The sequence below is a fragment of the Ictalurus furcatus genome, chromosome 22, assembly GCF_023375685.1.
Source record: "Ictalurus furcatus strain D&B chromosome 22, Billie_1.0, whole genome shotgun sequence".
Classification (NCBI taxonomy): domain Eukaryota; kingdom Metazoa; phylum Chordata; class Actinopteri; order Siluriformes; family Ictaluridae; genus Ictalurus; species Ictalurus furcatus.
Window position 1 is genome coordinate 6633749 of NC_071276.1, and position 121896 is coordinate 6755644.

General features: G+C 39.4%; 4 protein-coding genes and 1 pseudogene across 5 annotated transcripts; 3 read left to right on the forward strand and 2 right to left on the reverse strand.

Moving 5' to 3' along the window:
* The first annotated feature begins 39958 nt into the window (after positions 1-39958).
* rgmb (repulsive guidance molecule BMP co-receptor b) lies at positions 39959-51413 on the forward strand. The gene is made up of 3 exons (XM_053610103.1): positions 39959-40567; positions 46364-46905; positions 50217-51413. Exons 1-3 carry the CDS (start codon positions 40468-40470, stop codon positions 50868-50870), a joined length of 1296 nt encoding a protein of 431 aa, XP_053466078.1. The 5' UTR covers positions 39959-40467; the 3' UTR covers positions 50871-51413.
* Positions 51414-58041: 6628 nt separating this feature from the next.
* erap2 (endoplasmic reticulum aminopeptidase 2) lies at positions 58042-68408 on the forward strand. Its single transcript, XM_053610102.1, has 19 exons — positions 58042-58252; positions 59094-59706; positions 59818-59956; positions 60281-60415; positions 60540-60660; positions 60770-60924; positions 62766-62879; positions 62980-63111; positions 63618-63749; positions 63840-63908; positions 63989-64164; positions 64276-64355; positions 64446-64629; positions 65463-65619; positions 66026-66210; positions 66377-66538; positions 66668-66808; positions 67599-67680; positions 67776-68408. Exons 2-19 carry the CDS (start codon positions 59183-59185, stop codon positions 67920-67922), a joined length of 2835 nt encoding a protein of 944 aa, XP_053466077.1. The 5' UTR covers positions 58042-58252; positions 59094-59182; the 3' UTR covers positions 67923-68408.
* A 1707-nt stretch (positions 68409-70115) lies between these two features.
* On the forward strand, positions 70116-92423 carry lnpep (leucyl/cystinyl aminopeptidase). The gene is made up of 18 exons (XM_053654329.1): positions 70116-70562; positions 74541-75366; positions 75513-75651; positions 76369-76500; positions 76697-76817; positions 76984-77135; positions 77730-77843; positions 78171-78302; positions 78394-78525; positions 78603-78754; positions 83660-83751; positions 83931-84114; positions 84291-84447; positions 84583-84761; positions 86323-86484; positions 86568-86708; positions 86815-86896; positions 86984-92423. Exons 1-18 carry the CDS (start codon positions 70544-70546, stop codon positions 87113-87115), a joined length of 3048 nt encoding a protein of 1015 aa, XP_053510304.1. The 5' UTR covers positions 70116-70543; the 3' UTR covers positions 87116-92423.
* Positions 92424-96135: 3712 nt separating this feature from the next.
* Positions 96136-107047, reverse strand: LOC128598974 (urea transporter 2-like). Of its 2 annotated transcripts, XM_053610237.1 has the most exons (11): positions 106969-106985; positions 106809-106865; positions 106266-106354; positions 105179-105359; positions 102413-102602; positions 102195-102323; positions 99170-99362; positions 98690-98837; positions 98053-98187; positions 97885-97934; positions 96136-97773 (listed from the first exon to the last, which is right to left on the reverse strand). In XM_053610237.1, the coding sequence occupies exons 3-11, from the start codon at positions 106293-106295 to the stop codon at positions 97507-97509; spliced, it is 1323 nt and encodes a 440-aa protein (XP_053466212.1). In that variant the 5' UTR covers positions 106296-106354; positions 106809-106865; positions 106969-106985; the 3' UTR covers positions 96136-97506. The 2 variants fall into 2 exon arrangements, with proteins under 2 accessions (XP_053466212.1, XP_053466210.1); XM_053610235.1 differs by lacking the exon at positions 106266-106354 and having other exon boundaries at positions 106969-107047.
* A 6175-nt stretch (positions 107048-113222) lies between these two features.
* On the reverse strand, positions 113223-118129 carry LOC128599294 (urea transporter 2-like; annotated as a pseudogene).
* Between the last annotated feature and the right edge of the window lie 3767 nt (positions 118130-121896).

The window sequence follows — 121896 nt, forward strand, 5'->3', positions numbered from 1 at the left end:
TGAAGATGTTTTGTGATGCCTGATTTTGCTGCGGCTTTTTTTTCTAAATTTCTGATGCAATTTGTGTACTTTTTTTTTTTTCGCTGGAAACTACTTGAACGTGGTGAAATTGCAATCGCACTAAATAGTTTTGCACAATCTTTCACAGTGATGTTTGTTGGTAAATGAGACCTTTTAGCTGTACTCGTGTTCGACGCAAGTGAATAGAAGAAGGCTTCTGCTGAATGTGCGTTGTGATGATGTCACGTGACACGTCTTGGGCCAATCCATCCATCCATCCATCTTCTATACTGCTTATCCTTCCTTCAGGGTCATGGGGAACCTGGAGCCTATCCCAGGGAGCATCGGGCACAAGGCGGGGTACACCCTGGACAGGGTGTCAATCCATCGCAGTGCACAATCACATACACACTCACACACCCATTCATACACTACGGACACTTTGGACACGCCAATCAGCCTACCATGCATGTCTTTGGACTGGGGGAGGAAACCCCCGCAGCACAGGGAGAACATGCAAACTCCGCACACACAGGGCCACGGCGGGAATCGACCCACCATCCCTGGAGGTGTGAGGCGAACGTGCTAACCACTAAGCCACCGCGCGCCCGTCTTGGGCCAAATCTTTTGGCAATTTAGAAAAATTGCAAGCTCTTTGAATATTCGTGAGTTTACTTGATATTGCGTTCATTTCTGCGACTGCAAAATCAAGAACTCCTGGAGAGACTGTATAATGTGACTGACTGGCAACAACAGTGACATTTTAATACTTGAACATTACTACTGCTAAGACACATTGAAGCAATTATGTGTAGTTTCATAGCAGTGCATCACGTTACAGTGTCATACCAGCACTGTGCACTCTGAACAGACGAGACACGAGTCTGTCTTGAATTTGATGCAGGGAAAAGAGAAGCGCATAGTTCTCTGTGTAATCATGTTTAAACATTCTGTTTTTGTCATCAGGCTTGTTAGAGGTTAAATAAAATGAAAAATCAATGAAAGTCTGTGAAAACGCTTTTCTTTTCTGAACTAATGTTTCTAGCGATGTGACATAAAATGTATATCATCATGATACTTGGACTTTTTTTTTTATCCTGATGTGTCATGAGTTTGCCACCAAACTCTGAGCATATCAAAAAGCCTGAGAAACAACTGACTTTAATGTTACTTTATCGAAATGGAACTATTCAATGCTGAATCGAAGGTAAAACGGGGTTCTTTAAATAAATTTGAATGAAGTTTACATTCTAAAGATTCCGTACAAATCAAATCAGCTGCTTCTAATGTAATTATTATTTATAAAACGTTTTTAAAAGTTTTTAAAAATGTTTTTAAAAGATATTGCAATATCTCAGAAAAGTGTATTGAGACATCATTTATCACGATATCAGTGTCATCATGATGTTGTGCAGCTCTAATGAGCATACATCAGCCAATAGAGTGCTGCAGGAACGAGTCCTAAAACCCAGAAATGAGTTAGCATTTTTGCACGTCCGGTTCCATCGTCTTGACGTCACTGGCTGCATCCGAAATCGCGCACCGTGACGGTACGTACTGAATTCGATGCGGTACCTACTGCACGGCCGTTGAAACAGTACATACTAATCAGTATGTGTGTGTAGTATGAATACAATCCCGGACATATTACATCCGCCATGTTGGAACTGGCATGTGACCTTCGTCGTCATCATAAACACAAAAATTTTAAAAGGACCACCAGATTAAAGCACTAACGCCAAAATACACATCAGGAAAGTTAACTGAATTCGGAATGTAATGTGGGCGGGGTTAACATGCTGAGGTAAATTCATTGCTGTTAGCTTGGCCGGCTAAGATCACATGATGGAGATCACAACTGTGTTCTTGTTTAAACATGCAACAAGTTAACGATTTATTCGGGTATTGTTAAATAAGTCCTGTTTGACCAAGGTTACAACTTAAAAAGAACCGACGCCATTTTTTTTCTGAGCTCATCCTCACCAGTCCCATTGCATTATGGGATTTTTGACTCGCGTAGTGTCCGTCAGTTGCACATTGCAAAATCTTGCCCGAAGCAGTACGCCATCCGGGTATTTCTCTCCTACTGTTTCTCGCCTATTGTTTTTCTACCCTTCTTGCGTACTGCTTTTCATCTACTGTGTAGTAGGGTAGTATGCCATTTCAGTCACAGCCAATGGGGGGTTTTTTTAACGTGTTTTTTATTAAAATGCCTGAAATCAGGTCTGGGGTTAACACAAGCTCAAGATATTTTCATGTTTTATTCTACGACATAAAATACATCAGTAATACCCCCCTTGTGATTTTTAAAGCTTTTACATGGCTTGAAAAAGATGGCTGCTAACGAGTGGCTAAATGGGACTACGGAGGTTGTCGGGGATATTAAACGTCATCACTCCGAACAGGAAAACTCATCTACTACAGCTTACTACAGTTCATACTCACGCTCGCGCAAACTATTCCAACTCAAACTTCCCAACTTGTAGATTTATCCATTTATAGTATTTTCCAGTTGCAGTGTGTTTTTTTTTTTTTCAAATTATAGTGCTAAAAATTCAATCGAGTGGTGATGTTGAAGTCATGTGACCGTGGTGTAGTTAATTTATAGCCTAACTTTAGCATTTTACTTCTGCCGATTGTATCTAGGCTTCAAAATTCATAAAAATTGTGTTCATTTGTGAAGATTATCTTGATGAACAAAACGTGTAAGAATCATAAACGTTTGTTGGTGACACCGGGATTATGGAGAACTCTTATTGGATTTTTGTCGAGGGAACCAGAGTGATACTAACATCCGGGTTGGCCTACAAAAATGCCCCATCCCTGCAGAACTCTATAGAAGAGAGTCTAGGGTAGGGCAGCAGTTATTCACATTGATTTTGCACAAGATAATGTAGAAACTAATCACAATTCTCGCCTCGTGTCCAGCACTGTACAATCCTCGCACTATCAGTGTGTTCACAGGTCAACCGTGTACCAATTTCAAACCTTTCCCCTAAAACTGAGCTCTGAGTACAAACACGTACAACACATAAATACAATTCAATTGTAACGCAGCTGCTTTGCTTTATCCATAGTTCAGTTTTATTAGCTGTGATTAGAGCTGGATAAAATGTACAATTAGATTCTCTGAACTCAGCACCTGCTGTAGTCTGACTCTGTGTGTGTGTGTGTGTGTGTGTGTGTGTGTGTGTGTGTGGTTTTGAGTGTATCTGATTCGAGCACCAGCGGCCATTCAGCCCAGCACAGAGAGTCCAGACTGTTATTGAACTGCAGCTGACAGATGAACGGACGAATAGAGACGGGAAGCGAGCTTACTGACAGGAAGTATTTATCGAAAATAGACGCTAGTGTTCAGATAACATCGTATTTATCACTTTTCCATGTCTAATTATACAGATACAACAGGGCAGATTTGAGCTCATGGGGATTCTGACAATATCAAGATAGTCTGATGGCTATCGTTTGACTGATTGCTTCATTACACCATCACATCAACATAGAGGAAACAGAGCAATCAGAGAAAATCATTATACATCACAATCCTGTCAGGAGTGAGATTCCTGCGTAAATCTTTCTCCGGCCTCAGGCTTTCCCTCACACGTACCTTTCCTCAGGACACAGTAAATTTGCTTGAGAGAGACGTTTAGTAATTTAGTGGAGATAACATGCACGTTCAGGGAGCAGGGGAATGGCCTTATATCTTACATTATGAGGTGTTGTTTTTTTTTTTTTTTTATCCTGCCCCCAAATAATATACCGAGCTTTCGACACCTTGCAGGTGTTTAAACCCAAGGCGTCCCCTGAGTGAGGCAGAAATGTGTAGCAGTTTGTTTGGATTGGAAAGCGTCTGGGCTATTCTTAGCCCTGTCTGGGGAACCTTTCGGGAATGTTCTACGTGCGAGGCGTTTTTAATTCCCCTGTGTTTTAAAAGTGTGTAGTGCTTTAGTTCACTGTACAAGCTCACATGTTTTAACCAGGAGCAGGAGTTTCATAGAAATTGGCACTGTGATTGAGTTAGTTACCGGAATAAAGACAGAACTCTGGTTTTTTTGGTTCTAGTTGACTTTGCAAAGCAAAGCAAACTCTTTAATATGTTGCAAGTGTTCTCCCTGGATGCTGTTTTTTTTCTTTTTTCCATTCCATTTATGTTGCATACACATCCAAAAAGCACATTTGAGTAATTAAGAGTAGGCACCATACGTATAAAGCCTGTTGTTGTTTCTCAGACTGGAATGATCTAATCTCTGCAGTCGGAGTTGTGTTTAATACAGGCCAACGTGATATTAATTTCTACTCAGAAAGCAGACGAGAAACATGTTTCAGCTCAGAGAAGAAGTTGATCTTCTTCCAGACCACATACAAATCCTAATCAAACAAGAATGAGCATTAAAGCGAAGCGCATTGTTCCCGCTGCTTGTCTCTGCTCGATGGCCTGCTGCTCGGCTGCTAACGGACAAGGCCTGACTACTGCAGAGGAAAATCACTTCATCTGGCAACACTTGAACCCTGCAGCTGCATACTGTGTGAACGTGTGTGTGTGTGTGTGTGTGTGTGTGTGTGTGTGTGTGTGTGTGTGTGTGTGTGTGTGCATACAAGTGTAGGCCTGTGAGTATGTAAGAGAGGGTGTGTGTGTGTCAATGTGGGAAAGTGTGTGTGTGTGTGTGTGTGTGTGTGTGTGTGTGTGTGTGTGTGTGTTTCTGCAACAGTCCATAGGAGCATATCCTTCAGGGGATTTCCTTGGATAGGTTTGATGAAAATATCTGTAGGCTAAAAGTCTTAAATCAAATTCTAACTTTTTCTTCTTCTTCTTTTTTTTTTGGACCAGTTTTTTTTTTTCCAGATACAGTCATGGCTGCTTGTGTTGTAACTGGGCCAAATAACGTTTACTCACTTACTTGCTTACAGTGGTGCTTGAAAGTTTGTGAATTTTCTATATTTCTGCATAAATATGACCTAAAACGTCATCAGAGAAGTACTCGAAGTAGATAAAGACAGGTCAGGACTTTGACTCTCATTCCTGGGCAAAAAAAAACAAAACAAAAAACAATGGGCCACACCCATACTGGCAAAATATTAAGCTTTTAATGGTCTTAAAAACAATCATTAGTCGGGAAATTAGCGATAATTAAACAAATAGATAAAGTAACTTAGTATGGGATAGATTTTCCTTTTGATTTCTTTACACGTTTAAGCCCTGTGGGTAAACATGCAGAAAGATTTTTATTATTTTATTTTCATTATTTTTTTTTAGTATTTTTATTTTATTTTGTATGCCCAGATGTGTATGTGTTAGTTTGTACATTTTTAATCATTATCATGATTTTACCTTTGTGTATAAGAAGACCATATGAGTGAATGTCCATGTTTCTAGCTTTTCCCCCAAACACTTCACTGCAGCAAAAGTAAACGAGTAAATGGTGGCACAGGCCGTCTCAGGGGTGTGTTTGTTTAAGTGCATGTTGTTAAGAACATTAAAAGCTTAATAATTTGCCATTTTGGACTGGGGTTTGTTTTTCTTTTCATCACATGGCATTAAATACAGGCTATGTTGTGTAAATGGAGGGGAGATGAAATTATTCAGTGATAATTGATATGACTTGATCTCAGTCTATTAAAAAAAAAAAAACACCTAACCAGTTTCTAGTTTAAAAATGTAACGAAACTAACTCATTATTAAGATAAACCCAGTGTCTATCAACCAACCTTTTACCTCACATTACTAAAGTGCATGTAATAAATTTGTTAGTCAACCTATTCCCAAAGCGAACATTTTCTAAACTGAATGTAAACAGACTCAGGTTAGTTTCGCTTTCATTAGCACCGCACTGCTAACGCACTGACGTGTCTGTGAGTGTTTTCTCAAGAATGCAAATAACCTGAGAAGAATATCATAAACAAGTTAGCTTGTCAAAATGCACTCACAAGACATAATAACAAGGAATCCTCCATAAGAGTTTAGGAAAGCTTGCTCTTTGCCTTTTAGTGCTAGCAACCTTCATTTTCAGCTAGTTAGCTAAACCTTACACAGAAGGTTAGTGTTAGCTAACTTAGCTAAAAGGAATTTTCTCCTGACAAATGTCTAAATACACTTGTTTTACATGTTTTTATTGTACCAATGATCAAATATTCATCAAATGTGTTACCCATTGTTTGCGTTTTTAATGTATTGTTTGGCAAAAAAAAAAAAAAGACAAAAGTGAAACCTTACAATTATGTGTTGCCTCACATGCTAGTGGTATGTTATTGCAGCTGATGCATTGTTGATCCTTTGTCAGTCTAAGCCTCAAAATAGATAAATAAACAAAAATACTACATTTTGGCATGAATCAAACTTGATTTTGGTTTATGAAGCACCTCTGACTGCTATGCTATTTGAATTCGTAGCATGTCTTTTTAAATTTATTAGCTTGTATTAGCTGAACAACACAGTTCATGATGTCATTCTGGATGTGTGGGGAACCTATGTGTTTTCACTACTTTGCTTATAGGAGTAATTTGACGGTTGTGTGTACAAACCGTTACCTGTATTTCATTTGTAGAAGGGTTAGGTTTAGTAATGGTGATAAAACTCTTACTGTGGATCACCAACTCCCCAGTTTGGAGGCACGGCAAAACAAAAGCCCACAGATAAACTGTTCATCACCGTTTCTCATTGCACTGAGTGATTCTCTTCAAAAATTTTGCTTCTGCCTGCAGCTTGCTAATGAAAGGAGTAATGTGTGTCAGCAATACTTACCTGAAGGGCTTCAGTCGTGCTAGGATTTCAATTGTGGACCTCTGAGTGTGAGATACACAAGCTTACTCATACGTGCATTGCTGCCGGTGCTGCATACCAGAGATAGACGTTGCCTCTCATCTCTTCATGCAGTAAAGTGTAAACTAGATAGTGGGGGTAGAGGAGTGTGTCTTAATGAGCGAAGGAATGAATTTTGGAAATAACGCCAATTGATAGATGGTGTGATTGGCATGCTGTGTTCCCTTCTCCCTCTCTCTCTCTCTCTCGCTCTCTCTCGATCTCTCTCCCCCTCCTTCTTTTTTCCTTCAGATGTTGTGCATTCCCCTTCTTCCTGTCATACTGCCAGACTCAAGCATCTGGCTCACACTGGATCTGTCATCCTGTCAGTGCAGAGACACAATTAAATGAGCGCTGAGGACCCAGGTTCAAATTAATGATGGCACCTTTGCTTTTTTTAGGGCATCCGTCGGCTACATTTATTGCCTGTTCTGACCTTGTTTTAGTGACCTTTCTTTATGACTTTTATGATTTTTTTTTTTTTTTGCTGACATTTGTTTTTTCTGCCACCCCCCCAAATCACGTTGCATCATTGTGATGTCTGTTCATCCAGCCTCATCTGAGATGAGTTTAGTACAGACAGCTTCTTTTGTATGGTGACATCTCATACAAAAGGTTCATCCTAGGAAGTGCTGTCCTCTTTGTTATTGCACAGTGAACCAAAAAATGATTTTAGGGAAGCCTTGAGCCTGCTTTCACTTGACAATCACACCAATCCGTAATCTTTTTTTTTTCCCCCTCGATTGGTGCGCAGAGCTGCAGCTGAGAACAAAGCAAGCGGTGCAGCATGGCAACCGATTTTGCTTCATTAAATCCCTCAAACAGATTTGCTTCGTTTTCATCTGGATGGAAAACTTTTGACATACCTGAGCGTTTCAAGGAGACCTCCTTGAGCCAAGATGACTTTTATTCCAGTTGAGTTGTATTGATCTGTAGCTCACATGATGGGGAGAAGAAGAAAAAAAACATAGATGGTTGTCAAGGTAAAAGTAGCCTGAACAGTATGTGTGCTTTGTTTGTGAAGCTTTTTCAAGTAAAGCTCACATCCATCAAAAAACTCTCCAGTGCTGCTCTGTGTGTTCAGTATTATTAGTGTTGTTTCATTTGGGTGGTGTCTGGAGACGCAGACATGTGTATGTTTGTTTACAACTACACAGCTGTTATTGTTGGCTTGGGGTTTAAATTTATTTAACGACAGAACAATAATTTTCCGAAAGCCATAGCGACATTATTTTCTCAGCATTTACTTTCACTAAAAGCCGACTGCAAATTACAAAACAAATCTACAAGTCATTCTGTTTCTCTATCCATCACTGAGACACAGGAAAAGCTGTGTTTATGTCCATGGGTAAGCTATCATCTGCTTTTTTCCTACGAAGCAAATTTTCTCTGCGACGTGCTGCGTTTTCAGCTTCGAGCTATGAAGCCTTCTATTATCCCGTCACAAGTAAAGAATGAGTCAAGGTGAGAGTGTCATTATGAGAGTATTATATCTGCAGATATGCTGCACTGGGCTTGTCAGGATTTATAATGCGTGGATGAGGAATCCTCTGACACACTGCGGCCTCATCATGTTTCATAGAGCTATTTTAGATATCATCTAGAGCATTGCAGTCATTGGAGTTAGCATTAGGACCCGTTTGCTCGTATGATTGGCCGCCTGCTGCCTGTCTGAGCCAGATTAAGACACTGAGGTCACAGGAACACTGAGAAAACCTGTTCTGGGACAGCCTTCAAATTAAATGAAAAATGTGGACTCCTCTTCTTTAATTTAATTGGAAGGTCACCAGTCATGTAGTGCCAGCAAGCCCCTGATTAGCTCCCTCGAATCATTCTTAAACTGCTTAAATGCCCCCTCTGTGACACGCTGACTTGCTGGATGACATATATCACACATGGTATGGAGCAGATCTCTCTCTCTTTTTTTTTTTCTTTCTTCTTCTTCATGATGATGAAAGACACTGGCAATGAAGTGCTTTATTGTAGATACAGAAACATAGTCCTCACTTGCTCTATTGTAATATAATGGCTCTATTACTTCATACTACCATACAGCCTTTAGAGCATTTCTGTTTTAAAGAGCGTAACGATTTTAAAGTCTTTTAGAGAAATGATCTGCATGATCTCTAACAGGAAGCAAAATGGCCGTTAATTAGAGGAATATTTCAGGATTTTCAACCTCTATCTATATCTATATTAATGCACCTGTTCTAATGCATGATTGTTTCTTTAGTAACAATACAGTCCCTCCGGGATTTAGCGATTTTTTTTTAACCACAGAAATGAACGCAAAATCAAAGAAACTCCACAGTATTCGGAGGAGCTTGCAATTTTTATAAATTACTGCAGATTTGGGCCAAGATACGTCATGTGACGTCATCACAACACACACTTTTACTCACATGCTTCAAATATGAGTACAGTCTCATTTATAAGCAAACATCACCGCGGAAGACCGTGCAAAGCAATTTCATGCAATTGCAATTTCACCAATTCCACAATTGTAATTTTCCACATAAAAAAAAAAAACCACGAAAAACTTGAAACAAGCCGCAGCACAATCAAGAATTTTTGGCCGCAACAGTGACAAAAAACTCATTTACAGAGGGACTCGTACGGTAGATGCTTCACATGATCTAGGTTTGTGGATATTCCACAACATTAAGCGTGACTTTAAATGGATCAAAATGTGTGTTGTTTATTAATAAATACATAAAAACGAATACTTGGCATACTGCAGTGGAATAAGACGATTGATAATGTGGAATAAGTGGGAAATAATCAGCTTTGGGTGGTAACATTATAACTTCATGTCAGGCTGCATCACACCTCACATGTCATTGGTTATTTGTTCTAGAACAGCACACGCCCAAGTGTTTTATTCCTTACATATAAACCACACGTCTTCACTAGTCTTCTGAGAACATCACTCAAACGTATTTGTAAATTGAGTGGGGTTTTTTTTGTTGTTTTTTTTAAAGATGTGACTACTTTTTCCAGAGGGAAGATTTTGTGGTTATGTGTTCCAACATAGCTCAAAGTAAAACATGGAAGTGCGTCAGTTTCTGCCTGATTCTGTAAGAATACTATGGAAAGCTTACATAAATGGAATTACTTTGTACTGTATCGTTCCAGTGTTTGAAATAGTGTAATATTTGTGGTTTTTGTGTATGTGTTTGACAGAAATCAACAACTCCTTAGAACTAAGTTTTGAATACAAAGCATTTCTGTTGTTTCTCAGTACATGGAAATGAAATTCTTGGTTGTGGTGATGATACATGCGCTACAGATGAGATAAACAGAGATTATGTTGAAAAATAAAACATTGGTGTATTACTTTAACGAGTTTGTTCAATGTAGATTTCAGTACTATATAATTTAGTTATGTCTTCTTTGAGCAGCGGTTTATGTTCTGAAAGACAACGTTGCACTGTATTCATGAGTTTTCAGGCAGTTACTTTGGAACACAAGCTATCAAATAGTCTTCACTGTGCATGACAGACAAAGAATAGAGACTGACACGTAACATTTTTCACCCAGTTACTTTTCAAGCCAGACATGCCAGCCACATCAGACATCTGGTTCTGATTGTCTAACTGACGAATATCTTACTGAACATGGGACATGGGACATTCCGAGCAGTTTATTCAGATAAAAAATACAGTCCTATCCGGTAGTTAGTCTACAGGGTGGGAACTATTGTTATACCTATTGGTGCTATCTTCCCGGCATTAACTTTATGGACTTTATCTTGTCAGGCCTGGATTAAGTTGTCATCATTAATATTGCAGAAGATCCACTCAGGCACACACAGGGATTTAAGAATGCTGGTTTGTTTTGCTAACCATATTAGGCCAGTGCACCAGTGAGAAGTTATTTCTTTCATAGTCATTTCATAACCAAGCTGAAGGAGGAACAGGGATGTTATGTTACAGTATGCACAAAACAAACAACTTTATAAAAATATGCCAGCATTACAATGCCATATTTTGTTATTGTCTTTGCCAAGTGACTGAATGTAACCAAGCACCATGTTGAAATTGTGCCTGGATACCAAGATAATGTTTCAAGGGTTCCTGTGTGCAATATGATTTTACAACCCTAATTCTGAAAAAGTTGGGACAGTATGGAAAATGTTAATAAAAACAAAGATGAGTGATTTGTAAACGTACGTTGACTGTTTATATATTATGATTAGACGATTACCTCACGTTTCACATCACCTTCTTATTTCAACTTGTCACATCGCTATTAGATGTAATTGCCCCTGTCCCAACCATATCCATCCCATTCCCCTGACTTGAAATCCATAGAAAACCTGTGGGGTGAATTGAAGAGGAGAGTCCACTAGTGTGGACCTCGAAATTTGAAGGATCTAGAGAGATTCTGTATGGAGGAATTGTCTCAGATCCCATGTATTCTCCAACCTCATCAGGCATTATAGGAGAAGACTCAGAGCTGTTATCTTGGCAAAGGGAGCTAGCACAAAGCATTGACTAAAAGGGTGCCAATAATTGTTGCACACCTATATTTAACAAAGATATTTGTTTTGAATAAACTTGTGTTGTGTCTGCAATTGTTTGATGTCCATGCTAGCAGAGTATTTTTGTGAATTCTTTCAACAGAAGATCAAAAATGTTAACAATAAAGACAATTTTTCACAGCCTTCATTGCTTGTATTTACCAATTGTGCCAATATTAGTGGAGGCTTTTTCTAATTGTTTCAATAGTAATAATTTACACAGGGACTTGTAGGGTGGGGTTTTCACATAATCCTGGCCTAATAAACAAATACAAAAAATGTAACAAATAAAAATGTATATCGTTTTCTTTAAGAGATGTTTATTTACCTTTTTTTTTTTTTTTGGAAGGAGTCTCCAGGGTCAGCACTTTGTAATAGTTAGACGTAATCTCAAATCCCTGTGTGGGACTTTCCATAGCTACTTTCTATAGCGATTAAAACGTAATCAATAACAAGAACTAACTTGTTTATTGATGGCTTTTTTCAGTGCGGATACTGAAACTTTAACAGTCTTACCAGCTCTTCCTAACTAGCCTTGTTTGGTATCTGGTTTATATTTATTATTAGCAATAACAAAGATAAATAAAGATTCAATAAAGCCTTTGTCACTGTGGCTTTGGAGGCAGAAAATCAAGAGAAGAGGAGCTGTCCGACATGAAACGGGGATGGCAAGTATGAAGTTTGTTCCAAAATGATGGGCAAATGGCTAATTAGGTAGCTTCAGTGTTATAAACTGGCAACTTTATGTATAATAAATACACAATATTACATTCTCAGTAATGTTAGCAGCATAAGTAGTAGCATATATTTAAACATTTATGCCTTTTTGTCTGTTGGGTAATTTTGAAAAACACTTTATTAGGCATATTAATATGCCTCATTTATGCATCCATCTTCTCTCTGTGTACATCACAAATAAAAGCTATATTTTCCTATTTTCTGGTATTTGCTACAAACATGTGTTGTGAAATGTCAAGGACCAATCTCTCACAGGTCGCTTTTTGTTTATTAACCTTTCAGTGTCAACAAAGTTTATTTCATCCACAACTGAAATTGCCGTTCAGAACTCTCTCTCTGATGGTAATTACATGCACTTTCAAATCTGTGACTTGCCAATCTAGCGTGAATGGCATGGCTGTATTAGCATGTCAAGATGATTCTTGAGTAGTGAATTGCACATTCAAATCTGAAATTCCAAAATGAATCTGCATAGGCCTTTCTTTGTGCTCGCTATTTACAGGGTTGGAGATGTTCTTGTGTGCTGTAGGTAGAGGTTTGAGGTCAATGAAGCCTCTTAGAGAAACTGAAGTGGACAGCTGGTGTAGTGTAAAGTGGGCTCTAGTGTGAGCTTCATTTAAATACGAAACAAGGCCGATCATTTTAAATGCAGAAAAGTCTACAGGAGGAGAAACAGCTTGTTTTATGGACATCAGGCTGAATATTACATGATTGCGTTTGTCGTTGGCTCCCCCCCCCCCCACCCCCCTCTCTCTCTGAAATGAGAAAGAATTCAACCAGAAAATGATGGGCTGACGCTAAACGGTTTACTTAACAGGGAGATAATTTTCAACCAAACATATTTGGGAAAAGTAAACAACAAAGTGACTTGATGTAGCACTCTCTGGCTCATCAGCACACACTGTACACTTGCAGACAGTCTGGCGAGGGCCACTGGAGCCAACATTCTTTACTCAGTGAAGATGGTGAAAAGGCTGATTGCTTATGCATTGGGTCCACACACAGCTAAAATGGAACGATTCTGTTTGCTGATCATTCTTTGTTCATCCTTCTGAGGATTAATGTGGGAGCGCTTCAGCTGGATTCCCGGTTAGTATGCAGACCGAGTCCCTGTAACTGCGGCAGTGAGCTCATCAAAGCTATAACGGCCCTAAAAAGCCCCATCCCTGGGTAATGAATGAGTTATTGTAATCTGGGGCCGAGGTCTATCAAAAGCCCTGAGACAAACGAAATGGACTGAAGGGCGGGGGGGTTCTCTACAGATGAGTCTCTTTCCAAAGCAGCTCACGTCGTTTAATTAACATGGCTGAAATTAAAGCAATTTTTATTAATTATTCCTACACTCGTTCTTTATTGGTGAGAAGTAGATGAAACAAGGCTAATTTGAATTGCAGCTAATAGAATATTTCTGATAATTCCACAAAGGCGGTGCCATTAGCATCTCAGTGATAATACATTTACATATGAGTATGTAAAGTAAAGGTGAATGACTTTTTAAATAACGTGTTCTACTATACAACAGATGTGTATATTTCAAATATATCACTTAAAACCTTAATAAAAACCTTTACAGCACACATAAAACAATGTTTTTCCTGTCAAACGCCATTGGGACAGGAATGTAAATCATTTAAATACTTCACAAATCACACATTGCTTTATCATTTATTTTATTATTTCAGTGTGTGAATTTAATTTCAAAAACATTGTTTCCATGAGGCATCTGTTATTATTATACTATTATTATAGGTTATGAAAAATGTATAGTCCGATAACATTAATCCTGTTACACTGAAAAATACACTGGAGTGAGATTTTCTCAAGAAAAGCATGGGAACAGTTTCCACACATGATGTCTTAGCAGGGTTTACACGGCTCCAAGGTACTATATACTTACATCACAAATGTACGTAGATTTAATTAGCAGTTTTCTTTCTTTTTTAATAAGTCATTTGGACAATTTTTTTAGTTGTACAAATAAAACAAGTAAATAAAACATTTGTTGCGTTCCTGTATTTCAGGACAATTTTTATTTCTCTACTTTATAGAAGAGAGCTCAAAGTAAACACACTATAAAATGTATCATTACTGCTTAATGGTCACTAACACCTTGTATGTAATCAAGTAAACATCCTTTCTTTTTATTTTTTTAGTTTTGTGAGCACTAAAGTGTACTAAAGTATATTTTACTTACTGAAGTAAAGTAAGTAAAATCTACACTTTTAGTGCACTTTTATATACACTGACTTTTACTGACAAATTTACACGAATTAGAAACAGAATTTTAAGCAATTACGCCATTTTAACAATTTGGGGTTTTTTGTATAAAAATCACAGATTTGTTTTTGTCAAATTTACTGAACCAATGAATTTTATTTATTTATTTATTTATTTTGCGAACACATTCACCCTGCAATATTCCTTCAGTAAGTCACATGTTCGACAGGAAGTTGCATCATCCAAATTTCCTGAAGATCATGGGAAGAAGAAATGATTTTGTTGTTTGTGTGTTTTTGTTCACATTAAATGATATTGTGAAATTGACTTTGAAGGTCACTCTAAAAGTATAACCCTGTTACCCAAATTATAGATTGATGAAAAAAATATTATATTTTGTATTATATTATATTTATATTATTTTATTTTTATATATTAGATTACGTATATATATATATATATATATATATATATATATATATATATATTGAAAAAGAAATCATCTTTAAATGTTCTCATGCCATTAGCATGGATGCTAGTTAACCACATTTTATGTATTTGCTAATTGCTAAAATCTCAACCCTGTTACTGATTTAAATAAATGAATAAATAAGTAAATAAATAAATGTAATTACTGAGAGTTACAAGGTCACCCCAAATGTGGAATTACCCATTTCATGTGAACCTTTTGTTCACATGAAATCCTTTTATTTTACACCATATAGTAACAGGATTGTAGTAATTGTAAATGCTAAATTTTCTCCCCTTCTACTGTGATTAAAAAAAGTATATACATATTGTAGCACATTTGTGGTGGAAGATGTGTTTAGTCTGTATTAATAAAGCACATAGGGATTCAGACATGATCACATCAAGCTGAACAACCAGCACCAACCACATGTGGACAGCCGTTTCTCCACCACTCATGCATCCAACCACTGTGAACATATGTAGCGTTATACACCGCCTCACAGCATGAACACTACGGTTAAAGTCAAAACCATGAATAAATCAGGCTTTGTTTAAAGAATGAAATATGAGTTGTAAAGTAATCATCATTCTACCTGATGGTCACTGACCTTTTGACAATCTGCTTCAAATATGGTAATATTTCATATAATACCTGCTGGTGTGCTGTATACAGAACAGGCGATGAGCTGCGTTCTGGAAACTTGGACTGGTTTATGTAGGGCCACAGATGGATGAACACAGCCTCCACCCTTTCCAAACTCCTCGCCTTCCCCAAGAGAAACGACTCAGAGACACGGCCCAAAATGTGCTGATTTGACTCTCTAACCGAGCGGCTTCTGCAAATATTTTGCTTGAACAACCCTTATGGTGCCATTTGGCGTGGGTGTGAGAAAGGAATTACGGCGATTTACCGAGCCGTTTGTTTAATAGGCATGCAAATGGCTTCCCAGCATGTGAATCAACTCAGCTACATCAGGACAGCTTGTTCACACATTGTGCAGATTTGTCAGTTGGGTTCAATCATAGGTCCATTTCAATTGTACGAGAAATTTTCAGGACATACTGAATTGTTTATGACAAGGGTCACAGATGGCATAGAAATTATCACACTGGTTTGGATGGTTTTGATGTAATACTTCAAATTCAGTTCCAGTCAAAGGCGCACTTTAAAGCTGATGCCATCTAAATTCACACCCTGCTATCTGGGGGTCCCATTTGAGGGTCACCGGTGCCAGTGGTGTAGAAAGGAACAGATAAAGTGCAATCTTTGACATCTGCACATAGCACAGAGGAAACCCTTTTTATTGGCTGCTGCACCCCAAAGGGTGTGAAGTGCTGCTCATGTTATACTCCATAGACCAATTAGTGTAATTGGAAGGTGCTACCCAGGTGTTAGCCACTCACAGGTTTAATTTAGGTGGTTGTGCTTCGGTAGAAAAGCACTGACAGAGTCAAAAGAAGTCAACGGAAGCTCAGAATCAAAGCTGGGAGAGATCAGGTGGAGTCGTTCCCTTTGTTAATGCTGATCCTGTGTTTATGCTCTGATTCTGGGAGACGCCTTCAGAAATGCATGCAGATGTATTCCACTTATTAGTCACTCTGGTCCCATGGCTGAATAAAACCTAATGCTTCCTTTAAAAAATAAATAAAAAATAATAAAAAAAAGAAGCCTGAGTGTTATACGCCAGCTTTAAATGGAGTTTAATTGAAGCAAAGCCTGAGTTTTTAAGCTTAGACTTTATGCTAAGCCATTTGCAAATCTGTTTGGTTGAGAGCTTTTGGCTCTTAACGTGTTGGCTTTCTAGGAGAGAATTTTAATAAGATGAGAAAGTCTTGAACTAAAAAAAAAAAAACATGTCTGTGACGTTGTTATGATATTGTAATGGTGAAATATCTAGAAATGGCTAAAGCCACTTCTTCACACAAAAGAGAGCGAAAGAAATTAGACCACCCTGAATCAAGCACCACTCCTGGGTCGGTGTGTAAATGCTTAAAAGTGTGAATAATTCATCTGTTTCCTGCAGCACACACGTACACACACACACACACACACACACACACACAGTGAGAGGGTCCTGGAGAGCTCATTGGCTAGTGAATAATGAAGCAGTGCACTCTGGGATGGCCTGTCGCGGACAGGCTTCTTTAAAATGCAATGTCTGTGACATGAATCTAATTTCCGAGCCATTTTGTCTGGGTGAAATCGAGGACAAAGGCCTGGGGAGGCAGATCAGCACACCAGATCCCTTCACTGCTTCTGGTGCTTATGAGAAGACCAGGAACGTCGTCCTGGGGTCATCCTAACATCCCTGCATGAAAGCAAAGGGGAAATTGCTTTGCCAGACATTTTGACGAGAACAAAAGCGCTGTCTTAAACAGTATGCTCAGTCTGAAAAACATAGTCCACATTTAAAACCCGGAGACAGGAGGTTGAGCCTTTAAGCATTCTGCATAATCATCCTTATTGTCTGTATGATACTGCGCTGAAGAACTGTAGTGAACCTATAATCATATGATTTGGGGGAAATTTTCTCTGTCTCATTTTATATAGTTCCAACTGTTTTATGATATAATTTTTAATAGAACTAATAAAATCACTAATACTGGGGTTTAAAAGAGCCCTAATCCTAACAGCCATTATACCACAGCACTACTGGATTCTAGATTCTGATTGGCCAGAATGTGTTGATTCATTTTCTACAACAGCAGCTCTGACAGTAGTTGTATTGCTTTGGAATGGTCAGAGGTAAAGCTGTTCCTTTGACAGTCCCCCGTGAAGTGCTTTGAAAGCGCAGTGTTATTCGATGTGTTGGTGAAATTTCCACTGAAACAGAAAGTCAGGACGGGATATGTCGAGCAACTCCTCCCACTTTATAAATAGCCAATAGTGTTTAGCTTACCTCACAGCACTGGCTAAGCCGTACCGTGTATTTTTATTAAGTATTTTTATATACTTCATATTATAGAGAGCATTTGATTGGACAGAAATTCTGATGAGAAGCTGAAGTACAGAATGATGTCATCAAAATTGTTGATTTGTATTGGTAGTAGAGAGAGCGACTGTAAATTTAAATGCATATATCTTCTAAATGTGAATTTTGTCACTGTTTTGGAGCGCACTAGCTTATACCCTTAAGGCTAATATATTCATAATAAAAGCCACAAAACTTCCATTTTGATTTTATGGAGACTTTAAGTTTTTCAACATGGGAACCTTGTCAGGACAGAGGCCTGTGTGCTTTGCAGTTTCTCAGTAACAAGACAAACTGCCTTTTTTTGTTGTTTTATTAACTTCAAGAGAGGGAAATTAGAGACAATGATGCGGTTATGGCTGTTTATAGCTGCTATAATATAAGTGATAACAGGAACTAACTTGTCTCAAGGACATTCTACAACATTAAATACAACTTTACAGTAAATGGATTTCTAAAAAGCATGACATCATTCATTGATTCATTTAAAAATGTTTGGCAAATTGTTGTAAGGTGTTTGGTGTGGTAAAGGCATTGGTTAATTTCCTATAACCGCACACCCCATGGCGTGATCATTTAAAAACTCTAAGTGCTATAAAAACACTATCCATCCATCCATCCATCTTCTATACTGCTTATCCTTCTTCAGGGTCACGGGGAAGCTTGGAGCCTATCCCAGGGAGCATCAGGCACAAGGCGGGGTACACCCTGGACAGGGTGCCAATCCATCGCAGGGCACAATCACATACACACTCAGACACCCATTCATAAATAAAAAGGGGATGAGTTAATATTAAGGAAGTTATTAGGTTGCATCACTGAGCCTCATCTCAGGTGAAACATAAATCCTACACATCTTAAAGCATATTTGTAAGAAATCTATATTATATACAGCATTCTACCATCTTTCCCCTTTTTTCATTGATTTTGAGGCTCACCTTGACCGCGGACCACACATTCATCTTTACCAGAGATGCGAGGAGACACCTGCCTTTGTCCTGAGAAATACAGCCAGTGGCGTTTATTGTGCCGGGTTGATATATAGCACCTGAAGGAGTCCCAGAGCCCCGAGGCAGCAACCACTGACCTTCCTATATAAACTTCAATCAAGAAGACATGGCCTCATTCAGAGAAGAAGAAATCTGCTCAGGTTTTCCACTACAAATCCTGGACAAAGTGAAAAAAGGTCAGCGGTCATGAAAACTCTCACTACCAAAAGAAAACCGACTTTCTCCAAGTCAAGTGTTAATCACAAGGTTGTGATTTATAGGCTTTATCCCAGAGGCCCAGAGCAATACTGACATTTTTATGATACAGTGTTTTTACACAGTTTCTAATCTAAATTTAGTGAGCTGAAGTCATTGCTGTGATTCGATATGATAGTTCTCTATGAAGTGAAGTGTGCAGCATGTCTTTGATCGGAACATTTAACCTGCTACAGCTATAATTACCAACTCACTCTTCAAATCAAAGCACAGGCAATTTGGACCAGATAACAATGTATACTGTTTGCACCAGAGAATTTATTTTTACTCATGTACAAGTAAAACTGTTTATTATTAAAAAAAAAAAAAATGAATTACTCAATGTTACTGTACTTTTGTATGAGTAATAAAGTATCCAATGAGAAGACTACTCAAGTAGAAACTTACTAGTTACTTCAGATCTGATTAAAATGAAAAGAAAATCCCGAATCTCAGACTAAACTCAGACTGAATCTTCTTCCCCCTCTTCCGCCATTATCCTCATTGCGTCCGCATTCGGACCACTGTACCGTATCACGAGACTCGTAACCTAGGTGATCTAAACTAATTAATAAAACCACATATATTCGTTAACATTGAACAGTAACAGAGGAACGCCACTGAATGTAGTGAAGTAAAAGAGCATTTCTGTGATTACAAATGAACTTGCGTAAGTATATAAGCATGGCCAGTTAAACCAGTTAAACCAGTTTTGGCCAGATTTTGATTACAAAAAAAATCACACATTAGGCTATAAAAGAATTCTTTGGTTGCGAGTTGAGACTAGCTGTCTTAGAATGCATAATGTGACATGTTCACCGGTGGCTGATTCAATGCCATTGCATCAAAGACAGTCGACGATAAATTTCCGACAGTCAGTGCGTTTACATGGACAACAATAATCCACTATTAATCCAATTAAGGCAATACTGTGATTAAGAAACTACCATGTAAACAGCAATTTTTAATGACCTTAATCTGATTCAATTCATACTCGAAGTAAACACTAATCAAATTAAGACATGTGGAGTATTCCTGTTTTAGTTGCATTATCGACGTGTATTACAGACATGTACACACCTTAATCACACTATTAACGTCATGTGAGAGTTTTCACCGCATTCTGCGACAGGACACGATCACACACGGCACATTTTACGGCGAACAAGAGAGCACGGCTACGTCCCAAACCGCATACTTGCCTTCTATAGGCCTGTAGTAGGAGAAATATATGTATCTCGGCTACTATATAGACGGTAAGTACGCGGTTTGGGACGCAGCCCACGGCTTCAAGCAGTCATCTATTTGCACGTACAGCACGACAAATAATTAACTGCACTTAAAGCGCTCGTAAAAAATTTTTTATAAAAACACCCAAAACTGTATACGGTCCCATAACGAAGACGAACTGTATGTTGATACGTGAAATTCTGGAGGGACTTCGGACAGCGTGGCGCGGTGACGTAATGACGTGTGCCGTTAATCTAATTATGTTCTATAACATGTAAAACGGGGACATGAAAGGAGTTTTCTAAAAGCGACTCATGTAAACACCTTAATCACAATATTATCTTACTCAGAGTAAGGTCAATAATTAGATTACTGCTGTCCATGTAAACGTAGTCAGTGTCAATCTCAGAGTGTGACTGCTACCGCGAAACTCGTCTATCAGCCACAAATAGGAGGACGGCATAGAATTGTGCAAAATTCAAGGGACAGCTACAAATATAGTAGAAGTAATAGTGAAAAGTACACGAAACGTGCCAGAATTAAAGATTTGTTGAATTGCGGCAGAAGGCGAGAATGACCGCAAACTCCTTTTCTTTGCCTTTATAAAATGTGTTTCCTCTAGACATATCATTACCACTCTTATTATACTGAGGGCTTGTTTCTGTTTATGCAACCCCATTTTCTGCACGAGCCTGAATCATGCTGATTGATGGCATAAACAGAACGTAGTAATTTTCTTTAATCACAGGTCTTTTGTTAGAGGATCATCATCGTATAACCTGACACGGAGAACACGTTATCACAAAATTTGTTATAGATTTTGATTAGGCTTATCTTGTACAGTCTGACAAGTCACTATCTTAAAAGACTGCTGTAATCGTAAACATGTAAAAGTGACTGTACTGTACCTCGGCATTCTTCTATCAGACTATAGCTACCTACCAGAGAGCATGAGGGCTGTTTGCTAATGAACTTGACTATTAATTTACACTATACGATCGTTAGAATAAAATTAGTAATGCTTGGAATGAATTACATGCTAGCAAGCTTGGTAGTGAACTTGTTCAGCACTCTCTATAGTGTTTCATTTCCTCCACCAGATAATGTTCAATGTAATAAGACCAAGTGAGTCTTGTGTGTGTTATACACTTGCGTTTGCGTGTATTAGGAGTATTGCATTGGTCTAGGAGAACAATAGAAAGCCCTGCCAGCTCCACAATCGGATGAACTTAACGTCCCAGACAAATGCAGAAGATATTCACACATCTGTGGTCACCCTGAAGTGACCATAAATATTGTCAGCGAGGATTCCGGTTGTGTCAACAGCAGCACCCAGGTGCACTGCCTCAGGATGCAATCTAATACACACGTCTGACACAGAGGAATCTCAGCTTGGCTTTGCCTCGTTACTGCTTGCGGGAGGGAACGAGAGCAAAAACATTCCTTGTACGTCTCTTCATGGATGTGTTGATCTGCTGTTCGGTTGTTATGTTAAGCGGGCCTGGTCGCACCTCTGTTTGTTTGCTCGCTCAATGATGCGTGAAATGGCTGTGCTGCCCGTGTGATGTTCATCAGCGCTAGAGATACACTTGTGAAGTCACTGTGCTGAGAACCAATGGCAAAAATGCTTTGAAGTGTGTTGTGGAAACATGCTGGAACAAAACATGCAAAGCGAGTTCTCGGAAACTGACGCCACACTATGCTGTGTTATAAACACGCTTCTATTATTGTTACACTGAAATATTACAGGAGATGTTTGCCTCAGATTACTCAAATTGACTGTCATCAACAAAAAACGGCTATTGCTATTACTACTATTGATATTACTATATGATTCACTATTAATACATGCAAATGCAATCGTTATACATTTCTAACATCTGCAACTGGAATATGTTAATCATACAATCAAGGTTTTGATAAATGCCTGATTCACACAGACTAGAGATTTTTTTTCTTCTTAGATGTGGTTGGGTCTCGGCTGCACTATTATAAACAGAATGAGAGGAGCTAACCTTTTTAAACACAAGGGGCCTTCTGAGTGTTTGGCAAAGGAAGTAAGACACACTGAGATGTTCAGCTTGGTCCAGGCAGAATAAATATTTGGGTAGCTCCAACACTTTAAGAATGGGCTTTTACAAAACTGACGGCACAGGAGCTATCCATCCACGCAGAGCAATAACGCCTGACAAATAAACCATAGACCTAAAAGAAATAATTAATGATCCATGAGAGGTTTAGAACACAGGACTGCCGTTACTCTCTCAACAAGGAAAGCAGAAAATCCTGTAATCCTAGTTAATGTGAAACTACCGTGTGCTTGAAAATGCGCTTGAGTCTCACTTGATATGAAATGCTCAATTAGTATGAAATGAGCTTTTGACTGCACAGTTGGTTCTCTGCCTCAACTTTAATCTGAGATATCCACAGAATTATTACAGGATTTTAGATTTCAGAGGTCATCTGTCATCATGTGTAATTATGTTCATTCAACTAACAACCAATAAGGAAACTGGTCACGAGAACATAGTAAGTGTGACAACAAACTGGTCTGAAGTAGTCCGCAGTAAAAGCAGTATCTCCACCAATTAGGCTGTAGAAGAAGCGAAGCAGGCCACAGCTGTTTAAGCCCTGATTAATGGAGTGCTGAAAGTGGCTCCAGGGCTTCTGCTCAGCTTCATCAACTCCACACAAAAGCCTGCAGCTCTCTCCGAGGTGATGATTCTTCTGCCAACCTCCTGGTTATCATCATATGCCTTTGTCTTGTCTATGTCTTGTACATTAAGACCCTAGATATCTCACGAGCAATAAAATCGACCCTTCATTGGGTTCAGTGTTCCTGGATCATGGTTTGGGATGAAGCAACTCATGATTCAGACACTGTCTTTTCTCATCTCTGTTGATACTTTTATGGAGTTTTACTTGCTTCTCAGAATTATTTAGGAAATGCATAGATAAACCAATGATTTGGCCTCCAGCTTCACAGATTGTGATAGGAACATGTGTCCACAGATGGGTCTGGCACAGACACTGCACTCCTACCTTAATTTTAATTACTTGTCCTGAAGCCAGACGTGGATCTTAAGCCAAATAGCTGTAATTATAGTTCAATCAGGCATCCGATGTTGTGCCATTTGGAGGAAAAGATGGACGGATGACGCCTTCTCTAATTTGCATTTCATCAGGGAGTGGAGCTGTAAATAGGGTATTATTAATCTGGCAAGGTGCTAAAGGCTGTTGTGGGGTAAATATTGTTAATATGTGCCAAATATCAGTGACAGAACTCATAGTTATTATCATGGCCATTATTATGAAGTCAAAATCGAACTTATGAGGTTACTATGCTCACACTCCGACTCTAATTCCTTCAAAAATTGGTTCATTAAATAGTTGTAATGGTTCAAAAGGGGGCTACATTTTTGGAAAGGAAAACCTTATGTTGTTTTTTTTGTTGTTGCTTTTGTTTTTTTAGAAAACCTTCAATGATTTCTTCTTTCTTTTTTAGAGTGTACTTGGTCTTCATTGTTGGATAATTTTCTTGTCAGTCTTATCAAAGCCATTATACATGACTTATGTGTTAAAATTTAATGAATGGAAAAGGAAGAAAGCATCATTGATGTGTTTATGAAATCATAGGGGCATCGCCTTTTAGAACAGCTCCTATTAGTCTCGTCGGTATTGATTATATTTTATTTCACTCCCGGAACATCACAGCCACCTGCACTGCTCAACTCCAAATTCCCCGATAAAGAGAGCCGCTGTCTTATTCAAAAGTACCCTGGTTTATTTAGGTGCTGTGGCTCATAAAAACACTATCTAAAGTCCATACTGGGTTTGACTTTCACCACAGAGCCCTGAGGGTGCGGCTGTACAAATTCCAGCAGCGCACTCACATTGTGTTCATTGCTCTGCTATTTGTTTTGACACCGATCTGACAGAACCTGATCACACGACCTGTTTGAAGCGGCCAAAATGGCCGCCTCGAAAGTCTGGAACCGATGGCGGACATCAGGATTTTGTGTTTGAAAGCAGTGCTATGGTCTGTTATGATTGCTCTGTCATAAAGCTCGAATAGGTCCATGGAAGAGATAAATTGGTTGTTTGGGTTCAGGTGTTGCCCTTGAAAGCATGGGGTCTACTGGAGCTCTGCTGGAAAACCTTCACCTAGAACTGAAACAACAAAAGAAGCTCCAGCACTGGCAGTGAAAGGCTGAGGAAAGGCACAATGCCAAGGCACATTTCACAGCGCTAAGCTCAAAAGTACAGAACTATAAATCAAGCAGTCTTTCATTTCAGAGATGCTCGCCAACTTTCCAACTTCTCTCTCTTTGCCAGCCTGGATCATCTGCTTTACTTAACATGACTGCTGTTTTATTTGTCTTCTCTAGACTCTTTGCCAAAGTAATATATGAAGATAAATGATTGTGCCCATTAATATTTATTATTTTTCAAAAGATATGCTTAATAAGTGTAGCTTTATACATATTTTAATATGCGTTTTTATATGATACTTGGCAGTCACAAAAGCTACGTAGCGATTTTGCCTGTGACGGCCTTCGATTAACACTGTAGCCAACAAGCAACGATAAGCACATGTTCACAATAAACAGGCTTTGCAACAAGCTGAAAAGTTCAAGAGGTTGTGTGTTTAAGATGGATTTAGATTCAATTTTGAAATGTTTTTTTAAAGAAAGAAAGAAAGAAAGAAAGAAAGAAAGCGCATCAGTATGAAACAAAGGACAGATTAAAACACCGTCCTGAATGAAAGAGCGTCTGTCTATCTATCTATCTGTCTGTCAGTCTGTCTGTCTGTCTATCGATCAATCTATCTATCTATCGATCGATCGATCGATCGGCCTGTCTGTCTGTATGTCTATCTATCTGTTGGGAAATTATAATATAACTATAATAATTTAATCAATCATAATAATGTACTCAGTTTTTAATAACCATTGTTATATAAACATATAGATTTCAAGAGTAGACATAGCCAAGAGGTCTATTGAGTATTTGACCATCAATAAGAATTTAATAGTAGTCTTGCTATTCAGAGCTAAACACAGTGAAAGCAGAACAGAGCAACATAACATGATGGATAGGTTGATACTGAATATTAATCGCTGAGTGACAGGAAAAAGAAAAGGTTTTACTTTTAGAAGATCTGTGAGGCTTTTTTCCCTCTCACTATTCTGTAATTTTCTTGTCACTGTTTTTATTGGACTGATTTTTGTTGATTAAAAATGTATATGAATGAATTATTCATGGTGTTATTTTAGCAAATGCCTGTGGAGCTGAAAGATGATGACTGCTTGTCACAATCAGCTAATTCAGCTATGCAGACTCTGTGTCAACTCACACTAGTGTTACTGAGAGCTGTTAAAACCAATATAACTTAAAGGTTTTATCCACGATTCAAACACGATCATTTTAATGCCTCGAGTAAGATTTTCACTACTCGATAATCTCTCACATACATTTGTGTTACTGCATGTGCACTCATGTGAGTGCTGGGAAAAAAAGGAAAAAACATTCATCAGGCAATTATTATGCTGATTTGCTTACAAATTTCCTGGGAGGAAATCCCTCAGGATAGAATGACAGACATGCCTCCCACAGGGAATCAGTCACATCATGGTGCTGCATTAAACATAGAGTTACAAACCAACAAGCAGCCAAACAAACTAGTTCATTTTTGCTGTGGAATGAAATGAAGAAATGTAAAGAATCAGTCAGCACCGTATTTAATATACAGGCTAATGATTGCATGCAAAAACATTCTGAATCCTTTCAAAGACAACCTACTTATGAATGCAGAAACGATTCATTTTATATTCAAATGTTAGGCAAATATATGGCGTTAAAACGTTTAATTCCTGAACTTTCCACCAACAGACGCTTTGTGTTGAAATATTTGAAACATATAAGCATATTCTGTATCAAATAAACCTCACTTTTCCTATTTTCTCATTCCAGTTGATATTATTTAAGCTTCACATGAGGATGTGTGACCTGCACTGTAACAATTGTAATCAAAAGCATGCTGACTGTGATCTCCACTATCATCATGTCATTAGACAATCATTAAAAACAAATACGGTCATTAAGAGAACTCTGGAAATACTGAGGCTAAAATACAGCCCTCAGCACAGTGTGAAATTCCATGAGAATGTGCATATGCCATGCACAACTGGTCTCAGCGTGGCTACGGGAGTTTAGAGGTCTCTCTGGGGGACAGCTGTAGAAGGACTGGAAGAGTCATTTGTTCACAGCGGCTGTGCTTCATGGAAGGTGCTGACAATGCGGTAAATGTTGAGGAAGTGAGTATCCATCTCTGGCCCTCATCCCTCAGCAGGCCAGATGGTAGGAACACTTGTCTCACCACTACTCCCCTTGGCACCCACGCCCTCACACTCTCTCAGTCACACACACTGCTTCAGCTGTTAGCGTTCCTCAAGTCACAGCAGCATGGAGGTCCTATTTTATGGACACATGTCTATATATTCCCATGCATATGAATAAAGAGCAATGAATCTTACACAGCACATTCAATCTGAACAATAGAAACTATAAAGCCCACTTTTGTAACTGAAGCTCATGCAAACCAGTTATTTTCATCAAGCTCTGCACCGTTCCCATAAGGTCTGAGGAATTTTGACATCTGCCCCAGCACACATGGGAACACAGATGTGTGCAGAACTTGAAAAAAAAAAAAGCAACAAAAAAAGAGAGAAAGAGCAAGCGAGAGAGGGAGGGGGGTAAAAAAAGACAAATCCCTGATTTCCTGTCTTTTGCAGTTACTAGGGATACTTGCTGTTCATAATTGAAGAGATCTAGCATGTTTCAGGAGATTATTATCAGATTTAAGAGAGATTCATCATGTGCTATGTTTTACTCCCCAATCTCTCTGCTGCAAACTCAAATGCTTCGCTTCCTAAAAAAATCACTCAGAAGTGTAATGTGATTAGTACATATTTTTTTATAATGCAGATCTGTCTTTTGGATTAGGCTCAATCTATCCTTGTCATATTTTCTGCCCGAACAAGCACTATCCACATACTCCATCCACTACAACACATCAGCTTTCACTCACTACATTGCTATCACATACAGTTCAGATTCCAGGTAGGATTGTTCAAGATTGTGCAAGCTGACAGCCAGCAAACTGAAGCAGCTCTAAATGGATGGTCTTTGGATTGAAATCTGCACAGAGCTTGAGTCACACCGAGCTATGGAATGACGTTAACAACAAGAGTGTCTTCCTGGGAGGGCTGCGAGCTATTGCATTATATCCGCTGGAGGGAGAGTGAGTAATGGACGTGATGAATTCGCTTTATGAGCAGTCTGAATCTTTGCCAAAGGCTGAGGAGGATTGATGAGGCTGAGAGAAGCTTCATGTCCATAAATGACAAGCAAATACCATGCATGCTGCTTCATGATCACGTACGGTATAATCTTCAGCGCTGAATGAAGTCCTACTGCAAGAAATTTGATTGTTAATAATCTGATCAACATGTTTAGTAGCATCTTAGTAATCTGATAAAGGGAAATCCTGAGTCTACAAAAGTTGCCAAGTAATCGGATTTCTTTCAGTAATATTGCTACTACTACCACAGGTTAGTGGTGGTGGAGTGTCCATCCATCCATTTTCCGTACTGCTTATCCTACACAGGGTCACGGGGGAGCTTGGAGAGGGCAGGGAACTCGGGGCACAAGGTAGGGAACAACCCATCACAGGGCACAATCACACACACATTCGCACAAACATTATTCACACTATGGACAATTTGGAAATCAACCTACAACACATGTATTTGGACTGGGGAAGGAAACCCGAACACCCAGAGGAAACCCTCGAAGCATGAGAAGAACCTACAAACTCTGCACACACAGGGCAGAGACTGGATTTGAACTCCCAACCCTGGAGCTGCGAGGCAAACATACTAAACCACTGTGCCCCCCCAGTGGGTGGAATATGTGAATGTAAAATATTGACAAAAGTAAAAATAGTCATCCAGACACCTGCTTGATTATGAGTAGGAAGCTCATGGATGTAGTTAACAGCGGATCTGGGGTAACACACACTGTGTTATTATGTCCATTGTAATAGTTTATTAGTTAAATGTGATTTGATCATTAGTCTTAGTGATTTTTTTATGTCAATGTAAATTGTCATCAGTGGCATGACTCTAGTATTCCTAATGTTTTTGATTTTGTTCCTGGTGTATTGGTGCCTCGGACTGTATGAAATGATCTTAGCTGTGTCATGTTTTGTTGAATGTATTTATATATAGTATACCATATGTAGCACAACAATACAGTAATAATGTTCAGATTCTTAACCACAAAAGACACCGAACTCCAGTCCAGTCATATTCATTACAGTACCATAAAGCTATTCTCTCCTCAGTCAGATAGCAATCATGAACATCATCCCTCAGTATGAGTATCAGGGAGGGGCTTCCTGTGGTCTTTCTGCCACCTTTGACACCCACGAGACACCTTCGGATAATGAAACGGCACACACACATTTGGCTCCTGCACTTCAAGAGAAAGCAATCCACTGCACCCCACCAAAAGAGCCATTAGATTTTATAATTACTACACAGGATGAGCATGAACCTCTGTGTGGGGCTTTATGGACTGGGGCTTGCCTCTTAGTGCTATGGTTATGCATTAAACATGAAGCTCAGATGCAGCAACGTGGAAGCTGCACTCCCTCGAGGGGATGCTGAAGTGTCTGAGAGAATACCAGGATTTCCCTTAATTTTATGGAAAAAATACAAGAATTAAAAGCGCATGCACATGTATAAACCGAGGCTCATTTTGGAATATGATTTAAAATGATACTGCCAGTCAATCATTTGAAAGGATGGGGTGTGGTGTTATAGCAAAATATTCAGTGCCAGGGAAATATGATGGTATAACAGCACATCCTGGAGTGTTTTCTTCCTCTTCTACCACAGCGATTTGCCACTGATTAACATTTTTAATTTATTAAAAAACATACTATGCTCTTGAACTGTTTATATTCAACTGTTATATTTAATGTTGTGGAACAGCAATAAAAAGGCATTCCCTCACCCGCCTCTCTTTTCTCTCTTTCATCACATTTATTCACTTAGCAGACGCTTTTATCCAAAGCGACTTACAAATGAGAAAGATACAAGCAAAGCGATATATCAAGTTTAGCGATACATCAAGTTAATAAGACAAACGGTAAAAACTGACCTTTACAACTAACGGACGCTGGAGACTCCTTACAGAATGCTTCACTATACTGTATTTCAGAAACTGCTGATCTCCTGGGAATTTCACACACAACAGTCTCTAGAGTTTACACAGAATGGAGCAAAAAAAAAAAACTTCGAGTGAGTGACAGTTCTGTGGGTGGAAACACCTTGGTGATAAGAGCGGTCAGAGGGAAATGGCCAGATTGGTTCGAGCTGCCAGGAAGGACGTAGTAACTCATATAATCGCTATTTACTTACACTCTAAACTTACAACCGTGGTGAGCAGAAAAGCATCTCAACATGCACAAAACATTGAACCTTTGTGGATGGCTACAACAGCAGAAGACCACATTGGGTTTCATTCCTGTCAGTGGACTGGGTTCCACTCCTGAACAAGAATCTGAGGCTATCATTGGCACAGACTCACCCAAACTCCACAATTTAGGAAAAGATTAGGGAAAAAAAAATCATCTGGTCTTTTTCCAATCTTCACCTGTCCAGTTTCGATGAGTCTGTGCCCCATGATAGCCTCAGATTCTTGATCTTATCTGACATGAGTGGAACCTGATGTGGTCTTCTGCTGTTGTAGCTCATCCACCTCAAAGTTTGATGTGTTGAGTGTTCTGAGATGCTTTTCTGCTCACCATGGTTGTACAGAGTGCTTATTTGAGTTACTGTAGTCTTCCTGTCAGCGCAGACCAGTCTGATCATTCTCCTCTGATCTCTCTCATCAACAAGATGTTTCGGTCTGCAGACCCACCACACAGGATATTTTTTGGCTTTCACACCATTTTGTATAAACTCTAGAGACTGATGTGTGTGAAAATTCCAGGGGATCAGCAGTTTTTGAAATACTCAAACCAGCCCATTTGGCAAGAACAGCCCTGCCACGATTAGTCATGGAGATGACTCTTTTTCCCCATTCTGATGTTTGATGTGAACATTAACTGAAGATCTTGACCTGTATCTGCATGATTTTATGCATTGTGCTGTGGCCACATGATTGGCTGATTGGTTAACTGCACGAATGAGCAGGTGTACAGGTGTGTGTGTGTGTGTGTGTGTGTGTGTATCTGTGTGTGTTATTGTTTACTTTTTTTTTTTTAATGTACTGTTGTTATTATCACAATACAATGATAAAGAATAGCAATTAAATAAGGAAAATGAAATCTTTGTAGAATTTATAAACTGGTTGCTCTCAGATCATAATAAGACTCTGCTTATTATATTAAATTAGATCACGGTTCTTCCAATAAAATATCATTTTTACACGTTTACTCTAATAATAAACATTTCTCAGTTGTTTGGGTAGATCTTAGAGTATTTAAGATGAGGTCATTTAAACAGAAATGCTAAAACTATAGCGTTTTCAGAAATCTTTGACTGACAGTGTAGGTTTGTTACACTGTTGGGTACCAAACCAAGACCCAGGGATGTTCATAACACTTATGTTTTTTTTTTCATTTGGGTTCATGAATAGGGCGATGTTTGATTTCTCAGCAGTGAGAGAGAGAGAGAGAGAGAGAGAGAGAGAGAGAGAGAGAGAGTGAGAGAGAGAGTGAGACATATTGTGAGAGAGAGCGAGAGAGTGAGAGAGAGAGTGAGTGAAAGTGGGAGGGAGAGAGTGAGAGAGGGAGCGAGAGAGAGAGTCAGAGAGAGAGAGAGAGAGAGAGAGAGAGAGTGAGATGAAGCCAGGTGGCTGACCCGGTGTCACTGTGAAATGTTTCGGAAACTAGTAGGACCTCCCACAGGATAATGATGAGGGTTCATGCACGCTTCACCAAAAGCAGGTGGTGGAGGTCGCAGTCACTTCACCTACCTGAACTAGTTATGCATACAGACAGCTAGCAGACTTGCCGAGAGCAGAAAAGCACAAGGTTTGAAGTGGGAGGTTTAGTCAAACAGGGCTATAATATTACTAAAATGATTAATATTCAATAATATTACAAAATATTGCATCTGTTCTATTTTTATGACACTCTGATTAAACTGTACAACACTCATTCAACTACATTCAGTATATCACTAATACATTGTAAGTAGTAAAGTAAGCACTAATGTATAATAGTCAGCATATGAAATCCCTCCCACATCTTCTTCTAAGGTTTATTAGATCCCAATGTAAAATCACATGGCCAGTATAAAATATGACACGTATCATAAGACTCAGCATGAGATGTGTTGCATAGTGGGATTTTGACTACTGGTGTGAGTCAGACAGAGATCTTATGATCTCCATGTGCTTCATTGGATTTTTGTCAGCTGTATTACTGGGAGACGGAGAGGAAATGTGTGCGTGCGTGTGTGTGTGTGTGTGTGTGTGTGTGTGTGTGTGTGAGAGGGAAGGGGGGTGTATTTATCACTCGATGAAGACAGGATGCTGTTCACACACCAACCTCATGAGGACAAACAGCAGCTAGAGACAAGAAAAATCTGGTTCTTGCACTGATACATATAAGGAGAATGCCACTGAGCTCATTTTAACCTTACAGTGCGAGGGAACCAAACGTTCTCAAAATAATTAGAATATTTGACAGTTTTGACCTTGTGGGGACATTTGGCCTGTCCCCATGATGAATACTGCTTCTTCTTCTTTCTTTTTTTTTTTCAAACTAAAAACTGCAGTGTTAGTAAACTGTGTTAGTGCAAGATCCTTACAAGACAAACGCGTGTGTGTGTGTGTGTGTGTGTGTGTGTGTGTGTGTGTAAAATATATATCGGTAAAGGCGAATGACCCGCAAAAGGACTTCAGAGGCCATTTTGTCACATTATTTATGTTTTTGGTATGAGCATGAGTGTGTGTAAACATAATCTGTTCCAGTTGTGCTTCTGTGCATGTCTGTGTGGTGATTATGAGTGTGTCCATGGATGTGGTTCTGCATCCATATACCCATTTACAGTATATTTTGTGTGTGTGTGTGTGTGTGTGTGTGTGTGTGTGTGTGTGTGTATGTGTCTGTGTCCGCCTACATGCGTAACTAGGTTTGCATTCCCTTCCAGGGAAACCCTGCATGAGCACAAAGGCACCCTTGTCTTAAGGTGTCATGGAGTAGTATGTATCAGACACAAGATTGAATGTCCCTTAAGCATGGAGGAAGCGGAGAGAAGGGGCGAGACCGTGCCAGCCTGCCACCAAAGAAGCTTTTGACGACGGGCCAAAACAGATGGCTGGGAATGGAGAAACAAGGTCAGAGGACAGCGAACACAATTCTCGCCCCTCCTTTGGCCTCACCACATTTGATACGGCGGAGCATCATCTGATGTCCGCCTTTCGTTTTAATTAAAATGGATAGTATGGAATAAGAGCTCGCTTGTTTTCCCTGGAAGGTGCTTAGGGGAGAAGTAAAGCTACACAGTGGCTTTGTGCAGCCCCGTCAGGATGAAAAGAGCTACTGTGTCAGTCGCTCGGAGTGCGAGCAGTCAAAGATAACCCGGGCCCGATTGATAACAGTCACGACAATGTTTAGAAGACATGTATCTACATGGGAGTTGATAACTTATGGTAACACGACCTCGGGGTGGTCCCTGCCACATTCACACTGCCACAATGCAGACCAGGGCTCTTTCCGTGTTTTTGTGGCCTAATCTGCAGTTATCCGATGCCTTCTTGGCCCGTGTCAGATGTTGCGTGATGCTCACACAGTACCGGTCAGTTGCACTGGAAACAGGTCGACTAGAACACTAAATCATTAGCACCGTTAAAAAAAAAACACTCATTCAGCATTAGACTATTATACTCGGTTCTAGAGTGCAGATTCTTGTTGGTCATTATATCAGAATAAAGAATTAGACCTTGCACCGCATGTTGCAATTATAAATGTTGCTATTCTATTCAAATATTATGAAACAGAAAGTAACCTGTTTTATTTTAAATACGTATTGTAAATATACATTAAAACTTGCAAAATTTTGCTAAACTTACTGATTTCCTCAGTTTTAAAACAGAACAACGCTCAGATTAACATATAGCCATTTTTAAGCACTTGATTTGATCATTTATTCCTTTAGCTTTCTTGCCTGTTTGTGTTGCTGTAACTTCAATAGCAAGGGAGATCACATCACAGGTCCCCGCTAGCCGAGAAGATTTTATGAATAAGTTAGCTTGAAACTCGATCCTTTTCAAATGCAGGTGGATTTTGTACCTATTCATCTCAAACAAACTATTTTGGACATGTTGCCAGCGGCTTTAATAAGAAACACCATTGTCATGTTCTAGACAAGTCCAAGATCAGGACTAGCTGAGATCAAGTCTAGCCTGAGTCTTAAGCAGGTTGAGACCAAGTCAAGATCGAGTCCAAATAAAAGTGAGAGTCAAGATTGAGACCGAAAACCATCAGTTCCTTTTCAAGCCCAAGCACAGCTACTTGGCTTCTTTCATGCACTGCATCAATAAAGAGTCTGTGTTCTAGAAGATTGAATTGCTTCTTGTTAAACATTGTGCATGTAAAAAGAAAAGACAACATGAATATTATTTTTTACAATCTCTTGGTCAGACCAAGACCTTATTTAGCAAGACCACTGCCCTAGACCGAGACAAGTCTAATTACAAATGCTAATAATTCCAAGACAAGTTCAAGTCAATCCAGAAATCCAGAGTCTCAAGACTGGACTCAAATCCTGTAGCCCTACCTGATTTATTAACTCAATAGTTAATGTCAGCATGTATGATTTATTTCTAAATAAAGCCTGCTAGCTGAAGTCTTAATCACAATAAAAATGCAGGTCCATATTCCAGACCTCACCCGAGTTCTGAAGGCCTGTTTCTGCTATGCTGCTCAGATATTGCCTCTGGGTTAAGGTACATTCACATGGATGCGACAAAGTTGAGAAATGTTTATGCAAATTTGGAGCGACTTGGTGCGGTGACTACCAATGGGGGTGAAGGCAGTAGAGCGCATGTGATCTGTGATCTGCCATTCTGCCTGCGAGTTTGAATTGTTTCGTGGATGGACGCAATGGCAAAGAGCTCACATTGCTTCTCCTTCATCTCGTAGGATATGATGCATATATATATATATATATACACACTGGTGAATTTTAAATACAAACGCTTTCCCTCCAGAATGTTTCATTTTATCACCAAAAAAATGCTTTACTGTCAAAAGTGGAATGCTAGTTGCGCCACCCACTGATACATGTTACTATGGCAACCAGTAGTTGGAACACCTACTGGCAACTTCATAGTACAGCGACTGGCGACTCGCAGTGATAAAATCGCTGTACGTGTGAGTGTAGCATTATATAGTCTAGATGATAGGTAATTAACACAGTAGGGAAAACTACTGAGTCTATATCTGAATCATATAGAAAGCCATGTTATACATAACCCTACTATTTCAGAAGACCAGAAGTAATTGTCAAGTTGTGCTGATTTTAAACAAAAAATGATGTTGAACACTTGATTGTAAATCCACCATCGATCTAATACCAATAGACTTTGGGGATGCTGTGGACTGTAATGTAGCCTTTTTCAGACATTACCTGCTTGGGTGGCGTTCAGGTTGCGTAATTCATTTGCCTCTTCATTTATTCGCTGTGTTGAGCAAATGTACATGAAAAGGCTGCATTACAGTCCACAGCATCAGCACCGCTATCAGATCAATGGTAGTCATTGACTTTAAAGGATTTGCAATCAAGCGCTCAACTTCATTTTTAGTTTAAAATCAGTTTAATTTGACGATTACTTCTGGCCATCCTGCAGCTCTGTTCTATACTGTATTTTCTGTATTACCTATATATAATTGTAGATTCATAGTATATATCTTAGATTATCTTTATATGTCTGTATATTATCCATCGATAATCTGGGTACTGTTGCTTATACATGCATATATATATATATATATATATATATATATATATATATATATATATATATATATATATATATATATTAGATATATATATCTAATACCTATTAGAGATTTTCTATCATAACATAGTGTAATTAACCACTCATACTGTTATCTACTCAGTATCTACTACACATATTCACATATACTGTATATATATATTCAACCTCCACTTTGTTACTTTGCACAGTGCTACTATTTGAACTTCTGGTAGATGCTAAACTGCATTTCATTGCTGTGTACCTGTTCTGCGCAATGACAATAAAGTTGCATCTAAAGTTGTCTGTTGAAAGTAACATCATTTATAAAGACAACTGAGCCCCGGGCAGCAATGCAAACTCACGCCATCAAGTTTCACAGATCATTCCCGTTACTTCTCAATCATTTCCTCATTGTATAACTTTGCTTATTCTTTGTTTCATCAGAACATTGCAGGATTTTGTATGTACTTTTTAATATACAGACAACACATCTATGTTGACAGTGTCCTTGATGTTTCAGGGTCCTGCATTGTCAGTGTAAAACCCAATGTTTGGGTGACAAAACAACTTAATAAACGGCACAGACTTTTTAGTGTGCACTTCAGACCCTGCACTTTCTCTGAAACTATTGTAGCCTAACTACAGTGTGGGTAAGCGTGGACATCCAGTATAGAGGAAGCCGGCCAGCTGCAGAGGCAATGCACTGTAAGTGATACTAGATGAACCCTACAGACAAAAATAGAAAATGCTGTGTATAGGTTTTAAAAAAAGAGAAAGAAAAAGGTTGGACTGAATGGAGTTCATATATACAAATCAGAACTTAATATATAAACTGTATTACCACATGGCCTATATTTATTTTGTCTCACATGTAAATAGTAAAAACAGTAATGTGCTTGATGGTCAAATGGAATTGATTTGCATAACCAAATGGCAGTAATGAGGTGCACTCAAATGAATCCCTATCAGTCCCGAGACTTTCTGAGACTTCCTAATCTCCGTTCATAATAGTTTCATCATATTTACTGAATACGTGATTATATGCTTTAAACTTAAAACGGAATAAAAAGCTGCATACAGCACTGGAATGCACACTTACTCTGTTACACACCAATAATTTGATAATAAATTTGTGCGTTCCTAAAACGTGTGAAATGTTTGTTTCAGATTTGTGCCCTGTGGTTTGCAAGGTCATGAAAGGTCAAGAGAGGAGCTAGTGACTGACCTCTATTCAATCCGAGACAACGCCATTGATAGAAGACCCAGCATGCTCTATATGTCCAATCAATAAGCAATTATCACAGTATGCACACAGTGCTATTTCTGACTTGATTCAAACCCAGATGGTTTGAAACCAACCAGTTTAATACAATACCCACATCACATATTTTATTATCCACATAAGCTATAAAAATCCAACATAACCCACCAGTTCTCAGAGTTTCACACTGTGGTCATAGAAAGTGGTTATGGAGAGGAATTATGCATAAAAGTATAATCCATTAAGTAAGCCATGTCCAACTATAGTAAGAGCCAATGTTTATTTGACCCAAAATTGTATTTTGGGTCTTGAGAGAGGATTCTCTGCACCACGGCTGATTCTGGGCAGGTCCCTTAAGTCATCAGGGCAGAGAGGATTAGAGGAATAAACATCTCGAAGCGCTGCACTTTCTTTTGACTGTTATTCTGTGTGGAAAAGTGTTAATTCAGTTTAAGCTGCACAGAAAATATCATGGTTCTTAGTAAGAGGGATAAAGGAGGAAAAAAGCAAACTCAACATCAAACTATATACAAGTGTTTCTATGTTCAGTTTACTAAATGTCTTATGTAGCTTCTGAAGGGCGGTACTAAATGAAAACAAAAAGATCTTTAAACAAACTAATAACAATATACACCAATCATCCTGTTAAAACGTTTACACCCCCTTGGTTCTTAATGTGTCGTGTTGCCTTCTTGCGAATCAGTGAATGTTTGCACCTTATGTAATAGTTGTGTACGAGTCCCTCAGTTGTCCTCAGTGTGAAAAGATGGACCAACATCATATAGCCGCTGTCGGAAAGGGCTCAAATATGCAGAAGATGCTGGAAAAGCAAAGAATGTGCAGGACCTGGAGGATTTTTCTGAAGCTGAACTGCTCAGCACAAACAAAGGACTCATGAACAATTATCACAAAACATAAAAACATGTTGTTGATCATCCAGGTAACGACACACAGGATTAAGAATCAAGCGTATGCAAACTTTTGAACTGGTTCATTTGTGTAAATTCAGTTAGTACTGTGTCTCATGGACTATATGTAAACATCTGTTATGTGAAATTATTTATTCAGGGATGTACTAAATAAAAAAAACAAAATGCAATTTTAATGATCCTCTTATTTTTATTATTATTTTTAAAGTATTAACATTTTGCACATTCTGCAAGAGGTATATAAATTTATGAGCACAACTGTAATATTTAACTAGCACCTGCACATATTCATATGAAGCTTGTATATTGTATGTGTAACACATATGATGGTAGCATCTCATAATATATTTGCGTATATTTTTCCATATTATGCTTATTTATAACCACATGGAATTATCCAGGCAGCACTGCAAATTAACTCTGTGATTATTATTATTATTGTTGTTGTTGTTGTTATTGTTGTAGGTTCTGCTGCTGCTGCTGTTGATGATAATGATGATGATGACGATGCTTTGCAGTTGTGATAAACATAAGCAGATATACTGTAACAGATATACTTTTATTTACATTATACTAGTAGACATCTTACATTTTTGTTGAACTTTTGTTTGTGTGAATTTTGCTTTATTTATGTTTAGTTATCATTTATTTTATAAACTGTTAAGATTTCATTTAATAAAATATAGCCTAATGAGAATGAACATTTCGATCTCTCTTGTAGAAGAAGGGATATATTATAACATGAAAACTCAGCCCCTCTTTGTGCACATCTCCAAGGGATTTCCTCTAGTAGTGAGCGATTCACTATGACTCGGTTCTTTATGAACGACTCTTTTAAGGCAGATGAATCAATTCACAACCACATGGGGTTTTTTGTGTGCACACAAGACAAAAGGTGTGTACTACCTTGCCAGATAAACGTCACAGTACAGTGTTCCACAACACTTCTGGTCACTGTGGGCCTCTTTGTCATCTCTTGATGAAGAATGTTTTGTCGTTCAGACCATCCGAACATCTACGGGCCCTAAATGTCAATAGTCAGTTCCACTATTCCCTTTGCAATGATGCAGGATTCCCAATATTTCAATAAAATTTCTTTTGGCACGGTGGGTAGCGTTGAAGCTTCACGGCTCCAGGGTCTCAGGTTCGACTCACATCCCGAGATATTGAATGTGTATGCATATTGCCCTGCTATAGACTGGTGTCCCATGCCAGTGTATGGGTATTCCCGCCTCACTCCCATAAGTTCTGGACAGGTTCCGGATCCACCATGACTAAGATAAAGCTGTTACTGAAGATGAATGAATAATGATAGACACATCATTGTAGTTAATTTTGCTCATAGCGGAAAGGACAGTGCCATCAGGAGCGGTAGTTTACATTTTACTAATCAGTCCATACAAGATTTCAGGGAGGTTTTTTGTGTGTGTGTGATTGTTGCAGCCAAAAATGCTTGACGTTGCTACATCTTTTTTTTTTTTTAAATTTGTGCAATTTGTGGACGGTTTTTATTCTGCTTTTTTTGCGGAAAACTACTTGAATTGGTGAAATTGCACTTGCATGAAATTGTGCCTTTTGCACGGTCTTTCGCAGTGACATTTGTTGGTAAATGAGACCTTTTAGCTGTACTCATGTTCCACGCACGTGAATCGAAGAGGGACTTGGCTGAATGCGCGTTGAGATGACGTCATATTTTTTCAAGACGCGTCGTATTGGCCCAAATCTGCTGTAATTCTGAAAAACTGTTTGGTTTTGCGGTAATTTCTGCGATCGGACAATCAACACAGCCGATGCAAATTATGAGCATAAATTGGTGAGTTTGCATTTTGACATATATATATACACATAGGGCGCATGGTGGCTTAGTGGTTAGCACGTTTGCCTCACACCTCCAGGGTTGGGGGTTTGATTCCCACCGTGACCCTGTTTGTGCGGAGTTTGCATGTTCTCCCCGTGCTGCAGGGGTTTCCCCCGGGTACTCCAGTTTCCTCCCCCAGTCCAAAGACATGCATGGTAGGCTGATTGGCATGTCCATTGGCATGTAGCGTATGAATGTGTGTATGTGTTTGTGTGCCCTGCGATGGATTGTACCCCGCCTTGTGCCCGATGCTCCCTGGGATAGGCTCCAGGCTTCCCCGTAACCCTGAAAAGGATTAAGCGGTATAGAAGATGGATGGATGGATGGAGATATATATATATATATATATATATATATATATATATATATATATATATTAGAGCAAATTGCTTATAGTCAGACATTACTACTCTACACAAATCAGCTGCATAACGAAAGAAAAGTACATAGAGACTAGTATATACAGTAAAGCACAGTGTGCTGGTTGAAACTCATTCTGTGGTGCAAAACGGTATCGTGTTGAATCGAACGAATCATAACGAACCATTCGAATCACGTACAAGAGTCGATTCGTTGACATTTCGAAGCCTTTCAGTACAGGCCAGGCGCGCGCGTGGAGCTGTCCGGGGGCGGGCTTTCCGCTAAACCCAGCGGTAGGCTGATTCACTATCGATCACTCGGGAAAAGTCTGGAGGGCGGAGGGGGGAAGGATAGATTTCCGTACGGAGGACGATCGCGTAGTCTGTGTGCGTGCATGCGTGCGTGCGTGCGTGTGTGTGTGCGTGCGTGCATATGGTGTGGTCGGAGCACGGATTGATTTTCGCCTCGCCTCGCGCTCGCGCTCGGAGTGACCGTTTTGTGAAAAGAAGAACACTAAAACTGCGTGTTGAATTCCAGAAATCCAAACATACACACACATACACACACTTTCTCTTTTTCACCTCCAGGACTCAGATCTCTACTTCGATTGTTTGCTCGTTGTGTTTTCGGGGCGCGGATGGTGAGAAGCTGCGATTGAATGCCTTGTGCATGGAGGAGTGAAGTTGGAGGAAGAAGAAGAAGAAGAGGAGGAGGAGGAGGAGGACGGGGAAAGCGGAGCTCCGGTTGTTGACTCGTTTGCGTGACGCGCGGAGTCTCCGGGTCGCTCCCCATCGCGCGCTGGATGGATGGGCATGGGGCAAACGGGATCTTACTACCGCGGGGCTGAGCGCCTTCTCACCGCCTCTCTGCTGCTTCTCATCACCCTCTCACTGCTGCTCCAGACTGGTGATTACTCTTCTTCACTTTAATCCTCCCAGCTGAGTCACGTGCATAACAGCTTGTCCTAATATAACTGTAATAATAATAATAATAATAATAATAATAATAATATATGCTATAAAGTGTGAGCACGCGCTAGACTTCTGATACACTTTATGATACACTTTATGTAGCTCATGTATTTTGTGGCTTTTATGTTGCATGGTGATCCTCTGTGCACGATGTTTGTTGCTTTAAATAGATTTTCTAAATAATAATAATCACAATAATAATACTAATAAGTTGACCTGAAACTATATAATGCTTGTTGGAACAGATGCTGCATCAATCAACACTGAAGTGATTTCACACTCTTCTGACCTCAAGCAGAATGAACTGGAAGAAATGGTCTTGTTCTTGTCTACTTTCTTACACTAAGACCTGATCCTGATTCACATCGAATCAGACTGAAGCTGTGAAACTGACTCTGTGTCAAACTCAAGTGCTTCCTGTTCCTTGTTAGTCTTTTTTTTGGTTATTATTGTTGATGAGTTCATGATGGGACTGAGCCTCTAAATATGTCTGGTTCGATATTTATGAGTGCTGGCCTACAGCTTATCAATGCTCAAGCTCTGCCTGACTGCAGGCTCGTTTACTTTTACACATCATATGCCGTAAATCCTCCCTGCTAGCTTTTTTTTTTTTTTCTTCGACGTGGACAAGCTATAGATATGGAGATTGTATAGACGTATCTACAGGAATAGAAATCCGAACTGAAATTTTGTGTGCATTCGTAACTAGGACGTTTCTCCGTAGTGATTTTGGCTGTTTTTAACGTGTTCTAATATCCTTACAAGTCAGGAAATACAGTATTTGGATCATCCTGTTCATTTTATTTCTTGATCTGCAAATTGAAGATGATTAACATACAATGAGACTTCAATCTGCAAAAAATCAATCAATCAATCAATCAATCAGATACAAAACCTATATCTGTGTATGAAGATCTGTTTTTCCTCAGTAAACAGTGCAGGGTTATTGTCTCTCAGAAATGTGTCTGGATTTGATGCATGTTAAATACCTGTAGTCTGCGTGCATGTTAATCATGTTTGTCTGAAAGAGCCCATGTGGATGTCTTATTATACTCGTTTGAAGAGCTTATGGTTTCTGAGAGCTCGGGTTGTTTGTGCAGAGGAGAGTGTGAACCCATTTGGTGTCCTGGTTTCCTTTGGTCTTGTCTGTCAGCCATTCCGAGTTAAAGGCGGCATTAATACAGTATTCCTGCACAATATCAACTGTGTACTCAGACCTTTAGAGTTAATTTAACCCGGTTCCTGTCAGGGCTGCGAGATAATCCTAGCATTTGTTCATCATTATTGTGGTATTAGCTAAAACGTTTTACTAAATGTTTTATTGTGTGCTCTGATGAAACTCGGGCTGTTCTAGACAGTTTCTGCAGGGTTTTGATAAATCATGGCCATTACCTAAACAGTTTCGGTTAAAATAATGCAGGCTAATATTTAACTACGTCTAATCAAGGTTCAGCAATGCGGTTTTAAGACGCTGCACTTTTAAACATCGTATAGTCACAGTACAATATTTTGTCCCAATCGTGTAGATCCTAGACCATGGGTAACTGAGTACACCCTTCTTTAAACATCTCTAAGGTGTTCAAGGATTACAATTTGTCCAGAAATCTCGTTTTAAGTAGATCTTATTTGCGTTGCAAATTCCCAGTGTCACTGTATGACCATGTGTTTCTTAGTCGTCACGGGTGCTTTGACCAGCAGGAATTTAAGACATCTCTTAAGTGGGCTGACAAAATATTCTTTATTTCTGTTCTCGGCCGTGTACTTCTGCTGGAGTTGGTGGACTTCCAAATATGCAGGGAGTCTTGATTACATTTGACTGAGCAGAATGTTGTGCTGTCTCTTTCTGTTTGGCCTTTCCTCGTTTCTAATAGCTCGTGGCTAGACAAGATGATGGAAAAATTAATCTATTGTTATCACCTGGTTTAGACATGCTCCTGTTAAACATGTGTGGAAAAGTTCAAACCTATTTTTCGACGCTAAAGGTAATCTGAAATATTTCAGGACAGCTTTGGAGCTGGAGATGTCAGTTGGGACACGGTGGGTTATAAGCTCCCCCACTGTATGCAGTTGTTGAAGTTCACTCCTGGAGGAGAAGGAGGATGGGATTGGTGGTGGTGGTGGTGGAGGTGGTGGTGGGGGTTTATGTGGGGGTGCAGTTGACCTCTCTGCCCTGGCCAAATTCCACATCTTGAAATTTCACTCGCTTCACACACCGGCGAGGGCCCCTCTGCAGCTGAGAAGCGCCTGGCCACCCTGAGAAAATATTTCCAGTGGCTTTAATTGCAACAAGGGTGTGCTCTGTGCTCCGAAACGACACACTTCAGCCCTGCAAATTAACTCAGCCTGTGAAACAAACACCTTGTTTTTTTCTCTCCGTTGCTCTCTCTCACTCTCTCTCAGCCTGTGGTTTATTACGAGCTTGGTTTTATGATCTCGGCTGAACCAGAAAAGAACACCAAGGACTTTGTTCTTTACACGCCTGAGGCACTGAGGCTGTGAGTTTACATGGCACTTTAAAAAAAAAAAAGAAGAAGCAATTCAGATCCATGATGTGAGAATTATGACATGGTGTATGCATGTATGCTGTATATATACTATATGTATTATTTTGTTTTGAAATCTTTTCAGGTTCTAATTTGTTCAGTTCAAAGTATATTACAGAGGACGTATTGACGGTTGAGTCCGGCATCACTATTTGGCGGTACACCGAGACATTCTAACACAAACTGCGAGAGTTTGATTTGTACACGCTGCACTGCTAGTAATACTTTATGATCTGCTGCCCCCACCTGGGGGACCCCTGAGACATTCCATTCCTCACTCACTCTAAAATTACAAACAGCTTTAGGGGACGAAGACGACTGGCCTACTTTCCCTAACCCCCCCCAACCCCCATTTCTTCTCTTATCAAGTGTCCCAGTGTCATTGTTGTTATTGGTATGACTGTGGATCCAATTGCATGGCTCCCCTCATGACAGCGTTTTTGAAGTGGCAGTGTCAGGTGACGTGCTAATTGTGTTTCAGCTACCTAGCCACAAAAAAAACAGACTGTGTCCATGACTGCTGAGAATCGGATTAGGATCAGCCGCAGTCGTGAGCTTCAGGGTCGACCGTTCTGCACGTGTCTGTAAAGATTTGGTCATCCACGTCGTTCTGAATGTGTAGTCATGTTAGACATCTCATCTCAGAAGACTAAGGCTTTGGGCTACTGAACTACGGAAGCTCAAATCACAACAGCACCATGCTACCACTGTTGGGTTTGTGAGCGAGACCCTTAACCCTCAACTGCTTGGTTGTATCATGTCTCAGTTATATGTAAGGAGAAAAATGTCAGCCAAATAAGAAAATGTAAATGTGGTGAACCAACTAGACTTAAACAGGCATTTTCTCCCACTCTGAGCTCAGTTCCTTCATCTCGTAATGGTCTCAGATAAATGTCGGAGGGCAACATCTTGCCAATGCCCCACACATGCAGCTGGGTGAAGTGCTGGAGGCGCACGAGTTTGCCGGGTGACGAGGTCATGCGGGGCCTCTGTGAAAAGCCTCTCTGTTTGTGGGTGAGATGTAGGACATGCATAGCTAATGCGGTTACATCTACAGCTTCATCTTCTAGCATTATGTTTAGCTACCTATAGATCCATGCATTAGGACTAAGACTTGTGAACTGAAGCCTGTTTCTGTTTCCTGTTTCTAGATTTAACCAGACAGGATGCAACATAAGTAATAAAACCCATATTGCCATATTGACAGTTCATTATGCGGCCTTTCTCCTGCCATTTTTCAAAGCCTTTGCCTTTGTACCACAACATGGCTTCAGCTGGTCCTCCATATTGTTTTACAGCTTGTCAGTGAAACCCAATCTGCCCGTGCTTTGTCATGCCGGCTGCAGTGGAGGACGCTGGGCTGATCTTCCGCCGCTGGCTGCACTACGCCATCATCTGATAATCAAATCAGGCGGATTTGAATGGGCTGCTCTTGCAGGCTTCACTGGGAGGCCGCTTAGTGTGCAAGATTGAGTCATTACAGGCGTGTTAATGGAGAGGCTGCAGCTGATATCAGATTATGAAAGGCCTCTCTAAACCACTCTCTCACTTTCTTTCTTAGTTTTTCTCTCTCACATTCTCGCACTCTCTGAGGTAATGCACTTGGAACACACTTTAAAGCGAGTCGCAAGCTAATGGTGTATGAATGTTCTTTTCTCGCTCTCTCAGGCATTTTATTTTGTGCTGTGTCATCGCCGGATAATGGAGTGAAGTGCTTTGCGTGTGAAAATTGCATAATCAATAATGAAACGGAGCCTCTTAGCGTTTTTAAACAAAGACCACTGTGGCATGTGTATGTGGCGGCCAGTTGCGCTTCGGAGTGTCCGAAGACACCAGAAAAGTTGATGGACCACATTGTAAAGCATATTAATGAAAACATTTATATATGTTTCATATAGCATATTAATGAAAACATTTATATATGTTTCATATAGCATATTATATATAGTTATATTTGAAGGGAACTTAGTTGAATATTAGCCAACATGTGGCTGAAGCTGCTTATTAGCTGCGTATTTGTTGTCGGCTTTTTTGTATTTCTAGGCCAGGGTGTTATTTGGTATGTATTGCTTTCACAGTAGAAAAGCCTCCTCTGTTTTTATCCTTTGAGGTGCCGTTTTATTTGATCTTATTGGTGCAATAAACAGGCTCCTCTGGCGATAAGGGGAGATTTTACACGCTTGTTGAGTCGGCCGTCTCTCTCTCCGACTTTACTCTGCAGTGTAAAACACGTCCCGTATCTGACCTTGAAGAAACACTTGGCACACCCTTTAGACAGATCTGGGACTTATAGGGAAATATTTGCACATATGCACAGTGCAAGGCACACTACTCCTTTGAATGCAATCATGTTTCATACTGGGACAATGAGTAATTTGTAAGGCGGATGACATAACAACAACATAATTGCCTGTTATTATACATAATCAGATAATGGACTGTTTTTCCAACTTTGTGGACATTCCTTTGAAGGCCTTGTCTCTCTATTGTGAAAATGAAATGAAATGACTCTCACATATATTTGAGATGTACAAATGGATTGGTAAAAACATTTATTGAAATCATGCTTTAAAAAAGTTATTTCAGTGTACATATGCTAATATGTGGCCCTGACCGCATACGCTATATCAATTTGGACATGTTTTTTTACCTTTTAATTTATGTTTCTAATCATATCGTGCACAATTTATCTTTCAATCAGTCACGTAAACAACAAAAAAAAAAGTTAGGCGCATTATTAAATTCCTTAGCAAGAAATGTGACTGTAAGAAATTTGTAAAGCAAAAATGCTTGCAATATAATTCAGTATAATTCAATATAATTCATAATATCAATATAATTCAATGAACAGGTTTTATATCTAAGTAAGGAATAAAACATTACAGTGCGTGCTGTTATAGAAAAATAATCAGTGTTAAGCTGGTTATTTTCCTGTAGCTGCACATCCTGAAGTATTGTATACCACATCAGTTTGATTTCTCAAGTTTTTAATCGGTGTATCAATTAATCATTTTTCAATCAAATCAAAACTTTCTTTGATCGGTTGGTGAAAAGTATTTGAAGGGATAATGGGATCCGTAATGTTATTTGTTAATGTTATTAGATCAGTAAAGTTCTCACAGGTTTTGTGAGAATGGCTGAAATACATTGAGGGGCGTTTTGTCATTTTCCTTCTCGTCCTCTTCCAGGTGAAAGTCAGGTCCAGACTCCGCAGTGCCGTATCCAGAAGTGCACCACAGACTTCGTCTCGCTCACGTCTCACCTGAACCCGTCTCTGGATGGCTTCGATACTGAGTTTTGCAAGGCGCTGCGGGCCTACTCGGGTTGTACACACCGCACTGCCAAAAGCTGCAGGGGCAACCTGGTTTTCCACTCGGCCATGCTGGGCATTAGTGACCTCATGAGCCAGAGGAACTGCTCCAAAGACGGACCAACGTCCTCCACACACCCGGCCGTTTCTATCGAGCCCTGCAACTACCACAGCCGCTTCCATCATCATCAGGCTGCACCAACTGCCACAGGCACAGGAGTCCCCGGTGCACCGGAGCACGCACGGCCCAACTACCTGTTCTGTGGCCTGTTTGGAGACCCGCACCTTCGGACTTTTAAGGACCAGTTTCAGACGTGCAAAGTGGAGGGGGCGTGGCCTCTTATTGATAATAATTACCTGTCAGTGCAGGTAACGAATGTGCCAGTGGTGCAGGGATCAAGTGCCACAGCAACAAACAAGGTTAGTTGTCCTGCTGATGTGTGTTGTGGAACTATATTAGAGGAATGAACACGATTCTCTAATTATATATACATCAGAATGTTACAAGTTTATCACACCAAACTGATTCGATTTAGTTTTTCATTTCGTATGTTCACTGCTGTTTATAGTCATTTATACCGCAGTGCTGTTGATTTCTCGAATCTGAATGAACAGAAGCTGTTGATTCGTTTTGTGCATCAGCAGCTCAGAGAATAGAATTGTAAATAACAGAGTTATATTAATGCACGTGTTATAATGCGTAATTGTTTCTATAGTAACAGTTCATTCACTTTGACTTGTATGGCAGACGCGCCACATAATCTCGGGCTAATAATAAAACGTGCTGAAAGACAACAACGTGAAACGTATCATCGTTAATATGATGATTTCTGTAAAGAGACGTTTATTTAATATTCATGAAAGGAGACTCCAGTTTCGGTACTTTGAAACAGTTTTCCGCTTCACGACAGAGGACGTTGCGCTTTTTTGTTTCTCGCTAGCATGACAAGCACTGTTTTTTCATTTAAGACAGAGGAGAAAGAAAGACTGATGAGGGAACGACTTTTTATAGCTGCTATAATGTAAGCGATCAAAGGAACTAACTTGCTTTGTGGATGTCCCACAACTCTAAATGGAAATATGTAGTTTTGTTCTTTAATTAATTTTTTTTTTTTAACTGTAAATTAGCTGTGGTGTAAGAGAAATTGAATGTCTGTTATAGGAAAATATTAAACTTTGGGAGACACAAATTATCTTCATAAGACTTGCACAGTACATGTACATACAATAACAGGTCTGTGGTGCTCCCTTTTTATGGATGGAGAGAGGATAGGAAGACTAACACATTTTGCAGGGTTACTGATTGGAAGGTCGGGGGTTCAAGCCTCAGCACTGCAAGGCTCTGTGTTACTGATCGGAAGGTTGGGGGTTCAAGCCCCAGCACTGCCAGGCTCTGGGTTACTGATCGGAAGGTCGGGGGTTCAAGCCCCAGCACTGCCAGGCTCTGGGTTACTGATCAGAAGGTCGGGGGTTCAAGCCCCAGCACTGCAAGGCTCTGGGTTACTGATCGGAAGGTCGGGGGTTCAAGCCCCTACACTGCAAGGCTCTGGGTTACTGATCGGAAGGTCGGGGGTTCAAGCCCCAACACTGCCAAGCTGCCACTATTGGGCCCTTGAGCAAGGCCCTTAACCCTCTCTGTGGCGCTCTATAAATAAATAATAATAAAAGATGGGTTGCAGTTAAGAAATTATATAGCTACAAATTGCACCTCTATGTGTATACCTGGTGTGTACACACATACACTATAGATGCATTTTGTAGCTATACAATGGTTTTAATATGTAGGTAGAGGTTTAGTTGTATCGCATTAATTTGCCCATATTCATTGACTAGTTCAGACTTGACCAGTATAGAGAAGCTGGATGATGTCATGCTACTACAGTGTTACTAGTCCATACACATCCTGGTCACATTGTATTTTCTCACCAAACCAAGCTTTTTCTAAGCACTATATATGTTTAATTAGCATATTATGAGTAGCAGAGTCAAAAAATAAATAAATAAAAGAAACAAGTCAGTTAAAGCCGTACATGCCTGAGAAGTCTACGGGGTATGACAACTTTGACTGAGTGTCCACAGGTGCTAGCTGAACAAAGCACAAGTGCTCAGGTCTTGTGACTAACACGTCTGTGAAACTCTAATGTTAATGACTGGATATAGCCTGGGCTCAGGCGTGACCCTTAATAAGGTGGCCTTGAAAGAAGGCTCTGTCTCCATTTTTCCAAGTTGTATGGCTGTCAGACCTCACACACACACACACACACACACACACACACACACACACACACACACACATACATGTACACACACCAAGACAGTTTATTGGCTGCTTCATGCTAGATGCCATTTTATCTTTCAGTGATTGTAAATATTTGTCAAACTAGCGGGCTGAGAGAGTTTAGCGATACATGTTCTACACAAGTTGTCTCTTCTCACCCAAGGTCGAGTGAGGGGTACAACACTCGGCTGTGTGAGGGGTATAACTACCCACGTCTCATTTGTGACCTTGTGACTTTGGAGGTGGGGCGCGTTATTAGCGCTTGGCCGTAATTATTAGCACACACTGCTCGACTGAGGCCCTTTCAGCTGCCTCACCTAATGGCTAGCTAGTGGTCATTTTTCATCCATGTCATGGGAACAAAGCTTGCATTCATCCTGCACTAATGTAACGCCGCACATCTTGTTAGTCAGCAGGCTTCCCCTCTTTTCTCTGTGTTATGGAACAGCGTGACTTTAAATCTGTACAGTATGTTTGTGTGTTTCGTAGGGCAAGTGCATGCTAACAGGCAAATACATGTGACATCGATTGCTAACTAAACCAGCAAATATATTATTTTTATATTTATGGTTTCTCCTCTTAGTTAAATGCTTAAAACATTGATTCTTCCTGACAAAACATATATATAAATAATATATTATTGCATATTGTCAGTATTATGCTAATTTGGTGCTGATGATAAATGTAGCATTTTGAGCTCGGTTTGAGTGGCCAGAGGGTTGTGTTTTTTAATCCCAGGATTGATCCCGTGCCATTAAACCAGCTTCCCAACTTGGGGGGAGAAAAGTATTTGCCCCCTAGAGAATAAGCATTAAAGGAATAGCTTGTCATTCTCAGAGCCTTATGTGGCCTGTGAGGTAAATTGCAATTATAATGAAAATGCTAAGACCCCTCCTACTCCTCCTCGTCCTCCTTTTCTCCTCCTCCTCCTTCTCCTCCCTCCAAGCAACACCCCCAACTTTTCAGTTGAAAAAAGGCAATGCTGAGTATCTCTGTTCCTGCTTCATAATGCAGTCATAGTTTTTTAGAACAAAAGAACAGGAAATGCATTTTTAATTCATTTAAAAGCCGCTCTGCTTGGTCCAGACTTTTTAGATTCAAGTGCTTGATTAGATCTATTGCTGCATTCAGATGTGGTGGTGTTTAAAAAAAAAAAAAGAAAAGGTAATTCCACATGAATGTCACACATATGTTGTATTCACTGCTTCAGAAGTCACAATATTCTACTGGCATTGAATTTATGAGACAAAGAAGCAATGTGGTGTTTGTCAATATGGCTTATAAATTTTTAGTAATTTATGCACACAGCTGAGGGAAATGTTGTTATTCCTGATAGCTTGGTCTCAGTGTCTTGTATGACGAGTGAAAAACATGAATTCATATGCACTTGATGTAAAAAAAATTTTTAAATGAATGCAAGAGCAACTGACCGTGGTCTAACTTCTGTTTCCAGATCACTGTCATCTTCAAACCGTATCAGGAGTGCACAGAGCAGAAGGTGTACCAGGCGGTGACGGATGACCTGCCAGCGGCGTTCGTGGACGGCACTGTTGTAGGTGGCACTAGTGAGATGCGCAGCCTTGTGGTGCTGGAAAAGCTGGCGGGTCGCCATGTGGAGCTGCACGCTGCCTACATCGGTGTTACGGTGGTGGTGCGCCAGCTGGGCCGTTACCTTACGCTGGCCGTACGCATGCCCCACGAGCTTGCTATGGCCTATGATGACACTCAGGACCTACAGCTGTGCGTGAACGGCTGCCCCGCCTCAGAACGCATCGAGCTGCCTGCTCTCGGCCTCCAGCATGGCAGCACTCCCGCTCTCCCTCCTCTCTCTACTCCTCAGCAGGCCTTCAGTCTCGAGAGCGCCTCCAGGAAGTGCAGTGAGCAGCTGCAGGTCCAGGACATCTATTTCCACTCATGCGTCTTTGACCTGCTCACCACCGGCGACGCCAACTTCACCGCCGCCGCCTACAGCGCCCTCAAGGACGTGGAAGCGCTGCACCCCGAGAGGGAGCGCTGGCACATTTTCCCTCGTTCCACAGCGGGTTTAAGACTGACAGCAGCCCTGAATGCACTTCTCGTTTGCTTATTCGCCGCTGCACTTTTGTAAACAGCGTGGCCAGGACTGACTCGACTTTCGTAATAAAATTCACGGAAGCACGAGGAGACTTTGTAAACAATCAGAGCATTACTTGTATATATTGTGTAGACGGAGGAGACAGGAGACGCTCCTTTGTATGACTGTAAATTTGTGTACATGCCATTTTCAGGAGAGCTGTGGTGCTCGGTGAATTTTTTTATGTGTGTCAAATTTTTTGTGACTTTTGTTTTGGTGTCGTCCTTGCGAGAGGAAGTCTGAATGGAAGCACTTTATTTTTTATTTCGTTGCGACTACAGAACAGTGTTCCACAGAACCGCAGAGCTCAATAGTCTTGGATAGCTTGTCTTTTTAATACCCGCAGGCGCGTTTTCATTCTTTTTACTTGTGTCTGTATGTAGATAGGACATGTCTGACCATGGTACTCCACAGAACAAGTGAACGGTTGGTTATTTCAAGAGTGCAGTTCTTAGTACAGTAGTGAATAGTAACGTGGCTAGATTTCCAAGGATCACGGTCGTAACACGTCCACAATATCGGTCTAGATATCATTTCTTGTTTGTAGTCTAGAGCTCAATATTGTTGTTGGACTTTTGTGTAAGTGTTGAGTAAAATATGAAGTATTCAAACCAACACAGCAGACATGGGTTGAAGTAAAACAGGGATCTTATAAGGAACTGTTCAGTGGTCTGTTCTCCATCCGGCAGACCAAATTTCATTTCGTTTGCATTAAATTCAGTCCTGCATTTCATCAGTAACAATCAGAATGTCTTCGTATCCGGCGTGACTAAATATAGATGGCGAAACATTTCATAGATGGACGCGTATTTCATAAATTCAGTCTGATTTGATTTATCTTTTCCTCTCAGTGCAGTAATGGTTGGGAATTAAACATGCTGAAGAAACTAGATAAAGTGAGTCACGTTTTTGATTCCATGTGATTAGATGGAACTGAACTGAAGCTTTTCCTTGAGCCACTCTTGGCTCATGACCTTTTCTTTAGTGTCTTTATTGCCAAACAAGGTAGACCATCAATTACAGCAAATCTATTGTTCAGTATAATGTTCTCCAACCAAAGATTTTGTGTCATTCTGCTATTCTTCATACGAAGTAATGAATTTTGCCATAAAGTATAGTCACTGTGATTGCGGACATTATTGGCGTTTCCTAATTCACGTGTGAAGCTCGTGACATTACAGTATGCTTTGCGTACTGATGTCATGCAGGAACACAACTGGTGTAAAACCTTCTTTGCCAGGATTTATAGGCGAGCATCTAAGAAAGCAGGCTTTTTTTCTCCCCGGAAGATGCTTTTTTGGTCTCTTTTTAACAAAGCTGAAGGTTTTTTTCTGTAACAAAGCTCACTCTGCTTAGGATTTACATTTAACTGACTATGCCAGCAATGCTTATTCTTTACGCTGATTGCCTTACAGCGCATCCTAAATGAATCAACACTCCCATCCTAAAAAAGACTTGCTACTGTAGACTCACAATTGTACATTCGTTTGTTTGCAACTACTGCCAGTGCTGAAGAGCTGCTAACATACTGTGACTAGATTTTATTTGGAACACTGGGATTTTCTGTGATTGGCCAAATCCTTGATGATTATTGATTGGCCAAATCCTAGATAGGCTTTATTTTGCCATATAATAGAAAAGACCAGAGCAAAGCATCTGAGTGCAATTAACTGCAAAGATAAGCCTTCATCCTGTGTTTTTGCTTTGTTGCGTTTGATCTTGTGATTTTTTTTTTTTGAGTGAAATCTGTTTTTGTGAAGAGTGACTGCTCAATGTTTATACTTAAATTATTTATGAAATATAGTGTATTGTTAGAGAAGGTCCATATTCTTGCTGTTTGGAGGAAAAAAAAAAAAAACATTTCAGACGTGATTGTACTGCCACCTAGTGGACCACCGTTGTTACATCAGTGTTTTAGTAATGTTCTGGATGCGTTGACTGAAAACAAGGAGAAAAAAATGTGTTTTATTTAAAAACATTAAAAGAAAATACATACATTTTATAGGCTTTGAGTGGTTATTGATTTGTACTGCTTCTCTGTTCTGTATTATAGTGGTAATGACACATCTTACAAAAATGACGTTATTGTTATTTGCGTGGAGGACAGGGAAAACCCTTTATATGGTCAAATTTGGACATTTTCTAAAATATATATAGCTACCAAAACCGCAGGTCTGAAATATGTTTCTCGTTCACATGTATCTCAATCATTAAAGCTCTAACATTTTAAAGAAAAGTAAAGGGTTTACTTTAAAACCCTTTTAAAGTTCCCCAAAAGTGAAAACAGAGAAAGGTTTTCATTCAAATTCGACTGAAAGATGCCCCACCTACCTCTACGTTTATTACCTAATCTACTTATGGACAAACTGTGTTACTCCCAAATATTTAAGAATGATACGTTTACTAGGTAAAGAGTTCTCGCTGATTATCATCATCATCCACATCATGATGTGATCTGTGTCAGTGAGGTTATTAAGTAAGTTAAATAAATAAAAAATTTCTTGGTAAATATATTTAAATATTGATTGATAAGTCATAATTTTTTGGCTGTTTTCCAAACTTCAGCCACAGAGAAGAGACTGGTTTTCCTCACATGTATTATTACTTACTGTGTTATTAATAACTAAACCATACACATTCATGTCTAACAGCCATATGATTTATATTATGAGTGATGAAAGAACATCCATTAAATGTACAAAATTGAACATGCTCACAAAACTTGCACAATAGTCACAGTGTTTGGGTTTGTTTTTTTTTTAATCATTACTCAGAATATGAGCTTGACATTCCCTTGAATGAGAGGTAATTGAACAGACTGCTATTCAACGCTGTTTAGTGCTCTTCACCTGTTCTTCATAGCTTGAGGTTTATTTGTAATCAGATAACTCCTTGCTCTCACACCACAAAATGTAGCACCTGTGTTTGCATCAGACAGCTTGGTTTCATTATCTGATGGCAAGGCCTGAGAACAAGCCCAACATTCAAAACGCTCAGCTCCTACACACTGATGGCTGTAATTTGCCAGGAGTGAGCTGCATCCAAGTGGAATAGGTCTTCTACAATCTTTCTATGGAGCTCAGTTCTTCATTCAGCACTACATGACATTCTGACAGAGGCAAGAAAAATTACTGAGCATAAATAATAATAATTAAAAAAAACAATAAGTACATAATTAAAGAGTTACATCCTATTTACAGTAGAGAAGTAGATTATAATGGAGCGTTTACCATTTTATTATAGCTTGTGCTGTCATCAAGACATTGAAGACTGTGATCTTTACAAGGAGAATCCTAAGACATTGAATGACCAGAAGGAGAGTGTGTGCTCGGATAGCTGGTGGAAGGAGAAAAAGAAAAACTCTGGTTACTTTGACCCCTTCTTAAAACTGGCTCATAGAAAAATACTAAATATACAGTATGACTGCAAATATATGACTAACCGTTGGAAAAACTTTGGTACTCAGAACATGTGTGTTCCATGTTGCCATTATCAAAATCTAACAGGGAAAAAAACACTAATAATCAACAAATTCATTGCATAATGTATTTGAACATTGCCAAAAGTCAGCGTTTATAATGAATGGGTGACCCAGATATGTTAAAGTCAAGGATGAAACATACTCACAGCAATTGGACACAATTTCAGATGATGAGCTGTTGATTTACCTATTCTGCTCTTTCGCAATCCGTAGTAGTGTCCAGCCTTGACGTGAATCGTGCTTCTGTGACTGATGAAGCAGGTGTACGTGTCCCATTCTGTAGAAACTAGTGATCGAACAGACACTGCATTCTGAGCATCTTCTTTTCCTAGTATGTTATATAAGGCAGGGTTTGAGCTGCTGGTACTTTTGGAAAGCCAGGCCATCCCTCCTTCCCTGTGTAGGACATCATTGACCACACAGACCAGGATGGTCAAACCTCCATGGTCCAGCGGGATGTGGAAAAAGGGTGATGTGGAAAAGGGGGCGGCCTTTACATTCACCATGTTATACACTGTCAAATAGATATCATAAACCCAATGAACATCCAAGAATCAATATAGCATTGGCACACCAACAACCCAAGACTGAAGTATATATATATATATATATATATATATATATATATATATATATATATATATATATATATATATATATATATATATATAAGGATACCAGGTACTCCATAAATGTCTCTTACTTACTTGTTAGGAGCTGGATGACAAGTAGGCTGAAGAACATGATGCTGACTGGAGTGTTTCTCTGAGCTCTTCAGAGCCACACAGAGGATTATCAACTTTCAGTCATGTGACTTCACACCCACCTTGGATTCCTTCTTTCTACTGCGCTGTTCTTTCCTCTCTGCATAGACATGGACATGTTTTGGCTAAAGGACACAGATACATGTTGTCTTCTTTACTTAAGGTTATATTGGTCCCAAATCCTGCTGGGAATTATAGGACTAAATGTTGAAATGCAACTGCATGATATACAACCATACATACAATCATAAAACCATATATACACACACAATCAGAAAAATAACCATAAATGGGTTGGGACAGTACATACTAAACACCACTGTACAATAGGCTATTATTTATTGATCTAATAGTAAAACCTTCAAGCTGAATGCATTTTCTGACATGACAGAACATTCACATGTGTGTAAAAGTAAATGATTCACTGTCTTTCTGCAGGTCTGTGGATCACACCTGTTTTTGGTTTGTGGTCAACCACTAACAATGGTAGGTTTTGACAATAAAACTAACGAATTTTCTACATCTGCTTCTGCATTCCTGAACTGTTAGCCATCATATGTAACCTAACGTTTGCTTTCAAAGAATATTTTATATTTATTTATTATTTTTTATTTTTTTTTACACTTTGGCTGTGACAATACCCTGTCTAAACAAGGAAGCAGACTGAGGTGAATGTATCCACAAGCAAATTTGACCGACAGGCCACATGATTAATGTCGGAAAAGAATAATTCTTTCATATTAATGAACTTTGACTCTGAAAAAAGTTGGTCACATATTGAACAGAGGCTACTAAATCGATTGAATCGTATTTCAATCTTATTGTATTGTAGAAGATTTAGCTGTATGTTCAAACAATTTGGAATAGTTACCTTATGAATCTGAATCGTACTGTAGCTGAAACAGTGGTACCATCAATTATACAACAATTAGTTCCAGTCCACCAATATGACTGGACGAAATTGTTGTACAAAAGCAATATCGCGCTCGCAATCCTACTGTATAACAGCACTCTTGCTCATGCGATACTGCTTATATTTAATGATACAACACTTAGTTCACTAATTTGATTGGACAAGCAGTGTTCCAAGACTTCTGATATTTAGTATGACATTTCACTCTTTGTATGACTCCGCTTGCCTGTGTCTGTTACGTAAAATTCCAATGCTAGCAAGAGTTCAATAGATTGGAATAGTTACGACACTTACTACATCCTGTCAGTCAGTCTGTGTTACCCTGGAAACACACAACACTCTATCAAGCTGTGGCTTCTCTAGGAACTATTTTTGCTGAAGGAACAAAATAAATAAACAAAATATAAACAGCAAAAAAAATTCGTCTGAAATGTCAATTACTCCATATTCATTTCTTGTTTACAGAACTGTTGTATAAAAGCGATATTACACTTGCAGTTATGTTGTTATACTGAATATCAGCACGGCTGTGATCACCAACAGCTGCATCATAGCAGTGCTGATATTCAGTATAACATAATATCGAATTGCTGCCTTAAGAACCGAAGTCATATCGTATCACATGAAAGACCTCCCCCTCACAGACTCGCTCCTTTGATCGAAGCTGGGCAACAATAGTCTGTTTGAGTGGGGCAAAGAGGAAAAATGAGGGGAAATAAACAGAAACAAGTGATTTATAGTCATATGTTTCGTATTTTCCCTCAGAAAAAGGGATTTTTAATGTAAAATTCAGTTGACACCAAGTCCAACAAGACGACCTCGGTTCGAGTCCCACCTCAGACAACTACCCATCCATCCATCTTCTTCCGCTTTATCCTTCTCAGGGGCACAGGGAACCTGGAGCCTATCCCAGGGAGCATCAGGCACAAGGCGGGGTACACCCTTGACAGGGTGCCAGTCCATCGCAGGGACACACACACACCCCCATTCATACACTACGGACACTTTGTACACGCCAATCAGCCTACCATGCATGTCTTTGGACTGGGGGAGGAAACCCTGGCAGCACGGGGAGAACATGCAAACTCCGCACACACGGCCCCAGCGGGACTCAAACCCCAGACCCTGGAGGTGTGAGGCGACCATGCTAACCACTAAGCCACCGTGCGCCCTCAGACAACTATTACATTTTGAAATAAAATATTACTGGCATAAACTTGGCTTGCTGTTGAACGTTTGATATTCGCAGATATGTGGAAATTAAGGGACCGTCTCTAAAGTTGCACACGACATTGTTGAACACAGTTGGTTGTCTGACTGTAAGTCATTCCCTTCAAATGCTATTGAGCTTTATATAATAAAGCTCAATAATAATAATGGCATATTTTGTGTATGGGCCCATTCTGTAGTGAAATTCATATCAAATTTACACATGATTTAATAGCTTATTTTGTTAAATATCAAAAAATCTAAAAGGTGTGTACCTGACACCTAGATGAACACTTTGCAGTTGGTTATATGACTGTAAGTCATTCCCTTCAAATGCTATTGAAGTTAGAAACGTGTATAACAATGTCTTATGTAACTTTAGAGACGGTCCCTTAATTTCCGCACATGTTCGAATATCAAACGTCCAACGTCGAGCCAACTTCATTCCAGAATAAAATTTGACTGAAAGTTGCTGCTGGTCAAACGAGTACATAATTCATCACCACCGTTCACTTCTGTGTAGTTTGATAAGGATAGTGGGGATTTAATTCGCTGCATGATATGGGTTTTCTCCATGTATGTAGCCGGCTGTTATGAAAATCTGAGAACTCTTTTATTAGACGCCTATCCTAGGCCACGCCCCCGGTCAGCACGTTCTAGTGGCCACGCCCCTAATAATAATAATGGCACCTGAGTGTTTTTAAAAGACTTTGAGGCAAGCGTGACATAAAAAGATACAGCCTATTATCGTGGCGCGCACACACACACACACACACACACACACACACACACACATACACACATAGAGAGAGAGAGAGAGAGAATGAATATCTGTGTTTCACTGTTAGAGGAGTGAGCAGTTTGAATAGTGTAGCACAGGAGAGATGAGATGAGCTACGCTAATCCAGTAGCAGCTGCGCGCGCAGGGGATTGTGGGTCATCAACGGCGACACGAAAGGGAAAATGAAAGCTCGGGTTCGCGCGCCGCAATGACGCGGCTGAAACTCAGGTAAACTCATCACTTGTTTCTGTAACCTAAAACATTCCTCTATGAGTTTTGCATATTGCGTATGTGTCTAAGTGGCCGTGTACATTGCAGTTTGCTTCCATTACACAAACGTGTGAAGTGTCCTTTACTGTAACTGCCTGTGTAAATGTGAGGCGTGTAAAAGTGTCACATTACAGACTCATGTTCTGCGTCCTGTATCCCACTATATCCTACTAAAGCCTGCTGCAGTCCATGTGCTCTGCTGTTGTGCACACAAAATATGTGCCCTGGTTGTACAGGACATTCTTTCCAGCATGCCATCCTTGTCAGACAGCTGCTGGTGTGGACTGGCATTGAAACAGAGACAGTATTTCTGGTCCATACTGTATACTGGCCTCCTTTCCTTACCTTCCTGTTAAATGTCAAGTTTAATTCAGAGTTGCTTTTGTAACCAACAGGTGCCGGTAAGTCGGGAAGATGTAACTGCTTTATAACTGTCTCTTTATCACTGCACATCAGGGAATCGTGGCTGCCTTCAAAACACAGACATTCAGGTTGAGCCGAGGTAAACTACAGACTGTACAGTGCCCTCCGAATCTACTGGAATGGCAAGGCCAATTCATTTGTTTGTGCGATACACCAAAAAGGGGATTGTCCATGTTGGACTTGACAACAGTTTGTATCACGTCAGACAGGCATCTTTTAAAAGTAGCTAGCTAAGTTTCCAGTTATTAAACAAAAGTCCCCTTAGATTGCCTTCGAAAGAAATGGGTTCATTGTGTTTAAAGCAGAAACTCGTTAGACAATTTTATTTCATTATTTATATAAGGAGTTGACACCCTTCTGTTCTTTGTTCTTTCAGGTTAAACTGAATACAATTCTTGTGGAGGCATCAAGTTAAAAATGTGAGAGGAGCTAATAAGTGCTACTACTACTACTAACTTTGAGTACATGTGTTTCATTCAAACTTCCAGAATGGATTTTTTACTTTTTGCTTTCACCTTATTGGCATTCCTTGGTACATGCCTGTCCTCTGAATGCATCAACGCTGCAGCTGAAAACCTCCATGTAGCGACCAATGGCCTCCCTTTCCCCTGGAGCAAGTTGCGCCTTCCGAATTACATTATTCCCATTCATTACCATCTGCTCATCCATCCCAATCTCACCACTCTGAGGTTCAACGGTTCGGTCAAGATTGAAATTGATGTGAAGAACAACACAAACTGGGTGGTCCTGCACAGCAAGAACCTTGAGATCATTACAGCTACCGTACTGGATGAGAGTGAGGCTCACTTGTCTGATAAAGTGCTTCCTGTTCTGGAGTATCCTTCCCACGAGCAGATCGCCATCTTCTCTCCTAAGATTCTGTCCTCAGGAGAAAAGTACTTTCTTTATTTGGAATTTGGCGCAGCATTGGTTGATGGTTTCTATGGCCTTTACAGAAGTACCTACAAAACCAAAGAAGGAGAAACAAGGTTTGTGCGACAATCTTATGTTAGGTTGGTGTGAAAAAGAAACTGTTGAACATCTAGTAGAAGAAAATAATAATTTCATGATTGCTGTCCATTATGCTTGATTATATCCAGGGTATTGGTATCTACTCACTTTGAGCCGACCTCTGCACGGATGGCCTTTCCATGTTTTGATGAGCCCATATTCAAAGCCAACTACTCTGTACAGATCAGAAGGGGAGCCTCACACATTGCGCTATCCAACATGCCCATAGTAAGATCATATGCAATCATATGCAATGGCCTTCACAATCACTTTTGAAAAGCTGTGGTAGATTTTGGACCAGTGTCTTAGACAGCACTCTCCACCACCAAACACCAAAATTTGGGGTCAGGCAAGAATGTTCATTTTGGTGCTTTTTAGTTCATTTGGTGGACTACTTTTCCAGACTTTTCTCAGACCATCTATTTTAGTGATGGTCGACAGGATGCAAAATTATTTTAGCTGAAATGTTTATAAAAACTATTACAGCTGCTTTAATATCTGCGTAATATGATCAAAATTAAAGCTGAGGCTGAAAAAGTTTCTCTGATGTAGGAGCAGACAGTGAAATTAGATGGCGGGCTGTTTGAGGATCGGTTTGAAACGAGTGTACGGATGAGCACTTACCTCGTGGCATTCATTGTCTGTGACTTCAAGTCTGTCAGCGGGCGAACTGCAACAGGGATTGATGTAAGTCGGATTGGCTGTCAGTTGTTTATTAGATTTGCCACCCTACTTTTTCATATCGTGACATACTACAGCACATCGTTCATATTGAATGAGTGCACTCATGTTGTAAGTTGTTCTTTCTTAGGTTTCTGTTTATGCCGCACCACACAAGTGGCACCAAACCCACTATGCTCTTGAAGCTGCTATAAAAATTCTGGAATATTATGAGACGTACTACAATATCTACTATCCACTCCCCAAACTAGGTAAATAGTGTAAACCCAGTGCATATTCCAATGTAGTTTTCCCCCTTTCCTTTAAATTTAGTATGATGTGTTCATGGACTGCATTTATTGTTCTCTTATGTTCCTTCAGATTTGATAGCAATTCCAGATTTCCAGTCTGGAGCGATGGAGAACTGGGGTCTGACCACCTACAGAGAGACATCTCTCCTCTATGACCCAGAGGTCTCCTCTACCTCAGACAAGCTCTGGGTTACTTTGGTGATAGGACATGAGTTGGCACATCAGGTTAGCAAAGAACGTGTGACACAAATTGGTGAAAAAGGATCTATGGGCACTAAAAGTAGGCCAGGAACAGTGTTGCCAGGTTGAGTAGTTTTCTGCTGTGCAGAAAAAAATTGCATGAATGGGTGGACTTACCTGGATTATTATGATTTGGTTGACCTTGTCCGCGTATTTCATGTTTTCCCCCCAGTGTAGTTGCTTTTCTATCTGGCATGGAATCTTCTCCATAGGAGACTATCAAACCTACCTCGCAACCCTGACAAGGACATCCTAGTGTTACTGGGAAAAACTGAACTGAGCATCTCTTGATGACATTTTTAACATTGTTATGAAATAGGATTTACTAATGCTTCTTAAATAAATACATGCTGAAATAAATACATTACTTTATACAACCCCAATTCCAAAATTGTTGGGACGCTGTGTAAAATGTAAGTAAAAACAGAATGCAATGATCTGCAAATCTCATAAACTCCCATGTTATTCACAATAGAACACAGAAAACATATCAAAAGTTTAAACTGAGTAAATGTACCCTTTTAAGAAAAGAAATAAGGTAATTTTGAATTTGATGGCCGCAACACATCTCAAAAAAGTTGGGACAGGGGCAATAAAAGGCTGGAACAGTAAGTGTTACTAAAAAGAAACAGCTGGAGGTTAATTGGCAACAGGTCAGTAAGATGACTGGGTATAAAAAGAGTATCTTAGAGAGGCAGAGTCTGTCAGAAGTAAAGATGGGCAGAGGTTCACCAATCTGCGAAAATCTTCATCTACAATTTGTGGAATAGTTTCAGAATAATGTTCCTAAACGTAAAATTGCAAAGACTATGAATATCTCATCATCTATAGTACATAATATCATTAAAAGATTCTGAGAATCTGGAGATATTTCTGGGTGCAAGGGACAAGGGTGAAAATCAATATTGCAAGCCTGTGATCTTCGGGCCCTCAGGCGGCACTGCATTAAATACAGGCATGATTCTGTAATGCAAGTCACTGCATGGGCTCAGAAACACCCCCAGAACTCATTGTCTGTGAACACAGTTCGCTGTGCCATCCACAAATGCTGGTTAAAGCTCTATAATGCAAAGAAGAAGCCATATGTGAACATGATCCAGAAACGCTGCTGTCTTCTCTGGGCCAAAGCTCATTTAAAATGGACTGAGTCAAAGTGGAAAACTGTTCTGTGGTCAGACGAATCGAAATTTGAAATTCTTTTTGGAAACCATGGACACCGCGTCCTCTAAACTAAAGAGGACTAAAGAGGAGAGGGATCATCCGGCTTTTTATCAGCGCTCAGTTCAAAAGCCTGCATCTCTGATGGTATGAGAGTGCATTAGTGCCTATGGAATGAGCAGCTTGCACATCTGGAAAGGCAACATTAATGCTGAAAGGTATATACAGGTTTTAGAGCAACATATGCTTCCATCCAGATTCCATCCCATTTTTACTTGAGATTTCTGCCTCTCTAAGATACTCTTTTTATACCCAATCATGTTACTGACCTGTTGCCAATTAACCTAATTAGTTACAAAATGTTCCTCCAGCTGTTTCTTTTTAGTAACACTTACTTTTCCAGCCTGTTGTTGCCCCGTCCCAAATTTTTTGAGACATGTTGCGGCCATCAAATTCAAAATTACTTAATTTTTTTTCTTAAAATGGCACATTTCCTCTGTTTAAACATTTGATATGTTTTCTATGTTCTATTATGTTCTATAACAACATATGGGTTTATGAGATTTGCAAATCATTGCATTCTGTTTTTATTTACATTTTACACTACATCTGTGAAGATGTAAACTGAATAATCCCGAGTCTATGAAATGTGTAATACTGTTCTTTAGTGGTTTGGAAACCTGGTCACTATGGAGTGGTGGAATGACATATGGCTTAACGAGGGCTTTGCACAATACATGGAGTTTGTTTCCGTCGAGGCTACGTATCCACAACTGAAAGCAGTATGTTTTTATTCCTCAAGTCTTTTTTTTATTATTATTTATCTTATGCCACAAATGAAAATGTTTCACCAGCATTTGTTCTTTTTGACATGACTTTCAGGAGGATTACTTGTTGGACATCTGCTTTATAGCGATTGGTCGAGATTCACTCAACTCATCCAGAGCAATCTCATCCTCTGCAGAGAACCCCACTCAGATAAAGGAGATGTTTGATGCGGTGTCTTATGACAAGGTGATTTTCTACCAGTATCAAAGACATCTTTGAATCATTTTCCTGTGTATTGGGATTGTATCTACTGTATATCGGGATTTCCCCACAAAAAAATTCAAGTGTGAATCCCCCAACCCACATTTAAAGCAGATTTTAATCTGGTCACTCGAACAACCAGACGCCTGGGGTGCATTTAACCAGATGTGCTGAGTAAAATACACTCTCAAGCCACATTTTAAAAACACAATTTTGTTATAAGATCTGTGACCGCCAGATTAGAAACACCATACAAAATTGTTATTATTAATGCGTCAATCATCAACGAAAACACGTGTTATGAGCTGATGTATAATTAGATTTCGGTCTGGGCATCCAGAGACCTTTGACTATAGTCTAATTGTATATGATTACTTTTATCATGATACAATCCAGATACAAGACATAAAATATCCAGTTCTAAACAGGTCAGTCAAAGTTTTCCTCCAATTAATTCATTTATATTGGACCCACTTGTGTTAAATGTTTAGGGGGCATGCATTCTACACATGCTGAGGCATTTCCTGACAGACGATGTGTTCCAGAGTGGCATAGTCAGGTACCTGAGGAAGTTCAGTTACAAGAATGCCAAAAATGAGGATCTATGGGACAGCCTGGTCAATGTAAAAACTTTTGCTCATTTATGGAATTATGGCATTCTGCATTAATAATCAGTTCTAATGTGAAGTATTTCATATTTCTCTGCTCTACAGACCTGCTCCGAAGAGGATTTTATGTTAGGAGAATACTGCTACAGTGAAGGACAGGCTTCCAAAAATGCTGTATGATTCATTTCACGTGTATGAGTCTTCGATTAATAATGATCAACTAGAGCTTTTGTCACTCACTGCTTGTTCTGTAGTATCTGTTTGCAGGGGAGCACATAGACCTGAAGAAGATGATGTACACGTGGACTCTACAGAAGGGCATCCCTTTGGTGACGGTGAAGCGACGGGGGACCAAGCTTTACATTGAGCAGGAGAGATTCGTAAAGACGGTCCATCCCAGTGACCCACTGTGGCACTCAATGCAAGCTGGGTGATTACCAAAAGCCCTCATGTTTGCTTAAACATTAATGGAGGAGTCCAGAATATTTTCCGTGCTTGCTCTATTCAGTCGGAATAATTTCTCATTCTTTCACCTAAACAGCTATCTGTGGCACATTCCTTTGACCTACAAAACAAGCCATTCCAGTGAAGAAATGAGGCATATATTAGAGACAAAATCAGGTCTGAACTACTACAAGATAATTTATATAACTCATAGAGTCAGGTAAGGAAGCAGTTACGTATTTAATAAAACGTGTAATAATTTCTCAGATATGCTGATCCTGGATCAGGAAGTGGACTGGGTGAAGTTTAACACAGACATGAATGGCTACTACATTATCCACTATGACACGGAGGGTTGGAGTGCATTAATCAACCTTCTGCAAGTAAACCACAGTGCCGTGAGCTTTAAGGACAGAGCCAACCTCATTCACAATGCTTTTCAGCTGGTCACGTAAGTTATCAACACAGTATGAAGACTGATGAACTGTTAGAAATCTTAAATGGTATGTAAAAGCATTTTGCTACCAGTTTGCAAGCTATTTTAGAAAAGTTAGTTGCTTTGCTATTAAGCAAGCTCAAAAAGAATTTCCTGGTTTGAACACCAGGTGTCGTACTTAAGTTTAAAAAATAAATAAATAAATAAATCTAAAAAATGGATCAGTTCCCTGTGTCCTAGTCTTTCCCCTCTGCAGAATATTAATTATTTAGGATTATAAACTATAAATTATACATCTAAATTATTTAGGACTATAAACTGCACACTGGCAAGATTAATATATTTTATATTTAGTACTTTTTTTTTATTCAGAGAAAGGTTTCTCTAATTAAAACCTAGTATGTTATTCACTTAGATTAATTTTTTTTTTTTTTAAATGATTTAAATAAAAAATAAAACTATAGTATATTTGTGGTAGTCAATCAGGCCTCATATTAGCCCTGTCACAATTATTACATAATTGCCTGATCTTAATTATTTGAGTTGATCAGGATTATTTAAAGTGATTGTGATTAATTGATCGATTTCTCACTCATTTCCATTTCCACATAAATATAAGTAATACAGTGTTGCTTTTAAATTAATTTATTAATTTAACCAAATACCTGCACTATCATATTTTAATAGTTTTTGAATTATTTGAAACAATATACACTATACGACAAAAATTTGTCGACACCTGATAAGAAACATTTGAACACCCCTGCATTGTAAAGCGAACATGTGTATCGATATGTTCTGTTTTCTTTTCTATACACTTTTTTGTTCTTTATACCTGATCTCTCCAGGGCAGGGCGCTTGACACTGAACCGGGCTTTGGACCTGATCACCTACTTAAAGTCTGAGACACACAATGTTCCCCTCCTCCAAGGCATCGGATATTTAGAATCATTTTACAAGATGATCGAGAAGAGAAATATAGCTGATGTCACCCAAAATCTCAAGGTATTTCACCATCAGATGTCAGATTTATGTTTGTTAACCTGTTTATTTGGCTGCTAACACACTACTGCGTCTGTATTCCTAGCAGACCATGCTGTCAGTTTGTGATCAGTGGTTCTGCCTTGACTTTAACTGAATTAATGTAATGTGCCAGACGTCCCTCAACAAGATATTTCCAGGACATTCGAGTCAATCTAATTTGATACTCCGTGTTCCTCCTTTGCATCTCAGATAGAGGGCTGTTTTGTTTTTGTTTTTTTAGGAGGATTACAGGCTGTCAGATTTTTTTTTTTCATGTGAGACTGCAAATATCTTGCCTTAAGGCCTCTTCTTTTCACAGATTGGATTGAAAGATTTTGCTATGTGAGTAGACAGTGACCCCTTGTGTGTGATTGCTTTTGTCCCACAGACCTACATCCTTCAGTATTTTAAAAACGTGATAGACAAGCAGACCTGGAGTGACGAGGGCACGGTCTCAGATAGGAGGCTGCGCTCAGAGCTTCTGTCCCTGGCGTGTGATCTTGGTTACTCTCCCTGTGTGGAAAAGGCCAAACATTTCTTCCAAAGCTGGATGCACTCTAATGGAACAATCAGGTAATTTGATATACTGTAGCATACTCTATTGACTTGCTATTGGTTCGTGCCAGATGATAATCATGATCAGTGTATTTTGTAATTGATCATAAATTCCATACTAACAGCACTGTGTGCATCTGAGTTGATTGTGAATAGTTTACAGAGTGTGAATTGGTGTCTATAGCTTACCCACTGATGTGGCTGAAACCATCTACACAGTCGGAGCTCAGGATAATAACGGCTGGCACTACCTACTGGAAAAGTATGCGCTTTCCATAAGTGCAGCAGAGAAAAGCAAAATCCTCTCAGCACTGACGAGCAACAAGGATCCCAATAAGCTGCTACGGTACATTATTATCTACACGATTGCACTTTGTTTAATTTAGTTTGAAGGATAACATTAAAAGATTTTTGGATTGATGCAGATAGACTGTTAAATGTTTTACATAATGAATACAACTGAATTTGATTTCAGGTTGCTAGAGCTTGGAATGGAAGGCTCAGTGATAAAAGCCCAGGATTTATCTACAGTAATATACACTGTGGCCATAAATCCAGCAGGTCATTTCCTAGCTTGGGATTTTGTGAAGAGCAACTGGCATAAACTGGTAGAAAAGTAAGTACAGCTTATATCAGTATATCACTATATCAGTAAGTAAAGCTCATACAGGTACAAGAGTGAGAATGGATCTGTGAGAAGTCATTTCCTCTTGAAGTTAAAAAATAAAACAAACAAAACCATAGCTTGTCATGTTACTGAGAAAGCATAAAGTACAAGGTCCTCTGTCCTGAAGACTATCCCATGATGGAAAAATTGCCATTATAAAACACCTGAGACACCTTCCACAAATGTTAGAGGAAAGTTACAAAAAGCTTTACCATATCAACAATTACACAGGTTTTCTTTGTTAAATTTGAAAAAAAAGTTATATTATTATTAGTATTATTATTATAGCAGTTCTCCGGTTGTCCTCAGACCACTTTTGGTAGGTACTAACCACTGCATACCAGAAACACCCCAAAAGACCTGCCGTTCTGGAGATCCTCCGATCCAGTCGTCGAGCCCACACAATTTGGCCCTCGTTAAAGTTGCTCAGATCCTTACACTTGCCCATTTTTCCTGCTTCCAACACATCAACTTCTAGACATGACTGCTCACTTCCTTCCTAATATATCCCACCCCTTGACAGGTGCCACTGTATTGAGATAATCAATGTTATTCACTTCACCTGTGAGTGGTTTTAATGTTATGGCTGATCGTTGTATTTGCCATACAACTCCCTGTGACTTAGCTGTTAGCAGTCAAAATTGTGTGTAGTATAGAGTTTCCAAAGAAACAGGTGGTTTCAAATGAAAGCATGACATAAGATGTCCAGACAAAGTATATATTCTTTCCTTCTTTGCAGATTTCAGCTTGGATCGTTTTGTATCAGAAATATAATCATAGGTACAACCGGGCAGTTTTCATCTAAAGAGGAGCTCACTGATGTGAGTTTCATCTTGTTTATTTTAAAATGATTCAGCATCTTTATCACTGTTCTGTGGAAACCCTTACACAAAACACGCATGCTTTACTCTTCCAGATCAAGGATTTCTTCAGTTCCATTCGGGAACAGTCGTCTCAGCTCCGCGTCACTCAGGTGGCTGTGGAGAACGTGGAGAAAAACATTCTGTGGCTGGAGAGGAATTTAGAAACTCTGAGGATGTGGCTCCAGGAGAGACTGAATTAGAAAGTTCTCATGCATTGGAAAAACATACAGATGAATTAATAGAAATTTTCACTCTTACTTTTTTTTTTATAAGCAAAGAAGCACATTTCATATCAGAATGCAGCACTTAAAGCTCTGATGAGAAAGTTTTACCTACAAGCATGGTTTGAGTTGTTTTGTATTTCAGGGTAAATGGAAATATGGGGAAACAGAAATATGTTGCCTGTGTGATGATCGGTGTTCCATTTCCTTTAAGTTTTCTAAAATGAATTGTTAAATATTGTGGCTTAAATATGGTTTGTTGGTTTCTGATTCCTTAATAAAATGAAACTTAAATAACTGGGTCATCATTCTGGCTTCCTGGGTGGCCTGCTTTTGTTTTCTAATTTAAGTATGACCTATGCGGTCTCTATGAAGAAATAATACACAGATGTCTAAAATGCATGTTTGTTCCTTTAGCCTCGATGTGGAGCTAAACTATTTTCTGAAAGATGACACCATGTCAGACAATGGCTACAAAAGCAGTTGCTTTTCCGGTGCTGTTAGCAGTTGTTAGCACTTGCACTTCCTTATATGTATGTACGTTCTTAAAAATCCACTCTGAATGACTTGCTTATGAATCTTTATAATTAACATGTGATCTTCAGCGGCATCCAAGATTTATTTTGGAATGAAATTCAGAGAGGATTTAAAAACTAACCTTCACCAACAAGTTGGTCTATTTGCACTAGTTTTCTATGTTACCCAAAATGCCTTTTAGTAGTGCCCCAAGTTCCCTGTGATGGACTCCATTCGGGAACAGTCGTCTATTAATAAATTGAAACTTAAATAACTGGGTCATCATTCTGTGGGTACTTTTAGTACCTGCTGATAGTAATGCCCAGGGATTTAGCTCTTGCTTCATCTCAATGCAGCAATGCTTTAATCCTTTAGTCTGTCTACTCATCTGTACGCACTGCTCAAACAGATCAGGTTCCAAAGCTACAACTTTTCATGCTAATACCACCATCACAGATCATTTACGATCCGAGTCGCTGCTGTGCGTTGTGGAACTTTGAGTCCAATATTTGTTATCTCCTCTATGTCTACATCGTCTCATTAATCTCCTCTCTGTCTACATTGTCTCAGTGTCATTAATATGACATTGAGTATCACTGGAAAACGTTGAGTCTGAAAAGAAGTTCTTGCTCATTTGTTTTTAGGAGCTAACCTGACCATTATCACTTATATTTGAGATAGTTGAAATCCATCCATCCATTTTCCATACCGCTTATCCTACACAGGGTCATGGGAGAGTCTGGAGTCTATCACAGGGAACTTGAGGCACGAGGCCTGCCAACCCATCGCAGGGCACATTCACACACTACGGACAATTTGGAAATGCCAGTCCGCCTACAATGCATGTCTTTGGACTGCCTACAATTATATGATAGAACAATAGACTATTGTGAGAGCCACAGATGAATAATAGTGAAACAAATTGACAGCATGTGATAGCTCAAATTGGTGGGCAGTGACCCTGGGTGCTTTCTCACTGTGTTCAGTATTTTGCTCTGGCTATGGAGTCTGTTTGCTTCATAACCCAGTTGGAGTATGGATCCCTAGGTATGACTGTAATATGTTTTCATTGATTTGAATTTGGGAACTAGTTCCTTGTTAGGATGATTAGATTCCGTCTCATGTCATGCTCTCTTTCACTTCTTTGTTGATTAGTGCACAGTATTGGTCTTGGGACTCCATCACTGTACATACTAGTGTTTTCTGAGCTCCGAACACACCTAATTCAACACACCTAATCAGCTCTTTTGCAGCCCTTCCTAAGTTTGAAGTAAGTGTGTGTGTGTGTGTGTGTTAGAGCTGTGAAAACACTGGTATTTGCAATGAAGTGCAGGTAGCACTCCAGGACCAGGCTCAACCTCAGCCCAGTTGTTCAGAAGTAACCTGATCGGATTTCGGCTATCGGATTGGATCTAATCTTGAAAATGGGTTGTTCAAAAGAAAAAAAAAAATAAATAAAGGATTCTGAAATCAGATTAGATCAGGTAATCCAATCTTGCTTTTGATCTGGATCAGGGTGATCCAATCCAATGTTACTTTTTTTTTTTAACCGACTCAAAAGTAAGATAGATTACTTAATCCTGTATAGCAAAACATGAGATTTTCAAATCCGGATGATTTTGATCCAGATTGAATTTTTTGGAGCAGCTGGGCCTTGTAGATGATCTGAACACTGATCCACAGCTCAGAGAATGATTAGACCGTGCAGTACTGCTGCTCGCCGCATGGAGCACTGCTAGATGTAAACCAATGCATTTAGCACTCAGGGAGGAACATGTCGTACTTCTAAAACAGGGATTAGGAACTGTAATGCTTCACCCCATGTGCTGTTCTTCCACCGAGATCCACACACGGAGTTTCTCTTATTATTTCGAGTCCAGAGAATTGAGACAGGACAGCAGCTCATGGTGCTGGAAGTGAGCTAGCTTGCTAGACAAGCTAAGCCAGTTTTCATCAGCAGCTTGGTTATTGTTAACCGAGTGTGTGTTGTTTTTTTTTTTTAATTTTATTTAATAATACCTTCACTTTGCTGTGGATTAACGTGTTATACGAGCGATCACCCGGACGTGAACTGAGATCTAAATATGGATCCGTTTGATAGTGGTAAGACAACAAGCCCTGATTTATCAGCTAAGCTACCTGTTGTGATAAGAGCAATAATATGTAATAATATATATTACTCTCAAACACCAGATACGTTAATGCGCTAGTTTGTACATAATGCACATTTCCTGTAAATGATGTCTCCACACACACACACACACACACACACACACACACACACACTATTGTACCGCTTCTGTTTTTCACTTGCAAGCCGTGCAGCTAAGCTAATCAAGTTAGCTAGCGTCGTGTTGTTCAATGTGGACAATTGAAAAATACGTGCAGATGGTCCAAAATGTGGGAGAGAAGTTTGCTCAACAAGTAGTTTTGTATCTAGCTCGATAATATATGTGTAAAAAGAAAGGGGGGAACGTGAATGAGTAATGTCATGTCAACAACATGAGAGACTCTTAGCGGCCATACTTAAAGCTTCGTTGTCACTTAATGTCATCAGAGATCATATCTCTGCTTTTGCTTAAACTATCTCTCTCTCTCACACTCACACACACACTCACACTCACTCACACTCTCTCTCTCACACACACACACATAAACAAAACAAAAAAATCTGTACCTTTCATTGTCACTGGAGTGTTCAAGGATATATTGTTTTGTACTTTTAGTATGTATCTTTCAACAGGAATACATGGATATATGTGTGTGCCTTTTAAAATGACTTTAAAAAATAATTTAATGCACACAACCAGACCTCAGTTAGTTTTTATAGTCAAGTTTTAAAGGTGCATTACACTTTTAGGTCAAATATATCAGCTTCATGTACAAAAGGTGTACCCTTTAGAGTACCACCTCATTGACAAGGAAAGGTAAGAGTTGCGTAGTCTTTATCTCTGAGAGTGTTTGTAGGTTCTGGTAGAGAGGAATCACTTTCTGAATGACCACTATTTACTTAGTCTACACATTCTACAAAATCATCATTAGAACGAATAACAGCAATTAGGACATTGTAGGCATGTATTAAAAGTAACTTACAAGCTGGTAAAGATGGTCTACTGGCTTGACCAGCTCCATCTGTGTTTTGGTCGCTGGTCAGACTAGGCTGAATTTTCAGTAGGATAATTATTATTTCGATCAACGGTCACGTTATTGTCATGCTTGATATAATAGCTTGTGTGTTGATACAGTCATGGGAGAAAAAAAGAAAAAAAAGTACGCCCCATGGATTTTTTTTTATTTTTTATTTATTTATTTTTTTAATAAACATATTCGAACAAGCAAACATTTGATCATCTTGGAAACAGTGCCTATTGATGTGGCTGACATACGTGAACAAAACCACAAGGAAAATGAGCATTTACAATTATTTATTCAACAGAAATATCAATAGATGATGTTGTTCTGTGGGAAAAGTAAGTACATCCTTGGCCTCAGAAGCTAGTATTACCCCCTTTAGCAGAAATAACTTCTTGTAGGTGTTTTGCAAAATTGTCCACCAGGATTGCTGGAATTTTTGACCACTTTTCCATGTGATATTTTTCAAGATTTGGGGGTTTTCTTGCATGTACTGTGCATTTTAAATCCCCCCACAACATTTCAATAGGAGTCAAATCCGGGTTTTGTCTAGGCTGTTCCATAACCCTCCATTTCTTCGTTCTGAGCCATCCCTTGGTTGATTTGCTAGTGTGCTTAGGATCATTAGGTGCACTTCCGGTTCAACTTTTGGACAGATGGCCTCACGTTGTCTTCAAGCAGTCTTTGATATGATGCAGAATTCATAGTTGAATCAATGAATGCTGTCCAGTCCCTGAGGCAGTGAAGCAACCCCAAACCATAACATTTCCACCACCGTGCTTCCCGGTTGGTATGAGGTGCTCCCTTTCGCAGCGACTTTCTTCTGACAAGCTCTGTAGACAGGGTTACCATCTTCTATTAAGTTTCCGTCAGCATTTTTACAAAATCCAAAATATGACCACACTTTGGATTTGGTCCTCTCGAAAGGTTGGAAAATCTCCAGAGCGCTGCCACTGCCTTCCGCCATGTTTTCACGCTCAAAAAACAGCCATGTTGCATGCTGCGCCTGCAGCATGCAGACTCATGCTGGGTGTGTGTGGACAGCATTTACCGTGAGTTTTACAGATCACGATAATCCCGCACGGTTTTAATGATAATTAAATATGACATTGTAATACCAGCCTTCGGGGAGTTTTATCGTGAAAGCGGTAACTGTTTCATCCCTAGCATTCACAAACTTTTTTTTGTTTCTGAAGGTCTTACAGAACTCTTTAGATCTTGGCATGACGACACCACACACCTCAATAGCCAAGGGAACACCAGACACTAGATTTGAGATGGATTATAAATAAGACCGGTTCTAATCCTGAACACCTGATTCTAATTTTTTATGGATTTGAAGGAGTGATAAATGTAGGGGTGTACTTAATTTTTCCATGTGACTGATCTGGTTTTTGTTCATTTGAATTGTGAAAATTACTACAAAATGTACATTTTTATGTGTCATTTGATAATCACCTTTATTAATAGGCACTCTTTCATCAAATGTTTGCTTGTCCATAAATGTCAAAAATGCCAACAATTTCCACGGGGTGTACTTATTTTTTCACATGACTGTGCGTATAAATAACGCAGTAGTTAAATTCACATACTCTTCTTAGGAAAATCTTCTACCACTGAGGTTACCTGACAGCCAGAAAGGATTATTATCCTGGAATATTTTTGCTGATAGCAGCCGTCACTCACGCCATCCGCTTTGGTTTCTCTCTGATGAAACGTACGCTTGTTTTATAGTTTATCTTCAAAAAATAATGAAAACATATTACAGCATGGACTCATTCAACTGCTTTAATATTTAGGCCATGACACAATGGGGTTTTCATCCGGAAAATATATATATTTTTTCTATATATGTAAACCTTGCATGTAGTTTTACAGTTTATCTCCAAAACAGCACAGCAGTCCAAGTTAGCGGTTATTTTTACTCGCAAGGTAAAAACGTCTGCACCCTGTTGACATACCGAACAGTTATCACAAGTCCTAACAAAATATTGACTCTTCACAGTGCTGCAGCACATTATAAAAGATTTGAAAGTGTTTCTAGGCACCATTGCTATCAGTGAAAATCATATTTCAGTAACAGGGAATATTTTCCATTGTGTCGAGCAAAGCTGAATAAGAACTAGAGGAGTCTTTTTGTGTTTCAGTTTGATATGTTTATAAAGTATAAAATAAGGAGCGCAGCCACACCTGTGACTGCGTGAGAGCAGCTAATTATATTTGTAATGTTTACGGAAGTGGTGGTTTGTAGGGCTTCTATAGGCCAGGACTTGTAATAAGCGGGGGAAAGAGGAACGTTTTGTAACATCTGTAAGCATCATAGTGGCACTGTGTTTAGAACAACAAACAGACCTTTGGGTTTTAATTGCTACGGGTAGCAATTAATTGCAATTTTAAAAAAAAAAGCAAGACTGCATCATTTGAAGTCTGGATAGAGTATGTTTTAATATATCTTTTGCAGTACAGTACAACCTGTTTTTCTCAGCTTCTCTGAAAAGGAAGTGAAAGAAGGAAGACTGTGGTCACGTTGCAAGGGTGTTGGTGAATCTTCACATAGGCCTCTGACTACTTTACATTTGGTCCACTTGTCTAGATATATTTTACTCAAAATTTCAGTATGCAGTTATCCAGCAGTAAAAGAGATCTACATATATATATATACATATAAGCATATAATGACATGTGGCTGTTCAGAGAATTTATATCTCACGTCTGACTCTTTATTGATGTGGTTAATGTGCTGCTCGAATTGCACTTGACTGCAAAATGCAGGCTACGTTCAGTTTCACAGCACTCCTGTGGTAGTCTGGGTAATACAGCCCTGCATGTCAACAGGAAATAACCCATTCTTACCAACAACAATGTTATTGTTCTGACAAATAGTGTAGAATGAACTCTTTTTGTATGATTTTGAACTCTTTTTGTATGATATCTGATTTTTATTCTTAGACCGAGCTCCTCTTCCCCGGAACATGATAGAAAACAGCATGTTTGAGGAGGAACCTGACGTGGTGGATCTGGCCAAAGACTCGCCCTCCTACCCCATCGACTCGGATGATGTCGTGTATGAGCCACGCAGCTCCAGGCTGCTGGTACGCGGCCTTGGCGAGAACGAGCTGGAAGAAGATGAAGAGGACTATGAGTCTTCAGCTAGACTCCTGGGCATGTCCTTCATGAACCGTAGTTCCAACCAGCGCGGCGGCGCCACCTCCTACAGCCGCCAGCAACCATCCGGTTCATGCTTGATGCCTTCTGCGAAGACCATGGTGGTGGGAGTCTTGCTCCTGGTCTTCATTGCTTCACTGGTCATGGTCATCTACTTCCTCCCCAAGTGCACTTTTTCCAAAGAAGGCTGCCATAATGCCAGCTCTGCCTTAGAAGTCATCTATCCAATCTCCAAAAATGGCGAGCTTTTTCCGTGGACGCACCTGAGGCTTCCAACCAGCGTGCGTCCTGTTGACTACAAGATTTCGCTCCATCCCAACCTGAGTACCATGACGTTCAGAGGGAGTGTAGCCATCACTGTGGAGGTCCTGCAAGAGACCAAGAAGGTTGTTTTGCACAGCTCTGATATACAGATACAGAACGCCACTTTCCAAGACAAAGAGGTGAAGATCTTGGAGTACCAGCCCTGGCAGCAGATTGCTATCAAGTTGTCAGAGGATCTTAAAAAGGGACAAAAGTATGTACTGAATATCAACTATTCCGCAAACCTCTCCAGCAGCTATGACGGCTTCTATAACAGCTCTTACACTGACACAAGTGGAAAAAGAAGGTAGACTAGATTATTATTATTGTTTCCCTTATTATTATTATTATTATTATTATTATTATTATCATTATCATTATCATTATTGTTAGTAGTAGTAATTACTGTTGTTGTAATTTATCATGTTTGTTTTTCACTTGCTCTTTCATCAGAGTTTTGGCTGCTACTCAGTTTGAACCCCTGGCTGCCCGCAAGGCTTTTCCTTGTTTTGATGAACCTGCTTTTAAGGCCAGATTTCTAATTAAGATAAAGAGACAAGCGGAGTACATCAGCCTTTCTAACATGCCTTTGGTAATGACCCCAGTTTGTATGTGAGGTGTTTTTTTTTTTGTTTTTTTTGGGGGGGGGGTTTTGGGGGAGGGGGCACAGATGCTAGTGTAGTATTTTATGGCTATATATATATCAGTTTCTGTCAGTGTAGATTTTTCTACGTTCAGTGCTGGTTAAAATAAAAAAGCAGTAGTCTTAGTTTATGGCCCATCAAATTTAAAAATAAAATTAAAAAAAATGCTGTTATGGCTCGAGCAGAATATGTGTTTAACCCCGCCCCCAGTCCCAAAATGTGCACAGTAGAGCATTCAAAGCTTACCTTCGTAATAGAGTTACACACTCTGTCTGCAAACTTTGCCTCAATTCAGTCACGTGCTCAATCATTATTTGTCTGAGAGTTGTTTCTTAATTTTTGTTTATCTTTACATACTTTGAAAAAGATATTTTTTTAAAAAAAGTGCCTTTTACATTGTTTAAATAAGTAACGTGAAATAAATGAAGCCCTTGAAAGTGTCATTTTGGTGCTTAAAAATGTAAGATTTTAAATTAGTGATGTCTGTCTGAATCTCAAAACTGTCAGCTATTCCTATTCTTGCATTATTTGTTCACCAAAAAAACCCCAAAACACAAACACACACGATGAATTCTGTATGGCGTGATTGGCACAAAATGAATGTTCTGCAACATGATATTTACAAATGTACTCTTATTATATTTTTTCTTTCTTCTTATTTCTAGGCCAAAACTACTGCGTTGCCAGATGGGCTTTTTGAGGATGAGTTTGAGAACAGTGTCAACATGAGCACCTATCTGGTTGCATTTATTGTGGCCAACTTCAGCAGTGTCAGTATGAATGTCTCTGACACTCTGGTATGTATGTTTCATGCTTGCCCCACAGCACTTTCTTTTACTTTCCTGTGATTTTAAAAATGTGCATCCAGAAAGACTTCACATGGCTCATACTGAGACATCTTGCTGTTTGTGTGTGTGTTTTCATCTGGTTTGCTAATTCCTAAACTGATTAGGTCTAATGTGTGTGTTCTCATCTGTATCACATTTTCCACAGGTCTCCGTATATGCAGTCCCAGATAAAAAGGACCAAGTTCATTATGCGCTGGAATCAGCTGCCAAGCTTCTGCAGTTCTACAATGATTTCTTTGGTATCAAGTATCCGTTGCACAAATTAGGTGAGACAGGCTTCACTTTACAGTAACTGAGCAAATGGAAATAATTCAGTTCTGTGTATGGTCGAGTATCTGCGTTAATGGTGTTTACTAGTAACTCTGTTTGTGTTGGTCGGATTTATTTTTGGCTAATTTCGTTAACCTCAACGTGTCTCTCTTTTATTAACAGACTTGGTAGGCATTCCAGACTTCCTGGCTGGAGCGATGGAGAACTGGGGTCTCATCACATTCCGGGAAACGACCCTGCTCGTGGGAAATCATTCCTCCCCCATGGATAAACAACTAGTGTCCTCCGTTATTGCTCATGAACTTGCACATCAGGTACACAAAATATTAAAATTATACAAAAAAAAAATAATAATTACCTACAAACATTACCCAGTGTCCTCACTAGCAAGCGATAACGTGTATACCCCAACTTGCAAAAATGGAAGAAAAACATACACACAGAAAAAAAAAAACTACTGTTTCCATCTTATCCTGTCATATACAACCTCTCATTAAATGTCTATAGAGACATTAAGAAGAAAGATAAAGCTTGGGAGGAAGTAGCAGAGTTTGCTGGCGCCTCTGGTGAGTGCATGGGGCTAGTACAGTTAGCTTGTTTTGATAATCTGCCAACAAAGATGGTTCAAAGCCTAGCATGTCACGTTTTTCATGCTGATTAGTGCAGTGTTTAATTGTTTAATTAGTTCGCTTTAGAAGCCCAGTACACTCACCTGCCACTTTATTCGGAACACTATATTCATGCTGACCCCCTTTGGTCTCTGAACAGTTCATGGTATGGGTTCCACAAGGTGTTGAGACACTGACTTGTTTAAAAAAAACAAACCATTTTTTAATAAAAATGAGAAAATGCTCACAAAAAAAACCAAAACCTGCAAAAAGTATTATTATTATTATTTTCTGTTTAAGTGGTTTGGGAACCTGGTCACCATGCGCTGGTGGAATGATCTCTGGCTGAATGAAGGATTTGCAACATACATGCAGTACTTGTCTATTGAGAAAGTCTTCCCCAATCTTGACATTGTAAGTGGGTTTTTTTTTGTTTTTTTTTATCAATAAAGTCGTAAATGCATAATAGTTGTTACATGTGAGAATGTTGTTATTATTAAGTAATATTAATTAAATGAATGTGTACACACTCCTCCATCAAAAATGTTAGGAGTACTGGTTTGAGTGAAAAGTTTCCCACCAAAAACGGCTTTCCCCCCCATCTGATTCAGGATTCGTACACCTATTTAAAAAACATCTGCTAATATTATTGATCTGCTCGAAGCATCATTCTACTTTAAAGATGTTTTCTATTAACATTCTGAATCCAGCTTCATTTTGTCTTGGTTTGCTCCTTTTCAGGACCTCGAGTTCCTGAGTGTACGTTTCGGAGCCCTCGCCACCGACGCCATGAATTCGTCCCATCCTGTGTCTGCTAAAGTAACTGCTCCAGAGGAAGTGGAAGAGATGTTTGACTCCGTGTCCTACGAGAAGGTTTCACATTCTGAACACATTTCTTCTTGTGTCCTTCAGGCCACCAACTAGAAACAAACACTGACCCTTTCTTTGTCATGTTCTCACCTAGGGTGCCTCTCTTTTACTCATGCTGAATGCAACACTTAGCGAAGAGGTGTTCAAGAAAGGAGTGATTGCGTATCTGACAAAGTACAACGGCAGCAACACCGAGAAGGAAGATCTGTGGAACAGCTTTTCACAGGTACAACCTTCTCCGTGCATGAGGAATTGTTGAATATTAATTACACCTCATTCACCACATTGTCACTGCTGTTCCAGTTCACAAAACCATCCATCGATGTGGCACAGATGATGAACACCTGGACTGTACAAAAAGGTTTTCCGCTGGTCACCGTGAGCAGAACAGGCAACCAAGTGAAAGTGACGCAAGACCATTTCCTCCTAAATGCTGGCAAAATCACAGAACACAGGTATTTTATGATATTTTTTTGGCCTGGGGTTTAGTTTGCACAGTCTTCAGTAACACTACAACCTTATGTATTCAGTCCCGATTTTCTGCTCAAATCGGGATTTGGTTCTTGGTCACATTATCTTTTTAATGTGGTCAATATCTGACACCAATCTGAACAGGACATGCCCTTGAACTGACGCATGCAAAATACCAACGCAGCCCCCAAACTTTGACAAATCTGTTGTAAGCAATTTACATTTTTTACATTGCGTTCTGTAAATGTCAAGTTGTCCAAAGGTTTCACGCAAACTCACACTCTGTAACTATTGGTATGGAGGTTCTACAGTGTAAGGTCAGCCAGAGCAAGGATGTTGTTTCTATGGTAACTATCAAATCATTAATTTAGCATACAAAGCAATACTCCAAATACAAAATACTAAGCTTACTAGGGAGGCGATGTTGGCTTGACAGTTAAGGCTCTGGGTTACTGATCGGAAGGTCGGGGGTTCAAGCCCCGGTGCTGCCAAGCTGCCACTGTTGGGCTCTTGAGCACCTTCTCTGCTCCAGGGGCACCGTGTCATGGTTGACCCTGCGCTCTGACCCCAACCTCCTGGAATGCTGGGGTAAGCATAGAAAAGAATTTCACCGTGTTGTGACCAATAAAGACTCATTATCATTAAGTTTTCCGTCCTCTTAACTGGGCCACCATTAGGGGGAAGAACAGAATCTTTTTTTTTTTAAACGATGCTATTTCATGTCATTCTGGTTAGTGGCTTAGCATTGTTGACAGAAATCTCAAAAACCATCCACAAGACCTGAAACTATCCCAAAAATTCAGCATTGAAAACTGGAGATACATTTTTATTCTTTTTCTTAGCCTTTGTGTAGGCAAAATAGGTCACCGTAGTGCATTCACATTCCTGATGTAGGGACCTTATTCACTTGAAAATCCCCCTTACCTTCTCCCAATCTGTGCAATATATCTTACAATAGAAATGGTTCTGTACATCATAGACACACTGTCTGCATTTATTCTTTATATTTGTTTGCCAAAATGTATTAGGTTCATGGCGTGAGCAGGGGGCACGGTGATTCCCTAGTGGGCATTGATACCTGCTTGTTGCAGTTCCCATTTTTGACCACTAGGAGCTATAAGATCTCTGGAGCTAAATGGTATGGTGAGCAGGCTGCGTACGACCGTGTAACTTATAGAAAGACAAGCAAATCAATGGCACATTGGCTTTTATTAATAGCAACACTTTTAAAAATGGTCAGTCAAAAGAGGTCATTTTTATTTCAACAAAATTTAAAATATATGGAGTTGTGAATGAGGACTTCATGAAGGATGAAAAAATTTTGAACGGCTGATTTACCTGCCCCTAAGGTCAAGCCCCCACGGAGTACTCTACATACTTTACTCACTTACATACTTTCACTTTGCTTACTGGTAAATAGTTAAACATGTTGTAATGAAAGACTTCATGTCTTGAAATGTCCATCCACTGGGAATGGGGACAAAGCTTGAAATGCTTGGAGGTCTGGAAAAGCCCTTTGTTTATCACTGTGGTTTAACTCTGGCTAACGGACAAAAAAGATATGAGGATTTTTTTTTGTCTAAGATCCTTTGATATCTCTACTTACCATAAATACATTTTATCAGAACAACATGGAAGTGTTTTTATTTACATTTTAATCTTGCCTAGATTCTCTGCAAAGATCACATTGAATAAATTTGTTTGTGATTTGTTAAAACAGTCAGTTCTAGACTAAAACCTTGTCTAAAACCTTGTGAATGTCACGTTTTGATCAGGGTGTTGGATAGCTATATACTGTAGAGACATGGATATAAGTATAATCAATTAGTTTGTAATGAGATACCAGCTGCCAAAATGTCTACAATGCCCCTGCACTGCAGTCAGATTTAAATCTTTAAATGCAGTTTTCACTTTTGAAAAGGGTGAAAACATGTTCCGTTCCGGAAAGCCCGTAATTCTCTTTCAAAGGGAACTCAATGTTGCATGAGCTTCACGCTGTGGGAAGTGCCCTCTAGCGTGACCGGTATCTGAAATCTGCGGGTTTGTTTGACTTCAGCTGCGGCTGGATGTTACGGATTGGCGGGAGTCACTGCTTGCAGTCGATGGAGAAGTTCAAAACGGAGCCGTCAAGTCGGATGCTTTCTGCTTCCCATAGTGGCGCTCACGCAGTGTTTGCTTTCTTGAGGAAGTGGATTAGATGCAATATTTCTCAGATAAACAGACATCTGAATTTTACATGTAGCAATCAAACACTTTTCAGTGAATAAATAAGTTAATACAGTGCCTGTATGTACAAGAAGAAAGTTCAACATAAGCCTGTATTATTTAAAAACCAATAAAGTGCGGTCTATATATATATATTTTTATCTGTTTTATTTTAATAAACATGACACAATATAACATTAAGATTATATGAAGAGGGTTTTTACTGTTTATAAAAATACGGATTTGTGAGCCTTAGTGGAACCGAAGATGTCGGAATAAACATGAAAAGCACGTCAAAATTCTCGTCTGTGAGCCTGGCCAATCGTGAAATAGCTGCGTCGTCATCAGAGCTCGTGCAGCCGCTCTGGAGAAGCTGCGCCGGCTGAGGAAACCGGCTCCTCTGGCATTGCTATCGCAGTACGTTTGGTGCCATACATCACATTGATGTGGCGTCGGCGCTGTCTCAATCGGACAAAAATTCTAACCGGCATGCACTTATTCAAGTGAACTGCCGATCGGTCTGCGCAGCACCGCATGATGTTAAACACACTTCACAAAGGCAAAAAGAAGGGTCCATGGAGTGAGTTATCAGGGGACGAGAAGTTGCTAGGGCAGTTAGCTCCCAATATTACTGTAGGGCACCCTAGTCAATGCCATCCCAAGATTTCAGTTTACTCTGGTCAGCGAGCTGTCACAGGGCAATGAAATTCTGATGGTTTCCCTCCAACAAATTGTGGAAAGTTAACATCACTAAAGACCATCTGGCAGCGAGGAAACTACTGCCAAATGTGTCTCCATGGGTTCTGTCCTCCATAGAAAAGGGTTCCGGGTCCAGTTCTTAGCTGGAGCACCCCGTTTGAGAGGTGTGCTCACCACGGTAGTCAGCACAATGCAGAGCCAGACATTAGCCCAGGAAGTAGATCTCTCTTGGACAAAGGGGCCATAGAACATGTACCTCTTTCTCTGATGGAGGGAGGTTTTACAGCTGTTATTTCCTGGTCCACAGAAAAAACGGTATGCGGCCAATTACGAACCATACTCTTCGTACATACAGGTTCAGGATGTTGACACTCAAACGTATCGTTCCACAGACTCAGTTTGAGGGTTTGTGATGATGGATCTAAAAAAGATGCATATTCCATTGTCCAGTCACAGGAAGTTCCTGAGGTTTGCGTTTGGAGGCAACGCGTATCGATATCGGTTCTTCCTTTCGCTAGCTTTATTCCCTCGCACCTTCACGAGGTGCATGGATGCTACGCTGGCTCCTTTGCGACTCCAGGGCATCTGTGTGCTAAACTACCTGAACTGACTGGTTAATTGTAGCGCGGTCCAGGGAGTTGGCGATTCAACATCGAGATGTCGTTCTTGCTCACACGAGGAGCTTGGGGCTCAGGTTGAACTTCAAGGAAAGTTGCTTCTCCAGTCGAGAGTGACTTTGCTAGGGGTTATATGGGATTTGAATACGATGAGAGCGTGTCTATCCCCACCACACGTAGGGCCAATCCTATCAACACTGAGCAAGATAAAATTAGGTCTGGGCATCCCATCCAGTCTCTACAGAGACTGTTGGGGCTTAAAGCAGAAGCAGCCAACGTCATATCATTGGGCTCATCACACATGAGACCTTTCAGTGGTGGCAGAAAGTCAGGAGTAAACAGTAATCAGTGTCCACGTTTACATGGACAGCAGTAATCTAATTATTGACCTTACTGAGTAAGACAATATTGTTATAAGGTGTTTACATGAGTCGCTTTTAGAAAACTCCTTTCATGTCCCCGTTTTACATGTTCTAGAACATAATTAGATTAACAGCACACGTCATTACGTCACCGCGCCACGCCGTCTGACATTCCCTCCAGAATTTCACATATCGACATACAGTTGGTCTTCGTTATGGTACCGTATACAGTTTTGGGTGTTTTTATTTAAAATTTTTACAAACACGTCAAGTGCAGTTAATTATTTGTCATGCTGTGCGTGCAAATAGACGACTGCTTGAAGCCGTGGGCTGCGTCCCAAACCGCGTGCTTACCGTCTATATAGTAGCTGAGATGTATGTATTTCGCCTACTATATAGCAGGTAAGTACGCGGTTTGGGACGCAGCCTTGTTTGCCGTAAAACGGTTGAGCACTGCCGTGTGTGTGTATATGTCCTGTCGCAAAATGCGGTGAAAACTCCCACACGACGTTAATAGTGTGATTAAGGTGTGTACATGTCTGTAATACACCTCGATAATGCGACTAAAACAGGAATACTCCACACGTCTTAATTCAATTTGTGTTTACTTTGAGTGTGACTTTAATCGGATTAAGGTCATTAATAATCAGTGTTTACATGCTAGTTTGTTAATCAGAGTATCGTCTTAATCTGGTTAATATTGGATTATTGTTGTCCATGTAATCGTACTGAGTGTCACGCGGCGATGCCTATGTGCTCTGTGAACTGGGAGATGTTCCCGGTTTCTAGCCTTGGGTCACACTCTAGTGAGCAGTCTGTGTTCTCATGACTGAGGTGTGTGTATGTGTTTGCACTATAAAACAGAATGGCCTTTTGTCACTGAGGGGGTAAAAAAAGCCAACAATTATCTTCTTTTTTTTTTACCAAGTACGTCAAGTCCTAATCTAATAAGAGCCAATGAAAATCAGCTGATCTTCACTCAGATGTGGATTTGTTTTCCTCACAGCAACTTGTGGCACATCCCACTGACGTACATCAATGACAGTTGTAGCAGCTCCATCTCCTGCAAGCAAATGTTTTATTTGAAGGACAAAACGGGTAAATATATATTTTTTTTCTGGTTTTACTCTTGTAACTATAGAAACCTGCCTTAGTCCAGTTTGATCGTTGCGTTATGGAAAACGTAATTAATAGCACGTGAGGAAAATAATGCAGTAAATCACAGAACTCTTGTCACAGCAGTTGATATTAACCTTTTTTTTCCTAATCTTTTTCAGCCACCTTTAACATTACAGGCGGTGTGAAGTGGCTGAAGTTTAACTACAGGAATGATGGCTTCTACGTCGTGGACTATGGAGATGAAGGCTGGAGAGTACTGATCGAGGCCTTGAAGGAAAACGTGAACGTTCTTCCACCGGAGGACCGAGCATCTCTCATTAATAATGTCTTTGCTCTGTCAAGGTAGATGGAATTTGGTTTAAGCTACATTTTATTAAAGATTCAGGGAATTCCAAAGATGTAGTCATAACGATACTTTGGTAGTTTGCTTTTAAACATAACATTTAAAGCTTATCCTAAGGTGTGAAAGTTCCACAAAGAGTTTTTGACAATTTATTTCACGTTGTTTGTTTATTCAGGTTGGGAAAGGTGTCCTTCAGACAAGTGTTGAATCTCTTGGCGTATTTAAAGAATGAAACGGAAACGGCGCCGCTGACTGAAGCCCTGACACAGCTCGGCACCATCTACAGGCTGCTTGAGAAAAGATCCGATTTAAATCTAGTGTCCCGGATGAGGGTTGGTTTTTCTCCCAATTCACATCACACCAGCTAGTTTAGATTTATTGAGTAATTGCTTTGAAAGGATGAAAAGTCCATTTCAGGTGCAGATGGAAATTCACCAAGGACAGATTATTCTCTTCTTTTCTTCTAGAGCTACATTTTCCATAATTTCGGCGAACTGATGGACAGCCAGTCATGGGGAGAAGAGACTTCTGTTTCTAAAATGAGTCTGAGGTCGATCCTGCTGGAGACAGCCTGCACCCTCAACAGACCAAACTGCACTGAGAACGCCAAACCCCTCTTTGATCAGTGGATGTCCTCGAATAAGACGTAGGTTTGAGCAATGAATTTCCCCCCATTTCATTAATAAGTATTATTAGTTTACAGTGCAAATGGCAGTACAACAGTTTTTGGTGGACATGTTTCAAATAGCGATATATAATATTTTCCTGTAATGAGCTTTTTAAAATAGTTTTAGCTTTTATGTTGTTAGTTTCTTTATGAAATTTAGATGTAGTTTTGTTGTTGATTCTCTTGTTTTAATAATTCTTGAATCGCTCTATATTATAGTTTTAGTTTCAGCAATTTTACTGCCTGATAAGTGTGTGTGTGGCTGCTATGTAGGTTGTGGTTCAAGTTAGTGTATTTTCCTCCTGATATTTCAATACCAAACTCTTAGAAACAAAGTGTTTTGATGTTAATTTCAAAGTAACCCTGCCCCAGATTCACTCTGTTTCCTGTCAGTAACTGTGTTCTTCTTTTCACTTGAATGTCACTTGGAAACACAAAAAATTGATTGTTTTTTATGTAAAAAAAAAACAACAAAAATTCATTGGCTAAAAGTAAATGAATTAAAAAAACAAAAACAAAGGCATGAACACATGAATGTTTGAATGAATGTAAAAATATGCAGCTTTCTATGATCGTTGTTTGCTATTGTAATCAAATGTTGTTGAACTGACTGCTAAATCTTTCTGAAGTTAGTAATATCACACCTATTAGTCCATTTGCCAAGTTCAAATCAGAGCGAAATTGACAGAGCCCCAAAACAAAACTGACCAAGGGCCGTGTAGGGCTGAAAACATGCTCCTTAAACTTTATCAACAGCTGTGTCTAGAAATCGAGCAGAGAGCTGGCTCTAAATAAATGATCAGATAATTATGTAAATAACTACATTAAAATAGTTTGTGTATTGCATGCATTATATATTTTTCTCTCTCGTCGGTCCAAATATCCCGTACACATCTGCACCACTGCAGCCCTGCGCTATGCAACTACAAAACAAAAAGTGCAGAATATTTGTTTCACTTCCTGCAGTTGTATCAATTCAGGGCTGAACCACTTTCTCACTGCAATCAAACAATGCTAAAATTCCAATGAATCTTACCAGACAGGTTTTAAGATGTTTGTCAGATTGCTGTGACTTTGTATACAAGGGCACATGCCAGTGAGACAGTGATATGTATATTCAATTCAATTCAATTTTATTTGTACAGCGCTTTTTACGATAGACATTGTCTCAAAGCAGCTTTACAGAAATATCAACACGGTATACAGATATTAAAGGTGCGAATTTATCCCAACTGAGCAAGCCACTGAGTGGCGACGGTGGCAAGGAAAAACTCCCTAAGATGTTTTAAGAGGAAGAAACCTTGAGAGGAACCCGACTCAGAAGGGAACCCATCCTCATCTGGGTAACAACAGATAATGTGAAAAAGTTCATTATTGACTTATATGAAGTCTGTATGGCCTTAGGAGCAGCCGTAGTCCCAGCAGTCTGGAATTGGAGAAGATTTGAGCTCCATCCAGAGGCAGAAAGGATCTGGATCTCTAGTATCTCCATAAACTCGTGTGTGGCTATATGATACATGTGTATCTCTTCCTATTTCAGGGTTCCTGGAGACCTCCTGAGAGCAGTTCTGTCTGTGGCAGCCCAGACTGAGGAAGGTTGGAATGCATTGTATGAATCTTACGTACATTCCATCTGCGACTCGGAGAAACGCAAAACACTGCAGGCTTTAGCCAGCACGCAGGATATGCGAAAAATCGCATGGTAAGGCGCATGATACATCAACCATCCATGAACAATTTGGAAAGTTCTTATGATGTTCACAAGTGAAATCCTCTTCCTCGTAGGATCCTAAAAGCAGGTCTTGATGGAAGTCCGATACAGACCCCTGAACTTCCTCTTGTGATTAACAGAGTAAGCAGACATTTTGCAGGTTACCTGTACACTTGGGATTTTGTGAAGGAGAACTGGGATAAACTCACACAAAAGTAAGTGAATGCAGTATGGTATGTGTGAAAATGGGTCAAATGAATGTTTAAGTTAACTCCTTGTAATATGATCATATAATTCTAACACATTTATTCCCTTCTCAAGATTTCCCATTGGCAGTTTCCCTTTGCAAAGCATTATCATGTCTACGACCAGCCAGTTTTCTACAAAGACACACCTTGAGGAGGTTGGTTCCTTCATGCAAATCAGATTGCTTTTATAGATCTATAAATTGAGTGAAACCTAAACCATCATGATTTGCATCTCTGCTCAGGTTCAGAGGTTTTTCAGCTCTTTAAAGGAGAGAGGATCTCAGATGAGGAGCGTTCAGGAGGCCATCGAGAACATTCAGCTGAACATGTTCTGGGTGGAGAACAACCTGGACACACTCAGGGAGTGGCTATAGGCTCAGAGGGCAAACTTCCTCACACACGTGCACACACACACACACACACACACACACACACACACACACACACACACACACACGCACGAACATACCCCTCAGGTGATGAGGCCGAGCACTTGTGATTGATGTTACAGAGATCACGGCCAGAGTCAGATGTGTGCAGAGATGTGTCAGAATACTTTTTTTGACTTATTACGGCTATTTTTATGTAGGAATTTTTCCATTGAAAACCAGAGGTGCTAAAATCTACCATTTAGCTGTAGCATTTAGATTTATATGTACAATTCTGCTTTTTCAGCAGTCAGACCAAACACACACAAAATCCACCTGGCAGAAAAGGGCAAAAAAAAAAAAAAAAAAAAAAAGGCAAGACATGGACCTGTTTTTGCCTCGCTTGGGACACATCTGATTAAAATTTTACGTCTCTTTTATCAGAATATCCCATACTGTGGTGAATTCTGTTTGTTTGGGGTTTTTTTGTTTTTTTTTTATTATTTGCTTTCTAGGATTTTCTTGTTAGCACCTCTGAAAAACAATGGTCAAGGAAAGATTGTGATTATCATGCTGTAAATAAGGTAGCACATTTCCTGCCTGCCTAGCCTTCATGCCTTTCTTGCTGCTTCAAGTTGTGTGGGAAACTATGCTGACCTTTTTGCTTGTCTTTTGGCCTGTCCCTGCACACATGCGGCTGTGGTTTATGACTGTTTGCACTATTGGGAATTCCAGCTTGCTCAGGGTTACTCCAGTTCGTGAACGATTGCGCATGATGGCTACAGACCAATCCTCTCAGAGGTGTCTTTTCAACATGCCTTTTACATGCGTTGCCAAAACAATAGTCATTTAATGAGAAAATGACTTCTGAATTTGAGATCATGCAACGAGGGAAGCATGTCAAGAGAACTAGAAGACCTTGAGATGGTTTATCTGTCTAGATGTGTACAGACAATCAGTCTTGTAAGGCATTTGCTAAACCATTTTTTAAAAAATGAATGGAATTTGCAATGCTTGTAGCTGGTACTGTGTAAATACTCTCTTGCCTTAGCAGTTTTCCTCATAAGCCTTATTCTTTAAGTTTGTCGCAGTTTGGAAGTATTGATTTTAGTGTGTTTTATAGATTTTATGCAGACTTGCACATACTGAAGTCAGAGGGTTTTATTTGACATGACAGATCTTAAGTTAAAGCTTAGATTTTAAGTGTGGAAATTTGTTCGTATATTTAGGTTTTGTTATGCACATTGGGAATTAAGCGTAAAAAAAAAAAATATTAATGTAATATTTTCACGCATCAGGAACAAGACAAGTGTCATTGAATCATTCATTTGAGCTGCAAAAAAAAGAACATGCAGGTCTAAATTTGGTGTTGTCATTCTGTGATGGCAGCATTGTTAGACATAGTTTGCGTTTGCAAACGGGCCATGCCAGTTTCCTCCCCTTTAAAAATGATGCACACAAAAGCTCTTTTGTCTGCTCTCTGATAATGGAGTTGTGAGCCACCTCATGATTCGCTGGGCATACCAGCTCTTTAAAGATAAGATTACCACCATAAAAGATAAGTTTAGCATCATAGCTACTGTAGAAGTTCTGTGAATTTTTTTTTTTTTTTTTTTTTTTTTCAATTCTCAGTCCAGGTTTATTTGAAGATCATAAAACACCAAATTATTAGATGTATCAGATACAGTTGGATCCATAAGTATTTGTACAGTGACACAATTTTCATACTTTTGCCAATGTACACCCACCAAAATGGATTTGAAATGAAGCAATCAGTATATGATTGAAGTATAGACCTTCAGCTTTAATACAAGGGGTTTAACAAATATATTGCTCTTTATGAATTACAGCTATTTTTAGTCACGTAATTTTCCCAAGCTCAAAAGTCATTGGTCAACTGACTGATTACCAGTTTCATGGCCAGATGTAGCCGGCTTCCTAGTTATTTCATGACAAATTCATTTGCATTTAGTAGGTGTTCATTGGAACTCTATATGCAGCCCAGAGCGGGGTCCGTAAGTGAAGGAGGCCATCAACAGGCTGGGAAAAAAAAACAGAACAGATGTATCGGAGAGATAGCAGGAACATTGGAGTGGCCAAATCAACAATTTTTGGTACATTCTTAAAGAGAAGGAATGCACTGGTGAGCTTAGCAACACCAAAAGGCCTGGAAGACCACAGAAGTAAAGTGGTGGATGATTGCATAATTCTTCCTTGTTGAATAAAAACCCTTCACAACATCTAGCCAAGACAAGAACACTCTGGAGGAGGTAGGTGTATCATTGTCAAAGTCTACAATCAAGAGATGCCTTCATGAATGTAAGTACAGACTATTTACCTCAAGATGCAAACCACTCAAGAACAGAAAGGACAGATTAGATTTTGCTAGAAAATATATTTTAAAAAAAAGATATTGGGCATCCCTTTCACTTACTGAAGACAAAACTGAAGACAGGGACCCAAAAATAAGCAGCAACTGAAGGCGGCTGCAGCAAAGGCCTGGCAAAGCATCTCAGGGGAGGAACCTCAGCATTTGGTGATGTCCATGGGTTCCAGACAAGTATTTGCATCCAAGTATTAAAAGAAATCCTGATATTTATAACTGTTCATTTGTCCAATTACTTTTGAGCTTGTGAAAATGGAGACTCGTACTGGTCACTGGAAGTTCAACATGGCACCTCATGACAAAGAACTCTCTGAGGATCTGAAAAAAAGAATTGTTGCTCTACATAAAGACGGCCTAGGCTATAAGAAGATTGCCAAGACCCTGACACTGAGCTGCAGCACGGTGGCCAAGACCATACAGCGGTTTAACAGGACAAGTTCCACTCTGAACAGGCCTCGCCATGGTCGACCAAAGAAGTTGAGTGCACGTGCATGCTTTATTTCAAATCCGTGGTGGTGGTGTACAGAGGGAAAAATTACAAAAAATGTGTCGCTGTACAAATACTTATGGACCTGTCTTTTCAGTAATTTTATCCACTGATGCACATTCACAAACACACAGGTTCTTAAAATGCTCTGACATGGAGGATTAGTCTGAAATCCTATCCACTGTTTTTTCCAAACCTGATAAAGCGTTACAGGATTTATTTCCATCCCTGACGAAAGAGATCAGGGTACCAGGAGTTAAAAATCAAAAGGTAAATGTTTCTTGTCTTGGTTGAATGCTTTAATGAGCACCTTGTTTGATACTTTTTGTTCTTGCTATATGTCAAGGTTAATGTAAAACACATGAATACAATATAAAAAAATCTCCAGATCTTACTCTTTTTGACTTCATGTTTCATCATGATAATGTGTAATAGTAGGGATGCATTGAAAGTTTGGTTACACCAAATATGGCCAAAACGACACTAGATTTTTGGCCAAAAAAGGAAAAATACAGAATTTTGTAGAGGGAAAAAGTCTTACCCTGTTATCCAGGGGCATTTTCATTACTGGTTTGATACCACCTGAAATCATGAAATGAATCCAGTGAATAGTCAGAGAACTTATGAAAGTTTGAACTTATAAATAATACTGTTTTTTCATTACCAAGTTGTAATTTAGTATTAATCAATTATATTCAATTATCTAATGCTAATAATAATAATAATAATAATAATCTAGAACTTTGTTTTCAGTTTTTCAGAGTACCCTGAATTTTTGGTTTCAGACAAGAATTTTAGTTCATCACCATATAATATTAATAATGCAGAATGGTTGATATTCTTAATGAGATGGGCCAGGTTAAATAAATCAGTACATTTATACCCGTGCAGCATGTCGTGATACTATGCGGACTTTTTTTAATTTTTATTTTTATGTATTTGTGTGCTATTGCCACATTTGAAAAGGCTTTTCACTGAATGTATTAGCATTGTGATTTTGGAGTTGTGGGCTTTGAATTTGAATCTGGTACATTTCTAGATACAGCTGTATCAATGCTACTTTCTGGTATGGAATGCTGGTAGTTAAAGTAATGTATAATTTTTTTTTGTTTGTTTTATATTTTATTACTGTTTTTGGTTTGAGCAGACATGAAGGCTGGAGCTCAAGAGCTCTGTGACTGAAGTCAGTTTTTCCAGATCCAGCTACAAAATGCATTTCATACTTACTCATTCAGAAAATACAAAGATGAAGTCCAAAGTCTGTGGACAGTTACACTGACCTCATATGGGTACCAGACAGTAGTATTGCTGCATCCATATCTCCATTTAAAAACAATAACTGAATTATTCAAGTAAAGATTAGGGGCACATCTCACTTTGTCTATTATTATTAAGGTCACATTTGAGCTTTTACTCAAGGGACTGAGGTGTATACAGAAATTATACACCTCAGCTTGGATTTTGCTCAAGTTTTGCTTGTGTGATACTGAACTGTTAGTGTAATTCACCTGTGAAAATGCTCAGAGGTCGGTTTTCTGTTAGTACTCCAGCACCGGTTTCAGTTATAAACTCTTTAGTACTGTCAGAAATCCATGTACAACAGCTGAATGAATGAATAAATGAATGAATTAATATATCTTGATAATTGGTTGATGTTTCTTTGTATTTACTGTTACAGATTGAAATATACATTTTCCTACTGGTGTGGTTTTTTTGTTGTTGTTGTTTTTTTTTACTGAAAGTATGACTGTCAGTTTTGCTAGTTGCGGTGTCCTAGAGAACATGAACATTTCTTTCATTGCATGTAGTCTTGTCCTCTGTGACTTTCCTGCCCATATATTTTGTGAAAAATCTTTCATCTGGATTTGCCATACGATTCTAAAGTATGTACAGTATGTACTATCTCTGTCTCTCTCTCTGTGTGTGTGTGTGTGTGTGTGTGTGTGTGTGTGTGTGTGTGTGTGTGTGTGTGTGGCACTGTGCAGAAACTTTAGGCACATGCAAAGAAATGCAGTTAATAATGAAATTAACTGTGTCTACATAAAATACAGTAAAGAGCAGTAAACAGTAGTGAATTAAACAAAGTCAATATTTGATGTGACAATTTTTTTAAATATAAATAGTAGTTTTCGATACAGTTTGTGCAGTTTTATAAGCTGTAATCTTTATGGAGCATCTTGTAGAACCAGACACAGTTCTTCTGGAGACTTGGACTGTCGCATTTGCTTCTTATTTTTGCAGCAAAATCCAGCAGTCTTCATTATGTTTTTTTTGTCTGAAAAGTGTCTCTTACCACTTAATATGCTGCTTTCTTTACTGACATACAAACATTTTTCTGTAACATTTAATTTTGTGCTGGAAAACTAATGTTTGGAAATCCAATAAGTTTTTGTATTGACTCGATAATGTCATAAAATAAAAATCTATAAAGTTTGCTTTCAGATGCGGTGTGGCAATGCCACATAATACGTTTTTCCTGTTTGTTTTTTTTTTTTTTTAAAGAAAACAGATGTTTTGTGTATTGTATCTTATTTTATTGGATTGGCATGACTCGCTAGCTTGCTCACAGTGAACATGTTTGTGGCGACGACTTGCCAGCAGCCGAACATAAGTGTACGTTGTTAGGAACGGAGACCTAAACGATGTAACTAATTTTGGAATAAACTAGCATAATAAAGATTGTGATAATTCCTCGAATGGAATGGAAAGTTAGCTACTAAACTGTTTGCTAGCCAGCTATGTGGGTATCAGCTAGCTAGCAGAGAGAGAAAAATAATTTATGATGGTTGAAGGTGGCGTGCAGCTAGCTTGCTAGTAGCCACCTACCCCCCCCCATTCCCCATTCTGTCTCAAATGCTTGTGTAAAGTTAGGTTGGTTTAATGATTTGACTAACACAGGCAGATGAAAGACAGTGTAACCAGACCAGTATGAATATGAGTACCTGTAAGATAAAACAGACCTCTCTCATGGGGTTCCTGGTGGATCCAAGGAGGTAAAAATTACAAGCAAGTATAGTTGATTAACTTTTCAGCATATAAACTGTACAATAAGTCCCCCCCCCCCCCCCCCCCCCCCCAATATATTAATGACTTCATGATTCATGTTATAAAGCTGTATTCTCAAATAAATAAAAGCTGTCTGAAAGCAGAGGTGCATAAAAATATTGTGTACATCCCCCTCGTGTAACCAAAACAGCTCTGACCCATCAAGGCATGGACTCCACAAGACCTCTGAAGGTGTGCTGGGCTACCAAGACGTTAGCAGCAGATCCTTTAAGTCCTGTAAGTTGCGAGGTGGGGCCTCCATGGATTGGACTTGTCTGTCCAGCACTTCCCACAGATGCTCAATCGATCAACTTTTACTACACACTGAATGAGTAAACAAGCACATTTCTAAGTGACCCCAAACTTTTGAACGGTAGTGTGTGTGTGTGTGTGTGTGTGTGTGTCTGTGTGTATATATACAGTATCTCACAAAAGTGAGTACACCCCTCACATTTTTGTAAATATTTGATTATATCTTTTCATGTGACAACACTGTGAAGTAGTGAGTGTGCAGCTTGTGTAACAGTGTAAATTTGCTGTCCCCTCAAAATAACTCAACACACAGCCATTGATGTCTAAACCGCTGGCAACAAAAGTGAGTACACCCCTAAGTGAAAATGTCCAAATTGGGCCCAATTAGCCATTTTCCCTCCCCGGTGTCATGTGACTTGTTAGTGTGACAAGGTCTCAGGTGTGAATGGGGAGCAGGTGTGTTAAATTTGGTGTCATTGCTCTCACACTCCCTCATACTGGTCACTGGAAGTTCAACATGGCACCTCATGGCAAAGAACTCTCTGAGGATCTCAAAAAAAGAATTGTTGCTCTACATAAAGATGGCCTAGGCTATAAGAAGATTGCCAAGACCCTGACACTGAGCTGCAGCACGGTGGCCAAGACCATACAGCGGTTTAACAGGACAGGTTCCACTCAGAACAGGCCTCGCCATGGTCGACCAAAGAAGTTGAGTGCACGTGCTCAGCGCTTATCCAGAGGTTGTGTTTGGGAAATAGACGTATGAGTGCTGCCAGCATTGCTGCAGAGGTTGAAGGGGTGGGGGGTCAACCTGTCAGTGCTCAGACCATACGCCGCACACTGCATCAAATTGGTCTGTATGGCTGTCGTCCCAGAAGGAAGCCTCTTCTAAAGATACAGAATTTCTAAAGAAAGCCCGCAAACAGTTTGCTGAAGACAAGCAGACTAAGGACATGGATTACTGGAACCATGTCCTGTGGTCTGATGAGACCAAGATAAACTTATTTGGTTCAGATGGTGTCAAGCGTGTGTGGCGGAAACCAGGTGAGGAGTACAAAGGCAAGTGTGTCTTGCCTACAGTCAAGCATGGTGGTGGGAGTGTCATGTTCTGGGGCTGCATGAGTGCTGCCGGCACTGGGGAGCTACAGTTCATTGAGGGAACCATGAATGCCAACATGTACTGTGACATACTGAAGCAGAGCATGATCCCCTCCCTTCGGAGACTGGGCCGCAGGGCAGTATTCCAGCATGATAACGACCCCAAACACGCGTCCAAGACGACCACTGCCTTGCTAAAGAAGCTGAGGGTGAAGGTGACGGACTGGCCAAGCATGTCTCCAGACCTAAACCCTATTGAGCATCTGTGGGGCATCCTCAAACGGAAGGTGGAGGAGCACAAGGTCTCTAACATCCACCAGCTCCGTGATGTCATCATGGAGGAGTGGAAGAGGACTCCAGTGGCAACCTGTGAAGCTCTGGTGAACTCCATGCCCAAGAGGGTTAAGGCAGTGCTGGAAAATAATGGTGGCCACACAAAATATTGACACTTTGGGCCCAATTTACATTTACATTTATTCACTTAGCAGACGCTTTTATCCAAAACGACTAACAAACGAGAAAAATACAAGCACTGTTACACAAGCTGTACACTCACTACTTTACATTGTAGCAAAGTGTCATTTCTTCAGTGTTGTCACATTAAAAGATATAATCAAATATTTACAAAAATGTGAGGGGTGTACTCACTTTAGTGATTGGTTCGTTCCTAATGTCTCAGCTGTTCTATGTCATGCCCTTAGATTGCGTGTATATTTAAACCCCCCTGTGTCTTTGGTCTGGGCCAAGTATCGTTTCTGCATTTTGCTGCCAGTACTCTACCAAGCCGTTCTGTCCTTTGTTTCTCGTTCCATGGTTTTTGGTCCTGTTCTCGTTCTCATTTGTGGTTCTTGTTTAAGTCCTGTTTTGCCGATCACCTGATCCCTCACCTGTTTTGTGACTGTGTTTTTGCCCTATGATTTGGATTTGTCTGCCTGCCTGCCTCTCTTCATTAAAAGCTTTAACTGCACTTGCATCCGTCTCCAAACCCTGTTTACCTGACAACCATGGAATGAGATTTGTTTCCTAAATAGCTGCTGTACAGAGTATGTTCACCTCCACCCCTCAGCAAGCATCACATCATGGCATATTTACAGAGGTATGTGGACTATATGTGAAGGACACCCTCATCTCTAGGATGCTTTGCATGCAATGGGCAAGCTGTGCTCTTCATAGACAATTGAACAAGTGTGCACTACTGTGTTCAGTATATGAATCATTTTTCTATTTGAATAGTTGAGTGATTGGATAGGTTGGTATGTTGTGGACGTCATTTAAACTCAGGCATATATTCCTGCGCTTGTACTTTTGAGTTATTGGTTACATAACTCAAACTACACGCACAAGGTTTTGTAATTCATCACCAGAGAAGCAGTGATCATAATTCAACTTAATTATGTTTAATTCTGCATAATAAATTTAACCATACAATAACTGATTTACATATAATACATACAGTTGCAATCAAAATTATTCAACCCTCATTGCAAATCAGGTTTATTGTCAAAATTTACAGAATTTCAGCTGTTTGCAATGAACAAATCAAACAAAAACCACTGAAATAGTTCAACACAATGAATGCTTCTAGTGGTTTCCCCAAATTCAACTGAAAATGCAACTTATAATGATTTCTCCAGTTTCAAAATTATTCAACCCCCTCACGACAGCACAAATATGCTAAACAGGTGTTGTCTCAATCACACCTGATGCAACTAATCAAGGGCTTCATTAGTTGCACCAGGTGTGCTTGAGCTGAAACACATGAAATACCTGAACTGGCTAGGGACAGAAAATACATTAAATACCTGGACAGGGCAGAAAAAGGAAGCTATCAATGGCTGCAAGCAGATTTCTAAGAAGGCAGGTTATGAAAAACCCTTGAGTGACTGGAAAAAACCTGCAAGACTTGGTGCAACAGGCACTGAGGTTTCAGTGAGCACAGTAAGGTATGTACTAAGCACAGAAGGTTTCCATGCCAGAACTCCAAGACGTACACCACTACTGACCCAAAAGCACAAGAAAAGTCAGCTCGAAATCATATAAATAAACCACAGAAGTTTGGGGATTCTGTTCTGTGGAGCAATGAAACAAAACTGGAACTTTTTGGCACGATGGATCAGCGGTATGTCTGGAGGAAGAAGAATGAAGAACGAACACTGTCCACAGTCAAACATGGTGGTAGCTTGAACCCCAGAGAAAATCTCTGGTGGGATTTGAAGAAGGCGGTTGCAGCACACAAACCCAAGAATATTACTGAACTGGAGGCCATTGCTCATGAAGAATGGGTTAAGATTCCTCAGGAACACTGCCAGAAGCTATGTTTCTCGTTTACAGCAAGTCATAACAGCAAAAGGAACTCTACTCAGTACTAAAGATGCTTGCCATGAAGGAAATTTTGAAAGTGGAGAAATCATTATAAGTTGCATTTTCAGTTGAATTTGGGGAAACCACTTGAAGCATTCGTTGTGTTGAACTATTTCAGTTTGACTTGTTCATTGCAAACAGATTAAGGTCTGTAAATTTTGACAATAAACTTGATTTGCAATGTGGGTTGAATAATTTTGATTGCAACTGTAAGTTGCAGTAGGAAAAGGCCATTTATATGAAATTTGGCACAAAAATGGTAGTAATAATAATAATAATAATTACAAACTGTGAACAGCAAATGCTAATCTTTTATGTCTTCACAGGAACCTTCAGCTCAAACCAAGAGTAGATATTCAGAGCTATTCAATCTTTAAGCAATCAATCTAACAGGGCACACCTGGGCAGCAAGAAACTCCTATCAGTCATGTGGTCCTATATTTTTGATCATTGAAAAAATGGGTGGGTTCCAACAAAAGGTGCCATGTTCTAAGTTGTTTAACACACCTAGATGTAAATTCTATCATCTTATATTTGTCTTTTGTTCTCAAACACAAATGTCTTCAATGTATAACGAAAACAACATAAAATTGGCCTTGCTGTTCCAATACTTTCAGAGGGGATTGTATTTACCATTGTGTGGATGTTAGGAAGCAAAACAAAAAAGTGTATGTGACATACAAGTGGCTGCATTCACTTATGGGCAAGAAATGGGCTTTCTGCTGTACACTGTCTTATCTTGCTGTTTGTCTCAGTTCAGATTTCCTGCTACTCTTTAAAATGCCTCTCCACCATAATCTTTACTTCCACATCTTTTGAAATTTGCAAATCTTCTTTCATCTGCACCTCATTGTTTGCTTTTATGACTTTTTCAGCCTTCTCCTCCTTCTTCATCTTCCTGTAGAACATGAGGTTTTCCTCGGGGTAGGTCACTTTGGCAAGCGGCAGCTTGTAGATTGTCTTTGTCTCCGTAGTAATCAAGAGGAAAGTGAGGGCAGACAGGCAGAAAGGCCACGTGCACGCTGGAAGCCCGAACTGAGATATGAAGCATTAAAAACATTTTTACAAAAAAGGGAAGTTTGGAACACCCTTGCTAGAATAGGCTTTCATTTTAAGTTTTGCCATTGTGAATAACAACATACTTACAGTAGCCATCACATTGCCAATTGCGGAGCCAAGATATGCACAGAAAAATGCTAAGGGGGAAATGAGAGAGGAAGGTCATTAGTGGCTGATCACACTGGAAATGGTTGTTACATAACCAGAATCATTTAGCACTCAGGAAAGAGGAAATGGTTATGATAGGCATCATACCACAGGCTATAGACAGGAGATGAACCTGCCATGTGAGCGCATAGAACATTCCACCGATTGCAATGCAAGCCAAGACACAGTTGTATCCCCACAGTCCAAAGTAGATGTTCTCAAATGGCGCCGCAAGAGCGAGACCTAAAATAATAAATTTGAGATTATTTCACTGATGAAATTACTTGGTCTTCTTGGATCACTTGGGGTAATATTACAAAATGTCCTACATTTATGAGAAGGGACAAATTTGCTTCTCTTGTATTGGAATTCCCCCCATTTTCTCCACAATTTAGTCACCTGCCAATTCCGACCCACCTGCCAGCTATCCCCTCTCATATTTGTAACGTAACATACTCAGAAGAAAGTGATATTTACCCTCTTTTGCATACATTTGCTTACAGATGCCCACAATTGGCTAGTGTTGCTGTGATTGACAGGGGAGAGAGAGTATGCCATCCCTCTTACCCAGAGCACAGCCAGTATTGCTAAAAATGGTATTGTCATGATTCAAACTTGTGTTCTCCCAATGAGAGGGTGCACACTTTTCTCTTGCACCATTTAGGAGCCCCTTTGCTAATCTTTTCTTTAGGGTATTGTGATTGAAGCCAGAGTAGAGAATGAAACATGAACGGTTGAGTCTTACCTGACACCATCCCAATAGTTGAACCAATAACAGCATGTGCGCAAGTTATTGGTGAAGAAATAAACAGGGCCACAATGAATATGCCTCCTGTCCAAGGATTGTCACAGCCATAGACCTGCCCAATGCCAACAGGAATGGACCGGAAGAGCTGTGAAATTGAGTTCATGTAAAGGGTATGTGATTTAGAATGCAGTGCGTAAGTGCTGCTATTGATAATTGAAATGACAGCTTAATCTGATGTTGCATAAAATAACAACTATATTTTCTTGAGAAAAAATGTGGCACTTCAAGCTAGGTGAAATTCCACACTGACACAACAAAGACTTCCACTCATGACTTCAGCATCAGAAGATTCTAGAAACAACTCCTGTTACCTCGGAAATCATTTCTGTCTTTGGACACATGTACAAGAACTTGCAAGACACATCTCTGGTCAGCATAAAAAACAGTATGCAAGCACACTTCCAGCAAGGCTCTTACCTTAGCATAATCTAGCTCAGACCATGTGATGTTGGGGAAGGAGGCGATTGGCTGGATGAGGACCTGGGGGAAGTGGCGGTTGTAGTGGCCTGTAGCTACCATATGAAGACACACCAGAATGTTAAAAGGCAAAGTAAACACGGGCAGATCCCACCGACTGTTGATAGAGGCCAGGGCACTGGACACAATCGGGCTGTAAGACATGAAACAATCAGGATTTATTATCAGGAATGGGCTTTTTGACAATCTCTGCTCAAGCAAGGTTTAAATGTCTAGTAAAGAGACACTAGTTGTAGAGCTCCTTTCTTTATTTCAAGACTACAATGGCTGACAAGTAAGGAACAAGTAGGTTTTCTAGTATTTTCCAGTGCAGAAGGCAGCATGGTAATGAGTTTACTGGTATTTCTGTATAGCCTTCATTTACACATTAGGAAAAAGATGACGCACAACCATCATACAAGATTCCTGAAAAGTTTGCAAGAATTTTGAAAGTCCATTGCCTTAAGAATAATCTGTGCCCCAAATCAGTTTCATTTTTTGATACTTAATAAAGATACTGTGGCCAACCCATGACAGAGTCAACCTTAGTGTTCCTGGAATTTTGCGTTCCTGCACTGTATCGCGCAATCAGGACTACCTCGGTGCCAAAACTGAGTATTATTAACGTCACTACATCACATGAAACTCTGGCTGATGTTATCTGTTTTATCTTGATTTTGTCTTGTGACAGCATGCCACCCTGACTTCTCTTGACATCTGTCTACGTCTATCGTGCACCAGTACGATGCCGTTCCTCGACTTATTGGACATTTTCAATCAGTCTAAACAAATCATTTATTTTATTGCAGCGATTCTGTTAAGATTAGTCGGGACACTGTTGGCTTTCTGTGTGTGCAGTGTCATGACTGTGAGTTTAGCTGCTGCTGAGCAGGGGCATGGGAAAGGGGTGGGGGAAGGGAAGGGAAGGGGGCAGGGTTTTGAGCCCCCTACTATCCAAACAGTTCATACCTGTCCACAGTAACACTGGTACAGAAATAAAATGGACAGCACAACTAAAGCTTTTTTGATAGTAAAACACTGTATACAACTGCCACAATAAAATTATAACATCTAAATCCAAGATCAGACTTTTATAAATGTTTACTACCTTACATTACAAAAATCAGTTTGTTCACGGTTTTATAAATCATGCACATTTATAATAATATATAGACCATCAGCTTTATTGAAGAAAACAAATGAAAAGTTCCACATTTAATCACAGATGTCATCTTCGAAATGCATTATGTGTTTTGGTATCCCACCCCTCTGGAATTTAGCCATATATTGTAGTGAGTCACATTCAGAAATATCACTATGTGCCTTGGCTATGCTGAACCAACCACCTCCTAAATTTTTAATAGGGCAGTCTAACTTAATTGACACCCACGTGGAACAATTGAAGAAACTACTAGCTTTCAAATAAGACCTTACTTGCCAAGAATGACCATTCAGAGGCAGAAAAATCCAAATGCGTTATTTCCCCCTCACACAGTTTTACGCACACAGCTATTGGTCTGGTGCTGTTGATATGCTGGCAGTCAGCGGGTACAGGCCAATCAGCTTATAGCGTCAAATGGCTTTGTTGTGCAAATAATAGTGATGGTTGTTCCTCCAAAAGTTTATAGAGTAAGTTTTGGCATGTTTTAGTCCTTACAGCGTTTGCTTTTTCTGACACTAGCTTTCTCCTGATCCTTCTCACATTTCTTTTTCATGCTATCTAGTGACAATTGTGAACACCTTAACCTTTGCCAAAAGAGACAAAGCCTCAGCTGGGAGAAAACATTGTGTACTCTGCCTTGAAAGGAAGATTTACAAATGCAGGTCTTGTGATGTGTTTCTGTGTACTATAGTGGACCATCTTTGTTTCACTGAGTGGGGATGATGTCAAGGACAGCCAGGCTCAACGATGCGCACTAGACTCTGATTCTTAATTGTTTTTTTCATTCAGGTTTTTTTGGCACTTTTGTTTGTTTTGCATGTACTAGTTCATATTTTGCACTAAATAGTTATTTTTGCCTCCTAAAATCCAACCCCACGTCCATGTCATCGGAAGTGGAAAGAGCACCTTCTTCATGCTTGTATTACATATATGGCAGTGCTAACAGGGCTCTGGTGCTGATTTCAGTAAAGGCTAAATGAGATGAGTAAGTTTCAAACTTTTTACTTGTGATATTGCACATTTTGTAGCTGAGGTTCATGCTATTCCCATTTGTTACTTCATTTTGTTCCGTTTGGATATATTTTTCATGTCATTTGTTGGTGGATTGTTCCATCTGAACATGTTCTTTTGTGAAATTTTTAGCAATGCTTGCTATTTTTAAAAGTTTTCTGCTACTTTTTGAGACTTTGTCTGTTTTACCTAACCTAGGTGGTTAGGTAAAAACAGAAATACTTATGAAAAACTACAAATTATTAAAGCATCAAGTGTCTACTTTCATATGAGCCGTTAACCACTACTGTGGAGTGTGACATCTCAAATAAATTCAATGCTGAACACAGGCACCCACAAAACAGGCAAAAATTCCACACTGTAAAGTTGGATAAGTTTATTTAACTCAAAAAATTTGAGGAAACTAGTTACCTCAAAATTTTTAAGTTGATTAATCAATTTCTTTAAGCTAAATACCCTTAAATATAACAAGTTTGAGTTAAATTTTTGTTATATTTAAGTATATTTGGACCTCAATTTTTTTTAGTCAAATGAACTATCCGGTTTTACAGTGCATTTTTGGCCACTGGTAAAAAGAATTAAATGGCAAACTTGATAAAATGGCAGTGCTTTTGATTACAAATGCTATCAGATTCGAATTAACCATGAGAACAGAGACATAAGTATCACTGCTTGCTTTACATAAAATCCAACGGTATATCTGCTTGTGGATCTACAGAACATGCATGTGCTCAGCATTATTTATATAGTGTATAGCATTTCTCTATTTCAAAAAGAATAGAATAAACAGAAAAATGAGTGCCTGAAACTCACCATGCCATTGACATAAAGATGTTGGGCAGCAGAAGCCACCAGTACCAGTCACCTGCATTGGAGAACACTGCCATTAAAAGACCAACCAGGATTCCATTGTACCCATACAGGCCTGCTGCAATTGCCCCTCTGAGAGAAAGTTAAATTGAAATTGCATTTTTCCAAACAGTAAATAACTCACAAGTTATGATATTGTATGACTCGCAGTCTGAAAATACCTGTTTTGTTTGAGAATGAGAGCCGAGATTGTGGCAAACAAAGTGCCCACAAAGCCATTGAGAGCCCACCATCTATTCTGGAGGATCAGTCCCGCGAAGATGATCAGTCCACTCAGAGGGTTGTTTACGAACATGACCTGTGCTGCTCCTCTCAACACCCAATCAAAAATCTGAAGCAAGATGCATTTCTCTGGACAAAACACATTTTACAAAGATACAGTAAGAATCAGTAATATGCATAAAGATAAAGATAGTAAACAATGAAGAAGAAGAAAAATACAATTACTAATATATACATTTTTACAAATGTTCAATCTAAAAAAGAATTTAACAGCAGAGCGTTTGTTCATCAGAAGAACCCGTTAAGCAGCTAAAGACTACCCAAAGAACCCTTGAGGAATCCTATTCTCTAAGAATGTATGTACCATTATCTTTTTACGTTTCAATGTGGGGAAAGATAAACACAAAACATCTTGCTATGCTGATAGTTATTTTATAGAACCTTCAATGAGAACAGTCTATCTGGTCTGCAATAGTGTATTTGTTGCTCTCTCGTATCAGAGTGCTGACCAATCAAAATCTGGAATCCCCATTTTGATTTATTCATTCATTCATTCATCTTCAGTAACTACTTTATCCTGTCATTGTGGATCCACAGCCTATCCCAGAAACACTGGTTGGTAAGTGGGAATATAACCTGAATGGGACAGCAATCCATTGCAGTGCAACATGTACACACATTCACACACTCATTCACACCTAGGGGCAGTTTAGAGTAGCCAATCTGCCTGCCTGCCTGCAAGTACAAAACTGTGAGGAATGTACCAACCTAAATATATGTAGATCCCATGATGTGGTGTGATAACAAAAATGCACTTTCTCTGCACTAGAAAACGTATTAAATGCCAAAATGGGATGTTAATATTTCTGGTTTTCATGTTTTTAAAAAGATCAAACCCAAATACCAATAACTGAAGCAATAACAATGCACCTCCTTGATGCTATATGCTTATGTACACTGACTACCCTGAAGAGACTGGTGATCAGCAGTTAGGTCCATTTTTGCATTTAGATGTACTGGAACATTCTGCCTGCTACAGCTGAACCACTGAAGAGATGGTGGAGACAGATAGAAACATGCATGACTGCTTTTATAAACATCTATTAGGCTTAGCATGCCTGCGTGTTATCAGCACGAAGATGACAGCATTTACATCACAGAAATGTCACAGAAAAATTACTTGCTTTCTTTCTGGTAATCTTCTCATGCAAACCAAAATGTATTTATTTAGAACACAGTTAGGACCGGCTCTAATGATTATTAGACAATGTCTATTGTAAAAAGCGCTATACAAATAAAGTTGAATTGAATTGAATATTAAAGCGCCTCTATTATGCTATATTAAAAGTCCCTAATTTTGTATTAGAGGTCTCATACAAAAGGTTTACATGGATCCAAGGTAAAAAAAAACACGTTCTCATAATTTACATTGTAGCATCAGTCTTTTTTTCTCAGTGTCACAAACGATTCACTCAAGGATCCGTTCACTCTAAACAACTCCTTTTAGAGAGCCTACTCTGCTCTGATTGGTCAAATGCCCCACTCTGTTGTGATTTGTCTACCGCTTACAGCACGTTTCAGAAAGGAAACGCCCATTACCATATCTGAATTTCAGCTCAGTAATAATGTTTTCAGTTTTACATTTGAGACTGAGTACGATAGTGATATACAGCAGAAGATCAACCCGAACCACCATAGCACAACGAGAACAGGACATTTCTCAGTGGTAAGCTTGTATGTAGCTTGACAATAACGTGAGTTAGCCGGTTAGCAGAGGCCTACAGCTGTGCACCGGTTGTACACGTATATAACACAAAACTACGCATTTGGAACACCCGGTAGAAAATATATACATAAATAATTAATCAAACTTACAGGTTGTGATGCAGAGGCGCAAGATGGTCCAAATAAATTGGGTACGTCCCAGTCTTTAATGTATAATCGTTTCGCAAATCCCGCGTTGACTTGATTTGAGAAGCAGTTGTCGGAACACAAACGAAGGTCGGAGTTGAACTGCTGTGGTATCGTTTTAAAAATTAATTCTAACCACTGACACATCTTCATCCTTTGGGAGTCTATGCAAAGTGGTTTTGCTTTTGCAGCTCAGAAAACATCTTCTATACATGAACCTAACTCTTTCAGGACGCAACTACATCTGTAGTGTTTGAGGGCGGGTCAAAGTACACGTTGTTCGTGAGCAGCCAGTGAAGACCAGAGGTGGGTTTTTTTGTTACAAACCTATGTAGGTTTGTGCAGGAAGTAAGTCTGGACTTACTGACGACTTGTTTCAGGTGTTCGGAATCTGTTCTTTTGGGAGACAATAACTCCATTTGTTGTGCACTTTGATTTTTGAAACTTTATTATCTATAATGGCTATATAACACACTACATGAAAGGCAATATCTGAAAAAGGGGCACTTTAAGATATATTGATTTGACAGCACTGATTGTACAAGGAAGCTTCCTTCGAAAAGAAAGTTCTTGAATCTTGAATCTAAAATGATTTTATCTGTTCATAGATAGTTCGTTTTATCACTCATATAGCAGCTATAAACAGTCATTCTCTTACCAGACTCTTATTTTTCTGTGTCACGACATCAATCAGACAAATAAACAAAACAAAACATAGCTTATCATCGTACTGAGAAACCAGAGTACAAATCTTTTGTCCTGTGTGAAAGTTGGTATGACTCGTTTAAGCCTACCTTTCATCCACTTGTCAAAAGGAGCCATATTTCCCGAGAAGTAAGACACGAAGCGTGTGAGTTTAACTTTGATCTTTTGAAGGTTAGAAGACTCGGTTTGTGTGTGCTGTTGCTCATTCTGCTGCAGCTGTGAGTTCTTCTGAGTCTGTAGAACTGTGTTAGCCATGAGGGGCTGCAGCTCCTGTCAAACATAATATATTAGGAATTTCTCACTAAAATGCAGTAAGAGATTTTTGTACAGCTTTGTGATGTATAGGCCATAGGTAATATTATAGATGTGGGTTATCAGAATAAAAGTAAAATACTTTTCATGACATACTGTAAATGCATGTCAATGAGATGGTACCAAGATTATCAATATAGTGTGCGTTTAAATCTATTTCAGGTATTTAATGTTCCATACATTCCGCACCATTGTACCTTTGAGGGTAGATTTACTTTATTTTGTACCTTGAAGAAAAAAAAATATTGCACCATTGCCTTTTATGACAGTGCAATTTGATTTTATATGGTTAGGAATAAAGAGAAAACCAGTTCACACACGAAATATATTGGCTGATGTCAGACAGTATATTCTATGGGTTATATTAAACATTTTGCCAGATAAGCCATGGAACTCATCAACCCTGTTCACACTATTATTTGATATTGAATGCAACGTATGTACGTATTTACTGTACTGTTACTGTAACTGCTCAAGTTACCTGGTTTTGTGTTTTATTATGAAATATCTATCTTATATATATATATATATGTGTGTGTGTGTGTGTGTGTGTGCATCATTACTATCTGTTCCGATACTTTTGCTCACCTAAAAATTGTGTGATCTGCCATGTGCCATGTTCTAAGCTCTTTAATACACACACACACACACACATTACTATCTGTTCCGATACTTTTGCTCACCTAAAAATTGTGTGATCTGCCATGTTCTAAGCTCTTTAATACACACACATGCAAACATGCACACACACACACACACACACACACACACACACACACACACACACACACAAAGTGTTACTTTTTAAAAAAAAAAAAAAATCTGTCATTTATTTAAACAGAGATGGGATAATTATCCTCAGACCATAAAGTTCAGAGCTAATTGAAAAGGCATGCAGTCATAGACATAGCCTAGGAGTAATTGGATATAGCATACTAATTGTAGTATTGCTTCTGTAAAATAACAGAAAAAAGAACAAGGATGACAAACACAATCTGTAAACTAAATAAAACATGCATAACTACATAAAGATAAAAAATAAATAAAGAAAGAAATTAACAATTATGTTTTATCCTAAATTTGCTGCACAAATATTTACACCGTATATAGCAGAGGCTGTCAAACCTTTTGGAGCCAGGAACCCCTTTAACTGTTTCATAGATATATAGATATCAGCACAGATTTATTTTATTCGCATATTCCAAATATTTAAATATTAGGCACATTATTCAAATGTGTAGAGTATTATTATGGCTATTCATTGGTGCCAAAGAGTTTGTTATTTAACAGAACATATTAAGCCTAATTTGACATTATTTATAGGCCTACACATTTCTGAATTATTGAGGTTAGATGAACCCCAGTCAATACAAGTGTCCTAAAAAGTGACTAATTTGGTTGCCTTACCTTGGAGTGCTCAGTAATGGATGTTCTACAGAAACTTGTGATATTCCCTGAAATACTCTGGGGCAAAAATGAGACAGTCCTTTGTCATTTAAATTAGTCATTAATAAGAAAAACCTGTTGTTTAGTATGAAAGTCTATTATTAACTAAGCAGAGCCATACCTCTGAAACTTGTTTTCCAGGCATAAATAAGGCCAGTTCTTCTCCAGCAAAAATCTCAGTTACTTTGAAAGAGCTGCTGACCAGGCTTTATATTGTGCTAGTGAAATCCAGGCTCCTCCTCTGCAAACACAAATGCAAATTAGGAAACAAGGAAGAGGAGGCCTGAGGTTTTATCGTGAATCCTCATCATTCTTATCATTTATAAGACATTAAAGATTCTTTTAGATGAGATGCACATTTAGATTGCCTCTACAAACCTGTAGTTGCTCTCAATAACTTTTGTAACTACAACATCAGGTGAAAAGGGGGGGGGGTGTTTGGGCAGCAATGTGAGTCTATGGATAACAAAGGAATTAAAAAAGAAATGATTACAGAGTTCAATGAGTGTGTGCCTTATTTCATAACCTTCAGATAATCACCAAATGTGGAGGCTATAACTGAAAGACACAGGAGAAAAGTTAGAGAAATTAAGTGCAAAAGTAGAAAAAGATGAAAACCTGTACAACAAAATTAAGAAAACATTTGGCCTTTTGAAACCTCTTCTTGCTTTTTTTCTGTTTCATGCAGGACTTGGTAGATGTTTGTCAAAATTATTCCTAGTTCCAGAATACTCAAGTTTTTACTACCAAACCTAAGCAACATCATACTGTATATAACTACACTATATACATATACAGCCTATAAATGTATACTGTATTTGTCTATAGAAATAAATGACAGATTTGAACTCAGGCCTGAATAATAATAATAATAAGTTTATTTTTAAACCACCTTTCTACACACTCAAGGTTGTGTTACAATTAGAAATTGCTTACAACACAGCAAGAGAAAAGAACAAGTCACAGCTAAGAGTCACTACCGTGCCACAAGAGTGTATTTGGTAGTGGAATTTGGAAAAACTTGATCTGGGTGGTTTAAAGAAAAGGTGGTAAAGAATCCAAGGCACCCAGGACTGATCTACAGGCTGATTCACGTTCGACAATACGGGTCTGATTAAACAATGCGTGACTGATCAGTAGAGGCGCCTGCGCCTCGGATCTGACCACTTTTATGAGATTTTCGTTGCTATTTGTGATGTGTTGGAAACTGGTAGCCAAGTTTGTGAGGTTGGTTAGCCAACCATGTTGAAAATTGTGATTGACTGTTTATCTTGTAGGTGTTGGCTATTGAATTAACTATATTTCCAAGCAGGTCCCGTTTAGAACGTACAAGTGATACTTTTATGGCAAGTCTGCCTTTTTAATCAGAGATTAAATCATCGATTCATGCCTGGAGCCATACATAAGTTTTTTCATCATCATTACAATGTTGTACAAAAGCAGATAATATATTTGAAATGTTGCATGTCACATGAGTCATAACCAAATTTACATATCATGTAGTAGTGTTTTGTTGATATTTCCCTTAAAAAGTGCACCAGGAGGAATGGGGTATAGCTTCGGGTATTGTTTTGGTTTGCTATTCTCGCAAGTAGTTCAATTAAAACAATGACTAACAGTCCATGAGCAATTGTGTGGGTCAGTGAAATTGTCCATGTTATGTTCGCGTTTCCCCACACAATAAGTTCCTTCCTTTCGGCTTGTCCAAACAAATGTTTTGGTATGTTATCATATGGTTTGTATAGTGTTAAGTTGAATTGTTATTCTGTGTAGCTTGTGTGTGGTGTGAGTGTTCCAGTATGTGGCAGGTTCCAAATTGTTGACAAAATAACATATTTTAGGGTCTGTGCTGTTATTAATCTTTTCATATAGAGTGCACATCCCACCTTCTTTAGCACCTGGATATATTTTTAGTTGATACCATGCAGTGATATTGTGTTGAGATCGCCATGCTGGAGTGTGTTTTGATATGTTCATGGTTGAGAGATGGGTGTAATTTAGGTAGGTTGTTCGACTTTGATCTAGGGTCGAGGTGTAAGATAAAAAAGTAATAATATAAATAATAATCATAATAATGAGGTCGACACGTTTTTGTCGACCCGTATCAATTTCAATAAACTACCAGCAGAAACGGTACTTCAAAATCAAATACAGAGTCTAACCTAACTCCGTTGAATTTATCAATTATCACCGACCCCCCCCGCCCCCCCCCCCCCCACCACCACCACCACACCCCAGGGCACTGGGTGGTAAACCAATAAAATCTAATTGTAATGATTCCAAAGGTCTTTTTGCAGAATTTTGTTCAACCAGGTCTGCCTTGGTTGATGGTGACACATACAATGCATGTATCGCACCATCTTTCAATGTCTGATGCAATTCTTGGCCACCAGATTTTTTTTTTATCAGCTGTTCTATTTTGGGAGCTGATACATGTGCATAATAATGGTATAATTTTATCAATGGTTTCTGGAGGGCCTCTGGAATGGAACAGGCAGAGCTTTCACCTGGGCAACAGTGTTATGGGAATGAGGTCGGTGAGCCCATCTCCTCATATGATCAGTTTATGGGGCTGTTCCGACGTGTCTTCGATCACACTCCCGATAGCAAGGAAACGGAAAAAGAGCTCATGACCATTTCCTAGGGCTCGCAGTGCGTAGCAGAATATGCTCTCAAGTTCCAGACCATCACTGCGAGGAGTGAGTGGAATGAACCAGCACTGAAAACTGTGTTTCGCAATGGACTAAACCCGGAAGTAGTAACGGAGCTTGCTTGCCGCTACGACCAACTCACCCTTGACTCGCTCATCAATCTAGTCATTCATCTCGATCACCTGCTTCTGAGCAGCTGTCCAGCCCATAGCGATGCAGCTCTCACCACACAGAAAAACCTGGCAGAGCCCATGCAGCTGGGGCACGCATGGCTCAACAAAGCTGAGAGGGAGCATGCCGTCGAGTTTTGCTTCTTTTACTACACACAAGATACCCTTCTCATCTGGCAGTGTCCTCTCAAGTTTGATCGGGACACCGGGGAGAGCAGGGGACTCTACATCCCGCTCCCAAAGGGTGAGTCCATCCCAATTATTCTCTCTTCAAGCCTTCATTTTATCAGTCATAGTAGAATGCTCAGGGATATCTGTCCTCACAGCATTAATCAACTCTGGAGCAGTGGGGAACTTCATCGACCATGATACAGCACAGAAGCTCAACATCCCCAACAGACCCTTACTCCAACCACGCAAGAGCCAAGCCATCGTTGGAGCGCCAATTGGGGGATGACTGATCTCATACTGCACCGACCCTCTTTCTCTCCAGACTGGTGCCTTGCATAGGGAATCCATCACCCTCTATGTCATCATCTCAGCCCAACCCCCAGTCATGATTTGACTACCCTGGCTGGACCAACAACATGGAGAAGCTTTTTTAACACCTGGCATACAAGGACGAGGTGTTCCACAAGAGAACTGGAATAGACTAGTATGTTGTTGATGTATGTGATGAAACACTTCCCCAGCATGTCCCTCAGGATGTCATTGATCAGGCACTGGAACACTGAAGCCGCGCTAGAGAGCCCATATGGCATGACCAAGAATTCATAGTGGCCAGAAGTGGTACTGAAGGCTGTTTTTCACTCATTAGAGAATACCAAAGCTGATGCACTCTTCCAGGAACACAGCCCAGAGGTACAAGTATGCTCTGATGAGTTCATTCTCCCACCAGTACTCTCAGCTCCACTGAGTGGGAGTTAGATCAAACCCTAGCATGAATCCCAAGCTCTCAGCTCCCAGCTGCATGTTCCCCTAGTAAACAGTATGTGCCCGAACAGCACCAGCTGGCGCTCATCACTTGGGCCCACACGGCAGTCGCCACATGCCACCCAGGTACATGAGAAGTACTGGTGGCCCAACATGCTGAGGGATGTGCATCGAGTGGTCTTGTCATGTTCAAACTGTGCCCAGTCCAAGTTTCTTCAAACATTAACAGCAGCAAACTAGTTCCTCTTCCCATTACAGAGCATCCCTGGTCACACATCTCTGTGGATTTCCTCACCGACCTGCCAGAGTTTCAGAGAAACACAACCACCTTGTGATTATGGACAGGTTCTCTAAGTCACTCCACTTAATTCCACTACCAGCCCTCCCATCAGCCTTTACCACAGTGGAGGTACTGTTCCAAAACATGTTCTGATATTTTCAGATCCCCAAAGAGATTGTCAGTGATCGAGGACCACAATTCACATCACAAGTGTGGTCCAGCTTCATGAGAAAAATGAACACCACTGTCAATTTAATGTCAGGATACCACCCACAAGCCAACGGCCAAGTGGAACATGCCAACCAAGAGATTGGGTGATTCCTCTGAACATTCTGTGTAGCCAACCCAGAGGACTGGTCCAGATTCGTCCCCTGGACTGAATACACCCAGAAATCCCTACGTCACTCAGCAGCACAACTCACCCCGTTCTAGTGTGTCTTAGGCTACCTCTTTTACCGTGGAACACCAGCACCACATATTCCCCAGCAGTCGATTACTGGTTCCAGCAGAGCGAGCAGGTCTGGGAAAGCACTCGTGTTTATAGAGACACCTGTTCATCACCACTGGCGCACATGGCAGAGGCGGGGTGAACAGTAAGACGACACGGCCAACGGCAGATGATTGCCACGGCTGCTCCCTCTCTCGAGCATGCCAGGGGGAGATTCAAGAAACCTGCATTCTTAGAGAGAGGTGATTTGAACCTGATTGATAGCAAATGCAATTTTCTGTTCTGCTGAACATTACAGAATCAAGCCCAGACACCACGCCATTGAACCATGGAATTCATCGCTTCTCAGAGCCACCAGGTCGCCAACATTCTTCAACCATGAGGCCACTACAATGCATGATACCCCACCTGAAACCTCAAAGCTGCCTCACTGCCTCACCTCCTATCATGTTAACCCCTATTCTCTTAGCTCTTGTAAGTAATTTTAAGTAGGTTATACTCAACCCATCTTCATATGTCAAATTATGGTTAAGAATCACATTGGTACAAAACTGCAAGTCCATTGTGAGTAAAATTTATTTCTCAAAGACCCCACGATCCCTCCCATGAATCCCAGGCTTCAACATTTGCCGGTGATCAGCCAGGGTCCAGCAGATTTATCACCGATGAGCTCCTAGCAAACTGCAAAATGGGCAGCCACTTCATTCCTCGATCCCTGAGGTGAGGATGCTCACCACCAGTTGTCCCACCATGAACCTGTGGCTGGAGGGGATTCCCCTCTAGGCCTTGCTAGATTCTGGAAGTACAAGCACATTGGCCCACCTGTCAGCTCTCCCCTTGTTACACAGTCATAGACACATTTGTCACGAAATCTCAAGGAGTAGAATGCAATTACAAAAATCTTATTTTAAACAATTAAAAATAACAAACAATGACAAAAAAGAACCAAAAACTAGAAAAACTTAAACAAAGGACTAGACTGAAGCAAGGCATAGCAAAGAAAAGAAAACTCAACATAAAAATCAAAACCCACTCATGGTGGAAATGCAACATAATGGTAACAATACAAACAATACACACAATGCTTCCCAACCAAGGAGAAATGGTGTAGAAAGCAAAAGAAGAATTTTAAAAAATGTGAGTGAGGGTGATGTCTGGTGGCCTGGGGGGGAATTGTCCATGGTGGGCATGACATAGTGCCCCCCTTATGGCCCCTGAAGCACCCAAACTTAGGAGGGCCTGGACCCCTGGATAGAGTGACAACCACGGTGAGGCCAGAGGGGGGAACAACGACCATGGTGAGGCCAGAAGGGGGAGTGACTATGATGGCAAAGAAAGGAGGTGGAGCCATGTTTTAAGCCGAGCAGTGAGGCAGAGCGACATCCTCAGCCAAGCAGGGAGGCGTTGCGACATCCTCAGCCCAGCAAGGTGGAGGAGGTGAAGTCATCATCCGGGCAGAGAGGACGACCCCAGCCGAGCAGAGAGGCATGGCAACATCACCAGCCAAGCAAGGAGATGGGGTGACACCCTCAACAGGGCAGGGTGGAGGGATGAAATCATCAGCTGGGCAGGAAGGCAGAGCAATCTTTTCAGAATCTCTTACATGACGCTTTCATTTGTTGCCAGAAGCAGTGATCATAATTACTTTTAATGAAGTTTAATAATTCTGTACAATCAATTTATCTATACAATAGCCAGTTTATGTACAATACATAAGTTAAAGAACAACTTGACACTTTTGCGTTTAACAATTAAAAGAGGGATAAAAGGAAATTTCTAAAACATTCAAACACATTCATATGAAAAGAAAAAATAGGCCCAAAAATTTAAATAGAATTACCTAATATGAACATCAAATATCAATATTAAGTTATGCAGTCATACATGTTTACCATTATGAGATTGTTAGGAAGTAACAATGAGAAAGTAGAGGTGGATAGTATGGATTGTTTCATCATCCTGTCTCAAAGACAATGTTCATAGCCAGAACAACTACATTGCTTAGACATACTGTAACATCACAGTAGAGATGCCCAGAATGTGTCCATGTGGTTCAGTGATGGATGGTCATATAGATCATTTTTGTATAGACTTTGTATAGATAATTTGCATTTACATTCATTGTGCATATAATATATCATGTATTTAACCACTTAAATACTTTCTTATTAACACATTATTGGGAGGAAAACCAAATGTGCATTGTTCTCACTGAGTGAAAGTGCGCTGGAAATTGTTGCTTCATATTTCAGTTAATTCTAGAGTAGTTGGCTCTGTGTTTCCAGTAATGGACAGGTTTTCCAAATGCCCTCTACTTATCTTAATGCAGACATTGTGCTGTTCTTTCTCTTGGTTCTCCATCATTATCTTTACATCCATGTCTTTTGTCATTTGTGCCTCTTTATCCTTCTCCTGTAGCATCTCCTCTTGGACTTTCTTCTGCTTTTTTTCAGCTTTTTCCTCCTTCACCTTACAGTAGAATATGAGGTTTTTCTCAGGGTAGGTAACTATAGAAAGTGGCAGCTTGTAGATGGTCTTTGTCTCTGTGGTGATCAAGAGGAACGTGAGGACTGACAGGCAGAAGGGCCAAGTGCATGCTGGAAGTCCAAACTGAGGAATAAAGCATTAAAAACAGATTACAAAATGCGAAATTTGGAACACTTATCCTGAAAGTTTTTCCATTGTGAATAACAAGATACTTACAGTAGCCATCACATTGCTAATTGCAAAGCCAAGATATGCACAGAAAAATGCTAAGGGGGAAATGAGAAAGGAAATTAATGTCACTGATGGCTGAGAACCTTGGCAATGGTTCTTACATAACCAGAATCATTTAGCATTCAGAAAGTTTATATGGTTCTGACAGGCATCATACCACAGACTATAGACAGTAGATGGACCTGCCAGGTAAGGGCGTAGTACATTCCACCAACTGCAATGCAAGCCAAGGCACAATTGTATCCCCACAGTCCAAAGTAAATGCTCTGGAATGGTGCCGCAAGAGCAAGACCTAAAATAGCAAATTAGAAATCAGAGATTTCGCTGATCTTAAAATGTAATTCTTCCTGGATCACTTAGGTTCATATTATTAGGTTCTATATTATGAAAAGGGACAGATTTGCTAATCTTTTCTTTAGGACATTGTGATTGAAGCCAGAGTAGAGAATGACACATGCACGGTTGAGTCTTACCTGACAACATCCCAATAGTTGAACCAATGACAGCATGCATGCAAGTTATTGGTGAAGAAATAAACAGGGCCACAATGAATATGCCTCCTGTCCAAGGATTGTCACAGCCATAGACCTGCCCAATGCCAACAGGAATGGACCGGAAGAGCTGTGGAAATTGAGTTCATGTCAAGGGTATGTGATTTAGAATACAGTGCATAAGTGCTGCTGTCAGTAACTGAAGTGACAGCTTAATCTGATGTTGCATAAAATAATTATATTTCTTGAGAGAAAATGTGGCATTTCAAGCTAGCTGAAATTCCACACTGACTGAAGAAAGAGTTCCTCTCTTGACTTCAGTATCAGAAGATTCTAGAAATGCTCCTAAGTGATTTTCATCTTTGGACTCATGTACAAGAGCTTGCAAAAGTGATGTCTGTTCAGCATAAAAACTACTTTATACCAGCATGCTTCCAGTAAGGCTTTTACCAAAGTATATTCCAGCTCAGACCATGTGATGTTGGGGAAGGAGGTGATTGGCTGGATAAGGACCTGGGGGAAGTGGCGGTTGTAGTGGCCTGTAGCTACCATATGAAGACACACCAGAATGTTAAAAGGCAGGTTTAAAACTGGCAGATCCCACCGGCTGTTGATTGAGGCCAGGGCACTAGAGATGATCGGGCTGTAAGACATGAAACAATCAGGATTTATTATCGGGTATGATAATAGAACAGTCACTGCTCAAGCAAGTTTTAAATGTCTAGTATAGAGACACTGAGTTCTCAAGCTGCTTTCTTTATCACAAGTCTACAATGGCTGACAAGTAATTGAATACCAAATGTTCTAGTATTATTTTCAGCATGGTAATGAGTCCACTGGTAGTCCTGTATAGGAAAAAGGTGACCTAAAACTGTCATACAGGATTCTTTTTTGCAAGAAACTTGAAACCTCATGTCCTAAGAATAATCTATGCCTCCAACTATATCGCTCAATCATGTCTACCTCAGTGCCAAAACTGTAATATTAATGTCATCACATGCAACCTTTGATTAACCTTTGAAAGCGATCTGGTTGATGTGATCTGTTTTGACTTGATTTTGTCTTGTGGCAGCATGTCACCCTGAATTTCCGTGAATATTTTAACATCTGTCACACTAGAATGACAAACCTCTACATTTTCATTGCCTGAAATTATGAATGCTCTTGGTTTCAGATTAGTTTCACTGCTTGCTTTATAGAAAATCCAAAGGTATATCTGCTTATGGATCTACAGACCATGCATGCTGATCAATGTTATTTATTCAGTGTAGAGCCATTCTCTATTTCAAAGCTACCTTGACTGACAAGTATGCAAAGAAAAATGAGTGCCTGAAGCTCACCATGCCATTGACATAAAGATGTTGGGCAGCAGAAGCCACCAGTACCAGTCACCTGCATTGGAGAACACTGCCATTAGAAGACCAACCAGGATTCCATTGTACCCATACAGGCCTGCTGCGATTGCCCCTCTGAGAGAAAGTTAAATTGAAATTGCATTTTTCCAAACAGTAAACAACTCACAAGTTATGATATTGTATGAATCGCAGTCTGGAAATACCTGTTTTGTTTGAGAATGAGGGCCGAGATTGTGGTAAACAAAATGCCCACAAAGCCATTGAGAGCCCACCATCTATTCTGGAGGATCAGTCCCGCGAAGATGATCAGTCCACTCAGAGGGTTGTTTACGAACATGACCTGTGCTGCACCTCTCAACACCCAATCAAAAATCTGAAGGAAGATGCACTGTTCTGGACAAAACAATGAATAACAGAAGTAGCATTACTGAAATATACAGTATACATATTGTAAAATATAAAATACCTTTATGACAGTTCCATTGAAAATAATTTAAATAAAATGTTAGTAATGGGTTAAATTACACCTTAGCTTATAAATCCTGATCTAGTTTTCAAACCCCCAGTAGACTACTTCATCAACTGTCACCTTGATATATCTGTGTTTAGAGTGCAGCTATCTAGTTAGTAGCTCCTGGGGGTGATAACAGAAGTAAAATCTCTGATGAGCAACGGTAGATTAGATACTGAATTGGGACATTAATGTTTTTCTGTTTTACATGGATTGCCTTTCCTTTTTTTCCACGATATTCTCAGAATTAAACCCAAATACCAATAACTGAGCATTTACAACACAAATAACATAACATACACAACTAACACAACATAATCTCCTTTAAAGATTATGTATGCCTATGTACACTGACTATTTTTATACACTTAAGTGATGTCTGATCTGCAATTATGATAAATTCCTGCCTTTACATGTACTGGGATATATTTTGTCTGCCACAGCTGAACTACAGATGAGATGGCTGAGACAGATATATAAACATGCATGAACGGTTTTATAAACATTAACTGGGTTTAGCATGCCTGCGAGTTATCAGTATTCATGTGACAGTATTTAAAGGTCACTGAATTATTATTAGCTTTCTTGCTTGTAGTCTTCTTGCACAAAATAAAATGTATTCATTTAGAACACAGTTGGTGGCAGCTATCATTTCTATTAAGATATCACAATTTTACAACCCTGGAAAAAACAAGACCTCTTTTAAGACCAGTAGCATCAGAACCACCTTTTTATTATATCATGTCTTTTTCCACAATAAACACATGCACAATCACTGTCCATGAAAAGTGTGCTTTATGTAATGAATAAAACATTTTGGGGTATTCTATTATGGGAAAATAATCAACAAATGGGAGGTTTGATTCCATTCCGAAGGTGGTTATTTCCTAATATTTTCCTCTTAAAACACAGCCATTCAGCCAGGAATTGTTTCCTTTTTCTTTTCTTTTTTTAAATAATTATGCCTGTATCTATTTATAGTTATATTTAATGCTGTGAAACATTTGAGAAACAAGTTAGCTCCTGTTATCACTTACATTATAGGAGCTATAAACAGTCATTCCCTCAGCAGTCTTTAATTTTTTTCCTAATGGCATTAATTAGATTAAAAAAATAAAAATAATAACACAGCTTGTTAGTCATGTTACAGAAGAACCAGAAAGTGCAAAGTCCTCTGTCCTGAAGACTATCTCATGGCAGTAAACGTACTGACTGTTACAAAGCACTGACACCAGGGACTTTTATCTTATTATCAGGTATCTATTACTCTAGAAACAATAATGTATTAGAACATCAGAGCTGCTGTTATTGTAGATTAAACAACACCTTCTGACCAGACAGAGCTGAGACAGTGCTGTGGTATAATGTCATTTAATCAGTATAAACTATATACATATCTAGATGCATATTGATGAAGTAAGTATACTAGTAAGTAGGGCTAGTGAAGATCTTATAAGTCTATCTTTCAATATACATTTTCTACAATTTAAATGTTTGTCACTGTATGCATTTAAGAGACCATGTGAAAGCAGACATGAGCAGGTAAAGCCTACCTTTCATCCACGTGTCAAAAGGAGCCATATTTCCCGAGAAGTAAGACGCAAAGCGTGTGAGTTTAACTTTGATCTTTTGAAGGTTAGAAGACTCGGTTTGTGAGCGCTGTTGCTCATTCTGCTGCAGCTGTGAGTTCTTCAGTGCTGCTGTCTGTAGAACTGTGTTAGCCATGAGGGGCTGCAGCTCCTGTCAAACATGTCATATATTAGGAATTTCTCACTAAAATGCAGTAAGAGATTTTTGTACAGCTTTGTGAGCTATATGCCATAATTTTTATAGACGTAGGTTATCAGAATAAAGGTAAAACTTAATGCTTGTCATTGAGATGCTACCTTCAAGGGTATGTAGAGATTAAGATGTGTTAAACAACACAGAACATAGCAGATTTTGTATAAGACCACCAAATTTGTAAAAACATTGGAACATGTGACTGACAGGTCTTTCTTGTTACCCAGGTGTGTCCTGTTAGATTGATTGATTAAACAATAAATAGCTATGAACATAATTGGTTTTAGCCTTCCGTTTCACCTGTGAAGACGGCATTTGTTGTTAAAAAAAGGATAAGCCAACATGAAGATCAGTGAGCTGTCTATGAAAGAAAACCAAGCCAGCATTAAGAATTGGAAAGCTACATTAGAATTCACAAAGAAATGCAGAGATGAGCCACAAAAGTTCTGGAGCCAAGATTAACCTCTACCAAAGTGATTGGAAAGGCCAAAGTGTGAAGAAATAAATGATCTTCTCATGATATAAAACATGGCTTGGGCTTGCATGGCTGCAGGGAGAAACTCCCCAAAACAAACCCCAACGGAAAGAGGCTTTGGTAAAAGCCTGGAAAAGCATCACACGAGAAGAAATCAGCTTGATGGCAGGCTTGATATAACTCACTGACATCACAAAATAGCCACTGGTCACCGGCTTAATGCAGTTAATGCAAGCAAGGGATATGCAACCAAATAATAAGTGTTATTTACTTTAATTTACTTCAAGACTTATCTGTTCCTGTACTTTTGCTCACCTAAAATTGGGTGGTCTGATACAAAAGGTTCTATGTTTTATGTTGTTTAACACATCTAGATGTAAATACCAGGAAATAAAAGCTGAAATCATAAACTCTTTTCTCATATACACATTTTGATATCAAACCCAAATGTCTTTGGTGTATAGCACAAACATACGAAATGGTCATGCAGTTCCGATCACTTTGGACGGGACTGTTAATATATATATATATTTATATATATATACACAGTGCACTCCACTAATATTGGCACCCTTGGTAAATATGAGCAAAGAAGGCTGTGAAAAATTGTCGTTATTGTTTAACCTTTTCATATTTTGTTAAAAAAAATCACAAAAATACTCTGCTTTCATAGACATCAAACAATTGCAAACAAAACACATAAATAACAAAAATATATTTGTTAAATGTAGGTGTGCAACAATTGATAGAGTCATATATTGTATATACTATTGTAATGTGAGTGTGTGTGTGTGTGTGTGTGTGTGTGTGTATATATAAAATTCTGTAAGTAATACTAATGTATATATACTATAGTAATGTGTGTGTGTGTGTGTGTGTGTGTGTGTGTGTCTGTGTAAAATTCTGTAAGTAATAATAATGTATATATACTATTTCATGATTATACTTTAATTCCTCATAATCTAGGTCACTCTCTGATTTGGTTATCTTACCTTAGAGCGTTCAGTAATGGATATATGCCCTGGGACAAAAATTTTAATTAGTCATTAAAAAGAAAAACTCATTCTTTAGTGTGAAAGTCTATAATTAACTAAGCATAAATTAATTAATAACAAACTTAGAAAATCTCAGAAACCAGAGCCTTACCTCTGAAAGTTGTATTGCAGTCATAAATATATGGCCAGGACTTATCCCTCAAAAATCACAGTAACTGTGAAAGAGCTGCTGATCAGGCTTTATATTGTGCTAGTGAAATCCAGGCTCCTCCTTTGCAAACACAGATGAAAATTAGGAAACAAGGCAGAGGAGGCCTAAATGACCTCCAGGCTCTCCATACAAACCTGTAATGCTCTGACAAAATGCTGTAACTTCTGATTTTTAATGCATACAAATGTAACTTAATTTGCAAAACTTCCTCTACACGATTGCCATACACGGAGTCATCTCTCCCAACTTTTGACTCCCAGTTTGGCCGCAGTGTCGTGTGTGATGCGCTTGCCATGTTTCCTGTTAAAGTTCATCACAACCTTGCGACAGCTTCCTGATCCAGTCATGAGAATGATTTCAGTACGTTCTTCTTATGTCAAAGGCGTTCTTAAAGGCTATCTGAAAATATATAACATAAACTAAGTCTGAAATGTTTTGGAAGACATTTTGTTAAAAAGAGTTCATTTCCCCTATGTATGGAAACATTTGGGGACACCATGTATTTTGTTTATTTTTTTCTCCACCACTGAAAAAAGTTCCCAAACAAGCCACAGCTCTATAGAGTGGTGCATGTAGCCATGCAACTCACAGACTGACTGACAGGCAGTAGTATGTGTGATAACGGTTTCAATCAAATGAACTACAGCTAGAATAGGAATTATATCAGCATTCTTTGAATGCCGCTTGTCCAATCAAATCAGTGCACTGGAACAAACTCTGATATAAGTGAACACATGGGTTTTATTTTTTCCTAGCTCAGTCTGTGTTTTACTTAATCTTTAACATCCCACATTTCATCAAACAATCACATTTATGTTTACATTTATGACATTTGGCAGATGCTCGTATCCAGAGCAACAAGAAGAAGTGCTTTGAAGTCTTTATCAATAAATACATCCTCATCCTCGTTCACGAGGTCAGGGACAGAGAGTATCACTCTAAAAACCCTGTTGAGGAGGTTAATGTAGTATGTAAAACACACAAGACAACACCATTCAATAAATAAATAAATAAATAAATAAATAACAAAGAGCTAATTGAAGTGCTTCATGAAGAGGTAGGTCTTTAGTCATTGTTTGAAGACAGCCAGACTTTCCACCACCTATAGGCACCGGAACAGAAAATAACCTTCATGCATGCCTTCCTTGTACCCAGAGAGGGGGGTCACTTCACTAATCTTGGTTCAGTTTGTTTCTGGAAATATCTGTCTAGCTAGTTAATATTAATGGCCATACGGTCATCAGTATAACATTGAATTGATTAGTTGGTTGTTTTCTGCAACAATAATAATAATAATAATAATAATAATAATAATAATGATGTGGGGTGTACGGTAATGCAGAATAGCTGACAATTAAGCAAAATACAATCACATAATTAACATACAACTGCCCTTCCTTACCGGTGGTCCTACAGGCCAATAATTTACTGAAATTCACCTAAAGCTTTGATTATAAAACATAATTGCAGAAAACATAGATAGAGAGGAAAACAGTTTGAACCTCAGGATAAAAAGAAAAAGGCAAAGTTTTGGGATATGATCTCATTTCATGGCATGAGAAATAATAAAAATGTGTGGGTAAAAATATATAGGTACCAGCTTGTAACCCAAAAACCTTTTTTTAGAAACATCAATGCAGTGTGTTTATTGAAGATTAGTTATATGTTTAAAATTTAAATCTTTTAAGAGAAGTTCACATTGAGATCTATATTTTTGTGCTCTGTTTAGGAATGGGTGATATGTCTTATAAATAGCCATTAAAAAAATATGCTTTGATTAGTTTCCAAAAGTGGAAAAATCCCTTCACACCCACAGTGTATTTACAGTAATACATTTCAAACAAGTGTCATATCGAATTATGTTCCCAAATGTCAAAGCAGCCTTTGAATGTCCCAGTGTTTATGTTACTACAGGGCAGGGCACATGATCATTTGATTTGTATTTAGCGGAATATGTAAGGTCTAACAGGATCTCTTTTTGTTTCTGGTGCCTTTTATTCATATATTTGGTGATCAGTTATCAGATAGC

Bases quoted from the DNA above. Each gene is read 5' to 3' on its own strand.
- rgmb (XM_053610103.1), top strand. From the start codon at position 40,468: ATGGGCATGGGGCAAACGGGATCTTACTACCGCGGGGCTGAGCGCCTT. The intron at 40,568-46,363 runs GTGATTACTCTT...GTCCTCTTCCAG, and splicing joins CTCACTGCTGCTCCAGACTG to GTGAAAGTCAGGTCCAGACT. The intron at 46,906-50,216 runs GTTAGTTGTCCT...TTCTGTTTCCAG, and splicing joins GTGCCACAGCAACAAACAAG to ATCACTGTCATCTTCAAACC.
- LOC128598974 (XM_053610235.1), bottom strand. From the start codon at position 106,992: ATGCCTGGAAAACAAGTTTCAGAG. The intron at 106,866-106,968 runs GTATGGCTCTGC...TTTTTGCCCCAG, and splicing joins CTGGAAAACAAGTTTCAGAG to AGTATTTCAGGGAATATCAC. The intron at 99,363-102,194 runs GTGAGTTTCAGG...CATGTCTTACAG, and splicing joins ATCTTTATGTCAATGGCATG to CCCGATTGTGTCCAGTGCCC.
- erap2 (XM_053610102.1), top strand. From the start codon at position 59,183: ATGTGTTTCATTCAAACTTCCAGAATGGATTTTTTACTTTTTGCTTTC. The intron at 59,707-59,817 runs GTTTGTGCGACA...GATTATATCCAG, and splicing joins ACCAAAGAAGGAGAAACAAG to GGTATTGGTATCTACTCACT. The intron at 66,539-66,667 runs GTACATTATTAT...ATTTGATTTCAG, and splicing joins GATCCCAATAAGCTGCTACG to GTTGCTAGAGCTTGGAATGG.
- lnpep (XM_053654329.1), top strand. The intron at 84,762-86,322 runs GTAGGTTTGAGC...TTCCTATTTCAG, and splicing joins TGGATGTCCTCGAATAAGAC to GGTTCCTGGAGACCTCCTGA. The intron at 86,897-86,983 runs GTTGGTTCCTTC...ATCTCTGCTCAG, and splicing joins CAAAGACACACCTTGAGGAG to GTTCAGAGGTTTTTCAGCTC.